General features: G+C 36.2%; 7 protein-coding genes and 1 pseudogene across 7 annotated transcripts; all 8 read right to left on the bottom strand.

Annotated features, from left to right (window-relative positions):
- Positions 1 to 6,424: 6,424 nt before the first annotated feature.
- Positions 6,425 to 9,951, bottom strand: LOC125078984 (olfactory receptor 8K3-like). Its single transcript, XM_047692286.1, has 4 exons — positions 9,913 to 9,951; positions 9,234 to 9,238; positions 8,535 to 8,543; positions 6,425 to 7,387 (listed from the first exon to the last, which is right to left on the bottom strand). Exon 4 carries the CDS (start codon positions 7,364 to 7,366, stop codon positions 6,425 to 6,427), a length of 942 nt encoding a protein of 313 aa, XP_047548242.1. The 5' UTR covers positions 7,367 to 7,387; positions 8,535 to 8,543; positions 9,234 to 9,238; positions 9,913 to 9,951.
- Positions 9,952 to 15,762: 5,811 nt separating this feature from the next.
- On the bottom strand, positions 15,763 to 16,710 carry LOC125078892 (olfactory receptor 8J2). The gene has a single exon (XM_047692134.1). It carries the CDS (start codon positions 16,708 to 16,710, stop codon positions 15,763 to 15,765), a length of 948 nt encoding a protein of 315 aa, XP_047548090.1.
- Positions 16,711 to 31,124: 14,414 nt separating this feature from the next.
- LOC125078746 (olfactory receptor 8K3-like) lies at positions 31,125 to 48,509 on the bottom strand. Its single transcript, XM_047691824.1, has 2 exons — positions 48,505 to 48,509; positions 31,125 to 32,087 (listed from the first exon to the last, which is right to left on the bottom strand). Exon 2 carries the CDS (start codon positions 32,064 to 32,066, stop codon positions 31,125 to 31,127), a length of 942 nt encoding a protein of 313 aa, XP_047547780.1. The 5' UTR covers positions 32,067 to 32,087; positions 48,505 to 48,509.
- LOC125078745 (olfactory receptor 8J2-like) lies at positions 41,762 to 42,709 on the bottom strand. The gene has a single exon (XM_047691823.1). It carries the CDS (start codon positions 42,707 to 42,709, stop codon positions 41,762 to 41,764), a length of 948 nt encoding a protein of 315 aa, XP_047547779.1.
- An 11,046-nt stretch (positions 48,510 to 59,555) lies between the features above and the next one.
- Positions 59,556 to 60,524, bottom strand: LOC125079053 (olfactory receptor 8K3-like). Its single transcript, XM_047692396.1, has one exon. The coding sequence runs from the start codon at positions 60,495 to 60,497 to the stop codon at positions 59,556 to 59,558; it is 942 nt and encodes a 313-aa protein (XP_047548352.1). The 5' UTR covers positions 60,498 to 60,524.
- Positions 60,525 to 77,145: 16,621 nt separating this feature from the next.
- LOC125078950 (olfactory receptor 8J2-like) lies at positions 77,146 to 78,093 on the bottom strand. The gene has a single exon (XM_047692237.1). It carries the CDS (start codon positions 78,091 to 78,093, stop codon positions 77,146 to 77,148), a length of 948 nt encoding a protein of 315 aa, XP_047548193.1.
- A 5,150-nt stretch (positions 78,094 to 83,243) lies between these two features.
- LOC125079450 (olfactory receptor 8K3-like) lies at positions 83,244 to 84,171 on the bottom strand (annotated as a pseudogene).
- Positions 84,172 to 93,649: 9,478 nt separating this feature from the next.
- On the bottom strand, positions 93,650 to 94,630 carry LOC125079854 (olfactory receptor 8K3-like). Its single transcript, XM_047693579.1, has one exon. It carries the CDS (start codon positions 94,601 to 94,603, stop codon positions 93,650 to 93,652), a length of 954 nt encoding a protein of 317 aa, XP_047549535.1. The 5' UTR covers positions 94,604 to 94,630.
- Positions 94,631 to 106,995: the final 12,365 nt, after the last annotated feature.

Raw genomic sequence — 106,995 nt, 5'->3', positions numbered from 1 at the left:
CATAATGGAGGAATGTTTGAATCATGCTTTTTGCATCCTTTTAAAAATTCACAAGGTAAAATAATATATGTATGTGTAGCCATTTTCCCCTTATTTGTGGTGTTTTAAATTTATTATTGAGTATATTTGCATATTGACAAATGTATTTATCATAAATAAATTTTACAAAGGCAATGCAAGGACCTATTTAGAAACTGTCCCTGCTCCCCTTGCCCCAGGGGATTTACTTGGAGACAAGTCCTGGAAACCAGCTTCAGGTAACAAAGCCCAGATACAAAGGTGGGTCAGGCCAGGTGGAGACATTCGATCAGTGGGTGGATGCATACTGTCTCCCTGGTTACCAAGGAGTATGGGCCCCGCCCTTTGGGCACCAATCCCAATCAAGGTGTAATAGGCTAGTTCAAATGTCTAATAAGGTAAATTGTAACTCAATTGGTCACCTAGCATCACTGTGGAGTTTCCTGTTTGTGTTACAATCTCATTGGCCACCTGTGCGTGGCCAGGCCCGACCGCATGACCTTTGCCCTTAAAAGCTAGACTGTGAAACAGAGAAGGGTCGCCCTCTCTTGTAAGAGGTGTGGCCCCGAACGTTCGGTTAAGATTCTTGATGCTTGGCACGAAATAAAGCTTTGCTTGACCTTCGCTTTGTATCAGTCTCTCTCCTTTAATCACGGACCCATTAACGGGTAACACTTTGTGTAATTAGAATCTAGATTATACAGTAATGACAATAACAAAAATGGAATAAAACATTATCAGGACCCCAGAAGACCTTTCATTCTCCTTTCTACAATCAACTGTCCCCCTTAAACACACACACACACACACACACACACACACACACACACACACACACGGATAACCATTATTCTGTTTTTTTTTTTTTTTTAAAGATTTTATTTATTTATTTGACAGAGAGAGATCACAAGTAGGCAGAGAGGCAGGCAGAGAGAGAGAGGGGGAAGCAGGCTCCCTGCTGAGCAGAAAGCCTGACATGGGGCTCGATCCCAGGACCCTCTGATCATGACCTGAGCTGAAAGCAGAGGCTTTAACCCACTGAGCCACCCAGGTGCCCCCATTATTCTGTTTTTTAACAATATAAATTATTTTCACTTATTTTTGTTACTTCATATAAAAGAAATCTTACACTTACTATTTTTTTGTGACTGGTTTTTTTCAATTAATATGCTATTATGGTCATTGCAGAATGCTCATTTTCATGTGTGTATACAACTCTTTTTTATGAATATATCACAAATTGGTTGTCCATTATCTTATTATTCAATATTAGAACTGGTTTCAACTTTTAGGCTTTACAACTAATGATATTATAAACATTCTACTTTACCTGATGTTTTGATGAACATAAAGCTTTCTTTTTTCACATCTTGGATCCTTATGAAATAATATAAAATGGATTTTATCATGTATTTAGAGAATGATTAGAGAATAATTTATAGATTATAAAAAATATCCCAATAAACATACAAGTTTCCTAACAATGGTAATTAAAAATGGCTACTCCCACACCCTTTGTGTCTACACAAAGATTGACTTTGTGTACTTTGTCTATGCAAGATTGACTTAATCTTGAATATAATTCTATTTCTGTGTATCTCTTACCCTGAAAACCTGAGCCATAGGCTATGATGAGGGAGCAGGAGGCTGGCTGAAGACAAAGCAAAAGCTGGCACCTTGCACCCCCTCTCCACCCACTCCCCTTGGTAATGTGTGTGACATTGCTCAGGCAGCCCTGACTGCCATAAACAAGAAACAAATAGTTAACTTGCAGAGATCACAATCCTGCAAGACAGGAGTCTCCCTTGGTTTACAAATGTCCTAGAGATTTACAAAGAAGTTGCCTTATCAATAGCACAATTTCTAGAGGCAAATAACTCAGTTCCTCAAGCCCTAAATAAAGTTAAATTTCTTCTAAACCCAAATCTCACTAACAAAGACACTTGATAGTAGAAATGTGAATGGCTTGCCAAAAGACAACATTGATCAAGCCTGAAGGCCTCCCGCCTCTGGTATCTTGGCAACTTGTAGGCCCTCTTTAGCATATGAAAGTTCCATTGAAACCTTCCTTCCCCTCCCCTTCCCCCAACCGCAAGGTACAGAACTTGTCATCCCTCACAACCCGGGGCAGCAACTCTTCCTGCCCAAGGGTCCTGTCCTCGTGCTTTAATAAACCACCATTTTGCACCGAAGAGGTCTCAAGAATTCTTTCTTGGTCATTGGCTCTGGACCTCAGCCCACCGAACCTCACCTAGGTTCTAGAACTTCATCAGGCTTTGCATTTTTAACATTAGTAAGTACTACCAAATGAGTTTCCAGAGTGGTTATAACAGTATGCATTCTTAGTAGCTGTGCAAATTATTATAATTGTTCAATATTCTTATTAAGATTTGTTATGTTCCATCATTTTCTTTCTAGCCTTATAGATGATGTGTATGGGTAACTATGTGGTTTAATTTGCATTATCCTTGTACTGAATGAAATAAAAAAACCTTTCATTTGTTTCAGAAGTATTTATATATTTACTTTGAAAAGTACTTGTTCATGTCTTTTGTCATCATTGTACTGTGTATCATGTCAACTATTTATTGATTTGTAAGTTATTTTTCAATAAGTGCTATTAGGTAATTTTTTTTAAAAGATTTTATTTGTTTATTTGACAGACAGAGATCACAAGTAGGCAGAGAGGCAGGCAGAGAGAGAGAGGAGAAAGCACGCTCCCTGCTGAGCAGAGAGCCCGATGTGGGGCTCGATCCCAGGACCCTGGGATCATGACCTGAGCCGAAGGCAGAGGCTTTAACCCACTGAGCCACCCAGGCGCCCCGCTATTAGGTAATTTGTATGTTTTTTGAGAAAAAGTGAATCTGGACACCTACCAGACCTTATCAGAATCATTTCTATTTGATTTAAAGTCCTAGAGATCTACAAAGAAGTTACCTTATCAATAGCACAATTTCCAGAGGCAAATAACTCAGTTCCTCAAGCCCCAATGTCATCCTCCCCTCCATAAACAAAACTGAAAGAGGCTGTGGTAGAAGGAAATATAAAGTAAGTTAAATCTCTTCTGAACCTAAATCTCATTATTGTGACATCCCACCAGGAATATCCCAACTATCTTGATGTTAATGGCTTGCCAAAAGACAACATGGATCAAGCTGCAAGACCTCCGGTATCCCTGCACCTTGTAGGCCCTCTTTAGCATATGAAAACTCCGTGGAAACCCCCCTTTTCCCTCACCTTCCCCCAACCGCAGGATACATAACCTGCCAACCCTCACAACCCGAGGCAGCTCTTCCTCCCCACGGGTCCTGTCCCCATGCTTTAATAAACCACCATTTTGCACCAAAAAAAAAAAAAAAGATCTAAATGTGAAATGCAAATTAACAGTTTAGGCAAAAACATAATGGGACATCTTTGTGGTAGTAGAATATGTATACATTTTTAACAAAACACATAAAACAATAATTGTATAACATTAAAATGATTCAATGAACTATTTTAAGAATTCTGTTCATCAAAATTAATAATATGAAAGGAAAACTTTCATAGTAGGAGAGAATACTTTATCAGTCCTATATAATCAGATATGCATAAATGAAAAAGAACTCAAGAAAAATATAAAAATAACTCTTCCTCCGGAGCAGGAGGGGGGTGGCAAAGAAGATGAATGAATATAATATTCAGTGAAAGACACCATAGTCTCCAAAAGTTACACCAGCCCATACAAATAACAATGAAACTAAGCTGAGTTATTATGGGCACTTTACATAAGTTACACATTTTGTTTCAAAATGTATAATACCATTAAGGTGTCCTGCTTATAAGCAAGAATGCAGGGCTGATTTCACAATTGAAAACCTATAACATAAATGGGGAGACTGGGTCTCCTAGTCTCGGGGACAATTTCAGAGGTAAAATTTTAAATATTTCAGTATACGTTAAAAGTTTTATGTAGATTTTTAAGTGTAGTAATATGTGTCCATTATTATAATATCATACGGAATATTGTCACTGCCCTAAAAACTTTTGTCCTCAACTTATTTGTCCTTTCCCTGCTCTGGTATACAGGATTTTTATAGATATCATTTATATTACTGTTTTCTTTTATTCTGGTCACTGAGGTAGTTTATTGGAAATAGGTGTTGAATTTTATCATAAATGTATTTTTTTTTAACTAGTAATGATATTAATTTATGTTAGAGGTTTTCATTTTTTCTGTTGGCATTTGTATGTCTCCTCTTCTGGTCCTCCTCCTCTTCTTTCTAGCTCTTCTTCTTGCTCAGCTGTGTAGAATATATTTTTTGAAGATGTCTTCACGTATTCACCCATTCCACCCTTGATAAGCACTTAACACATGATGACTACATCTGCCACAAACATTCTATTACTTATTCTCCAGTGGATGTAATTACACAGGAAGGGAATTGCTGCATCATAGAGCATACACACACCAAACTTCAGTAATTATTCCCTTATTTTTCTAAAGTATTTAGAGTAATGTACTCTCCCTGAAACAAGTACAAGAATTATAGTTTTCCACACCCTTATCAACACTTTGAATTATTATCCAAATTTTGAATTTTAGCTACCCTGCTGAATGTGTAATGATATCACAGTATATACATTTACTTCACTTACATTTAGTGAATAATTTTTTTGAACACATTTATACATTTTTTGCAGATTTGATACCCTCTTTTGTGAAGTGTTCCTTCAGGTGTCCTGCCCCTCCCCCCAACTTATTCATTCCCTCCTGATAGGTTGACTGTGTTGATCATCTTCATTCTAGAAGTCAGACAATTTGTTGTTTTATTTTGTTTTGTTTTACAGATTACTTTGGAAGGGTGTGTGTACTTCACATGTGGTCCCTCTGGATGTTTTCACTTTCTTACAATATTTTTTTATTAATTCAAATTTTCATTGTAGAGGGTACTATTTCTTTGTTAGTATTATTATTTCTTGTACCCTAAGGAATCTTTGTTGATCCCAAGTCATGAAAATGTTATTTTACTTTGCTTTACCAAAATTTTGTTTTCAGCTTTCACATTTCCATTCATAGCACATCTCAATTATGGTTTGCATGTAGTGGATAAAAGACCAAGATTCATGTTCTACATAGGAACCTAATTGAATGCAGTCAATTTATTGAGAAGCCTGATTTTCCCCACTACATTGTAGTAGGGTTTTTATTTTAAAACAAGTGGAATTATACACGTGAGTCTATTTTGGACTTTATTATTATATTCTTGATATCTCTGTAAATATGTGTACTGATGGCATATTTTTAAAAATAATCTCACTTCATTAAAGGAATTGTTATCTGTTATTGGAAGTCGTCTGAAATCTTTCTTCTTCTGAGATATTACCCTGGATATTCTAGATTCTTTGCATTTCCACATAACTTTGATTTCAGCTTAACACTGAAAAATACTATTGGAATTTTGATTGTTACTGCATTAAATCTACAGGAAAATTTATGGAGAACTGGCCTCATCACAACATTTATATCTTCTAACCAATGACATGGTATATATATAAACATTTATCTCTCCTTCAGTAACTCAGTAATGTTTGTTACAGTGTTTAGCAATGAAATCATGCAAGTTGTTCATTAGATTGTTCCCTAAGTATTCTATAGATTTTATCTAGCATAATTGATAGTTTAAAATTTCAACTTTACCTATTTTTGCTGGTGGATAGCAAAATAATTCATCTTTAATATATTGATATTATATCCACTAATCTTGCAAAATCCACTTATTATTTCTAATGTTTCAGTGAGAAGTCGTTTGAACTCTTAATGTACATATTTATGACACATGAAAATAATCAAACTTTATTCTGCTTTCCCATGCTTACACATGTTCACATATCATAATGTAACAAATATAAAATGCCACCCATCAAAGTAGATACAGTTAAAATGTCAAAAGGGATACAGCTAAGAACAGACAGTGTTGACTACACATTGATGTATATATGCCCAGCACACACACACAGAAAAAAAAACAATAAATGCCATCTTATGTCAGTATGCCAGTGTGGTGGGCACTGGTCTTAAAGTGGTGTTTAGTCCACAAAATATATTTTAAAAAAACACCAGAAAGGCTTAAAAAATTATTTAATGGCAGATGTGTTAAAAGAGACTTCCCTTAAACCCTTAAATTGTAACATAAGTATTGGCAATTTGAGAATAGAAGTCTGGACTCCAGTTGCTCATGGTAATACTTAAGGACAAATAAAAATTGATACCAGAAGGATGAACACTACTGGAATAACTAAGTTGAAAAATGAAAAACATTCTAGTTTCCATTATTTTTATACATTACACTTCTTAAAGGCCTATGTCATATAATAAACAGCAGTCTGTAACATGATTTATTGTATACAGAGTCTATATTGAGTCCTACATAGGCAGTCTGTGCAAACTTTTCCATATTCTATGCAGGGCACCTTTCACCTCTTTGTTCCTCAGGCTGTAGATCATGGGATTCAGCATAGGTATAATCAAAGTGTAGAATGCAGAAGCAATTTTATCAGTATCAAAGGAATGACTGGATTTGGGCTGCACGTACATGAAGAAGAGTGTCGCATATAATACAACGACCACTGTCAGGTGGGATCCACAGGTGGAGAAGGCCTTGTGCCTGCCCTCTGCAGAGTTCATCCTGAGGATGGCCATTAGGATCAGGATGTAGGACATAAGCACTATCACAAGGGAGGAAACCAAATTGAACGCTGAAAAGATCAGTATTATCAACTCAATATCACGTGAGCTTGAGCACAACAAAGTTATCAAGGGAAGACTATCACAGTAAAAATGTCTAATGACATTATGGCCACAGAAGGAAGACATAAATATCTTTATGGTGGTTGTCAGAGAGAGAAAAGCACTGTAGAGATAGGGGATGGCTACCAGCACCCAGCACACCCTTTGCGACATAACAACTGTGTAGAGCAGAGGGTTACAGATGGCCACATAGCGGTCATAGGCCATTGCGGACAGAATGAAAAGCTCACTGATGATGAACAAGATGAAGAAAGACAGCTGTGTAGCACACCAATTGTAGGGGATTGTATTTTGGTTAGTTACAAAATTTATCAGCATTTTAGGTCCCACAGCTGTTGAATAACCAAGATCAATGAAAGCCAGGTGTCTGAGGAAGAAGTACATGGGTGTTTGGACCCTGGAATCCACGTTGGTGAGGATGATCATGCCCAGGTTGCCCACCACTGAGACTGTGTAGATGATGAGGAAGAGCCCAAAGAAGGGAGCCTGCAGCTCCGGACGGTCTGTGATTCCCATTAGGATGAATTCTGTTAGCACTGTTAGATTTTGTTTGTTCATCCAGGCTGTTAAGGAAAATTGCTGTGGGAACAACCATCACACGAGTCATTGGGTTTCAGGAGACAACATCTGTTGATATTTTAGGAGGCAAAGCCATTGTGGGTGAGAAAAATCCAATTTTTTAGATGGGTTAATTTAAAATAAGACTCACCTCTATCATTGAACCTGGAACCAAATTTAAAAAGTGTTACAACCTGAGATATAGGGCAATCTTTTTGTTTTTTGTTTTTTGTTTTTCTTTGGTGCCACATGTTAGCTGGGATTCTTGATTTAAAAAAAAATGTTTTGCATTTAAAATACCTGTAATTGGCTAAATATACAATACTTTAGAAGGAATTATAATAAAAGTAACAACACTCTGCCTCTTGCCCTTGCAAACTTTAGTTCCAACCTCCATGTGAACCATGATTAAGCCATTTAATAGACTTTGATTTGCATTTCTCATTAGAACTCTGCATATCTAATGGTATTCCCATTCCATTACCCATTTGATTTATTAAATTGTGTTCTCATTTCACTATTCTTTTATGAGTTTTAAATATAGTTTAATGATATTTTATGATGATAGATAATAATTAAGCGCCTTTGCAGACGTCCCCAACAAGCACACTCTAATGCACATAACTACATTTTATTTTCTCTAGAATAATGTATCTGAATATTTAGCACTTGCATGTAGATTTTTCAAGTTTCTGATCTGTGATATGTTGCACACCAAGTAAAGCCTGCATCTACAAGTTATTCAATATAAAAAAGAAGAATTGGGTACATTCTCACATTTGCTTTGATCTTAGAACTGATTCTCTGAAATGATGTGTTTAATGGTATAGTTGTACTTTCTACCACATTTAAAGACAAGTAATAGTTAGACTGTATTTTTTAATGTATTACTTAAAATCATCCAATATACTGCTATAAGTGCAACAGACAGAAATATCACTCTAAAGTAGGAGATACTATCTCAAATATCTTAGAGGTTGGCAAATAATATTGCATGAGGTACATGAATGAAAGATTAATTTGAATACTGTTCTTACACCTTTATTTCATCTTTCATCATGTGTACATGAAATGTTTCCTGCTAACACATTTTCTTTAAAGATTGCACTTTATCAGGGTGCCTGGGTGGCTCAGTCGTTAGGTGTCTGCCTTCCGCTCAGGTCATGACCTGAGGGTCCTAGGACTGAGCCTGCATCTGGCTCCTTGCTCAGTGAGAAGCCTGCTTCTCCCTCTCCTACTCCCCCTGCTTGTGGTCCCTATCTCCCTCTCTCTGTCAAGTAAAAAATTAAATAAAATAAAAAAGATTGCCCTTTATCGACCTTTACTTTTCCAACTCCTTTCTCCTTCAGATTGTTTCTAAAACAGGTGTCCCAAAATTTCATGGAAAAAGAGATCATCCATATTTTTTACTAACTATTCCAGAGTGAAAAAGTGAGAACTCCACAATAATTCATTCTGGGAGACAAAATCATGATTTAAAAAAGAAAGATATGATAATAAAAGAAACCTACAATATATTCAATATATATGCATCCCACAAACCCACATATATTCATGTTTTTTATATATATATATACACATGAGTAAATACATCTTCTCTAAACAATATGTCACTTATATCAGTTTTTAAAAATGTGTAACAATTATAGGACATCCAAGCTGCATTGATCCCATCTTTGCCTGGATGATTGAATTTTGGAAATTCTATAATTAGAATTCATCACATTATCCAACTGAATTAGAAAGAAAATGGAGTATTTTAACAGATGAAGAAGTAATTCCATTTAGAATGGATCAAAGCTATAAAAATTAAGAATAAAAGAGAAATACCATAATGATAGAATATCTAATATAAACTGCCATGTACCTACTCTTAAAAGGTGGAAAGTTAAGACATTTTTGGGAAAAAAGTACAGAAACCTAAACAAATTAGTAAAATATGTTCCTGGATTATGTAAATTAGTGTTACAAAAGTTTCAGTTGTGCTCAACTAGAACCTCTGGATGCCCTTAAATAAACAGAAATTTCCAAAAGAATAGAATAAAAATTCAATATTAATTTGACTGATAAATTACTTCATAAAATTTTCTCTATCTAAAAATATATTCAAAATATTTATGGCAAAGCAATAACGAACATTCATTAGCAACAATCCAACAAGTGACAAAACCTAATGTCTTAAGCTGTAAATATACCTAAAGAAAGGACTATCCCACAGCAGTTTTCACAGTTTGGCAAACCTCTTCATCTCAACATTCATTTTATTGTGATATTACAAAACTCTGTGGAGTTCTTCTAAAACTCAATTGAGTGAATATTTGTGTGGCCTCCTCCCACCAGTTCTACCCAAGCACTGCTTGGAAAGAAACAAGGAAAGTGAGCATCAAACCTGACTCTTAGCAGGTTTGGAAGCAGAAACTCCAGAGCCATGCCAGGACCTGGGAGATGGGCGTGGAGTCCAAGGATGTCCTCTTATGCAAATGAGAACACTCAACCTCAACTCAATTTTCTGTAACATTTTGTAAATAACCTCAACTGAGATAAACGGGTTGGTCATACTGAGAACACGGCACACTTGCTAAAAGTTGGGAGGGAAAGAGGAGAGAAGAGGATTGTAAGTAGAGCTTACAAAAATACTAACTCCCCCTTCACAATTTTTTATTGTCTGCAATCTCAATATAAATGTAGAAATAATAACAAATTGAAATACCACACTCATAGTGGTAAACATATATCATTACTCCAGAAAACCTAGTTATGAAGAAAGATGATTTACATGCATGATGTAATGCACTGTGACTGGCTTTGGTGACTATACGCATATCGGTCATTTAAATGGAAGACAGGGATCCAAAATCATCACTGCAGCTAATCTAGTAATCAATATAATCAATGCCATCTATTCACCTTACGTGAAGACTGTCTTCTTGTTCCTTTGTGTGATTACTAGACCTGAATGCTGTCAGAAGAATTTATGAACATCTTCTCCCTTTGAGACACTCCCCTGAGAGCATGAATGCAATTCTTGGTTATTCCCAAAGCATCTGAGAGCAAGGAATGATGCCACTGGTCTTTGCTAATTATTCAGAGTAACTTTGATTTCCCTATTGCGGAGTTTTTAAAAAATATTTTATTTATTTGAGAGAGACAGAGAGAGAGAAGAAGAAGGGGTAGGGGCAGAGGAAGAGGGAGAAGCAGACTTCCCACTGAGAAGGGAGTCCCATGCAGGTTCCATCTCAGGACCCTGAGATTATGATCTGTGAACTGAAGGCAGACACTTAGCCAACTGGGCCCCCAAGCACCCTGTTTTTATATATACAATTCACTTGCTTTCCTTAGATATTATTTTTATTGCATTCACTTAAATGTCTGGATGTAAGTAGAGTATTTCTCAGATACATGCTTTCATCATCTATCAATTACATAAACTTCTAGCATTTTCCACAATGGATTCTTCCATGTTTTATATCTGAGGATAAAGACAAACTATTTACACATGACCTATAGTGTGTTAAAAGCTCAGAAGGAATAAAAAATTAAGAATAAGTATGTAAAGTAATTTTTAGGGCACCTGGGTGGCTCAGTGGGTAAAGCCTCTGCCTTTGGCTTAGGTCATGATCTCAGGGTCCTGGGAACGAGCCCCCCCATGGGGCTCTCTGCTCAGTGGGGGACCTACTTCCCTCTCTCTCTCTGCCTGCCTCTCTGCCTACTTGTGATCTCTGTCTGTCAAATAAATAAGTAAAATCTTAAAAAGGGGGGGAGGGGCACCTGGGTGGCTCAGTTGGTTAAGCCTCTGCCTTCAGCTCAGGTCATGATCTCAGGGTCCTGGGATGGAGCCCCGCATTGGGCTCTCTGCCCGGCGGGGGGCCTGCTTTCCCTTCTCTCTCTGCCTGCCTTTCTGCCTACTTGTGATTGATTTCTCTCTCTCTCTGTCAAATAAATAAATAATCTTTTTAAAAAATAAAGTAATTTATATTTAGTTTTTTAACCTAAGGGATTGAGTTAATGATACATAATTCCACAACCTGTGTTCATCCTCATCCTAATTCCCACTCCTACATCAGTTTCCTTTCCCTACACAAGTATCTCCTCCACAAAAGTTGATATATGTTCTTAATAAGAAATTTAGCTTTATGGGGTGCCTGTGTAGCTCAGTCAGTTAAGTGTCTAACTCTTAGTTTCAGTTCAGGTCATGATCACAGGGTGGAGAGGTTGAGCCCTGCATGGGGCTCCACACTCAGTGGGGTGTCTGCTTGAGATTTTCTCCCTCTCCTTCTGCCCTTCCCCCCACTCATACTCTCCCTTTTAAACTCTAAATTAAATAAATAAATATTTTTTAAAAAAGAAACACAGCTTTATAAAGTGAATATAATTTATGTTTTGAAGTGTGCACATAGGTTGTTACATGACTTATTTTGATTCCTCAAGGTTCTCAATCAACTATATGGTTTTGAATTTTATTCATTTTCTGTATACACAATATTTTGCTTGCTTCTGTTTAATAAAATTGCTATAATCTGTCTCTACCCCCATTTACTATAGGTTTGCTGCCATAGTAAGAAGCATTTAGCTAGTTCCCAACTTGTGACTCTACATGCATCACCACAATTAACTTTGTGTGTGTGGTCCCCACTGACCCATGAATGAACATGTCTGTGATGTATCTCCTGAGGCCCTGTTTTTGGATAAATAGAACACATTTCATTTATTTACATAAGGATGGATCTATTCCAAGATTTCTTTGAACTGCATACATCCCACCATTAGTACACATCTTTTCATATTGTGAATGTCCAACTCATGAATATGTACTGCTTGAACAAATGGTAAAGGCTGCAGCAAATAATTAAATCAGATAAACTTTATAGAGCTAATATAGTTTTCCTTGATTTAATACTTTATTTTTTAAAAGAATCCAAATTCTTGTCAAGATTTGAAAAAAAAAAAGTGTACTATGATCCATGTAAACAAAGAAGTTCAGACATTATAATGAAGACTGATGCACATTAATTTGGAAAGCAGAGGTGATGAGACCCATGGCATGTAGACATCTGGTGAAGACTTATGGACTTGCAAGGAGATGGCATTAGCAGCTCAATCTAAACTTACCTAGACCTTAAGGGATAAGAAAATCTGCATTAGAACACTTACATTTACTCAGTTTAACTTTTTTAAAGAACTTATTTATTTATTTATCTGGGAGAAAGAGACTTCATGGGTGCACGAGGGGAGGGACAGAAGGAGAGGGAGAGAATCTCAGGCAGAATCTGTGCTAGGTGCTGCGTCTGATGCACGCTTGAACACATTACCCTGAGATCATGATCTGAGCTGAAATCAAGATTCTGATGCATAACCCACTGAGTAACCAAGATGGTCTCTTAATTTAACTTTTAATTAAATTCATGAAATGGCATTTACTATGCTGAATTTGGGGAAGTTTGGTGGTTTTTCTTATTTTCATGGTCTTGAAAGAATTCAGTGTCTGTCACACAAGATTTATGCACTTGTAATGCTTTCTGCCTAGAGCATCCCTATATATGGAATCAGGTCAAAGCTACTGCTTCTGTGGCAGCTGAAGAAGGAGGGGTCCTGTAGCTGTTTGAAGTGTGTCCTAGCATTCAGGTGTTGTCAGACTTTGCTTTATGGCTGTGTCTTGCATCTTCTCTTGCCTCTCACCACTAGAGGGAATTTGTTGTCACTGGACACAAATGTCATGGAACCTTAGTAGCAGTTAGGGATAAGCTGGAAGTACAGGTGACTTAGCATCTCATAGGGCATGAGCTTTGATCAGTTGGAGATTAAAGCTGTCATATAAATTATTTTCCATACCTTACTTCATGGGAAACTGGTACTGGGCTGATACACTTTCCTGACTGGTTGATTGGGTGTTTTTATTGTTTTTTTGATAAATGTGTGCAAGTGATATGTGAGTACATGTGTATGTGTGCATATACTTAGGAAACTTTGAACTAAATACTTTCTGCTTATCGTTCATTAGAAGAGGGCTTTGTTTATAGTTTACTTAGGACAAACTTTGTAGCTAAGTAATTTAGGAGGGACAATTAGTGGAAAGTTTATGAGACCATCCAATTGAATACTAGTGAATGAGACATGCAAGATTTTAGATTGCCTGGTTTCACAAAGCACACCATATATATAGATAATTGAGGCAGAAATCTGTCTCCCACCCTGTCAAAGATGCCCAGAACTGTGGACGTGGTGCCTTCCATACAAAGAGATTTGCTGACGTGATTAAGTTAAGGACCTCCAGATGGGAAGGCTGTTCTGAATTCTCTGGGTGGGACGAACGTAATCCCAAGAAGGAGAGAGAGGCAAGAGAGTCTCAGTCAGAAGGAGATGTGGCAGTGCAAGTAGAGGTTAGACTTATAGGATCACTGTTTGGAAGGGTGTGCCAAGCAAGGGATGAAGGTTGTCTCTAGAAGCTGGAAGAGGAAAAGAAACAGATTCTTCCGTGGCCATCCAGGAAGGAACAAAATCTGCTGACATCTTGGTTGTAGCCCAGTGAGACTCATTTTGAAATTTTGACTTCAGAACTGTGGGATAATAAGTTTCTGTTGTTTCAAGCCACTGAATCAGTGGTGATTTGTTGTAGTATCAGTAGGAAACTAATACAAGTGACAACACAATTATGTTCAGAAAACTATATGTAACAAAGTTAAAAAGTAGACAAAGTTAAACAAAGTTTACAGTAAACGAAGTTAAAAAGTAGAAAGCACTACAGTTTTCATTCTTGACTTTAATTCATTGAATAAAATACGTAGGATTAGTAGACATGCAAGGGTGAGTTTAGACATGTTGCTCCAATTCCATTCACAACTAGACTCAAAGACAATGGTTTTGTGCTGAGGAATATACTTCCCCAATTGTACGGATGTAGCCTGGTACAGCCAAATACAGCAATAGGTAAACCAGACAAACAGAAAATAAATTATCTATACTATAAACTTTTATATATTTATAAAAAAGAAAACTTAAAAATTTTTAAGGGTAATGCTATCAAGTTATTGCCACTTCTGCCTGTGGTGAAGAGTAATGTCCGTGACACAGTGTGACTTTTCTGTTTTCAGCTAGATATTTTGCTTATTTAAAACTAAAGTTAAGAGTTAGCTTATGAAACTAACTGTCACATTTCTTCTGTTTGGCTTGTTTCTGACTTCCTGAGAATGTCATAATCTACTTTATTTCCAGGTATTGCCTTACCTCTCATGCCATGCCCCGTCTCCCTCATTACATTGTATGTTAGTAGCATTTTGCATGCACAGATAGAAAGAGGGCATAGAATAAAAATGAATATTTATTTATTTACTTATTTATTGGAGGTGGTGCCCTTGAGAATTGCTGTCACCTTAATGGCAATGACTTTTTTTTTCCTTTTGGTCTACTAACATTTGACTGCAAAACACTAAACAAAAATGCTAAAAGAAGTAGCGTTTGCTTTATATTTTTATACCACAGATGATTAGCTCTATACAATGTTAGGGAGAAAAAGAAGATTGGAGAAAACTAATTTTATATCATGTCAGGATAAATATCAACATTTTGTTTTATGTACATGTACCACACAAGAGGAATGAAAAAGTGGAATCTCCCTTCATGAATTTTCTTCTGTTTTGCTACACGGCCAATTCCCGTATATCTAAGCATTTTTTTTTTGTTCAGTTTTTATTTTATCCTAAAGGTTTCTTTTTCTGTGATATAAATTTATGTGAAGTACAAGATAAATGTGGATTTTAAAAGGTAAACAAATTGAAGGGTGCCTGGGTGGCTCAGTGGGTTGAGCCACTACCTTCGGCTCAGGTCATAATCTCAGGGTCCTGGGATCGAGTCCCGCATCAGGCTCTCTGCTCGGCAGGGAGCCTGCTTTCCTCTCTCTCTCTCTCTTCCTACTTGTGATCTCTTTCTGTCAAATAAATGAATAAAATCTTTACAAAAAAAAAGGTAAACAAATTGAAAGATAAAATAAACAAAAAGTAAAATAAAACCTTTTGTAGTTGAACAAAACTGATCTATGGCAAGAAAGATGACCTGACGCTTGACCAACATCCAAGGACTGGTTTTCACATAATTTCCCCAATTTCAGACTTCCTGTTCCTTGATTAGAAATTATAAAAGCCCAGTAGCAAGTTGTGTTTCATTGTAAAATGTGCTTATTCTGAAATTATTGTTTACTACTTATATAAGTATACTTTCTTTGGTCAGCCAACACATCTTCATATTAGCAAAAGTTGGGTATTTGAGGTTGGAAAATAAAAGGTTAAGATTTTCCCATTGAAATCCACGGAATTTTGAACTATTTATTACCTCTGCATTTAACAGAGATTAGCTTTATAGGAGCAAATGAAAACACTTTTATGAAGATAATTGAAGCTTTAAATTTACATTAATCTGAAAGACTGACAAGGGTTATTTAAGAATCGCTTGAATGCATCCTTCACATCTTTGTTCCTTAGGCTGTATATAAGGGGATTCAGCATTGGTATCACCAGGGTGTAGAAGACAGAGGCCATTTTATCAGTATCTAAGGAGTGGTTGGTCCTTGGTTGCAAATACATGAAAAGAATTGTCCCATAGAACACAGTGACAGCCATCATGTGAGAGGCACAGGTGGAAAAGGCTTTTCGTCGGCCCTCTGAAGAACGGATCCTCAAAATGGCAAGGACAATGTTGAAGTACGATGTTAGAACAATAATCATAGAGAATATCAAATTTGTCCCTGCAGAGATAAATATTGCTGTTTCTGGAAGGTAAGTATCAGAACAGGACAACACCAACAAAGGAACAGTATCACAGTAAAAATGGTTGATTACATTGGAAGAGCAGTATGACACAGAGAACACACAGGAGGAGATAGTCAGTGCTGTGGTCAGACTGTAGAGGTAAGTGAGGGACACCAGCAATATGCAGATCTGTGGGGAGACCACCACCATGTAGAGCAGGGGGTTGCAAATAGCCACGTAACGATCATATGCCATTGCAGCCAGCATGAAAATCTCCCCGACAATGAAAACCAGGAACCCACCCAACTGGGCTGCACATCCATAGTAGGATATGGTTTTCTTTGTAACCAAGAAGTTTACCAGCATTTTGGGGGCAATGATAGTAGAATCGCCAAGATTGATGATAGCCAAGTGCCTGAGGAAGAAGTACATGGGCGTTTGGAGCTGAGAGTCAACACTGGTGAGGGTGATGATGCCCAGGTTCCCTGCCATGGTCAGCCCATAGATCAGCAGGAAAACAAAGAAGAGTGGAATCTGGAGGTCTGGGCGATCTGAGACTCCCATGAGAATGAACTCAGTCACCAAGGTGAGATTTTCTGAGGCCATTTATTTTGTTGTTCTCATCTTTTAATGGGGAAGATGGAAGGAGATTAATAGATGGTCAAATTGATTTCTCTGGTAGATGCTAGGTTGTAGACTGTCTCATATAAATTGGATAATTTCTGGTCACAGGTAAAAGTGTCATATTTTAATTATATTTCTCATAATCTTAAAAAATTCAGAAATACACACTTTCTCGAGACTAATTTCATGTTAAAAGTGTTGTACAAAGCTGTTTTCAATTGTGTTAGATATAATTTATATTAGTTGAGTATACAAAATCTATTATATGTATTGATATATATTTGTGTATTTTAATATACTATTGTATGAATATGTATTTACATATACACATGTATCTGTGTCTTCTTCCAGTGATAAAAGATAGCTCTGTATAAGAAGTTGATATGCCAGAGTGACCTCCAGTGACTTTCAGTTATTTTCTCCTTAGCTGTCACTGGCTTTCTCTTTAGTCCATACCTTGTCATCAGCCTTGGGAATTCTATATTCCTGTCAAAAATGCTTTGACTCTGCTGTTTTTTTTTTTTTTTCTTATCAGTTTCTACCATACCACGCTGATTCAGCTGTTCACTGACAGACTGTACCTCAGTAGTCTTCCTTCTTAGTGTTATTCAGAAGCTGATTTTTTAAAGTAATCACATTTCTTTGGCCAAATAAACTAGTCTTTTCTATCGCTCTGATCTTTACCTGTTCAGAAACATCTCTGTTATTACGTTCTGGCAGCCATTTCCTTTTTTTCCATCAAATGCTTCTTTCCTTTAATTGTTTAATGCCTGTTTGGATGTTTAAAAGAAATATTACTTGTAGTTTTGATTTGCTCAAATTTGATTACTTTGTTTTTCTTTTATAGAGCAATGATTAGAGAGAAGTGCTAATTTATTCATTATTTACTATACTCTAAACCCAGAACAATGTTAGCCATTTCAAAATAATGATCTCATTATTCTGCAGGAATGTCCAAGAACACATGTAATTATTTCTATGTCTGATAAGACAGTTGTGGCTCAAGGAGATTGTCATGCAAAGAGTCTGTAGAATATTGATTGTTGCTGTAGTTTTATGGTTTTACTTTATGTGTTTCGTTTACTTGTTTCTTTGGTCACTTGGTTGGCTGGAAGTTAGGCCACCAGTTACTAGCTGTGGGATTTTTATCAAGTATTTATATTCTTGTGTGAATATAATGAGATAATACACAAACATGGGTTAGTACAGAACCTGATAACAGTAAGATATTTGGTGCCAGCAGTTCTTGTTATTAGCATGTTTTGAACAATTTTCTAATGTGGTTTCCTATTTGTATCCCACTAACTCATTCTACCTCACTGAAGAGTTATAGTTAAAATGGAAATAACAGGTGAACTAAAATTCTGTATATCCAAGCAACTGGGACATATGATATCTAGGTATATATTTAACAAAAGAATCAGGCTGGGGGCTTTCTTAAATCTGTGGTGTTTGTTGAATCAATGATACTTTATTCCATACATCAAATATATGTCTGATGAGGTTATATGACTGTGTGGCACTAGATATTTCATATCTCTTTTCTCCTGCCACCATATCTATAAGAAATACACAGATGAGTTTAAGGTGGAAAATACAGAGGTGACACTCACTTTAAATAAAACATTTCCTGTTTGTTTGCTTCTAAAAGAGTTCAGTACATGGTTCACCCTGAGATATAATTCACTCAATAATTGTATCTTTAATTTATCAAAGCAAAAAAAAAAAACAAAAACCAAAACACAAAAATGTCATTGTTGATTGTGTACTATGAATTTCTGCAATTAGCTTTTAGAAAGAAATATTTGCATAAATCATCACCACTTATTAATTCCTTTTTTTAAAGAAAATATTACGAATGACAAAGTTAGGATTGTGTTTTATTTTGGTAAGCATATATCACTGAAATGAAGTATTTTTCTCCTATTTCTTCAGAAAGGATTCTGATTTAATTATTTTCGATAAAGCTATGTTAATTTTTGACACAACTTATTTTAAGTTTGTTGCTAAAAATAAATATTTTATAAGTTTGCCAAAATACTAGCATTCAGGAAAAGAACTTTAAAAATGTACCTAATGTTCATCATTTATATTACAATTAGGTGGAGAAATCATACTGCAATTTTTTTAAATAGCTACTGAAATGATTTCCAGAAATCTTCTATTGGTCTCTAACTGTATAATTTGTCTTAAACTTATTTAAACCTGAGTTGTTTTGAGGACAAATGACACATTGACAGGAGCTGTCAGTGTCCACCAGCATCTGAAAGCCTACCAGCTGACATCAGGGAACCTTTCTTTCCATCATAGGGTTTGTCACTCTAGGCAATGTGAACATCCAGAAGGGGAGAAATTTATTTTTCTTGATGTTTAATAATTTAGTAGGTCCATCTTGGAGAAGAAATCAGATATTTCAAATTACTTAAGAAGCTTCCTGTCTAGTATAGAGGGCCTTCTAAAACATCAGTCTGCCAGCTCTAAGGCAGAAAAATTCCTCTTTATCCTAAGGTGAGATAGAATCCTCATAAGGACTCTTCATATTTCTGTAGAAATGCTCACACTGTCTAATTTACCAGCAGGGGTGCTGGGGACCATGCTTTGAGTCATTTCTCTGTCCCTGCCACTTAGCCTTCAGAGAACAGGGAGTTAAGTCCCCAGTCAGTCCTGAGTCTGATTTGAATCCATAAAGTTCCCAAGATACATGGTCTTCACATCCAGGATGAGTACTAAGTAAATGGTTGGGGTGAACCTACCTGTCCAGAGATCTGCTGAGACCCACTGTGAAGGTTCTGCAGGAGGCATGCTGAAGAAATTTACCTGTGTCTGATATCCCTGAAGACCTGCACACTAGAATAAGCTTGTTTATGGATCCAAGCCCCACACATGAAAACAGGAATTCCCAGATAAAGTTCTGGTTCCTCAGGGAAAGAAAAACCAATTATGCAAGTCTCCACACAAGAATTGTACCCAGAGAGTAAAAATGTGGGGCCAGCCTAGGAATTTGCTTAGATGATCCTACTGAGTAACAATCTCATGCAATGAGTCCACCCTTTGGGTGTTTGTTTCTTTTGAATTGTCCCCTGTGGTGGTTGGGAAGTGTGGCTGCTGGCCCTGGGGTGGAGAAAATCCAACAATTAGAAGCCCAGGATTCTGGCTCCAGTGTTCCATTTTACTGTGAATGTTGGAAATAGAACTGAAGGCAAAGGCTCCATTCTAGTCAAGAACAAGCCCTGGTGTATCTGTCATAATATTCAGATGACATAGAGCATAAATTCAAAATGTGCATGGTTGCAAGAAGTCTAAATGTCAGTTATGTTAGAGGCTTTCAGAAGGCACCCATCATATGCCAGATCTTGTTGCTGTTTTTTTAATTAAAATTATTTAATGGAGAATACATTCTTCATATAGTCTTGTGATCTTTCCTCAAGCATGTATAAATATAATGATTTAATATTCACAATATTTTTATATTACTCTTGTGTGAGATTTTCTAGTCTTTAAGCTTTATAAGTAAAAAGGGCATGTCTAAATAGTTTGTATTAATGCCTTCTAAAATAATACCCAGGAAAGAGTAGTTGTTCAAAAGATATTTGCTGATTTACTGACTGATGCAATGAATGATGAATAAGTGAATGAGTGAATATAATATCCATTTTAAAATTCTGAGATAAAGTATGAGGTTTTATATTCAGCTCTGCCATCTATCATTAATGTGATTTTAACTTTGATACAGAAACAATGACAGAGGCGCCTGAGTGGTTCAGTGGGTTAAAGCCTCTACCTTTGGCTCATGATCCCAGGGTCCTGGAATCGAGCCCCGAATAGGGCTCTCTGCTCAGCAGGGAGCCTGCTTCCCCCTCTCTATCTGCTGCCTCTCGGCCTACTTGTGATCTGTCTGTCAAATAAAGAAATAATCTTAAAACAAACAAACAACAACAACAAAAAACCCTGACAACTTGCATATCATTCTAGAATATTCACTGCTTTATGGCAGGACACACTCTTCCTTCTTCATTTTGGTGTTCCTAATATCTAACATAGGTGTAGCACATTCTAGACTCTACCATTTTTGAAGTAACAGTCAAATTGTGGACCAGAAAGAGGAAATAACAAAGATATTGACACATCTTAAGTTACTCATGAGAATGAATTGAAATCCTTGAGGTCCTTTCCAAAGTCCAAGTATCCACAGGCAGTATGTGGTTTCTTATTTTTATACTTTTTATTCTTATTTTTATTTATACTTTTATTCTTATTTTTATTTATACTTTTTATTCTTATTTTTATTTATACTTTTTATTCTTATTTTTATACTTCTTATTCTCTATCATGTCAAACCAGCTACAATGTCTAATATGCACTGAATATAACTGGTGAGACTGGGTCTCCTAGTCCTAGGGCCAATTTCAGAAGGAAAGTGTTCAGTGTTTTAGTATTACATCACACATTATCTGTAGGTTCTTAAGTGTAATAATATGTATTCCTTATTATAAAATCATAGAAGTATCTTCACTGCCTTAAATATTTCTGTATCCATTTTTTTTTATTGTCCCTCTCTGAAGAATTTTTATAGATATTGTTTACAAACCCTAGTTTCTTCTATTCTGCTCAGCTGGGCAGTTTATTACAAATAGGTGTTTAATTTTATCATAAACGTATTTGCTTTCTTTTTTTTTAATATTTGCTTTCTTTTAACCTATAAGGATGTCACTTTCTGTGATTAATGTAATGGGTTCTCAAAGGGGAACTCAGCCTTGCATTCTTGCCTTTGAACGGTACTCCTCTACTATATCACAAATTCTAAACAAAATGGGTAACTTATAAGAAGTACCGAATGAGCATAGCTCAACCTCATATACTGGTGTTGATGAAGTTCTAGACTATAAGTGAGGTTCAGTTGGGTGAAGTCCAGAGCCAATGACCAAGAAAGAATTCTTGAGACATCTTTGGTGCAAAATGGTGGTTAATTAAGGCACAGGGGACAGGACCTGTGGGCAGGAAGAGCGCTGCTCTGGGGTTACCAGGGGTTATGTAGGATAGGGTTGGGGGAAGTAAGGAAAAGGGAGGTTTCTTTTTTTTTTTTTTTTTTTTTTAAAGATTCCATCTATTCATTTGACAGAGAGAGATCACAAGTAGGCAGAGAGGCAGGCAGAGAGAGAGGAAGAAGCAGGCTTCTGAGCAGAGAGCCCGATGCGGGGCTCGATCCCAGGACCCTGAGACCATGACCTGAGCCGAAGGCAGCGGCTTAACCTGCTGAGCCACCCAGGTGCCCCGGAAAAGGGAGGTTTCAATAGACTTTCATTTGCTTAAGAGGACCTATAAGATACCGGATACCAGAGGTCTTGCCATTGCCAAGGCCGTTTTGCCCTCTAGCAAGGTATTAACATTTAAGATGGGTGGGAGATTCCTAAAGAATGTCATAGGTCCCACCCAAGAGTGGAGGAGTGGGGGTGGGGGAAGGTTGGAGGGTGTCACCTTTTGTTTTGTCCTCATCCAGCCTTCTGTTCCCTCATCAGTGTGATGTCAGGAAAGCCTGGGCCCTTTCCCTTAAGATATGCATTCACTCCCCACCTCCTTGGCCTTCTTTGCTTATTCCAAGTCCTGGACATATTTTACTTTTCTTCAAGAAACTTCGTGGGTTTTAGCTCACATTTATATTCACAATACATCTCAATTAATGTTTGCATATGATGCAAACAAGATTTATGTTTTACAGGGGAACTTAATTGAACAAGGTCAGTTTGCTGAGAAGCTCTCCTTTCCCCATGACACTACAGCAGGACTTTTGTTTTAAGTCAGCTTGATGGGGTTTTGGAATATAGGTGACGTTTGGTGGGGTAAGGTCCAGTGTCGAGGACCAAGAAATAATTCTGGAGGCACCTTCGGTCCAAAATGATGGCTTATTAAAGCACAGGGACAGAACTGTTGGGCAGAAGGAGCTGCTGCCCGGGGCTGTGAGGAGTGGCCAATTGTGGCCAATTACATACTAGCAGGTTGGGGGAGGTATGGAAAAAGGGAGGTCTCAAAAGAACTTTCATGTTAAAGAAAAGAGTCCTTGCCATTGTCAAGTTAAGCAGGGTTGTTTATCCTTCTAGTAAGATATTAACATTAAGGTAGTTGGGAACTTCTTGGAGGAAAATGACACTCTGACCCTTCAAGTATCTGTCAATGGGCTGCAGGTTATAAGAGCATTTAGTTGTACCCCTTTCCTTTTGGAAGCTTGTTTATTGATAAAAATGCTTTGTTCTTATAGATTGCTAAAATATTTATAAACTGAGGGAGACTCAGGTCTTGCAGAATTGTAATATCTAGGTTAATGATTTGTTTTTCCTTTAGGGCAGCCAGGAGTGGTTGAGGAATGTCACATGTATTCTATGGGAAAGGGGTTGTGGGGTGTCAGGTTCACCTTCTCCTCAGTTCAGTTTGCCTTGTGTTCCCTCAACAAAGTGAAATTACACATGTGAGTCTATTCAGGGGCTTTATTTTTATATGCTTTATTGGCATCTTTATCCATATGTGCACGAATGTTTAAAAAGAAAACCTAGCTTTTTGAAAGGAATTTATGCCCATTATTAAATTCTTATAGGATATTGCCCTGGCTATTTTAGATCTTTTACATTTCCATATAAATTCAGATATCAACTTTAATATTTAAAAATACTATTGGGATTGATTGTTACTGTGTTCAAACTATAGGATAATTTAGAGAGAACTGACCTCATCACAACATTTGTTTCTTCCAGCCAATGGACATGATATAATGCTACATCTATGTTTTCTTTAATAACTCAGTAATATTTTTGTGGTTTCTAGCAATAAATTCATGCAAGTTATTTGTTAAATTTTTCCTGAATTTCCTCCCAGCTATAATATGGATTTTTTTCTGGTGTTATTCATGTTTAAAATTTTATTTTTACCTATGTTTTGCTAGTATATGGCAAAGTAATTGATCTTTTATATGGAAACCCCATTTGTACTAACCTTAGAAACTTCATTATTTTTAATATTTCAGCCTTAAGATTCTTTTGAATTTTTAAGGTACCCAATTATGCCATTTAAAATTATAATACTTTTATTTATGCTTTCCTAAGCATGTACATATTCGCATATGATAATTTCACAGAATACTGCCCATCCCATGCAAGCAACAGTACAAGGCTAAAACAGTGTTAGTATGCTTTGCATAACACATCATTTATTGAATTTTATTTATTTTTTTAAAGTTTTTTATTTATTCATTTGAGAGAGAGAGCAAAAGAGAGCAAGAGCAAGAGAGAGCAGGAGGGAGAGTCACAAGAAGAAGAAGTGGACTCCTTGTTGAGCAGGGTGCTGGGGTATGGGGCTCCATCCCAGGACTCCAGGCTAGATCCCAGGACCCTGGGATCATGCCAGAGCCAAAGGCAAATACTTAAAATACTTAAGCAACTGAGTCACCTAAATACCCCTGTATTTGTAAACATTCTCTACTACCTATGAATGGTGTTTCTCACCTCTTTGTTCCTCAAGCTATAGATAAAGAGATTCAGCCTGAGTATTGACTAAAATGCAAAATAAGGAGACTGTTTTACCAGTATCAAAGGAATCTCTAGATTTGGGCTGCACATGCATAAAGAATAGAGTGCCTTAGAATATGGCCATCACCATCAGGTGACATTGACTGGTGGAGAAAGGTTTGTGTCTGACCTCTGCAGAGTTCATCCTGAGGGAGGCAACAGGGATCTGCATGTAAGACAAAAGGACTATCAGAAGAAATGACACCAAGTTTAAAGCTAAAAAGATCAGAATTGTCAATTTAATTTCATGTGTGCCTAGTAGAGCAAAATGATCAATGGTAGACCATCACAGCTGAAAACGCCCTAATGATATTTTGACTCCCAAATAATGAAAGTAAATTTTTATGATGGACAGCAAAGCTCTGCCTCCCTCTTGCTACCTGATGCAGCTTTCTACACTGAATTGAATGACAATGAGTATATTCTGCAACGAAAAATCAATAAAATACACATTTAAATACATGTACTTAAATATCCATGTAATTTTCAAGGAGGAATAAAGAGAGTTTCAGAAAAAAACTATTAAGAAGTGGAAAAGACCTTAATTTTAGGCAAAATACATGTTACTGATTTATAATTTTGCAGGAATTCTTCTTTGACCAAGTTTGTATTTGTACATCTTTTAAGCTTAGTTCCAATCTCCATTAGATGTGCATTTAGTCATTCAAGGGACAATCTGATGGCATTCCAGAAACTTACAAGGCTTGTAGGTAAGAAAGCAGGGCAGTCCTCTTACTATTCAGGCTTTAGGGTCTGGTGGAGACATTAGGTAGTGATACCAAATGTTGTAATCATTTGTTTCTGCGTCACCTCCATCTAAAGTGGTGATTTGCAAAGGACATTGATGCATTTGGGAAACACAAAGCATATTTGAAACAGAGAAATTGTGTTGTACCCAAGTTTTTGTGTCCAAGAGACCACCAAGGAGCCAACACTGATGCAATCACACGAGGGTTCATTTAACAAGCTTAAGCTTGGGCCCAAGTATACCCAACACAGTGGAGTAGGGACTTGGACCCCGAACCAGATTACAGTCAGAGTTTTTAAAGGCAGAGTAGGGGTGGACTCAGGCGGTAGGTGAGGACAAAGGGGATTAGGGATGATGTAAATCTCTAAGGAATTTTGGAAGCAAGGTCTCCAGGACCTTGAGGGGCTAGCTATTGTTGGGAAAAAGGTTATTTATTACCAGTAATAAAAATCTTCTCATGAGACCCTTTAGATGTATATCAGTGGGTCATATGCTTGGGAATGATTGCTAACACTATCTTGGAGGTTTAGAGATAAAGTTTCCTAAAGGAATTATTAAAGTAGACTTACAGGATCCTGGTTGGACCTGTTGGAGTAGGGGGTCGGTCAGGCTAGGATTGTCCTTAGCAAAACCTCAAGGTGAGGGCAGTTGAGTAACCAGGGGAGATCCACTCTGTCTGTTTCAAGGGCTTGTCAGTAGGTAAAGAATTTTAATGATTTTCTTCTGCCTCTGTTTCCCACATCATTCCCCCTGAACAATTTTGACCCTTAAATCTTTAAGGTTGTTGAAGGTGGTAGGTCTCATCTTCTGTAACTTCTTCCTGCTGACCAGGGTGTAGAGTTGTCCCTACCTACTCGGGTCAACACTGGTCAGTTAGGGAATGTGTAGGGAGTTATGAAAGAAAGAGGCAGCTGAGTCCAGGGGAGACTGCTCAAGTGATCTTCCCAAGTGGAAAGGATCATCTGTGGAAGTTATGACTGCAAAGGAGTCAATGCCAGGTGAGGAGAAATGGGAGAAAATAGCAAAACATGATTAGTGTTACAAAAAGAAAATTAAGCTCAAATACTTTTTTTTTTTTTGCTATTTGACAAAAAACTCTTTTCCAGTCCAGGGGTTTAAATCAATCATTAAAGGAGAGAGGGACTGTTTAAAGTGCTAACCTGAGTAGGTCAGAACCCAAGAAATATTTTGTGATAATCGAACATCAAGATGGCTACACTTATATCAGGGCTAGACTCGAGGTGGGTACAGGCTTGTTTTTCTTGGTCTCCACATTATAAACATACTGAGATGATCCTTTTGCTTGAGAAGTAGTTGGAAAACATTATGGAAATCTGTTATTCTTGAGGTTAAAAATTCTGAAAAACATCCAATTAACTATATATATAACAATATCATATTTGACATTCTGTAAGGTCCAAATGAAAGAAAATAATCAGAAACACTTAACGTCTTGGGTGAGAATTTTCTTAACAAAACTCCCTTTTCAGGGATTGCCTTTTTATTATTATTATTATTATTATTATTCAGAATATAAGCTTGTTGCATCATAGTAAATAAATTTTAATAAAGATACTTACAACCTATATTCACCCAGAAACTTCAGTTATCAAAACAGATAATTAAATAGATGGCTAAATCACCACGGGGGTATCACATGCTATCTCTGGAGAGTCAGTGGTCTGAGTGAGTCACAGAGACAGGTGCAATCCACTCCCTGCTGAAGGGGTATCTCTCAGTGCTCCCATGTGTTCCTGACACAAACCAGTGAAAAGGATTTACTGGTATCTTTCTTCCTTTGAGGTTCTTTCTGAGGAAAAAGAATACAAGTTAATTAAGCCTAAAGTTTTCAATGCTGTGCTTTATCTGGTGATCACACAGGACATCGTTATATTCCCCTAAAAATAAAGTTCTGTTAGATACCTTTCCACACAGTGTCTCCTGCTCAAGTCTTTCTACTCTAACACAGAGATCTGGAATAAAAAACAGTGTAACTGTAGGAAAGGTATTTTCATTATTCTCATAATGCTTGACTATCTCCTTTTATTACAGTGGCTTTTTAGGATTTTATGTCTGGGGACATAATGGTGTTTAAAAGATGCATCATTGAAAATTTACAACTAATAATAATATATATGTGCAGCTGTTTCTCCCCTTTTGTGGTGTTTTAAACTTATTATTGAAGCATAATACACATATTAAAAATGCATACATCATACATTTTTACAACTCGAACACAACTATGAAATTAGAATACAGATTAAACAGCTATGACAATAAGAAAAATAAAACATTATCAGGACACCAGAAGAATCCTTCATGCTCCTATCTCTCACACACACACACACACACACACACACACACACACACACATAGATATGCACATACATGGATAACTCCTACACTGCTTTCTAACAGCATAAATTGTTTTCACCTATTTTTGTTACTTCATATAAAGAAATACTGTACACGTTATTTTTTGTCTGGCTTCTTTCAGTTATTATGTTGTTATAGGTAGCTCTAGATTTCTCATTCTTATGTCTATGTACAATGTCATTTTGTGAATATACCACAAATTAGTTATTCATTATGCTATCATCAAATGTTAGAATTGGTTTGAATTTGTAGGTTTTGTGATTGGTGGTATTATAAACATTCCATTCCATCTGACGTTTGGATGAACATATAACTTATACACTTTTGGGTTTTTAAAAAATAATAAAACTTGGATTTTTGTCATGTATTTATGAAAAAGAATCATTTATAATTTATTTTAAAATGTCCTAATATATAGAAACATTTCCTGAAAATGGTAATTAAAGACAGCTCTTCCATATCCTTCACAACCACAGGAATATTTAATCTAGATTGGCTTAATCTTGAATGTATTTCTGTTGGGTATATTCATTGTTGAATGAAATTGAGAACATTTTCATGTGTTTAATGGCCATTTAGATTTTTTTTTTGAAACATGATTGTTAGCATCTTTTGTCATCTTTGCATTGTATTTCATGTCAACTATTTATAGATCTGTAAGAGTTACCTTTATATTTTGCACATGAATCCCTTGTCAGCTCTCTGTTTGATTCTGCAGGTCTGATAAAGGTATCCTCTCCCAATATGAGAGTTTCTTTTTCACACTATTAATTTTGATAAGCAGAATTTCCATATAAAACTCAATTAATCATTTTAAATCTTAGATAGCTGTTGTTATGTGTGTTCTGTTTAAAATGTTGTACATATTTCTATATCACAAAGATGTCCCACTATGATCTCCTTTAAAATGTTGGTTGCTTTTCACGTATAGATTGTTAATCCAAGTAGAATTGATTCTGTATAGGTCCTGGGTATGTGTCCAGATGCTAATTTTTTTTTCCCCTCAAAATAGTATATATATATATATATATTTAAAGATTTTATTTATTTATTTGACAGAGAGAGATCACAAGTAGGCAGAGAGGCAGGCAGAGAGAGAGGAAGGGAAGCAGGCTTCTTGCTGAGCAGAGAGCCCGATGTGGGACTCGATCCCAGGACCCTGAGATCACGACCTGAGCCGAAGGCAGTGGCCTAACCCACTGAGCCACCCAGGTGCCCTCAAAATAGTATATTAATTACCTAATAGCATTTATTGAAAAGATCATTCTTTCTTTTTTTAGGAAATATTGATGACAATATATATGTGGATCTTTTTCTGAAGTCACCATTCTATTCCATTGATCAATTAGTCTGATTTCTGGAAAATGGTTTCCTTCTCCTTTTTTTTTTTTTAATTGACGTGCAGTTGACACACAATGTTACATTAGTTTCAGATGCACAACACAGTGAATCAACATATTTATAGTTTATGTTATGCTCAGTGCAAGTGTAGCTGCCACCTGTCACCATACAAGGCTATTAAAATACAATCAGTATATTTCCTATACTGTGGCTTTTGTTCCTATAACTTACTCATTCCAAAACTGGAAGTCTGTATCTTCCACTCCTCCTCACCCATTATTTCTCATCCCTGTACTCCTCTCCCCTCTGGCAACCATTAGTTTGTTCTCAGTATTCATGGGTCCGTTTCTGCTTTTTGTTTAATTGTTTTATATTCTATATTCCATATACGTGAATTCATACAGTATTTGTATTTCTCTGTCTGATTTGTTCCACTTTCCATAATATGATCTATGTCATCCATGTTGTCACAAATGGCAAGAACTCATTCTTTTATATAGTCAAATAATACTCCGCATATATATATATATACATATATATGTACATATATATATTCTACATTTTTAAAAAGATTTTTATTTGACAGAGAGAGAGAGAGAGAGACCACAAGTAGTCAGAAAGGCAGACAGAGAGACAGTAGGAAGAAGGCTCCCTGCTGAGCAGAGGGCCTGATGTGGGGTTTGATCCCAGAACCCTGAGATCATGACCTGAGCCAAAGGCAGAGGCTTAACCCACAGAATCACCCAGGCACCCCTATATTCCGCATTTTTATCCATTCTCCTATCAGTGGCTACTTAGGCTGCTTCTCTATCTTGGCTACTGTAAATAAACTTTCAAGAAACATAAAGGTGCATATATCTTTTTGAATTCATATTTTCATGTTCTGTGGGAAAATACCCAGTAGTGAAATTACTGGATCATATGGTATTTCTATCTTTAATTTTTAAAGGAAACTCCATACTGGTTCAACAGTGATTACGCCACTTGCGGCCATGTTTTCTTAAGCACTATAGCTTTGTAATAGGTCATGAAATCTGGTGGTGTAACTTTTGCAACTTTATACTCTTTTCCAAGACTGTCTTTAACTTTTTGGCATTTTGCCTTTCCTACGAGATTTTACAATCAACTTCCATCATCCTGAAATACAGAAAAACAAAGAAGGAAGGAAGAATTATTTACAAAAAATTAAGACAATTTAAAAAATAATTTTAAAAACAGTCTAGCTTTATTAAAGGACTGGTATCTGTTTTAGAATATGTTTGTGTTCTTTCTTCTAAGATATTCTGGATCCTTTTGTGTGGTATATGCCACAGTACGTCTTCCTTTATATCAGCAATGTTTTGATAGTTTCCAAGAAGAAAATCATGCAAATCCTTCATTACAATTTTCCCTAAGTATTATACAGTTTTTATTTCCAGTATAGATAGCTTAATATTAAATTTTTTCCTGGCTTTTGCTAGCATATAGGAAAAACAAAAAACAAACAAAAAACCAAACAACACTGATCTTTCATATGCTGAATTTACCTACACCAATCTTACAAAACCACTTACTCTTTCTAATGTTTCAGCAAGAAGAGTTGTTTTGAATTTTTAATGTACACAATTAGGCCTTCTGAAAATCACCACACTTCTATTTCTGCCTTCCCAAGTATATACAGGTATACAAATTATTCCTTAGAAGAATCTGAGCTGCCAAACCACAAGGGGATAAAATTAAAGTATTATTAAGGCAGATATTCTTGATTATTCATTGATGGGTATATTCCCTCCATAAAAAAACAGTAAGTGCCATCTTCCCTATGCCATATGCCAGTGGGATGGGCATATTAATTTTTTTTTTAAAGATTTTATTTATTTGTCAGAGAGAGAGGGAGAGAGAGCGAGTGCAGGCAGACAGAATGGCAGGCAGAGGCAGAGGGAGAAGAAGGCTCCCTGCTGAACAAGGAGCCCGACGAGGGACTCGATCCCAGGACTTGGGATCATGACCTGAGCCGAAGGCAGCTGCTTAACCAACTGAGCCACCCAGGCGTCCCTGGGCATATTAATTTAATATTAAATACAAAATGCCTTTTAAAAAAGATTATCTAAGCAGAGATGTATTTTAAACAAAATAAAACTTGTCTTTGATTGTCACCCAAGTACTTGGCAATGTGAGAATTAGTCTCTTACTGAAACATTTACTCTTACTCTTTACTCTTACTCTTTACCTCTTACTGAAACCAAAGTTGATAGCAGAAGGATGATCACTATCGAAACACCTATAAGTTGAAAACAGGAAAAAATATTTCTAGTTTTCTATGATTCTTACACATTACTGCTTCCTAAGCCCTGTGACATATAGACAGTAGTCTATAACTTAATAGTCTATAGTGAATTCTATATAAGTAGTTTGTGCCATTTTTTCCATATCCTATGCAGGGCATATTTTACCTCTTTGTTCCTCAAGCTATAGATCATAGGATTCAGCATAGGTATAATCAAAGTGTAAAATACAGAGGCAATTTTATCTGTATCAAAGGAATGATTTGTTTGAGGCTGCAAATACATGAAGAATAGAGTGGTATATAATACAAGGACCACTGTCAGGTGAGATCCACAGGTGGAGAAGGTCTTGTGCCTGCCCTCTGCAGAGTTCATCCTAAGAATGGCCATTAGGATCAGGATGTAGGACACAAGCACTATCAGAAGAGATGAAACCAAATTAAATGCTGAAAAGATCAGTATTATCAACTCAATATCATGTGAGCTTGAGCACAGCAAAGTTAACAAGGGAAGACTATCACAGTAAAAATGTCTAATGACATTATGGCCACAGAAGGATGATGTAAAAATCTTTGCAGTGACTATCTCAGAAAGAAAAGCACTGTAGACATAAGGGATGACTACCAGCACCCAGCACACCCTTTGCGACATAACAACTGTGTAGAGCAGAGGGTTACAGATGGCCACATAGCGGTCATAGGCCATTGCGGACAGAATGAAAAGCTCACTGATGATGAACAAGATGAAGAAAGATAGCTGTGTAGCACACCAATTGTAGGGGATTGTATTTTGGTTAGTTACAAAATTTATCAGCATTTTGGGTCCCACAGCAGTTGAATAACCAAGATCAGTGAAAGCCAGGTGTCTGAGGAAGAAGTACATGGGTGTTTGGAGCCTAGAATCCATGTTGGTGAGGATGATCATACCCAGGTTGCCCATTACTGAGACTGTGTAGATGATGAGGAAGAGCCCAAAGAAGGGAGCCTGCAGCTCCGGACGGTCTGTGATTCCCATTAGGATGAATTCTGTTAGCACTGTTAGATTTTGTTTGTTCATCCAGGCTGTTAAGGAAAATTGCTGTGGGAACAACCATCACAAGAGTCATTGGGTTTCAGGAGACAACGTCTGTTGGTATTTTAGGAGGCAAAGCCATTGTGGGTAAGAAAAATTCAATTTTTTAGATGGGTTCATTTAAAATAAGACTCACCTCCATCATTGAACCTGGAACTAATAGTATTCCCATTCCACTACCCATTTTTAATGCATTCTTTTATGCTTTTATGACTTTAAATATTATTTAATGATTTTTTATGATGATACACAATTTAGCTACTATGCAGACATTTCCAACATGCCCACTCTCATGTACATAAATAAATGTTATTTTTTCTCTGATAATGTATCTGAGTATTTAGCACTTTGTTGTGGAATTTTTCAGTTTTTGATCTGTGATATGTTGTACACCAGTAAGGCCTGCATCTACAAGTAATTCAATATGGAAAAGAAGAATTATCTAACATTCCTACCTTTGCTTTGATCTTAGCACTAATATCTCTGAAATGAAAGGTTTAATTGTGTGGTTGTATTTTCTAACACATCTTAAGACAGGTAAAAATTATTAGAATGTATTTGCTAACATACCACCTAAAATCATCCAGTAAACTCTATAAATATACTTACTTAAGCAAGAAAGAGAACTATCACTCTAAATTAGGGGATCCTATTTCAAATGTTTTAGATGCTGGCAAATAATACTGCATGAAGTACATGAATGAAAGTGTAACAGGGAGTAAAGAGAAGGAGATATGGCATGATTCATTGTAAGTACTTACATTTTATTCATTTAAATGACATGGAGCAAGGCAAATGATTATTTGATCTAAATAAAGCCAACTGGATATAGCACGGAGACAAATGGAGTACATTTACTATATTTTACTTTGATTATTATTCTTAACACTTTGTATCATCTTCAATCAAGTCTACATAAATGTTCTGTGTCAGTACATTTTATTTAAGGTTTGTACATTATTGATCTCTACTTTTCTAACTCCTTTCTTCTTCAGATTGCTTTTAAAGACAGGTGCTTCCAAACTTTCATAGAAAATAAAAATCAGGGATGCCTGTGTGGCTCAGTTGGTTAAACAGCTGCTTTCAATGAGGTCATGATCCTAGGGTCCTAGGATCAAGTCCCACATCAGGCTCCTTGCTCAACAGGAAGCTTGCCTGCCCTCTGCCTGCTGCTTCCCCTGCTTGTGCTCTCTCTCTGACAAATAAATAAATAAAATCTTAAAAAAAGCACCTATATTATTTTACTAACTACTCCAGATTGAAAAAATGTGAACCCCACTGCAACTCATCCTTAGAAGATAAAAATCATGATTTAAAAAAGAAAGATACAATAATAAAAGAGACACAGAACATATTCAAGCTTATAAGTTCATTATATATATATATGTATATATATGTCTTTATATATATGGATTAATATTGTTTATGGGATATATATGAGAAAAAGTATATATATATATATTTTTTTTTTCTCATATATATCCCATAAACAACATTATCATTGATATCAAATTTAAAAGAGTATAAGAACTACAGGACAGTTGTTTAAGCTGTGTTGATCACATATTTGTCTGGATGGTTTAATTTTGGAAAATTATAATTAGAATTCATATTATCACAATGAGTTAGAAAAAAATTGAGCATTTGACAATTTGACAATTAGAATGGACAAAAGCAATAAAAATTGAGACTAAAAAGGAAATGCCATCATGATAGAATATCTAATAAAAACTACACTGTACCTACTCTTAAAAGGTAAAAAGTTAACAATTTTTTGGGAAATATTATAGAAATCCTAAACAAACTGGCAGAAATACTATGTTCCCAGATACTACATTTAGTGTAATAAAATGTCAATTTGCTAAAATTAGTCATATTTGTACAATGATTTTATGATCAAAATCTCACTAAGGGAATGTGTAGAAGTTGATAGTGATTAAAATTGTATCTTAAAAAATGCAAATTACAGGGTGCCTGAGTGGCTTTCTTCTGAAGCTCTGGGGTTCTTCTGAAATTCAATTGAGTAAATATTTATGTGGCCCTCCTCCAACCAGTCCTACCCAAGCACTGCTGGAAAGAAACAGGAAAGTGAGCATCAAACCTGACTCCTATCAGATGGAAGCAGAAACTCCAGAGCTGTACTAGGACCTGGGGGATGGGCATGGAGTCCAAGGATGTCCTCTTATGCAAATGAGAACACTCAACCTCAACTCAATATTCTATAACATTTTGTAAATAGCCTCAACTGAGATAAACAGGTTGGTCATATTGAGAACATTGCACATGTATTAAAAGGAGGGAGAAAGACAGAGAGGGAAAGGGAGAGGAAGATTCTAAGTTGAGCTTGCAAAAATGCTTACTTTCACTTCACAAAATGTTTATTGTCTAAAATCTCAATATAATGTAGAAATAATAACAAATAGAAATGAGGTCCCTTACCACTTTCAAAGAATATACTCATAGTGGTAAACATATATCATTACTCCACAAAACCTAGTTATGAAGAGAGATGATTTACATGCATGATGTACTGTACTGAGTCTGGCTTTGGTGACTATACTCATATCAGTCATTTAAATGGAAGACAGGGATCCAAAATCATCATTGCAGCTTATGTAGTAATCAATATAATCAATGTCATCTATTCACCTTCAGTGAAGACTGTCTTCTTGCTCCTCTGTGTGATTACTGGACCTGACTACTGTCAGAAGAATTTATGAACATCTTTTCCCTTTGAGACACTCCCCTGAGAGTGTGAACGCAATTCTTGATTATTCCCAAAGCGTCTGAGAGCAAGGAATGATGCCACTGGTCTTTGCTAATTATTCAGAGTAACTGATTTCCCAATTGAGGAAATATATATATATATATATATATTTAACTGTTTTCTTTAGTTATTTTCATTGTATTCACTCAAATATCTGGATCTAAGTAGATCATTTCTCTGATACATAGTATAATCATCTATGAATTACATAAAGTTTCAGTGTTTTCCACAATGACCTCTTCCATATTTTAAATCTGAAGATAAAGACAAAAAACCTATTACACATGACCTATAGTGTGTTAAAAATTCAGGAATATTTTCACTGTCATAAAATATCCTCAAGAAAACCAGTTATTTTCAAATAAATATTTTCATTAACTGCAAAAAAAAGTTAAGAAGGAATAAAAATTATGAATATGTGTATAATGTTAGTTTCCTTTTTTTTTTTTTTTTTTACTTAAGGGAGTAAACTGAGTAAATGAACCCTAACACAACATCCCATGTGCCTGCTCATCATAATTCCACACATGTAGCTCCTCCACAAAAGTTGATAAAGGTTCTTAAATAATTATATCTTTATAAAGTGAATATAATGTATGCTTAGAAGTGTACACGCAGGATGTTATATAACTAATTTTACTTCAAGATTCTCCCTTAACTACATGTTTTTGAATTTTATTTTTTACTTATACATCAATGTTTTGCTAGTCTCTGTTTAATAGAATTGCCAAAATCTGTCTCTGACCCCATTTACTATAAGTTTGCTGCCATAGTAACAGGCATTTAATTAGTTCCCAACTTGTGACTTCTACATGCATCACTACAGTTAACGACTTGTGTGTGCGGTCCCCACGACCCATGTATGAATATGTCATAATAGTTCCTGGTGCCCTGCTTTGGGATAAAATGAGCACATTCCTTTATTTACACAAGGATGGATCTATTCCAAGATCTCTTTTATCCACATACATTCCACCATCAGTACATACCACTTCATACTGTGGACATCCAACTTATGAATATATATTGCTTGAAGGAATGGTAAAATTTGCAGCAAATAATTAGATATACTTTATAGAGCTAATATTGTTTTCTTTGATTAAATACACTACTTTTTAAAGGAACCCAAATATTCATCTCAATTTGAAATGGAAAAACGCACTAAGTATAACCCAAGTCAACAAAGAAGTTCAGAAATAATAATAGAGATAGATACTCATTAATTTTTTTAAAGATTTTATTTATTTATTTGACAGACGGAGATCACAGAGAAGCAGGCAGAGAGAGAGGAGGAAGCAGGCTCCCTGCTGAGCAGAGATCCCAATGTGGGACTTGATCCCTGGACCCTGGGATCATGACCTGAGCCAAAGGCAGAGGCTTTAACCCACTGAGCCACCCAGGCACACCAGATACACATTAATTTTAACATAACATTACTATTTGAATGTCTATGGCAGCAATAATGCAGATGAAGTAGTTGTTGAAGTGACCAAACATTGACGCACACCTGGACATATACCTTATAGCAGAGTGGGTGGGAGGAAACTTCCAGATTCTATTTTTCCTCCTGGGTTTGTGCTTAGCTAATTTCTCATCCTCCTGGTTGGTGTGGGGAAGTTGCTGAGCTGTAGCTCAGCCCCGCCTTGTGGGCAGCCAATCTCCAGCCCTGCTGTGCCCTAGTCCTGAGTGTCTCCCATAGTGCCTTTCTCTTTCAAAGTTTGTAATTCCCTATACTTTGAGCATGAAATGCAGATAAAATTCTGAAAAATTGTGAGAGAGGAAGCAAACAAAAAGAAAAGTGATTATAATATAAAGGAAGATGTCACAGGTATTAAGGGAATGTTAGCTTGTACCATATTGACTATCCATTGGTCTCAAGGCAATATTTTGAGCAAACATACATTAATATGGAAATTTTTTACTTAAGTATTTAATAGGGGTTTTAAATTGATATATAATCTGAGTACCTGTCTTAAAATAATCACTTTGTGATTGGGTCAACATTAATTTTTATCATTCAGTAATCTGTTAGTTCTTTGAAATATGAATTTTAGTGTTTTTTTTAAATCATTACCTTTTCTGACACCTATAGCTCAAATTATGTTTGTGACTTGGTGTTAAGAAGTAGATATTTTGATATTTACATTTTAGTTAACCCAAGTCATGTACATTTTGTGAGGTGAGGTAAGAGTTTGTATCAAAGATTGATGACAAATTTTTGGTAACAAAATTTCTCCAACCTAGTTAACGTTTGTTGTTTGTACAAGTACTTTTATGTATTGAAAGAGTCAAAACCAATTCTGGACAGGTGTGTAGAACAGGGAGTGACAATGGTGGCATTATTTATTGCATGGTCTTAGGCTTTATAAGTAATAGTTCTGTTTAATAAAAGGAAAAAAAATCTGTAGCTTTTAACTGAGACAGAAAAGTAAGGAGGGACAGAGAGAATAAGTAAGAGAAATGCACCATATTAGGTTAAGATCCAATATATATGAGGGATAAAAGAAGTACAGTGGAGAATTATTTTGTGGTAGAGTAGTTAAGTTTATCTAAGCAGAAGGAGACCTGACCAAGCATAGAAACCTCTATTTTGTCTCCTGCCACCCGTATCTGCAGTGATTTCTACTTCTTTTTTGAATGGTTTTTTTGAAAGAATTTTTTTCCTTTCCATGGAGGTAGCTTGTAGAAATAGCCATTTGGAAAGCAGAGATGATAGATGTGCCATATGGCATGTAGACATCTGATGAAGTCTTACGGACTTGAGGGGAGATGGCATTTGCAACTGAAACCAAACTTATGTAGACTTTAAGGTACAGGGCATGGCCAGCAATCCCTACACCAATGGATAAAAGATTACTCCAGACTTTGCTGTGAAAGTGAGGAAAAATCAAGGGGCTTAACGTTCAGAGGTGAAGACCCTTTGCTCTTCTTTGCTGTCACCTTTATTCGTGCTTCAGGATAATCGGGAATTTTTATTACTTTTTTTTTATTTTTTATTTTTTATTACTCTCTTGAGCAAAGTGATGTGTGACAAGAAGACAAGAGTTTGATTACTGGGAAGTTACAATGTGCTGATCAGCGTGTTCTGGGACTTCTGCTAAACATAAATTTAGGGGACAATGCACACATCTCTTAGTCCACATGACAGCTGTTTGTGCTAATAAAGCTTCTGGGAAGATTTCACCTGGCAAAGTGGTCACTCAGGCCTCAGCATTCCAAAGGCCAATGCCCTTCTCTGGAACCTTCCATTGCCCCCAGTGGCCTCCATTTTGGCAAGCCAGTTATTATGGATGATTTCATGGTCTACATTAATCCCAACATTAAGGGATAAGAAAATCTCCATTGGAAGCCTAATTGTGTATAAGTGATATGTGAGCCCATGTATACTTATGCATATCATTTGGAACCTTTAATCAAATACTTTCTACTTATCCTTCAAAAGGACTATGTGTATAGATTGTTTAGGACAAATTTTGTAGCTAATGTAGAGAGCGTAACAGTGTAAGCTTTTGTGACACTACTCCATTGAGTACTAGTCAATGAGACATGAAGACTTTGGATTGCCCAGTTTCATAAAATATGCCAATATGGATATAGATATTTGAAGCAGAAATGGGTTCTCTGCCCTAACAAAGATTCCCAGATCTGTGAACATGGTGCCTTCCATATGAAGAGATTTGCTGGTGTGATTAAGTTAAGGACCTCCAGATGGGGAGGCTATTCTGTACTTTTCTGGGTGGGACCAATGTAATCCCAAGAAGGAGAGAGAGACAAGAGAGTCCAAGTCAGAAGGACATGTGACAGTGCAAACAGAGGTCAGAGTAGCAGGGTCACTGCTTAGAAGGGGTTGCCAAAGGATGAGAGTTGCCTCTAGAAGCTGGAAGAGGAAAAGAAACAGATTCTTCCATGGCAGTCCAAAAAACAACACAGTGGGCTGACATCTTGATTGTAGCCCAGTGAGACTCATTTTGAACTTCACACCTCCAGAACTATGGGATAAGTTCTGTTATATCAAGCCACTGAGTCATTGGTGATTTGTTATAGTGGTCCTGGGAAACTAATACACATGACAATGTCATTATTTTTAGAAAATACATATATGTATTTGTGCCAATACCATGCTGTCTTGATGATCACAGTAATATAGCCTGAAGTCAGGCATTGTGATGCCCCCAGCCTTGGTTTTCTTTTTCAACATTCCCTTGGCGATTTGGGGTCTTTTCTGGATCCATACAAATTTTAGGATTGTTTGTTTCAGCTCTGTGAACAATGTTGAAGGTGGTTTGATAAGAATTGGTTTGAAAGTGTAGCTTGCCGGGCGCCTGGGTGGCTCAGTGGGTTAAGCCGCTGCCTTCAGCTCGGGTCATGATCTCGGGGTCCTGGGATCGAGCCCTGCGTCGGGCTCTCTGCTCAGCGGGGAGCCTGCTTCCCCCTCTCTCTCTCTGCCTGCCTCTCTGCCTACTCGTGATCTCCGTCTGTCGAATAAATAAATAAAAAATCTTAAAAAAAAAAAAAAGAAAGTGTAGCTTGCTCTGGGAGCGTTGACATTTTCACAGTATTCTAATCCATGAGCGTGGAATGTTTTTCCATCTCTTTGTGTCTTCCTCAATTTCTTTCATAAGTGTTCTGTAGTTTTTAGAATACAGATCCTTTACCTTTTTGGTTAGGTTTATTCCTAGGTATCTTATGGTTTTGGTGCTATTGTAAATGGAATTGATTCCTTAATTTTGCTTTTTCAGTTACATTGTTAGGGCATAGAAATGCAACTGATTTCTGCCATGTTACTGAATTGCTGTAGGAGTTCTGGTAATTTTGGGGTGGAGTCTTTTGGGTTTTCCATATAAAGTATCATGTAATCTGTGAAGAGAGAGTTTGACTGAGGAGCATGGGTGCTTGAACGAGCTGGGAAAACTGCATAGAGAAATCAGAGTGTGTTTTAACAATAAAACCACTAATACATGTTTTTGTTAAGATTGTACATAAAATAGATCAAAGCACATTATGTTATTTTCAACTTTTCAAGATTCATTGCATTTTTCCAAGTAGTGTTGAATTTATTTTGAATACTTTATTTTTATGAATCTAATTGTTGTAAATTTATGTTATATAAATGATGATGATAGACTTATTGATATTTGTATGTGCTTATTTTTGCTTATCATTTTAAAAAATTAAGCTTTTGTGCTTAAAACAAATAAAAAAGTTTCACAGGGGTTTATTTTATGGTATGAGTTCTTTAATTTGTTTGTTTATTTATTTATTTAAATTTCTTTTCAGTGTAACAGAATTCATTGTTTTTGCACCACACCCAGTGCTCCATGCAATACATGCCCTCCTTAATAACCACCACCTATATGAGTTCTTTTAAATAAAATCCTAGCATGTGAAAAAAAAAAGAAAATACTTATATGTAAATCAAGTTAAAAGGTAGAAAACACTAAGGTTTTCATTCTTGACTTTAATTCATTGAATAAAATACATAAGATTGGTAGACATGCAAGTGTGACTTTAGCTCTGTTTCTCCAATTCTATTTGTGGAACTAGACTCAAAGACAATGCCTATCTGCTGAGGAATATGCTTCCCCAGTTGTATGTATGTAGGCTGGTACTGCCAAATACAGCCATAGTCAGGTAAACCAAACAAACAGAAAATAAATTATCTATACTATATACTTTTATATATTTATAAAATAATAAAATTTAAAAATCCTAAAGGCTAATGCTATTATTGCCAATTTTGTCTGTGGAGACCAGGAATATCCACCATAGAGTGTGACTCTTCTGTTTTTGGCTAGCTATTCTGCTCATTAAAACTAAAGTTAAGAATTAGCTCATGAAACTGAGTGTCACAATTTCTGGGTTTGATTTATTTCTGAGTTCCCTGAAAATGTCATAAATCTGCATTATTTCCAGGCATTGCCTAACCTATCATGGCATTCCCCATCTCCCTCATGACATTGTAGTCCACAGCATTTTGCATATACAGACAGAAATAAGGCACAGAATGACAAGTAACATCTATGTATACATCATATTTATTTATTTATTGGCCTTACTGCCTTTGTGACTTGGTGTCACTTTGAAGGCAATGACTTTTTTTTCTTTCATTTTCTAATATTTTCCTCCAAAACACTACACAAAAATTCTAAAAGAAGTGTTATTTGCTGTTATGTTTTTATACCACAGATGATAACCTCCACACAATGTTAAGGAGGAAAAGAGGATTGGAGAAAATTAATTTTATATCATATTGAGATAAATATCAACATTTTGCTTTGTACACATGCACATGTGAGCAGAATCAACAGTGGAGTCCCCTTTCATACATTTTCTTCTGTTTTGTCGCATGGCCTATTTCCATGTAAATCTAAACATTTTTTGTTTAGTCTTCATTTTCTCCTGAACAGAAATGATATAAATATGATAAAAATGATATAAATATATGTTATGTACAAGATAAAAATGGATTCTAAAAGGTTAAGAAATTGAAAGATAAAATAAATAAAAGTAAAATAAAACTTCTATCAGTTGAACAAAACAGCTTTGTGGCAAGTAAGATGACCTGACTCAACCACATTCTAAGAAATGTTTCTCTCATACCTTCTTCAGCTCTCAGACTTCCTCTTTCGTGGCTAGAAATTATAAAAACCCAGTAGTGAGTTGTGTTGCACCTTAAAATGTATTTATTTTTTGGAATTATTGTTTACTACTTAAATAAATGTACTTTCTTTGGTCAACTAATACATCTTTGTATTAGCAAAAATTGAGTATTTGAGGTTGCAATAGAAAGGATTAAGATTTTCTTATTGAAATCCATGGAATTTTTAGCTATTTATTACCTCTGCATTTAACAGAGATTAGCTTTTCAGGTGTAAATACAAACCCTTAAATGAAGACTATTGTAGTTTTAAATTTACATCAATTTGGAAGCCTGCCATGGATTATTTAGGAATCTCTTAAATGCATCCTTTACATCTTTGTTCCTTAGGCTGTAGATGAGGGGATTCAGCATTGGTATCACCAGGGTGTAGAAGACAGAGGTCATTTTATCAGTATCTAAGGAGTGGTTGGATCTTGGTTGCAAATACATGAAGAGAAGGGTCCCATAGAACACAGTGATGGCCGTCATATGAGAGGCACAGGTGGAAAAGGCTTTTCGTTGGCCCTCTGAGGAACGGATCCTCAAAATGGCAAGGACAATGTTGAAGTAAGATGTTAGAACAATACTCATAGAGAAAAACAAGTTCGTCCCTGCTGAGGTAAACACTATTGTTTCTGGGATGTAGGTATCAGAACAGGACAATGCCAACAAAGGGACAGTATCACAGTAAAAATGGTCGATTACATTGGAAGAACAGTATGACATGGAGAACACACACGAGGAGACAGTTAGTGCTGTGGTCAGACTGTAGAGGTAAGTGAGGGACACCAGCAGTATGCACATCTGTGGAGAGACCACCACCATGTAGAGCAGGGGCTTGCAAATAGCCACATAGCGGTCATAGGCCATTGCAGCCAGCATGAAAGTCTCACCAATAATGAAAACTAAGAACCCACCCAGTTGGGCTGCACATCCATAGTAGGATATGGTTTTCTTTGTAACCAAGAAGTTTACCAGCATTTTTGGTGCAATCACAGTAGAATCGCCAAGATTGATGATAGCCAAGTGCCTGAGGAAGAAGTACATGGGCGTTTGGAGCTGAGAGTCAACACTGGTGAGGGTGATGATGCCCAGGTTCCCTGCCATGGTCAGCCCATAGATCAGCAGGAAAACAAAGAAGAGTGGAATCTGGAGGTCTGGGCGATCTGAGACTCCCATGAGAATGAACTCGGTCACCTGAGTGAGATTTTCTGAGGCCATTTATTTTGTTGTTCTCATCCTCTAACGGAAAAATGAAAGGGAAGTAATAGATGGTAAGTAAATTTTTCTGGCAGATGCAAGATTGTAAACCGTTTTATTTAAGTGGGATTATTTCTGTTCATAATTAAAGGTATCAGTTTTATTTGTATTTCTCCCAGTCCTTTAAAAATATTCAGAAATATAAACTTTGTAGATACTAATTTCATGTTGTTAGAACTGCTGTACCAAGCTATTAATTTTTCACTTCTGTGTTAGATATATTTCATATTCATTGAATATATATTAATATACTTTGTGTATATATTAATATTTATATGTATATTTTAAACATAGTAATTACAATATTGCATGAATATATATTTACATATATACAAACATGCTTCTGTATATGTATTCAATGATAAAAGATAGTTATGGAGTAGAAGTTGTTGAGCCAGAGTGACTTCCAGTGACTTTCATTTATTTTTTTCCTTAGATGCCACTAGCTTTCTCTTTGGCCTATAACCTGTCATCAACCTTGGAAATTTTATATTTCTGTCCAAAATACTTTGTGTATGCTGGGTTTTACTTCACTTTCTAATATCACTTTCTATCTAATGATCAATGCTGCTTCAGCAGCCCACCAACTGACTACACCTCAGTAATCTTGTTTTTTTTTTTTTTTTTTTTTTTTAAGATTTTATTTATTTATTTGACAGACAGAGATCACAAGCAGGCAGAGAGGCCGGCAGAGAGAGGAGGAAGCAGGCTCCTTGCTGAGCAGAGAGCCCAATGTGGGGCTTGATCCCAGGACCCTGAGATCATGACCTGAGCCGAAGGCAGCGGCTTAATCCACTGAGCCACCCAGGCGCCCCAGTAGTTTTGTTTCTTAGTGTCAATAAGAAACTGATTTTTTTTTAACTTAATCACATTTCCTTTCTTCTGCCAAATGAACTCTCCTTTCTACTACTCCAACCTCTACTTGCTCAGATGCTGCTTTATCATGGTTTTCTGGCAGCTAGCTCCTTTTTTCTTTCTTTCTCTCTCTCTCTTTCTTTATCTTTCTCTCTCCCTTCTTTTCTTTTCCTACCTTCCTTCCTTCCTTTCTTTTTTTCCTTCCTCCCTCCCTCCCTTCCTATCTTTCTTTTCTTTTTCTTCTTTCTCTCTCTTTTTTCCCAGTTTGTACTTACTTCTTTTAAAATGTTTAAAGCCTATTTTCACGTTTCACAAAATATTACTTGTACGTTTGATTTCCTCAAGTTTGATCACTTTGTGTTCTTTGTGCAGAGAACTCTAAGGTGAAGAGTGCTAACATTATTCAATACGTAGTGTACTCTGGGCCCAGGACTATGCTAGCCATTTCAAAATAATGATCTCATTATTCAGCAAAAGTGTCCTAGAAGGTGGATGTAGTTATCTCTATGTCTGATTGGACAGTTGAGGCTCAATGAGCCTAAGTCACGTGAAGAATCTATATAGGATATTGGTGAATGGTATGGTTTTACAGTTTTGCTTTGCTTTATGTGTTTTGTTTGCTTGTTTGTTTGGCTACTTGGTTGGTTGGGTATTAGGCCGCCAGTTACTAGCTGTGTGTTTTGTATTAAGTATTTATATCCTTGTGTTGTATGAATGTATTGAGATACTAGGCAAGTAAGTATTATTAGTACAGAGTTTGTTAACAATGAATGCAGAATAATTGGTACTATCAGTTCTTGTTATTAACATGTTTTAAATGACTTTTCTAATGTTTCCTCTTTGTGTCCCAGTGACTCATTCCTCATTCTACCCCATTGGGGAGTTTCATAGTTGAAATGGGAATAATAAGTGAATTATAATTTTGTGTATCTAGGCAACTGGGACATGTGATTTCTAGCTACATATGTAACAAACAAATCAGGCTGTGTTCCCCTGCAAACTAATTCTTTCTTAAATCTGTGGTGTTTGTTTAATCAAAGATATTTTAATACATACATTAGGTATGTCTAGTCAGGTTATACAGCTGTGTTGCAGTAGATATCCCATATCTCTTTTCACTTACCACCACATCCGAAAAGGAATGCATAGGTAAACTTCTGGTGGAAAACACAGTGGCAACATTCACTTTAAACAAAACATTTGAAATGTTAAACAAAACATTTCCTGTTTAAACAAAACATTTTAATTTGACTGAAACTGAAACAGTGAATGTTTCAGTTCATTTCACTGAACTTTCATGTTCACTGTTTTACTCTGAGATATAATACACTCAATAACTTTATCCTTAATTTAGCAAAGTAAAAACAAAACAAGACAGAACAAAACAACAATAGCCAAAATCTTGGATTGTGGATGTGAATTCATGCAGTTAACTTCAAAGAGATATATTTGTATATATAATTACCTGTTATTAATTGCTTCTTCTAAAGAAATAGTACTAATGACAAAGCTGGGATTGCTTTTTTGTCTTATGATAAGTATATATCACTGAATTAAAGTATTTTTCTCCTGTTTCTTCAGAAAGGTTTCAGATTTGTTTCTGATAAAGTTATGTCAGATTTTTACATATGTTTTTTCAAGTTTGTTTTTGAAAAGAAATATTTTATAAGTCTACTAAAATGCTAACATGTCAGGAAAAGAACTTAAAAAAATGTACCTAATATTCATCATTTATATTACTATTTGGCCAAGAAACAACACTCAGAATGTTTTAAATAGCTACTGAAATGATTTCAAGAAATATTCTATTGGTCTCTTTCTGTACAATTTGTCTTAAACTTATTTACACCTGAGTTGTGTTTGGGACAAACTGCACCTTGACAGGAGCTGTCAGTGTCCACCAGAATCTGAAAGCCTGCCAGCTGACATCAGGGAACCTTTCCATCATAGGGTTTGTCACCCTGGACAATGTGAACATCAGGGAGGGGAGAAACTTCTTTTTCTTGATGTTAAACAATTTAGAAGGTCTGTCTTGGAGAAGAAATCAGATATTTCAAATCACTTAAGATTCCCGTTCGGTAGAGAGTGCCTTCAAAAACATCAGTTCTGCCAGCTCTAAAGCAGAAACATTCCTCTTTATCCTAAGGTAAAATAGAATCTTCGTTGTTCTGTGGAAATGATCACACTGTCTAATTTATCAGCAGGGATGCTGGGGACCACACTTTGAGTCATTTCTCTGTCCCTTTCACTTAGCATTCAGAGAACAGAGATTTAAGTCCTCAGAAGAGAACGGAAAAGATATTTCAGTCCTGAGTCTGATTTGAATCCATAAAGCTTCCAAGATACATGGTCTTCACATCCAGGATGAGTACTAAGTAAATGGTTGGGGTGAACCTACCTGTCCAGAGATCTGCTGAGACCCACTATGAAGGTTCTGCAGGAGGCACGCTGAAGAAATTTATCTGTCTGAAGTTTCTGAGGAGCAGCACACTAAAATAAGCTCACTCATGGGTTCGGTCCCTACACATGAAAACAGGAATTCCCAGATAAAGTTCTGGTTCCTCAGGGAAAGAAAGACCAATTATGCAAGTCTCCACATAGGAATTGCACCCAGAGAGTAAAAATGTGGGGCCAGCCTAGGCATTTGCTTAGATGATTCTATTGAGTAACAATCTCATGCAATGATTCCACCCTTTGGGTGTTTGTTTCTTTTGAATTGTCCCCTGTGGTGGTTGGGAAGTGTGGCTGCTGGTCCTGGGGTGGAGAAAATCCAACAGTTGGGAAAGCCCAGGATTCTGGCTCCAGTGTTGCATTTTACTGTGAATGTTGGGAATAGAACTGAAGGCAAAGGCTCCATTCTGGTCAAAAACAAGACCTGGTGTAGTTGCCATAAGAGTCATTCAAAATGTTCACGGTAATAAGAAGACTAAATTTCAGTCATTCTAGAGATTTTTAGAAGGTATCCAAATGCCTGGTCCTAATTCTGGTTTTTAATTAAACTTATTTGATGGAAAATGCATTTTTTTGTATAATCTGTGATATTTCCCCACATATGTATAAGTACTGTAATTAAATATTGATAACATTTTATTTTATTTCTTGTATGGGATTTTCTAGTCTATTATCTTTTTAAGTGAAAAAGGTATGTCTAATAGTTTGTCTTTGTATTAATAACTTCTAAAATACTACCCAAGAAAGAGTAGGTGTTCAAAGATATTTGCTGACTTACTGACTGATGCAATGGATGATGAGTAAGTGAATAAGTGAATATAATATCCACCTTAAAATTCTGAAATAAAATATGAAGTTTTGATTTCAGCTCCAGCATCTATCTTTAATATGATATTAACTCATAAAAAAAAACAGTGATAACCTGCAAAATGTTCTCTAGAATATTCACTACTTTAGGGCAGGACACTTCATCTCGGTGTTTCTAATATCTAACACAGGTATAGCCCATTCTAGGTTCTACCTTTTTTTTTTAAGTTTTATTTATTTATTTATTTGACATAGAGAGAGGATCACACACAGGCAGAGAGGCAGGCAGAGAGAGAGGGGGAAGCAGGCTCCTGACTGAGCAGAGAGCCTCATGCGGGACTCAATCCCAGGACCCGAGATCATGACCTGAGCTGAAGGCAGAGGCTTAACCCACGGAGCCCCCCAGGGACCCCTAGGTTCTACCATTTTTGAAGTAATAGTCAAATTGTGAGCCATTGGGAGGAAATAACAAAGATATTTACACATCTTAAATTACTATGAGGATGAATTGAAATCCTTGAGGTCCTTTCCAAAGTCAAGTATCCACAGGAATGTTGTGTTGTTGCCTCCTCTGAAATGTCATTTGTAGATTATCGGTATGTTACCAAAGTTAGTCTGTGCCCTGGTCAGTCAATAGGACTTTATTCCCTCATCAGCTCTGCCAACTTCCCTGTGTATTTAGCATTTTTTAGGAAAAAAGTATAACTTTTACAGTTTCCATTTTTATTGATGCTTTATATTACAATTTGTTCTCTCATTTGAACTTTATTATTTATTGCACAAGAAGTATTGTCCACTTTTTAAATTGTGAATATGTTATGAAATAAACTTAATTTGGTTAAACATAAAATTCTAAGATAGGACAGGATCATCATGGATCACAGAATTTTACCTTTCAAACTACTTGTAAGAGACACATACATGTCTACATTCCTATACATACACACACATATATATGTGCAGGTAATGACATTATAGATTTTTTATTTTTATACCTCATATAGATGGCATCATGTAGTATTTGTCCCTCTGTGACTAGCTTATTTCATTTAGTATAATGTCTTCAAGGTTCATCCATACTGTCTTTTTTAAAAAATAAAATGTATTTACTGTTATATTTTTGGATACATAAATTATATATACTATCACTAGTTATGTGGTTTTACAATTGTGCATGTATATATAATTTAATTTATATATATTCTCGATAATAATTTTTCTATTATATGCAATAAAATAATTGCCTTTTCAATTTGCTTGTGACATCCTGCCAGGAATGGCCAGCAATCCCTGTACCAATGGATGAAAGATTACTCCAGACTTTGCTGTGAAAGAGAGGAGAAGGCAAGGGGGCCAATGCTCAGAGACAAAGACCCTTTGCTCTTCTTTGCTCCCACCTTTATTAGTGCTTCAGGATAGTCATAAGTCTTTATTACTCTGTTTCTCAACCTAGTGATGTGTGACAGGGCTCTTACTGGAACTAGGAGGGTCTGATTATGGGAAATATACAATATGCTAATCAGTGTGTTCTAGGACTTCTGCTAAACATAGCCTAGGATACTGTGCATACATCTTTTAGATCACAGGACAGCTGTTTGGGCTAAGAAAGCATTGGGGAATGTAACTCCCTGCACCATTCCTACGTGAGTGGTCACGCAGGACTCAGCATTCCAAAAGCTTGTGCCCTCCTCCAAAACTTTCCATTACCCCCAGTGGCCCCCATGTAACATTTTATTTTTTTATTACTTTTAAAAAATTTTTTATTTCTTTTCAACGTAACAGTATTCATTGTTTTTGCACCACACGCAGTGCTCCATGCAATCCGTGCTCTCTCTAATACCCACCACCTGGTCCCCCAACCTCCCACCCCCTGCCCCTTCAAAACCCTCAGATTGTTTTTCAGAGTCCATAGTCTCTCATGGTTCACCTCCCCGTCCAATTCCCTCAACTCCCTTCTCCTCTCCATCTCCCCTTGTCCTCCGTGTTATGCTCCACAAATAAGTGAAACCATATGATAATTGACTCTCTCTGCTTGACTTATTTCACTCAGCATAATCTCTTCCAGTCCTGTCCATGTTGCTACAAAAGTTGGGTATTCATCCTTTCTGATGGACGCATAATACTCTATAGTGTATATGGACCACATCTTCCTTATCCATTCATCCGTTGAAGGGCGTCCTGGTTCTTTCCACAGTTTGGCGACCGTAGCCATTGCTGCTATAAACATTGGGGTACAGATGGCCCTTCTTTTCACTACATCTGTATCTTTGGGGTAAATACCCAGTAGTGCAATGGCAGGGTCATAGGGAAGCTCTATTTTTAATTTCTTGAGGAATCTCCACACTGTTTTCCAAAGTGGCTGCACTAACTTGCATTCCCACCAACAGTGTAAGAGGGTCCCCCTTTCTCCACATCCTCTCCAACACATGTTATTTCCTGTCTTGCTAATTTTGGCCATTCTAACTAGTGTAAGGTGGTATCTCAATGTGGTTTTAATTTGAATCTCCCTGATGGCTAGTGATGATGAACATTTTTTCATGTGTCTGATAGCCATTTGTATGTCTTCATTGGAGAAATGTCTGTTCATATGTTCTGCCCATTTTTTAATATGATTGTCTGTTTTGTGTGTGTTGAGTTTGAGGGGTTCCCCATGTAACATTTTAGCTAGCCAGATATTATGGATGATTTCATGCTCTACATTAACTCCAACAACATCCTTTATGAAGTTTCAAATTTGATGTACTCACATTATTAGTTTGTATTTATTTGCAAATTACCTAACAAAAAAAATAATTAACTGAAAGATTCTTCTAATTTTAAATGCTCTGAAAATAATAGTAATGTAATTATTTGTTTTTCATAATAAATATTACTTCGGAATAAAATTGACTTTACATAGTCACAATAGCCCGTTTTTTTTTTTTTTTTTGCCATAAACTGCCTTTTCTTATAAAATTGGATCTCCTTTTATATCCTTTCATCTTTCTACTCCTGGCCTTTGATTCTTTCTCATTACCTGTTTTGCCACATGTAAATCTTCTCTACACCATGTTGTTCAGATGCAAGTTGTTACTAGTTTACTATATACGAATGTACCTCTTAAAATGATATAATTTTGTAGGTAATTAAATTAATGTATATTATAACCCAAATGTCTCTTTCTGCAAGTTCATTTAGAAATATGACTGGTACATAGAAGTCCATCTCTAAATATATGTTGACTTCAATTATCTTTGTTTTCCCCTCCCAAGGAATATAACAAAGCTTAATGTTGATAACTGAATTCATAGAAACCACATAGTATAGTCAATTGAGAAAATATTGCATACTTTTTCCCACATCTTTGTCCTGCATATTTTACCTCTTTGTTCCTCCAGCTATAGATCAAGGGATTCAGCAGGGGCATAGCAATGGTGCAAAGTATGGATGCCACTTTATCAGTGTCAAAGTAATGACTTGGCTCAGGTTGCATATACATAAATATCAAAGTCCCACAGAACACTGTGACTACTGTCAGGTGGGACCTACAGGTGGAAAAAGCCTGTGCTGTATTATTCATTAATACATGAATGATAATAAATTAATTAACTTATTATTACTTAAGTAATAAGTGATTATAATGATTAATTTTTATATGCAACATATATTTAGAGATTGACTTCTATGTACCCATCCTATTTCTAAGTGAACTTGCAGAAAGAAACATTTGGGTTATAATATACAATAATTTAATTACCTGCAAAAATTATAACACTTTGTTAAGCAGTACATTCATATATCGTTAACCAGTAACAACTTGTATATGAATGACACAGTGTAGATAAAAAGCTGAGTTCACCCTGATGATGGCTACCGGGATCAGCAGGTAAGATGCAAGAACTATCAGAAGCAGTAAAATCAAATTTAAAACAGAAAATCATAATCATCAATTCAATTTTATGTGTATTTGAGCAGAATGAAGATAACAAGGGGAGATTGTCACAGTAGAAATGACTTACAATATTGTAGCCACAGAAGGATAAATTAAAAATTTTTTTTTATTTTTTCAGCATAACAGTATTCATTATTTTTGCACCACACCCAGTGCTCCATGCAATCTGTGCCCTCTACAATACCCACCACCTGGTGTCCCCAACCTCCCACCCCCCACCCCTTCAAAATTCTCAGATCATTTTTCAGAGTCCATAGTCTCTCATGGTTCACCTCCCCTTCCAATTTCCCTCAACTCCCTTCTCCTCTCCATCTCCCCTTGTCCTCCATGCTATTTGTTATGCTCCACAAATAAGTGAAACCATATGATAATTGACTCTCTCTGCTTGACTTATTTCACTCACCATAATCTCTTCCAGTCCCGTCCATGTTGCTACAAAACTTGGGTATTCATCCTTTCTTTCTTTCTTTTTTTTTTTTTTTTTACAGCTTTATAAACATATATTTTTATCCCCAGGGGTACAGGTCTGCGAATCGCCAGGTTTACACACTTCACAACACTCACCATAGCACATACCCTCCCCAATATCCATAACCCCACCCCCTCTCCCAACCCCCTCCCCCCATCAACCCTCAGTTTGTTTTGTGAGATTAAGAGTCACTTATGGTTTGTCTCCCTCCCAATCCCATCTTGTTTCATTTACTCTTCTCCTACTCCCTCAACCCCCCATGTTGCATCTCCTCTCCCTCATATCAGGGAGATCATATGATAGTTGTCTTTCTCCGATTGACTTATTTCGCTAAGCATGATACCCTCTAGTTCCATCCACGTCGTCGCAAATGGCAAGATTTCATTTCTTTTGATGGCTGCATAGTATTCCATTGTGTATATATACCACATCTTCTTTATCCATTCGTCTGTAGATGGACATCTAGGTTCTTTCCATAGTTTGGCTATTGTAGACATTGCTGCTATAAACATTCGGGTGTATGTGCCCCTTCGGATCACTACGTTTGTATCTTTAGGGTAAATACCCAGCAGTGCAATTGCAGGGTCATAGGGTAGTTCTATTTTCAACATTTTGAGGAACCTCCATGCTGTTTTCCAGAGTGGTTGCACCAGCTTGCATTCCCACCAACAGTGTAGGAGGGTTCCCCTTCTTCCACATCCTCGCCAGCATCTGTCAGGGATAAATTAAAAATTTTTATGGTGACTAGAAGAGAAACAAATGTGCCACAGCACCTGACACATCCTTTGTTCCATGATGTCAGGGTAGAGTGGAGGGTTACAGATGTCCATGGCAGGGATTATAGGATAGCTGATAGAATGAACAGCTCAAAACAATGAACATAAATAATGTGGAAAGCTCCCATGTGGTGCAGGAACAAGAGATTGTATTTGTTTCCTCAATAAAACTTACTAAACAGTTTGGGTGCCACGGTTGTTGAATAACCCAGGTATGAATGAAAAGCCAGGAATTTGAGGAAGAAGTACATGGGTTTTTGTAGCACAGAGTCCATCTTGGTGAGAATGATCAAGCTCAGGATACCCACCACTGAGACCAGGCAGTGAGATTGGGTCCAACCAATGGAGCCTGCAGCTTAGGGAGTCCTGTGATTCCCATTAGAATGAATTATTTCCACAGTGTTAGACTGTGTTCTTCTATGCAGGCCATTTGGGAAACCTACACTGGGAGTAAATAAAAAAATAATCGTTAACTTTCATGACATATGACTGACATTGTTATAAATGTTTAAAGGCTGACATCTTGCATTTATGGTCTGAGTTTTGTTTTGTTTTGTTCTGTTTTTTTTTTTTTTTTTTTTTTTTTTTTAATCAGTTATACATTGGAATTTTCTGGAGAATTTAAAGATTTTATTTATTTTTTTATTTGACAGACAGAGATCACAAGTAGACAGAGAGGCAGGCAGAAAAATAGGGGGAAGCAGGTTCCCTGCTGAGCAGAGAGCCCCATGTGGGACTCGATCCCAGGACCCTGAGATCATGATCTGAGCCGAAGGCAGAAGCTTAACCCACTGAGCCACCCAGGTGCCCCTGGTCTGAGCGTTAACTGCCTGTTCAAACAACTGGAAGTTCAATTCTCTCTCTCCCAGCTCAGCTGACTCTTTATAGCTTTCTTGAGTATGACACCAAAAGCATAAAAAACAAAAGTAAAAACTCCTAGATTGGACTTTATCAAAATGTAAAAAAAGATGAATTTTATGCATCAAAGGAATTTATTAAAGAATGAAAAGATGACCCATATAATGGGAAAAAAAAAATTGCAGACCTTATATCTGTTAAGGGCCTAGTATATAAAATATCTAATGGACTCTAACAGCTCAACATCTCAAAGAAAAATTACCCAAATTAAAATTAGGCAAAAGACTTGAACAGACATTTCTCACTAAAAATTTACAAATGCCGATACACACATGAAAAATTTTCAATGTCTTCAGTTATCAGAAAAAATGCAAAACTAAACCACAATAAGATACCACTTCATTTGTTTTAGAGTGATTTACAAAGGAAAGACAAGAAAAATTGCAGAGACTGGCAAAGATGTAGAGATTCGAAACTTTGCATATTGTTGGGAAAGCATGATGGCACAGCCACTGGGGAAGCACGTAGATGGTTACTCAATAAGTTAGCATACAATTATTATTATGATCCAGTAATTCCATTTTTTGATAGGTACCCAAAGGCATTGGCAACCCCAAGTGTTCAAGAAAATCTAACCTAAGTATAGAGGTGAGAGAATTAAACCACTTCCCTGTCCTGCCCCTCCCACTGCCAAATACAGCTTTCTACACTGAATTAAGTGACAATGAGTATATTCTCCAATTAAAGATCTATAAAATATGTATTAAATGCATATACTTAAATATCAAAGTAATTTTCAAGGGGGAATAAAGGGAGTTTTAGAAAAATCTTTTTTTTTTTTTTTTAAGATTTTACTTATTTGAGTGAGAGAGCACCAGTGGAGGGAGGAAAGGGCACAGGGAAAGAGTCAAGCAGATTCCCCATGAACTAGGAGCCTGATGTTGGCTCAATCCCAGGACACTGAGATCATGACCAGAGTGGAAGTCAGATGTTTAACTGATTGAGCCACACAGCTACCCCTAGAAAAAGCTACTAAATAAAGAAGTGGAAAAGAATCCTCAATTTTAGGCAAAATAAATATTACTGCTTCAAAATTTTATAAGAATTATTTTTACCTAAATTTGTATTTGTGCATCTTTTAATCTTGGAGTTCTGATCTCCATTAGATGTGCATTGAGTCATTCAAGGGACAATCTCATGTCATTTCAGAAACTCTTCCAAGGCTTGTAGGTAAGGAAGCAGGGCAGCCCTCTTACTAAGCAAACTTTGTGCTGTGATGGAGACATAGCAAGGCTGTAATCGTTTGTTTTTGCCTCACTTCCAACTAAAAGTGATTTACAAAGTTCATTGGTACATCTGGGAAACACATGACATACTGGAAATAGAAACTGCAAGTATTTTTTTTTTAAGATTTTATTTATTTATTTGACAGACAGAGATCACAAGTAGGCAGAGAGACAGGCAGAGAGAGAGGGGGGAAGTAGGCTCCCCGCTGAACAGAGAGCCAGATGTGGGGATCGATCCCAGGACTCTGGGATCATGACCTGAGCTGAAGGCAGAGTCTTTAACCCACTGACACACACAGGCGCCCCAGAAATTGCAAGGATTATAAACATACTGAGATAATCCTTTTACTTGATAAGTAGCTGGAAATCAGTATGGAAATATGTTATTATTTGACCTTAAGAATTCTGAGAAACATCCAAATAACTACATATAACGATATCATCTTTGACATTTTCTTAAGGATCCAAATGAAAGAAAATAATCATGACAATCTTCAGGTCTTTGTTTTAAATTTTCTTAAGAAAGCTCCCTTTTCAGAGTTTTTTTTTTTTTAACTATTCAGAGAGTACAAACTTCCTACATCATAGCAAATGTCTAGCTTTCGCCAAAAATTACAAGAAAGTTGTGTACAACTTGTGTTTGCCCAGAAACTTCGATTATCAAAGTGAATAATTAAAGAGATAGCTAAATTAGTGCAGGAGGTGGGGTATAAGACACTAATGAGGTCCTGAAGGGTTCCTGGTCTGAGTTAGTCACAGAGACACATGTAGTCCACTCCCCTCTGAAGGGGACTGTCTGTGCACGCATCATTCCTAACACAACCGGTGAAGAAGGTGGTATGGGTGTCTTTCTTAAATTGACGCTGTCCCTGAGGAGAAAACATGCAAGTTCATTGTGTCTAAAGCATTCAAAAGCATCAAAGGAAGTCATGATATCTTGGCTAATTATACAGGGCATCCATATATTCCACTACAAATAAAATTCTGTTAGGTACCTTTCCACACACTATCTCCTGGTTAAGTCTTTCTACTGCAACCCAGAGATGTGGAATCAAAACATTGTATGTGTAGGAAAGGTATTTTCATTTTTTCTCCCAACCCTTAATTGACTCCTGTTAATAAAGTGGCTTTTGAGGACTTTTCTGTCCAGGGACATAATAAAGATGTGTGTGTGTGATGTTTTCTGAATCATTGAAAAAATTACATGTAATAATAATACATAGGTGCAGCTGTTTTCCCCTTTTTTGTAGTGTTTTAAACTTTTTATTGAAGTCTAATGTACATATTAAGATGCATACATACATCAGGCATTTTTACAAATCCAGCACAAATACATAATCAGAAACCAGATTAAACTGCTATCATAATAACAAAAATAAGACATAAAGAGGTCCCCAGAAGAATCCTTCATTTTCCTATCACACACACACACACACACACACACACACACACGCACACACACACACACACACACGCACGGATAGCCATTATTCTGCCTTCTAACAACATAAATTATTTTCATGCATTTTTGTTAACTTATATAAATAAATAATATGTGTGTATTTTTTGTGTCTGACTTCTTTCATGCAGTATGCTATTATAGGTAGTTCTAGATTGCTCATTCTCATGTCTATGTACAGTGCCATTTTATGACTATACCACAAATTATTTATTCATTGTGCTATCATCAAATGTTAGAATTAGTTTGAATTTTCAGGCTTATGACTAGTGATATAAACCTTCAAAATGGTAATTAAAGGCGGATCATTCCACATCCTTCACAACCACAGAAATATTTAATCTAGATTGGCTTAATCTTGAATCTATTTCTATTGGGTATATCCTTCACACTGAAATTATTGAGTTGTGGATACACCTATTCAGCATTAGTAAATAGTGCCTAATGAGTTTACAGAGTGGTTGTATTAATGCGCAATCCTACTACCAGTGATAATAGTTTTGAGTAATCAGTATCCTTGTCAAGATTTAGTATTTTCCATCATTTTCTTTCTCACCTTTGTAGATAATGTGTATGAGGATCATTATAGTTTTAGTTTGTGTTATTCTAATGCTGAATGAAATTGAGAACATTTTCATGTATTTTATGGCCATTTAGATATTTTCTTTTGAAACATGGTTGTTAATATCTTTTGTCATCTTTGCATTGTATTTCATGTGAACTATTTATGGATTTGTAACAGTTACTTTTATATTTTGCCCACGATGCCTTTCAGCTCTCTGTCTGATTCCGTAGGTCTGATAAAGGTATCCTCTCCTGCTTCCCTATGACCCTGCAATTGCACTACTGGGTATTTACCCCAAAGATACAGATGTAGTGAAAAGAAGGGCCATCTGTACCCCAATGTTCATACCACCAATGGCCACAGTCGCCAAACTGTGGAAAGAACCAAGATACCCTTCAACGGACGAATGGATAAGGAAGATGTGGTCCATATACACTAAGGAGTATTATGCCTCCATCAGAAAGGATGAATACCCAATTTTTGTATCTACATCGATGGGACTGGAAGAGATTATGCTGAGTGAAATAAGTCAAGCAGAGAGAGTCAATTATCATATGGTTTCACTTATTTGTGTAGCATAACAAATAACATGGAGGACATGGGAAATGGAGAAAAGGGAGTTGAGGGAAATTGGAAGGGGAGGTGAACCATGAGAGACTATGGACTCTGAAAAACAATCTGAGGGTTTTGAAGGAGTGGGGGGTGGGAGGTTGGGGGAGCCAACCTCCCACCACCCATATGTGCCCTCCCTAATACCCAATGTGTGGATATTAGGGAGGGCACATATGGCATGGAGTACTGGGTGTGGTGCATAAACAATGAATTCTGTTATGCTGAAAAGAAATTTAAAAAAAAAAAAAGGTATCCTCTCCCACTATGAGAGTTTCCTTTCACATTATGAATATTGATGATCAGAATTTCCATATAAAATTCAATTAATCATTTTAAATCTTAGATAGCTATTGTTTTGTGTGTTCTGTTTAAAATGTTGTACATATTTCTCTATTGCAAAGATGTCCCACTATAATCTCTTTTAAAATGTTGTTGCCTTTCACATTTAAATCTTTAATCCAAGTAGAATTGATCCTGTATAGGTCCTGAGTATGTGTCAAGATTATTGTTTTTCTCAAAATAGCATATTAATTACCTAATAGCACTTATTGAAAAGATCATACTTTCTTTTTAGGAAAATAGCGATGTATCTGTCACATGCTAGGTGACAATATACATGCAGATCTGTTTCTGAAGTCACCATTCAATTCCATTGATCAATTAGTCTGATTTTTGGAAAATGTTACCTTTTTTTTTAATTGAAGTGCAGTTGACACATAATGTTACATTAGGTTCAGTCGCACAACATAGTGAATCAACATGTTTATACATTATGTTATGTTCACCACAAGTGTAGCTGCCATCCGTCTCCATACAATGCTACTAAAATATGATCGGCCATATTTCCTATGCTGTGACTTTTATCCTGTAACTCACTCATTCCATAACTGGAAGTCTGTATCTTCCACTCCCCCTTACCCATTTATCCCTTCACTGTATTCCCCTCCCCTCTGGCAACCATCAGTTTGTTCTCAGCATTTTTGGGTATTTTTCTGTTTTCTGTTTGTTTGTTTTGTTTTCTATACTCCATATATAAGTGAATTCATATAGTATTTGCATTTTTCTGATTTATTTCATTTTCCATCATGCCCTCTATGTCTGTCCATGTTGTCACAAATGGCAAGATTTCCTTCTTTTTTATTCCAATATGTATGTTTTTATCCATTCATCTATCAAGGACTACTTGGACTGCTTCTTTATCTCAGCTACTGTAAAAAATGTAGCAATGAACAAAAGACTGTGCATAACTTTTTGAAGTCCTGTTTTGTTTCCTTTGGGTAAATATCCAGAGGTGAAATTACTGGGTAATATGATATTTTCTATTCTTAATTTTCAGAGGAACCTCCATACTATCTTAATAGTGACTATGCCAATATTTTCTTAATTGCTATAGTTTTGTGATAGATCAGGAAATCTAGTGGTGTAACTCCTGCAGATTTATTTTTTCTCCAAGACTGTCTTTAACTTTTAGGCAGTTTGCCTTTCCTAATAAATTTTAGAATCAGCTTTCATCTTTCTAAAAGGTAGAAGAAAAGACAAAGAACGAAGGAAGAATTAGTTACAAAAAGTTAAAATAGTTTCAAAAATAGTTTTAAAAATGATCTGGTTTTATTAAAGGAATTGATATGTGTTTTAGAATATGTCTGTGTTCTTTCTTCTTCTAAGATATTCTGGATCCTTTCCCAAAGCATTTGTATAGCATATGCCACATTTATGTCTTCCTTAATACCATCAATGTTTTAGTTTCCAGCAAGAAAATCATGCAAATCCTTCATTACAATTTTCCCTAGGTATTATACAGTTTTTATCTCCAGTATAATAGGTGGTTTAAAATTATATTTTTACCTGTTTTTCTAGCATATAGGAAAAAAAAAACACCTAATCTTCCATATTCCGAACTTATATGCACCAAACTTACAAACTTCACTTATTATTTCTAACGTTTCAGCATGAAGAGTTGTTTTAAATTTTTAATGTACAGAATTATGCTTTCTAAGAATAATTGCACTTCTATTTTTGCCTTCCTAAGTATATACAGGTATACAAATTAACACGTAACAGAATCTGAGCTGCCAACACCACACGGGGATAAAATTAAAGTATCATTAAGGCAGATATTGTTGATTGTTCATTGATGTGTATATTCCCTCCACAAAATAATAAGTGCCATCTCCCCTGTGCTATATGCCAGTGGGATGGGCATATTTACTTAATATTAAATGAAGGACACAAAATGCCTTTTAAAAAAGATTAAGCTTAGATGTATTTTTTTTTAAGATTTTATTTATTTATTTGATAGACAGAGATCACAAGTAGGCAGAGAGGCAGGCAGAGAGAGAGGAAGAAGCAGGCTCCCCACTGAGCAGAAGGCCCGATGCGGGGCTCGATCCCAGGACCCTGGGATCATGACCTGAGCCAAAGGCAGAGGTTTTAGTCCACTGAGCCACCCAGGTGCTTCTAAGCTGAGATGTATTTTAAACAAAACCAAAGTTGTCTTTGATCATCACCCAAGTACTTCGCAATGTGAGAATGGTGGTCTGTATATCAGTCTCTTGCACTGAAACCAAAGTTGGTAACAGAAGGATGATCACTACTGAAACATCTAGAAGTTGAAAACAGGAAAAAAATTATTTCTAGTTTTCTATGACTATTACACGTTGCTGCTTCCTAAGCCCTGTGACATGAACTAAACAGTAGTCTCTAACCTAATTTATTATATGCATTGTTTATTTTGAACTCTACATAGGCAGTGCATGCCAATTTTTCCATATCCTATGGAGGGCACCTTTAGCCTCTTTGTTCCTCAAGGTGTAGATCATAGGATTCAGCATAGGTATAATCAAAGTGTAAAATACAGAGACAATTTTATCAGTATCAAAGGAATGATTTGTTTGAGGCTGCAAATACATGAAGAATAGAGTGGTGTATAATACAAGGACCACTGTCAGGTGAGAGCCACAGGTGGAGAAGGTCTTGTGCCTGCCCTCTGCAGAGTTCATCCTAAGGATGGCCATAAGGATTAGGATGTAAGACACCAGCACTACTAGAAGGGATAAAACCAAATTAAATGCTGAAAAGATCAGTATTATCAACTCAATATCATGTGAGCTTGAGCACAGCAAAGTTAACAAGGGAAGACTATCACAGTAAAAATGTCTAATGACATTATGGCCACAGAAGGATGACATAAAAATCTTTTTGGTGATTATCACAGAAAGAAAAGCACTGTAGACATAAGGGATGACTACCAGCACCCAGCACACCCTTTGTGATATAACAATCGTGTAGAGCAGAGGGTTACAGATAGCCACATAGCGGTCATAGGCCATTGCAGACAGAATGAAAAATTCACTGATGATGAACAAGAGGAAGAAAGCCAGCTGTGTAGCACACCAATTGTAGGGGATTGTATTTTGGTTAGTTACAAAATTTACCAGCATTTTGGGTCCCACAGCAGTTGAATAACCAAGATCAGTGAAAGCCAGGTGTCTGAGGAAGAAGTACATGGGTGTTTGAAGCCTGGAGTCCATCTTGGTGAGGATGATCATGCCCAGGTTGCCCACCACTGAGACTGTGTAGATGATGAGGAAGAGCCCAAAGAAGGGAGCCTGCAGCTCCGGACGGTCTGTGATTCCCATTAGGATGAATTCTGTTAGCACTGTTAAATTTTGTTTGTTCATCCAGGCTGTTAAGGAAAATTGCTGTGGGAACAACCATCACAAGAGTCATTAGGTTTCAGGAGACAACATCTGTTGACATTTTAGGAGCCAAAGCCATTGTGGGTAAGATAAACCTAATTTTTTAGATGGGTTAATTTAAAATAAGACTCACCTCCATCATTAAACCTGGAACCAAATTTAAAAAGTGTTACAACCAGGGGTAGGAGTCAAGATGGCGGAGAAGTAGCAAGCTGAAATGACATCAGGGAGCAGGAGATCAGCTAGATAGCTTATCAAATCATTGCAAACACCTACAAATCCAACAGGAGATTGAAGAGAAGAAGAGCAGCAATTCTAGAAACAGAAAATCAACCACTTTCTGAAAGGTAGGACTGGCGGAGAAGTGAATCCAAAGTGACAGGAAGATAGACTGCAGGGGGAGGGGCCAGATCCTGGCAAGCGGTGGAGCAACGGAGCACTAAATCAGGACATTTAAAAGTTTGCTCCACTGAGGGATATTGCTCCAGAGACTAAACTGGGGTAAAGCCCATGTGGGGTCAGCATGGCCCCAGGTCCCACAGGGTCACAGAAGGATCAGGGGAGTCTGAGTGTCACAGAGCACACAGGTATTAGAGCAGGGAAGCCGGCTACAGAGGCAGAGCCAAGGAGTGAGCTCTCACCTCGGGGTTACCTTGAACCAGTCACAGGTTGGGTGAGCTGGGAGTGCAGCTGGAGGCCAGGGAGACGGGAGTGACTGAGGGCTTTTCTCTGAGGGCACACTGAGGAGTGGGACCCTGAGCTCTCGGCTCCTCTGGGCCAGAGATTGGGAAGCCACCATTTTCATTTCCCTCCTCTGGAACTCTACAGAAAGCATTCAGGGAACAAAAGCTCCCAAAAGTGAACCCAAGGGGAGTACTTAGACTGACCCCTGGTAAGGGTGGTGCAATTCCACCTCGGGCAAAGAAACTTGAGAATCACTACAATAGACCCCTCCCCCAGAAGATCAACAAGAAATCCAGCCAAGACCAAGTTCACTTAAAGCAGAATTCCAGAGGAGAAAGCAAAGGATGGAACTCATGGCTTTCTCCCCATGATGCTTTAGTCTTGCAGTTAATTTAATATATTTTTTAATTTTATTTTTTTTTTGCTAAATTTTTTTTAACTTTTACCCTTTTCCTTTTAATGTTTTTTAACTAGTTTATCTTAAAAATACCTTTCATAAACAAAATAATAATCTTTTTTGAAACTTCATTATTATAGTCATATTTTATCCTCCATTGTATCTAACTTTATTTTTTGTATACACATAGGGTTATTTTTTCTAAAAAATTTGGGGTACAACTTCTTCTAATAGATCAAAATATACCCTAAATCTAGCTCTGGGCTTATTATAGTCTCCAGCCCGAGGAAATTCTCTCTACTTTCTTTTTCTTTATTCTCCCAACCAACTTACTTTATCAACTCCTTTTTTAGAAATTAAAAATATATATATACTTGTCATCTTTATAGGCATATTCTATCCATTGTGTATACCCTTATATATGTTTTTCATTCTTTAAAATTTTGGGAGGTACTTTATTCTAAGACACCAAAATACTAACAAAATTAAGTGGGTGACCCTGTTCTAGTCACCAGTCTAATATATATATATTTTTTTCTTTTTTATATTTTTTCTTTATTTGTTTTCTTTTTTTTTCTGAACTTCTTTTTATCCCTTTTCTCCCCCCAACAATTTGGGGTCTCTTCTGATTTGGTTAAAGTGCATTTTCCTGGGGTCTTTGCCACCCACTTAGTATTTTATTTGCTCCTTCATATATTCTTATCTGGACAAAATGACAAGGTGGAAAAACTCACCACCAAAAAAAAAGAACAAGAGGCAGTACCGAAGGCTAGGGACCTAATTAATACAGGCATTGGTAATATGTCAGATCTAGAGTTCAGAATGATGAATCTCAAGGTTCTAGCCGGGCTCGAAAAAGGCATGGAAGATATTAGAGAAACCCTCTCTGGAGAGATAAAAGCCCTTTCTGGAGAAATAAAAAGAACTAAAATCTAGCCAAATTGAAATTAAAAAAGCTATTAGTGAGGTGCAATAAAAAATGGAGGCTCTCACTGCTAGGATAAATGAGGCAGAAGAAAGAATTAGTGATATAGAAGACCAAATGACAGAGAATAAAGAAGCTGAGCAAAAGAGGGACAAACAGCTACTGGACCACAAGGGGAGAATTCAAGAGATAAGTGACACCATAAGACGAAACAACATTAGAATAATTGGGATTCCAGAAGAAGAAGAACGAGAGAGGGGAGCAGAAGGTTTATTGGAGAGAATTATTGGAGAGAATTTCCCCAATATGGCAAAGGGAACAAGCATCAAAATCCAGGAGGTGCAGAGAACCCCCCTCAAAATCAACAAGAATAGGTCCACACCCCGTCACCTAATAGTAAAATTTGCAAGTCTTAGCGACAAAGAGAAAATCCTGAAAGCAGCCCGGGAAAAGAAGTCCTTAACATATAATGGTAAAAATATTAGATTGGCAGCAGACTTATCCACAGAGACCTGGCAGGCCAGAAAGAGCTGGCATGATATATTCAGAGTACTAAATGAGAAAAACATGCAGCCAAGAGTACTATATCCAACTATGCTATCATTGAAAATAGAAGGAGAGATTAAAAGCTTTCAGGACAAACAAAAACTGAACGAATTTGCAAACACCAAACCAGCTCTACAGGAAATATTGAAAGGGGTCCTCTAACAAAGAGAGACCCTAAAACTAGTAGATCAGAAAGGAACAGAGACAATATACAGTAATAGTCACCATACAGGCAATACAAGGGCACTAAATTCATATCTCTCAATAGTTACCCTGAATGTAAATGGGCTAAATGCCTCCATCAAAAGACACAGGACATCAGAATGGATAAAAAAACAAAACCCATCAATATGCTATCTACAAGAAACTCATTTTAGACCCAAAGACACCTCCATATTTAAAGTGAGAGGGTGGAAAACAATTTACCATACAATGGACATCAGAAAAAACCTGGGTGATTATCCTTATATCAGATCAATTGGATTTTAAGCCAAAGACTATAATAAGAGATGAGGAAGGACACTATATTAAAGGTCTATATCAAAGGGTCTGTATAAGAAGAAGATCTAACAATTTTAAATATCTATGCTCCTAACATGGGAGCAGCCAACTATATAAACCAATTAATAACAAAATCAAGGAAACACATTGACAATAATACAATAATAGTAGGGGACTTTAACACTCCCCTCACTGAAATGAACAGATCATCCAAGCAAAAGATCAACAAGGAAATAAAGGCCTTAAATGACACACTGGACCAGATGGACATCACAGATATATTCAGAACATTCCATCGCAAAGCAACAGAATAGATATTCTTTTCTAGTGCACATGGAACATTCTCCAGAATAGATCACATCCTGGGTCATAAATCAGGTCTCAACTGGTATCAAAAGATTGGGATCATTCCCTGCATATTTTCAGACCACAATGCTCTGAAGCTAGAACTCAATTACAAGAGGAAATTTAGAAAATTTGGAAAAATGAACCCAAATACACAGAGACTAACCAGCATCCTTCTAAAGAATGAATGGGTCAATGAGGAAATTAAAGAAGAATTGAAAAAATTCATGGAAACATATGAAAATGAAAACACAATGGTTCAAAATCTGTGGGACACAGCAAAGGCAGTCCTGAGAGGAAAATATATAGCAGTACAAGACTTTCTCAAGAAACAAGAAGGTCTCAAATACACAACGTAAACTTACACATAACGGAGCTGGAGAAAGAACAACAAAGAAAGCCTAAACCTAGCAGGAGAAGAGAAATAATAAAGTAAGAGCAGAAACCAAATGAGATAGAAACCAAAAAAACAATAGGACAAATCAACGAAACTAGGAGTTGGTTCTTTGAAAGAATTAATAAAACTCCTGGCCAGACTTATCAAAAAGAAATGAGAAAGGACCCAAATAAATAAAATCATGAATGAAAGAGGAGAGATCACAATGAACACCAAAGAAATACAGACAATTATAAGAACATACTATGAGCAACTCTACGCCAACAAATTTGACAATCTGGAAGAAATGGATGCATTCCTAGAGACATATAAACTGCCACAACTGAACCAGGAAGAAATGGAAAACCTGAACAGACCCATAACCAGTAAGGAGATTGAAACAGTCATCAAAAATCTCCAAACAAACAAAAGCCCAGGGCCAGATGGCTTCCCAGGGGAATTCTACCAAATATTTAAAGAAGAATTAATTCCTATTCTCCTGAAACTGTTCCAAAAAATAGAAATGGAAGGAAAACTTCCAAACTCATTTTATGAGGCCAGCATCACCTTGATCCCAAAACCAGACAAGGATCCCATCAAAAAAGAGAACACAGATCAATATCCTTGATGAACACAGATGCGAAAATTCTCACCAAAATACTAGCCAGTAGTATCCAACAGCACATTAAAAGGATTATTCACCACGACCAAGTAGGATTTATTCCAGGGCTGCAAGGTTGGTTCAACATCCGCAAATCAATCAATGTGATACAACACATTAATAAAAGAAAGAACAAGAACCATATGATACTCTCAATAGATGCTGAAAAAGCATTTGACAAAGTACAGCATCCCTTCCTGATCAAAACTCTTCAAAGTGTAGGGATAGAGGGCACATACCTCAATATTATCAAAGCCATCTATGAAAAACCCACCACAAATATCATTCTCAATGGAGAAAAACTGAAAGCTTTTCCGCTAAGGTCAGGAACATTGCATGGATGTCCATCATCACCACTGCTATTCAACATAGTACTAGAAGTCCTAGCCTCAGCAATCAGACAACAAAAGGAAATTAAAGGCATCCAAATCGGCAAAGAAGAAGTCAAACTATCACTCTTCACAGATGATATGATACTATATGTGGAAAATGCAAAAGACTCCACTCCAAAACTGCTAGAACTTGTACAGGAATTCAGTAAAGTGTCAGGATATAAAATCAATGCACAGAAATCAGTTGCGTTTCTCTACACCAACAACAAGACAGAAGAAAGAGAAATTAAGGAGTCCATCCCATTTACAATTGCACCCAAAACTATAAGATACCTAGGAATAAACCTAACCAAAGAGGCTAAGAATCTATATTCAGAAAACTATAAAGTACTCATGAAAGAAATTGAGGAAGATACAAAGAAATGGAAAAAATATTCCATGCTCCTGGATTGGAAGAACAAATATTATGAAAATGTCTATGCTACCTAAAGCAATCTACACATTTAATGCAATCCCTATCATAATCCCACCCATTTTTTTCAAAGAAATGGAACAAATAATCCTAAAATTTATATGGAACCAGAAAAGACCTCGAATAGCCAGAGGAATGTTGAAAAAGAAAGCCAAGGTTGGTGTCATCACAATTCCGGACTTCTAGCTCTATTACGAAGCTGTCATCATGAAGACAATATGGTACTGGCACAAAAACAGACACAGAAATCAATGGAACAGAATAGAAAGCCCAGAAATAGACCCTCAACTTTATGGTCAACTAATTGTTGACAAAGCAGGAAATAATGTTCAATGGAAAAAAGATAGCCTCTTCAATACATGGTATTGGGAAAATTGGACAGCCACATGCAGAAAAATGAAATTGGACCATTTCCTTACACCACACACAAAAATAGACTCAAAATGGATGAAGGACCTCAATGTGAGAAAGGAATCCATCAAAATCCTTGAGGAGAACACAGACAACAACCTTTCCGACCTCAGCCGCAGCAACTTCCAAGGAACATCACCAAAGGCAAGGGAAGCAAGGGCAAAAATGAAGTATTGGGGTTTTATCAAGATCAAAAGCTTTTGAACAGCCAAGGAAACCGTTAACAAAACCAAAAGACAACTGACAGAATGGGAGAAGATATTTGCAAATGACATATCAGATATAGGGCTAGTGTCCAAACTCTGTAAAGAGCTTAGCAAACTCAACACCTAAAAACAAATAATCCAATCAAGAAATGGGCAGAAGACATGAACAGACATTTCTGCAAAAAAGACATCCAGATGGCCAACAGACACATGAAAAAGTGCTCCACATCACTTGGCATCAGAGAAATACAAATCAATACCACAGTGAGATACCACCTCACACCAGTCAGAATTGCTAAGATTGACAAGTCAGGAAATGACAGATGCTGGCAAGGATGCGGAGAAAGGGGAACCCTCCCACACTGTTGGTGGGAATGCAAGCTGGTGCAGCCACTCTAGGAAACAGCATGGAGGTTCCTCAAAAAGTTGAAAATAGAGCTACCCTATGACCCAGCAATCGCACTACTGGGTATTTACCCTAAAGATACAAACATAGTGAACCGAAGGGACACATTCACCCAAATATTTATAGCACCAATGTCCACAATAGCCAAACTATGGAAAGAACCTAGATGTCCATCAACAGATGAATGGATAAAGAAGAGATGGTATATATATACAATGGGATACTATGCAGCCATCAAAAGAAATGAAATCTTGCTATTTGTGAGGACGTGGATGGAACTAGTGGGTATTATGCTTAGTGAAATACGTCAATTGGAGAAAGACAACTACCTTATGATCTCCCTGATATGAGGAAGTGGAGATGCAATGTTGGGGATTTGGGGGATAGGAAAAGAATAAATGAAACAAGATGGGATCGGGAGAGAGACAAACCATAAATGACTCTCAATCTCACAAAACAAACTGAGGGTTGCTGGGGTGAAGGGGGTCAGGAGAGGAGGGTATAGTTATGGACATTGGGGAGGGTATGTGCTATGGTGAATGCTGTGAAGTGTGTAAACCTGGTGATTCACAGACCTGAACCGTGGGGATAAAAATACATTATATGCTTATAAAAAAATAAAAATAAATTTAATTAAAAAAAAAAGTATTACAACCTAAGGTATATGGTAGCCTTTTTATTTTTTGTGCCACATGGGTTTGGGAATTTGATTTCTTTTTAAATGCTTTTTTACTTAAAATACCTATAATTGGCTAAACAATCATACTTTAGAAGGAATTGTGATGAAAGTAATAATCCTATCTTCTTGCCTTGTTACTTCTGTCCCAACCTCCAAATAAGCCGTGACTAACTCATTTAATAGACTTTGATTTACATTTCTCATTAGAACTCTGCGTGTCTAATGTTATTCCCATTCCATTACTCATTTGATATATTGTGTTCTCATACCATTATGCTTTTATGATTTTTAAATATTGTTTAATGTTTTTTTATGATGATAGATAATAATTTAGCAAACTTGCAGATGTCCCTAACATGCCCATCCTAATGCACATAAATAAATCTTATTTTCTCTAGAATAGTGTATCTGAATATTTAGGACTTGTGAGGATTTTTTTTTTTTTTACCCAGGTTATGATTTTTCATATGTTGCACAGAAAATAAGTCCTATATCTAGAAGTTATTAATGTTAAAAAAGATGGCTATACTAACATTCCTACTTTTTCTTTGATCCTAGGACTAGTATCTCTGAAATGATGGTTTTAACAGTATAGTTATATTTTCTTGCTCATTTTTTTAAAAGATTTTATTTATTTATTTGACAGAGAGAGATCACAAGTAGACGGAGAGGCAGGCAGAGAGAGAGAGAGAGAGGGAAGCAGGCTTCTTGCTGAGCAGAGAGCCCAATGTGGGACTCGATCCCAGGACCCTGAGATCATGACCTGAGCCGAAGACAGCGGCTTAACCCACTGAGCCACTCAGGCGCCCCATATTTTCTTGCTCATTTTAAGACAAGTAAAAATCATAAGAATATATTTGTTAATTTATCACCTGAAATCATTCAGTAAACTATTATTAATACACTTTCCAACAAAGAGACATACCACTCCAAAGTAGGGGATGTTATCTCAAATGTCGTAGAGACTGGCAAGTAACAGGGCATGAACTACATGTATGAATGAAAAAGTAATAGGGAACAAGGGGAAATAGATATGGCATGATTTAATTGAAGTACTTAAATTTTGTCTGTTTAAATGTACATGGATAGGACTAATTTTTTTTTTAATTTATTTATTTGACAGAGATCACAAGTAGGCAGAGAGGCAGGCAGAGAGAGAGGAGGAAGCAGGCTCCCCACTGAGCAAAGAGCCAGATGCAGGGCTCGATCCCAGGACCCTGGGATCATGATCTGAGCCGAAGGCAGAGGCTTTAACCCACTGAGCCACCCAGGCACCCCAGGACTAATGATTATTTTATCCAGAAAAGTGAACTGGGCATGGCGTGGAGAGAGATGGAGTACATTTACTTACACCTTTATTTTATCTTCCATCAAGTAAACTTGAAATGTGTTGTGTTAACACATTTTATTTAAAGATTGCAGTTTATCTACCTCTACTTTTCCAACTCCTTTCTCCTTCATACTGTTTTTTTTTTTAATTTTTATTTATTTATTCGACAGAGAGAGATCACAAGCAGGCAGAGAGGCAGGCAGAGAGAGAGGAGGAAGCAGGCTCCCTGCTGAGCAGAGAGCCCGATGCGGGGCTCGATCCCAGGACCCCGAGATCATGACCTGAGCCGAAGGCAGCAGCTTAACCCACTAAGCCACCCAGGCGCCCCACCTTCATACTGTTTTTAAAGGCAAATGTTCCAAACTTTCATGGGGAAAAATTATGCATATATTTTTACTAACTATTCCAGAGTGAAAAAATGAGAAGCCCATTGTAACTCATTCTAGGAGACAAAGCATTGATTTAAAAATTAAGATGTAATAATAAAAGAAACCTACAATATATTCAGGCTTTATATATAAGCATATCTCCCCTAAACAATATTAATATGTCATTGATATCAGTTTATAAAATGCATAGGAATTTAATAATAAGACAGTTGTCCAAACTTCATTGATCTCATGTTTGGCTGGATGGTTTAATTTTGGAAAGTCTATAATTAGAATTAATCACATTATCAGACTGAGTTAGAAAAAAATTGAGCATTTGAATAGGTGAAGAATTAATACCATTTAGAATGGAAAAAGCAATAAAAATTAAGAATAAAAGGGAAATGCCATAATGATAGAATGTCTTATAAAAACTAGACTGAACATACTTGAACATACTCTTAAAAGGTGAAAAGTTAAAACATTTTGGGAAAAATTACAGAGCTCCTAAAAAAATTGGTAGAAATATTATGTTCCTGGATTGTACAGCTTAGTGTTATAAAAATGTCAATTGTACTCAAATTAATCTTATTTGCATGATGACTTTGCAATCAAAATCTCACTAAGAGAATGTGTAGAATTTGACTTTGATTTAAAAATGTATTTTTAAAATGCAAATTATAAAGAATAACATAGTAAATTTTTAAAAAACCTACACTACCTGATAACAAAACTTACGCAGCAGGAGTTATTGAGGCAATACAGCATCCATCAAAGGAGCAGAATAGAGACCTCAGGAAAGACCCATAAATGTATAGGACTGTATCATATGACATAAATGGCATGCTAGGACAGGCATGCAAAAATGGCCTATTCAATGTACCTGGAGATAATGATTACGTATATAGCAGAGGATGAAATTGGATGTTTACTTGATGCATATAAAAATCAACTTTAGACTGGTCAAGGACTTAATGTCATAGAAAATGTTAAACTTTTTTTTTTTCCCTTGAGAGAGATTGGGCCTGCACATGCAGAGGGATTGGGTAGAGAGAAAGAATCTTAAGCAGTCTCCACACTCAGTGCAGAGCCTGAACTGGGGTTCAGTCTCATGACTTGGAGATCATGAACTGAGCCCAGGTTGGAGACTTAACCAACTGAGCCACCCAAGTGCCTCTAAACTTTTATAATGTTAAAAACTAAAGCTTCTGGATGTCCTTAATTAAACAGAAATTTCCAAAAAATAGAATAGAAATTCAATATTAATTTGGCAGGTAAAACTACTTCACAAAATTTGCTCTACCCCCAAATCTATTCAAATTAACAATATTTGCAGCAAAACAATAACATTCATTAGCACAACCAAATGACAAAGTCTGATGCCTTAAGCTACAAAAATTATATCCAGAGAAAGACTGCTCTACAGCAGTTTATATAGTTTGGTAAACCTCTTCATCCTCACATCTATTTTATTGGGATTTTCAAATGCCTGGAGTTTTGGGGATGGCTGGGTGGCTCAGATGGTTGAGCATCTGCCTTTGGCCCAGGTCATGATCTTAGGGTCATGGGATCTAGCCCCAAGTAGGGCTCCCTGCTCACTGGGGAGTCTCCCTTTCCCTTTACCTCTCCCCGCTGTCCTGATCTCTTCCTTTCTTTCTCTCTATTTCAGATGAATAAATAAAATCTTAAAAAACAAAACAACAACAACAAAAACAACAATCCTTCCACCCAAAAAAACCCACAAATTCCCGGTGTTTTTCTGAAACTCAATTGAATGAATAGTTGTGTGGTCCTCCTCCCACCAATCGTACCCAATCACTGCCTGGGGGAAAACAACAATAACAACAACAACAACAAATAAGAAAATTAATTGAGCATCAAATCTGACTCTTATCAAATGAAAGCAGAAACTCCACAGCTGTACCAGGACCTGTGGGATGGGCAAGGAGCCCAAGGATATCCTCTTATGCAAATGCAAACAATCTCAACTAAATGTTCTGTAACATTTTGTAAATGGCCTCAACTGAGGTAAATGGGATGGTCATACTGATAACATTGCACTCCCATTAAAAGGAAGGAGGGAAAGAGAGAGGAAGGGAAGGAGAGAGGAAGAATCTAAATTGAGCTTGCAAAAATGCTTACACCCACTTCACGAAGTTTATTGTCTAAAATCTCAACGTAAATGTAGAAATAATAACAAATAGAAATGAGGTCCCTTACCACCTTCAAAAAACAACTACTATACTCATAGTAGTAGACATATATCATTACTCCAGAAAACCTAGTTATGAAGAGAGATGATTTACATGCATGATGTACTGTACTGAGTCTGGCTTTGGTGACTATACTCATATCAGTCACTTAAATGGAAGACAGGGATCCAAAATCATCACTGCAGCTGATGTAGTAATCAATATAATCAATGCCATCTATTCACCTTAAGTGAAGACTGTCTTCTTGTTCCTCTGTGTGATTATTAGACCTGAATGCTGTCAGAAGAATTTATGAACATCTTCTCCCTTTGAGACACTCCCCTGAGATCTTGAATGCAATTCTTGGTTTTTCCCTAAGCATCTGAGAGCAAAAAATGATGCCACTAGTCTTTGCTAATTATTCAGAGTAACTTTGATTTCCCAATTGAGGATTTTTTTTAAAGGTTTTATTTATTTGAGAAAGAGAGAGAGAGAGAATGAATGGGCAGGGGTAGAGGAAGAGGGAGAAGCAGACTCCCCACTGAGCAGGGATCCCCACACGGGGCTCTATCCCAGGACCCTGAGATCATGACCTGAGCCAAAGGCAGACGCTTAACCAATTCAGCCACCCAGGCACCCTGTTTTTTTTAATATATACAATTTACCTACTTTCCTTAATTGTTATTTTTATTATGTTCCATCAATTGTCTGGATGTAAGTAGAGTTTTTCTCAGATATATGCTTTCATCATCTATCAATTACAGTAAACTTTCAATATTTTCCACAATGGATTCTTCCATGTTTCCTATCTGAGAATAAAGACAAAACTGTTTACACATGACCTATAGTGTGTTAAAAGCTCAGAAAGAATAAAAAATTAGGAATATGTGTCTAAAGTTATTTATGTTTAGTTTTTTAACCTAAGGGGCTAAACTGAGTTAATGATACATAATTCCATATCCTGTGTTTATCCTCATCCTAATTCCCACTCCTAAACCAGTTTCCTTTCCCTACACAAATATCTCTTCCACTAAAGTTGATATATGTTCTTAAGAAATTCAGCTTTATGGGGTGCCTGGGTAGTTCAGTCGGCTATGTAGCTGACTCTTGGTTTTAGCTCAGGTCATGCTCTCAGGGTGGAGAGATTGATTGAGCCCTGCATTGGGTTCCACACACAAGTGGGGAGTCTGCTTGAGATTCTCTCCCTCTTCCTCTGTCCCTCCCCCTGCTCACAGGCTCTCTCTCAAATTCTAAATTAAATAAATAAATCATAAAAAAGAAATGCAACCTTATAAAGTGAATATAATGTATGTTTTAAAGTGCACACACAGGTTGTTATATGACTTATTTTGATACTTCAAGGTTATCACTCAGCTATATGGCTTTGAATTTTATTCATTTTGTACATACACACTAATATTTTGCTGGCTTTTGCTTAATAAAATTGTTACAATCTGTATCTGCCCCCATTTACTGTAGTTTTGCTGCCATAATAAGAGGCATTTGGTTAGTTCCCAACTTGTGACTTCTACATGCATCACCACAATTAACAAATTCATGTGTGTGGTCCCCACTGTCCCACGTAGGAACACATCTGAAATATCACCTGAGACCCTGTTTTGGGATAAATAGAGCAGATTTAACTTATTTACATAAAGATGGATCTATTCCAAGATTTCTTTTATCCATATACATGCTTTCATCAGTACACAACATTTTATACTGTGAACAGCCAACTTATGAACATGTACCCCTTGAGGAAATGGTTAAGTCTACAGCAAATAATTAAATCGGATATACTTTATATTGCTAATACTATTTTCCTTGATTTTTTTAAAAGATTTTATTTATTTGTTTGACAGAGAGAGATCACAAGACCAGGCACCCCTATTTTCCTTGATTTAATACATTATTTTTTAAAGGAATCCAAATATCTGGGGTTCCTGGGTGGCTCAGTCAGTTAAACGTCTGCCTTCAGCTCAGGTCATGATCCCAGGGTCTTGGGATCAAGCCCTGCATCAGGCCCCTTGCTCAGCAGGAGTCTGCTTCTTCCTCTCCCGCTGCCCCTCTCCCTTCTTGTGCTCTTTCTCTCTCAAATAAATAAAAAAATCTTAAAAAAATAAAAAAAGAATAAAAAGTCCAAATATCTGTCATGATTTGAAATGGAAAAGTACACTAACTATAATCCATGTCAACAAAGAAGTTCAGAGACAGACATTAATTTTAATATAAGAATTTGAATGTCTATAGATCTGATAATGCTGATGAAGTAGATGTTGAAGTGACAAAACACCAACACACACCTCATAGCAGAGTGGGGAGTGCAGAGATCTCCAAATCCTGCCTTTCCTCTTCCTGGGCACCTAGCTAGCTGACTTCTTATCCTCCTGGCAACTCTGGAGAAGTTGCTGAGCTGTAGCCTCATACCTCATGGAGGCACAGCCCCTCCCTGTGGGCAGCCAAGCTCCAACCCTACTGTGTCCTTGTCCTTTCAGAGTTTTCTCAATGTTCAAAACACAAAATGAAGACAGAATGCTGAAAAATTGTGAGAGGAAGCAAACAAAGAGAAAAGTGATTACAATATAAGAAAAAATGCCGGAGTTATTCAGGAATTGTTGGTTTGCACCCTTTTTGATTATGCATTAATCTCAAGGCAATATTTTAAGCAACCATATCTTAACATGGATGTTTTTTACATAATATTTCATATGGGTTTTAATTGATATCATATAATCGGAGTCCATATCTTAAATTAATCACTTTGTGATTGGGTAAACATTAATCTTTATCATTCAGTTATCTATTTGAAATATGAATTTCAGTGTTTTTTTTTTTAATCATTACTTACTTCTTGTGACAACTATAGCTCAAATTATTTTTGTGGTTTGATATTAAGTAGTAGATATTTTGGTATTTACATTTAGTTAACCCAAAGTCATGTGCATTTCATGAGATGATGTAAGATTTTGTTATTGAAGCTTGACAACAACTTTTTTGTCAACAAAATTTCTCCAACCTTGTAAATGGTTGTTGTTTGTACAAGTGCTTTTATGTTTTGAAAGAGTCAAAACCAATTCTGGACATGTGTGTAGAATAGAGGATAATAACTGATGGCATTATTTATGGAAGGGTCTTAGGCTTTTATAAGTAATAGTTTTGTTTAATAAAAGGAAAAAAACTGTAGCTTTTAACTGAAGCACAGAAAAAAGTAAGGAGAGATAAAGAGAATGATTAAGAGAAAGGCACCAGTATTAGTTTAAGACCCAATATATATGGGAGATATAAGAAGTTCAGTGGAGAATTGTTTTGTGGTAGAGTAGTTAAGCTTTTCTAAGCATATGTAAACTCTGTTTTGTCTCCTGTCACCCGTATCTTCAGGGATTTCTACTTCTCTTTTGAATGGTTTCCTTGAAAGGATTTTTTCCTTTCCATGAAGGTGGCGTGTAGAAATAGCCATTTGGAAAGCAGATGATAGATATGACTCATGGCATGTAGACATCTGGTGAAGGCAGGGAAATGGCATTGGCAGTTCAAACCAAACTTTTGTAGACCTTATGGGACCAGAAAATCTCCATTGAAAGCCTTACAGTTCCTAATTGTGGGCAAGTGATATGTGAGCCCATGTGTATGTGTGTATACACTTTGGAAACTTTGGACCAAAATACTTTCTACTTATCATTCAAAGGGATTTTTGCATAGATTGTTTAGAACAAATTTTATAGTAATATAGAAAGCGTAACTAGTGTAAGCTTTCGTATCCCAATGAGTACTAGCCAATGAGACATGAAGACTTTAGATTGCCCAGTTTCACAAAATATACCAATGTAGATGTAGATATTTGAGGCAGAAAATGGTCTTCCACCCTGCCAAAGATGCCCAGAACTGTGAACGGGGTTCCTTCCACATGAAGAGATTTGCTGATGTGATTAAGTTAAGGGTCCCCAGATGGGGAGGCTGTCCTGGACTATCTGGGTGGACCAATGTAATCCCAAGAAAGAGAGGCAAGAGAGTCCGAGTCAGAAGGAGATGGTGGCAGTGCAAGCAGAGGTCAGAGTAGTGGGATCACTGCTTGGAAGGGGTTGCCAAGAAAGGGATGAGGACTGCCTCTACAAGACGGAAGAGAAAAAGAAACAGACTCTTCCCTAGCAGTTCAGGAAGGAGCACAGCCTGCTGACATCTTGACTGTAGCTGAGTGAGACTCATTTTAAACTTCCAATCTCCAGAACTGTGGGATAATAAGTTTCTGTTGTTTCAAGCCACTGAGTCATTGGTGATGTGTTATAGTAACACTAGGAAACTTATACAAGTGACAAAATAATTAAGTTTAGAAAATACATATATTTAAATCAAGTTAATAAATATAAAGCACTACAGCTATCATTCTTGACTTTAGTTCACAATAAAATTCATAACATCGATAGGCATGTAAGTATGAGTTTATCCCCGTTGCTCCAATTCTGTTCACCAAACTAGGCTCAAGGAGAATGCCTTTTTGCCAGGAAATATACTTCCCCCATTGCACGTATGTAGGCTGTTGCAGTCAAATACAGCCACAGGAAAGTGAAACAATAGATAAATATACAATAAATTATATTATATACTTTTATATATTTATAAGGAATAAAACATAAAATCTTTAGGGTTATTGCTATCAAGTTATTGCCAGTTTTGTCTGTGTGACTTTTCTGTTTTTAGCTAGCTATTCTGCTTATTTAAAACTATATCAGGGAATTAGCTAATGAAATTGAGTGTCAAAGTTCCTCTATTTGCCTTATTTCGGACCTCCCTGAAGCTGTCATAAATCTACTTAATTTCCAGGCATTGCCTTAGCTAGCATGGTATTCCCCATCTCCCTCATGATATTGTATGTCACAGCACTTTGCATGTACAGACCAAAACAGGGGACAGAATGACACTAAACATTTATTTGTTTATTTATTTGCCATTGTGTCTTTGAGATTTGGTATCACCTTAAGAGCAAACACTGTGTGTTTTTTTTCCATTTTTATCTACTTACATTTTACTCCAAAATGTTATACAAAAACACTAAAAGGAGTGATTTTTGCTTTGTTACAATTTTATAACACAGATAATTAACTCTACACAGCCCTGCTTCCTAGGAGAATATGATATGGAGGAAATTAATTTTACATCACATTGGGTAAATACCAACTTTTGCTTTTGAGTACATATACCACATGAAAGGAATGAAAGAGTGGAATCCCCTTTCATACACTTTCTTCCGATTTGCTCCCTGGTCTGTTTCCATGTGTGTCTAAGCATTTTTTGTTTAGTTTTCATTTTCACCTAAAATTTTCCCTTTGATATAAATTTATTTAAGTACAAGAAAAAATGGATTCTAAAAGGTTAAGAAATTGAAAGATAAAGGAAAAAGTAAAAGTAAAACTTTTGATAGTTGAAAAGAACAGATCTATGGCAAGTAGGATGATCTGACTCAACCATATTCCAAGAAATCATTCTCACATTCCTTCCTCAGGTATCAGACTTTCTCACCCTTGGCTAGAAATTATAAAAACCAAGTAGTAAGTTGTGTTGCACTTTAAACTGTATATATTTTGAAATTATTCTTTACTACTTAAATAAGTGTACTTTCTATGGTCTACTAAGACATCTTTGTATTAGGGAAAGTTGGGTATTTGAGGTCTGAGTAGAAATGGCTAAAATTTTCCCAATGAAAACCATAGAATTTGTAGCTGTGTATTGCCTTTGCATTTAACAAATATTAGCTTTTCAGGAATAATTACAAACGCTTAAAAGAAGACAGTTGTAGTTTTAAATTTACATTAATTTGAAAGCCTCCCACGGGTTCTTTAGCAATCTCTTCAAAGCATCCTTTACATCCTTGTTCCTTAGGCTGTAGATGAGGGGATTCAGCATTGGTATCACCAGGGTGTAGAAGACAGAGGCCATTTTATCAGTACCTAATGAGTGGTTGGACCTTGGTTGCAAATACATGAAGAAAAGGGTCCCATAGAACACAGTGACAGCCATCATGTGAGAGGCACAGGTGGAAAAGGCTTTTCGTCGGCCCTCTGAGGAACGGATCCTCAAAATGGCAAGGACAATGTTGAAGTATGATGTTAGAACAATAATCATAGAGAAAAACAAATTGGTTCCTGCAGAGGTAAATACTACTGTTTCTGGGATGTAGGTATCAGAACATGACAATGCCAACAAAGGGACATTATCACAGTAAAAATGGTCGATTACATTGGAAGAACAGTATGACATGGAGAACACACAGGAGGAGACAGTCAGTGCTGTGGTCAGACTGTAGAGGTAAGTGAGGGACACCAGCAGTATGCACATCTGTGGAGAGACCACCACCATGTAGAGCAGGGGTTTGCAAATAGCCACATAGCGATCATATGCCATTGCAGCCAGCATGAAAATCTCCCCGACAATGAAAACCAGGAACCCACCCAGTTGGGCTGCACATCCATAGTAGGATATGGTTTTCCTTGAAACCAAGAAGTTTACCAGCATTTTTGGTGCAATCACAGTAGAATCACCAAGATTGATGATAGCCAAGTGCCTGAGGAAGAAGTACATGGGCGTTTGGAGCTGAGAGTCAACACTGGTGAGGGTGATGATGCCCAGGTTCCCTGCCATGGTCAGCCCATAGATCAGCAGGAAAACAAAGAAGAGTGGAATCTGGAGGTCTGGGTGATCTGAGACTCCCATAAGAATGAACTCGGTCACCTGGGTGATATTTTCTGAGGCCATTTATTTTGTTGTTTTCGTCTTTTAATAGGGAAAATGAGAGGAGATTAGTAGAGGGTGAAGTCAATTTTTCTGGTAGATGCTAGATTATAGACTGTTTCATTTAAATTGGATAATTTTTGTTCACATGTAAAAGTATCAGATTTTAATTGTATTTTTCCCAATCTTTTAACAAGATTCAGAAATACAAACTCTCTGGAGGCCAATTTCAGGTTGTTAGAACTGTTATACCAAGCCATTAATTTTTCATATCTCTGTCGAATGCAATTTATATTAGTTAAATATATATTAATCTACTATATCATATGCATAATATTTATATGCATATTTAAACATATTAATTGTAATGTTGCATGAGTATATATTTACATATATCTGCACATGCCTCTTTGTATGTTTGTACATTCCCAGTGACAAAAGATAGCTACGTATAAGAAGTTGATGACCGAGGTTGACTTTCAGTTATTTTTTCCTTTGATGCCAAAGACTCTTCAGTTCATACATTGTCTTCATCCTTGGTTTCAATATTTCTGCAGGAAATACTTGGAATATGTTGGGTTTTCTTTATCAGTTTCTACCCTACCATGCTGCTTCTACTGCCCAGCAACAGACTACGTCTCAGTAGTCTTTATTTGTGTCATTCAGAAACTGATTTTTTTGTCTTAATCACATATCCCTTCTTTTGCCAAATAAACTAGTCCTTTCTATCACTCTTACCTCTGCCTGCTCAGATGCTGCTTTATCATGGCCATCTGGTAGCCCTTTCTTTTCTTCTTCTTCTTCTTCTTTTTTTTTTTTTCCAGTTTGTACTTTCTTCTTTTAAATTGTTCAAAGCCTGTTTTGATGTTTTACACAATATTACTTGTAGCTTTGATTTGTTGCTTCATACACAGAACTGTAAGGTAAAGAGTGCTAACATTTTTCAATATGTAGTGTACTCTGGGCCCAGGACTATGCTAGCCATTTCAAAATAATGATCTCATTATTCTGCAGGAGTGTCCTAGAAGGTGGATGTAGTTATTTCTCTGTCTGATTGGACAGTTGAGGCTCGATGAGCCTAAGTCACGTGAAGAATCTATATAGGATATTGGTGAATGGTATGGTTTTACAGTTTTGCTTTGCTTTATGTGTTTTGTTTGTTTGTTTGTTTGGCTACTTGGTTGGTTGGGTGTTAGACCACCAGTTACTAGCTGTGTGTTTTGTATTAAGTATTTATATCCTTGTGTTGTATGAATGTATTGAGATACTAGGCAAGTAAGTGTTAATACAGAATTTGTTAACAATGAATGCAGAATAATTGGTACCATCAGTTCTTGTTATTTGCATGTTTTAAATGATATTCTAATGTGTTTCCTTTTTCTGTCTTAGTAACTCATTCTACCTAACTTAGGAGTTTCATAGTTGAAATGGGAGCAACAAATAAATTATAATTTTACATATTCAAGCAACTGGAACACATGATATCTAGCTATTTATTTAATAAACAAATCAGGTTGTGTCCTCCCACAAACTGATTGTTTCTTTAATCTGTGGTTTTAATTTTTCAAACATCAAATATATGTCTGATGAGCTTATCTGACCGTGTTACACTGGGTATCTCATGTCTCTTGTCCTATCACTGCATCTGAAAGGAAATGCATAGGTAAGCTTCTGATAAAAATCATTGTGGCAACCCTCACTTTAGAAAAAAGCATTTCCTGAAGAAAGATGCTCAGTGCATGTTTTACTCTGAGATATCATGTATTCAACACATGTATCCTTAATTTAACAAAAGCAAAAAAACCACATCAGCAACAATAGTAATTATAGATTGTGGTCTATGAATTTGTGCAATCAGGTTTTGAAAATAATATATTTGCATATTTTCCTTAATTATTATTAATTCATTTTCCTATTGAAATATCACTACTGGCAAAAGTAGGGTTTTTCTTCATTTTGGTAAGTATATGTCCCCAATATTACTTTGATCTTTACCCATAGGGTTTTTTCAAGTTGTTTCTGAAAAGAAGTATTTTATAGCTCTACCAAAATAAGCAATCCTCATTTTTCATTTAAAAAAAAAAAACCTTAAAAATATACTTCATGTGAATCATTTTATGGTACAATTTGAGAAATAATATGCATATTAGTTTTTAAATATCTTCTGTAATGATTTTAAGGGTATATTCCATTGTTCTCTAACAAAGAATTTTGTCTTAAATTTATTTAAAAATGGGCTATGTTAGGGACAAACTGCATCTTCTTCTGAGTCGCCAGGAGAAGATAACAGGAAAGATATCATTTCAGTCCTGAGTCTGATTTGAATCCATAAAGCTCCGTAAATACATGGTTTTCTCATCCAGAATGTGCACTAAGCGAATTGTTGGAGTGAACCTACCTGTCCAGAGATCTGCTGAGATCCACTGCAAAGGTTTTGCAAGAGGCACACTGAAGAGTTTTACAAGTGTCTGAAGTCCCTGGAGACCCACACACTGAAATAAGCTATGGATCCAGGCCCCACACATGAAAATAGGAATTCTCAGATAAAGTTCTGATTCTCCTAGGAAAGAAAAACCAATTATTCAAGTCTCCACACAATTACACCTACAGAGTGAAAATACAGGGTTAGCTTGGGGACATGCTTAGATGATCCTATGGAGTTACAATCTCATGCAATGATTGCACCCTTTGTGTGTGTGTTTTGAATTGTCTCTGGTAATGTTTGAAAAGTGTAGTTGCTGGCTCTGGTGTGGAGAAAATCCAACAATTACAAAGCACAGGATTCTGGCCCTAGTGTTCCATTTTACTGTGAATATTGGAAATAGAACTGAATGGCAAGCCTCCTTTCTGCTGTCAAGAACAAGCCCTCTTGTATTTGACATAAAAATCATTAAAAATGTGCATGGTTGTAAGAAGACTAAATTTCAATCAGTTTAGTGACATTTGGAAGGAACCCATCATATACCTGGTACTGTTGCTATTTTTAAATTAAAATTATTCGATGGAGAATACATTTTTCATATGATATTGTGATCTTTCTTCAGGCATGTAAAATGTTGTAATTAAATATTGATAACATTTTTATTTTACTTCTTGTTAGGCATTTTCTAGTCTGCAAGCTTTATAAGTAAAAAGGGAATGTCTAAATAGTTTGTCTTTGTATTAATATCTTCTAAAATAATACCCAGGAAAGAGTAGGTGTTCAAAATATACTGACTTACTGATTGATGCAATGAATGATGAATAAGTGAATGAGTGAATATAATACCCATTTTAAAATTCTGAAGTAAAGTACGAGATTTCATCTTCAGCTGTGTCTTCTATCTTTAGTATGATTTTATCATTGATAAAGAAACAGTAACAACTTGCATATCGTTCTCTAGAATATTCACTACTTTATGGCAGGATACACTGTTCCTTTTTCATTTTGGTGTTCCTAATATCTAACGTGAGTGTGGCACATTCTAGTCTCAACCATTTTTGAAGTAACAAATTGTGGACTGTAAAGTGGAAATAACAAAGATTCTTAAACATCTTAAGTTATTCAAGACAAGATATTGAAATCCTTGAGGTTCTTTCCAAAGTCTGAGTATCCACATGAAGTTTGTGTTGTTGCTTCCTCTGTGAAGTCATTTGTCAATTGTCAGTCATGTGAGCAATGATAGTCTGTACCCTGTTCGGTTAACAGGACTTTATCCCCTCCTCAGCTCTGCCAACTAGCCCATCTATTTAGCATTCCCACAGTGTTGTAAAATTAAAAAAAAAAAAAGTATCACTTTTACAGTTTCCATTTTTTTTTAAGATTTTATTTATTTATTTGACAGAGAGAGATCACAACTAGGCAGAGAGTCAGGCAGAGAGAGAGGGGGAAGCAGGCTCCTTGCTGAGCAGAGAGCCCGATATGGGACTCTATCCCAAGACCCTGAGATCATGACCTGAGCCGAAGGCAGAGGCTTAACCCACTGAGCCACCCAGGTGCCCCTACAATTTCCATTCTTATTGATGCTTTATATTACAGTTTGATCTCTCATTTAAAAGTTATTATTTATTGCACAGAGGTATTGTCCATTTCCTAAGTTGTGAGTACAATATGTAATAAACTTACTTTGGTCATGAAGATAAAATTCTAAGATGGGACAGGACCATGCTAGATCACAAAATTTCACCTTTCAAAGTATTTGTAAGAAACACACATGTATGTCACCTACACACACACACACACACACACACACACACACATATGCATAAAATGATGTTATAAACCCCATATTATTTCCATTGCCCACCTGAAAGAATAATTCTACCTTACATTATTCATTATTTTACTTTATTTTTTACTTTTTTATTTAAAATTTTTAAAAATTAACATATATGTATTATTTGTTTCAGGGGCAGAGGTCTGTGATTCATCAGTCTTACACGATTCACAGCACTCATCATAGCACATACTCTCCCAATATTATTCATTATTTTAAATTAATAATTTAATTACATATAAGCTGAATAAGCATTAATCCATTTCCTCCATTCCCATTCCCCCTACCTCATCTAGTTAGTTAATATCTGTATAAAATCTTTTTCTGTTTTTCCAAATCTTCATTTATTTTTTACAGTGATAAGAAAATATATTATGAGATCAACACTCCTGACCAATATTTAAACATACAATACAGTAATGGTGATTATAGCACAATGTTTTATAACAAGTCTCTACAACTTAATCATCTTGAATAAGTGACGCTTCATTCCAATTGAATATAATTTACTTTACATATTCACATTAGCCAGTTTTTAATTGGACTTTTACAATAAAAATGCCTTTTCTTACAAAGCTGAATCTCCTTTATACCCCTTCATCTTTCTATTAATCCTGGTCTTATCTTAGCTCACTATCTGTTTCATCATGTATAAATCTTACCTTCACTGTGTCCTTCATATGCAAGTTTTTGCTGGTTAACTATATAAGAATGTACTTCTTAACAAAATGCTATAATTTTGCAGGCATTTAAATTACTATAAATTATATACTGAATGTCTCTTTCTGCAAGTTCACTTAGGAGTATGACAGGTAAATAGGTCAATCTCTGTATGTTGAACTCATCTATCTTTGCTTTCCCTTCTGAAGGGACATGTAACAGTGTTTAATGTTGATAGGAAACACATAGTACAATCAATTAAGAGAAGATATTGCATAATTTTTCCCACATCCTTTGTCCTGCATATTTTACATCTTTGTTCCTCAGGCTATAGCTCAAAGGATTCAGCATCGGAATAATTAGGCTATAAAATATGGACACCACTTTGTCAATGTTAAAGGAATGACTGGACTCAGGTTGCACATACATAAATATCAAAGTCCCATAGAACACAATGGCCACTGTTGGGTGGGACCTACAGGTGCGAAAAGCCTTGCACCTTCCTTCAGCTGAGTTCATCCTGACAATAGCTACCAGGATCAGCCGGTAAGACACAAGAACTATCAGAAGCAATAAAATCAAATTAAAAACTGAGAAAATCATAATCATCAATTCCATTTTGTGCATATTTGAGCAGAGCAAAGATAATGAGGGGAAGCTGTTACAGTAGAAATTATTTTCAATATTGTAGCCACAGAAAGATAAACTAAGTACCTTGGTGGTGACTGTGAGAGACACAAATGTGCCATAGAGATAGGGGATTACCACCAACACCTGATCCGGACTTGGTGGCATGATGACAGGGTGGAGGTTACCGATGGCCATGGTAGGGCTCCTAGGACATAGCTTACAGCATGAACATCTCCTAACAATGGACATAAGGAAAGCTCCGTGGGTGGTGCACAAATAATAGGAGATCATATGTGCTTCCACAACACATGAAAAATTTTGGGTTCCCCAGTGGTTGAATAACCCAGATCAGTGAGAGCCAGGAGTTTGAATAAGAAGTAAATGAATGTTTGTAGCCCAGAGTCTGTCTTGGTGAGGATGCTCAAGCTCGAGAACCCACCACTGAGACCAGGTAAACAGTGAGGAAGAGTCCAGGCAATGGAGCCTGCAGCTCAGGGGGTCCTGTGGTTCCCAATAAAATGAATTCTTTCCAAAGTGTTAGACTGTGTTTGTCCATCCAGGTCATTCAGGAAACCTACCTTGGGAATAAATAAAAAAATAACCATGAACCTGCATGACATATGACTGAGATGACCATTGTAATAAGTGATTAAAGGCTGAAATCTTGCATTTATGGTCTAAGCTTTAATTGACTGTTCCAATAGCTGTCAGCTCAAGTCTCTCTCTTCTGGCTCAGTTAAGCTCCTTATAGCTTTCTTTCCTTTTTTTTTAAGATTTTATTTTTATTTATTTATTTGAGAGAAAGAGACAATGAGAGAGAGGCAGAGAGCATGAGAGGGGAAAGGTCAGAGGGACAAGCAGGCTCCCCACTGAGCAGGGAGCCCACTGTGAACTCCAGGATCATGACCTGAGCCAAACGCAGTCCTTTAACCAGCTGAGCCACCCAGATGCCCCTCTTTATAGCTTTCTCAGGGATGACAGCAAAAGCACAAAAAACAAAAGTAAAAACTCCTAAATTGGACTTTATCAAAATAGAAAAAAAAATGAATTTTATGGATGAAAGAAAATTATTAAAGAATGAAAAGTTGGAAATAATGGAAATAAATTATAAATGTATTGGATATAATGGACAAAATTATATAGATAATGGAAAAATTATAAATCTTATATCTGGTAAGGGTCTTATACATAAAATATCCAAAGGCTACTTATAACTCAACATCTCAAAGAAAAATTACCCAAATTAAAAAATGGGCATAACGCTTGAACAGACATATCTCACCGAAAATATACAAATGGCCGTAAGCTCAGGAAAAACTATTCAAGTTGTTTGTCATTAGAAAAATGCAAATCAAAACCACAGGGAGCTACCACTTCACCTGCTTTAGAGTGACTTAGAAAAGAAAAGACAAGGCAATGGCAAGACCTCTGTATCCTGTAGGTATCTTGCAGCTAGGCCCTCTTTAGCATATGAAAGTTCTTTTGAAACCTCCCTTTTCCTTATTTCCCCCAATTTTGGAGTGCATAATCACCACTCCTCAAGACCCAGGTGCAGTGGCCCTTTTCTGCCTTTGGGTCCTGTCCCAATGCTTTAATAAACCACCATTTCACATAACACAACAAAGACGAAAGAAAGAAAGAAAGAAAGAAAGAAAGAAAGAAAGAAAGAAAGAAAGGAAGGAAGGAAGGAAGAAAGAAAACTGGCAATAGTGTGGAGATTAGAATATTCATGTATTATTGGGAAAATAAAATGGCACAGCCACTAGGGAAGCACATTGATGGTTACTCAATAAGTTAAACATACAATTATCATTATGATTCAGTAATTCCATTCTTTGATATGTACCCAGAGGTATTGACAACCGCAAGTGTCCAACAAAACTTTGCTCGTAAACGTTCATAAGAGCATTCATAATAGTTATAATAGTTCATAACACTCAAAACTTAGAGACAACCCAAATGTCCAACAACTGATGAATGGATAACATGTGTGTTGTATACATACAATGGAATATTAGTATACCATACAAGGAAAGAAGTATTGGTACATGGTACAACATGTATGTGTCTTTAAAACTTTATGCTAAGCAGGGGCGCCTGGGTGGCTTAGTGGGTTAAAGCCTCTGCCTTTGGCTCGGGTCGTGATCCCAGGGTCCTGGGATCGAGCCCCGCATCGGGCTCTCTCCTCAGCGGGAAGCCTGCTTCTCCCTCTCTCTCTCTACCTGCCTCTCTGCCTACTTGTGATTTCTGTCTGTCAAATAAATAAATAAAATCTTAAAAAAAAAAAAAAACTTTATGCTAAGCAAAATAAGCCAAGTATAAAAGGGCACATAGTATACATTTTATATAATTCCATTACGTGGAATATTGAGAAGAGATAAATCCACAGAGATGGAAAGCAGATTAGTTGTGGCTTATTAGAAACACTAAATTAATTCTCAGGAGTCAATACAAGTAAGGACGTCTTTCTGGTAGATATAAAAAATATCATGAATCTCATGGAATATATGAAAACATTAAAACCTGTGCTCTGGGGGCACCTGGGTAGCTCAGATGGTTAAGCGTATACCTTTGGCTCAGGTCACCATCTCAGGGTCCTGAGATCGAGCCCCACATCAGGCTCTCTGCCCAGCAGGGAATCTGCCTCTCCCTCTGCCTCTGCTGCTCCCCTTGCTCCTACTTTCTCTAGCTCTCCTTCTCAAATGAATAAATAAAATATTTTGGAAAAAATCAAAAAACAAAAAACAAAAACCCGTGCTCTGTTCAAATCCAAGCTAATAAATACCTGTCCCCCTATATATGAAAAGATATGAGATGTTTTTCTCATCATCTTTAGAGTTCTATGTAAAGCACTGAACTCTTTATTTTACATGGTTCAATTTATATTTACATTACTTTATTTGATTACTGAAGGTAAACTTGTTCTTACCTTTTAAATCTGGTTTTTTTTTTCCCCTCTCAAGACTATACAAACATGTAAAAAATACAATGAGATTAACACTGGACCTTCATAAAAATCTACCCTCAGTATAGAAGTGAGAAAATTAAACCATTCCCCAGTCCTGCCCCTCCAACTGCCAAATATAGTTCTCTAAACTGAATTGACACTAAGTATATTCTGCAATGAAAGATCAACAAAATATGCATTTAAATTCACATACTTAAACATTGTAGTAACTTTCAAGGGGGGATAAGGAGAGTTTTGGAAAAAGCTATTAAGTAAGTGGAAAAGAAATCTTAATTTTAGGCAAAATACATGTTACTGCTTCATAATTTTGCAAGAATTATTTGCCTAAATTCTATTTGTACATCTTTTAATCTTAGCTCCAGTCTCCATTAGATGTGCATTGAGTCATTCAAGGGACAATCTCATGGCATTTCAGAAACTCTTGCATGGCTTGTAGGTAAGGAATCGGGGCCGTCCCCTTACTGATCAGACTTTGTGGTGTGGTAGAGACATAGCAAGGCTGTAATCGTTTTTTTTGCCTCACCTCCAGTTAAAAGTGGTAACTTGTAAAAGACATTGGTACGTTTGGGAAACACATGGCATATTGGAAACAAATTGCAAGTATTATAAACATACTGAGATAATCCTTTTATTTGAGAAGTAGCTGGAAAACACTATGGAAATGTGTTATTATTTGAGCTTAAGAATTCTGAAAAACATCCAAATAACTACGTATAATAATATCATCTTTGACATTTTTTTAAGGATCCAAATGAAAGAAAATAATCATGACAATCTTCAGGTCTTTGTTGTGAATTTTCTTAACAAAAGTCCCTTTTCAGAGATTGTTTTTTTTTTTTTTTTTTTTTTTTTTTTTTTTTTTTTTTTTTTTTTTTTTACTATTCAAAGAGTACAGGGGTGCCTGGGTGGCTCAGTTGTTAAGCATCTGCCTTTGGCTCAGATAATGATCCCAAGGTCCTAAGGGGCTCTAGGAGCCCTGCATCAGGCTCCCTGCTCAGTGGAAAGCCTGCTTCTCCCTCTCCCACTCCCCTTGCTTGTGTTCTCTCTCTCACCATCTCTCTCTCTCTGTCAAATAAATAAAATCTTAAAAAAAAAAAAAAGAGTACAAACTTCCTGCATCAGAGCAAATGTCTATCTAGCTTTCACCAAAAATTATAAGAATGATGTTTACAACCATGTGTTCACCCAGAACTTCAGTTATCATGGCAGATAATTAAAGAGATGGCTAAATCACCAAGGGGTATCAGACCCTAATGGGGCTCTGAAGAGTCACTGGTCTGAGTTAGTCACAGGACAGGTGTAGCTCACTCCCCTTTGAAGGGTTGAAGGGGAATCTTTTTGTGCTCCCATACATTCCTAACACACCCAGGGAGGATATATGGGTGTCTTTCCTGCACATTAATTACACCAAAGTTTTCAAAAGCATCAAAGGAAGTTATGGTGTATCTGCTAATTATATAGGACATCTTTATATTCCCCTACAAATAAAGTTCTGTTAGAAAACTTTCCATGGTGCCTTCTGGTTAAGTGTTTCTACTATAACCCAGATCTGGAATTGAAACTTTGTATCTGTAGAAGGTATTTTCATTTTTCTCTAACCCCAAATCACCTCCTTTTAATACAGTGGCTTTTTGAACTTTATGTCTGGGGACAGAATGATGCTTACTGCATCCTTAAAAAATTTACAAGTAGTAACAACATATAGGAAAGCTGTTTTCCCTTATTTTTAGTGCTTAAACTTATTATTGAAGCATAATAAATTTTATTTTATAAATTTATTTTATAAATAATATTTTACTTTATAAATAAATAAATTTTATTTATTTATAAAATTTTATATTAAATTTTATAAATAAATAAATAAATAAATAAATATAAAATATTGAAACATTAAAAATGCATACATCACACGTTTTTACAAATCCAACACAACTATGTAATCAGAATCCAGATTAAAGAGCTATGACATAACAAAAATAAAACATTGTCAAGACCCCATAAGAATCCTTCATTCTCCTATCACACACAAACACACAGGAATAACCATTATTCTGCCTTCTAACAGCATAAGTTATTTTTACCTATTTTTGTTAATTTATAAAAAAAATACTATATGTGTTATTGCTTTGGTTGGGCTTCTTTCAGTTATTATGTTGTTATAGGTAGTTCTAGATTGCTCATTCTCATGGCTGTGTACAATGCCCTTTTATGAATATACCACAAATTAGTTACTCATTGTGCTATCATCAATGTTAGAATTGGTTCAAATTTGCAGGCTTATGACCAGTGATATAAACATTCCATTCCATCTGATGTTCTGACCAACAACATAAAACATTCTTTTTCACATTTTTGGATTATAAAAAAAAAAAAAAACCACCACCACCAACAAAAAAAAACCAAAAAAAAATCTGGATTTTTTTGTCATGTATTTATGAAAAAGAATCATTTACAATTTATAGAAAATATTCCTCTGATATACAGAAACATTTTCTGAAAATGGCATTTAAAAACAGCTACTACTACATCCTTCACATCCACACCAATATTTTATCTAGATCGGCTTAATCTTGAAAGCATTTTTTTGGGTATATCCTTCACGCTGAACTTGTTGAGTCATAGGATTCACACACTCAGCACTAGTAAATATTGTCCAGTGAGTTTCCAGAGCAGTTTTTTTTTTAAGATTTTATTTATTTATTTGACAGATCACAAGTAGGCAGAGAAGCAGGCAGAGAGAGGAAGAGAAGAAGTCTTCCTGCTGAGCAAAGAACCCTATATACAGGACCCTGAGATCATGACCTGAGCTGAAGGCAGAGGCTTTAACCCACTGAGCCACCCAGGTGCCCCTCAGAGCAGTTTTTTTTTTTAATTTTTTTTTAAATTTATTTTCAGCTTAACAGTATTCATTGTTTTTGCATCACACCAGGTGCTCCATGCAATCCGTGCCTTCTCTAATACACACCACCTGGTTCCCCCAATCTCCCACCCCCTGCCCCTTCAAACCCCTCAGATTGTTTTTCAGAGTCCATAGTCTCTCATGGTTCACCTCCCCGTCCAATTTCCCTCAACTCCCTTCTCCTCTCTAACTCCCCTTGTCCTCCATGCTATTTGTTATGCTCCACAAATAAGTGAAACCATATGATAATTGACTCTCTCTGCTTGACTTATTTCACTCAGCATAATCTCTTCCAGTCCTGTCCATGTTGTTACAAAAGTTGGGTGTTCATCCTTTCTGATGGTGGCATAATACTCCATAGTGTATATGGACCACATCTTCCTTATCCTTTCGTCCATTGAAGGGCATCTTGGTTCTTTCCACAGTTTGGCAACTGTGGCCATTGCTGCTATAAACATTGGGGTACAGATGGCCCTTCTTTTCACTACATCTGTATCTTTGGGGTAAATACTCAGTAGTGCAATTGCAGGGTCATAGGGAAAGTGCAGCCACTTTGGAGAACAGTGTGGAGATTCCTCAAGAAATTAAAAATAGAGCTTCCCTATGACCCTGCAATTGCAGAGCAGTTGTTTTAATGTGCATACCTGTTATCAGTGCAAATAGTCATGGTTGCTCAATCGCCTTGTTAAGACTTAGTATTTTCCCAGGCGCCTGGGTGGCTCAGTGGGTTAAAGCTGCTGCCTTCAGCTCAGGTCATGATCTCAGGGTCCTGGGATCAAGCCCCTGGGATCAAGCCCCTGGGTTCAAGCCCCTGGGATCAAGCCCCTGGGATCAAGCCCAGCATCAGGCTCTCTGCTCCGTGGGGAGCCTCCTTCCTTTCCTCTCTCTCTGCCTGCCTCTCTGCCTACTTGTGATCTCTGTCAAATAAATAAATAAAATCTTAAAAAAAAAAGACTTAGTATTTTCCGACATTTTCTTCCTTACCTTTGAAGATACTGTGTATGGGACTTTAGTATTGTGGTTTTATTTTGTATTATTCTAATGCTAAATGAAATTGAGAAACTTTTTATATGTTTAATGGCCATTTTAGAGATTTTCTTTTGAAACATGGTGGCTAATATCTTTTGTCACCTTTGCATTGTATTTCATGTTAACTATTTTATTTATGGATTTGTAGGAGTTACTTTTAAATTTTGCATGAGTCCCTTGTCAGCTCTCTATCTGATTCTGTAGGTCTGATAAAACTATCTTCTTCTACTATGAAAATTTCCTTTCCACACTATTAATTTTTATGAACATAATTTCTTTTTTTTTAAGATTTTATTTATTTATTTGACAGACAGAGATCACAAGTAGGCAGAGAGGCAGGCAGAGAGAGAGAGAGAGAGAGGAGGAAGTAGGCTCCCTGCTGAGCAGAGAGCCCTCTGTGAGGCTCAATCCCAGGACCTTGGGATCATGACCTGAGTCGAAGGCAGAGGCTTTAACTCACTGAGCCACCCAGGTGCCCTGATGAACAGAATTTCTTAAAACAGTTCAGTGGATCGTTTTAAATCTTAGATAGCTATTGTTTTGTGCATTCTGTTTAAAATGTTGTTTATATTTCTATATCATAAAGATGTCCCACTATGTTTTCCTTTTAAGGTTGTCTGCATTTCACATTTAGATCTTTAATTCAAGTAGAATTGAGTCTGTATAGAACCTGAGTATGTGCCAAGATTTTTTTTTCCCTAAAACAAATAGAAAAAATTACCTTAATGACATTTATTGAAAAGATTCTTTCTCCTCTAGAAAATAATGATGCATCTATCATATGTTAAGTGACAATATATGTGTGGGTCTGTTTCTGTGGTCATCATTCTAGTCCGTTAATCAATTAGTCTGACTTCTGTAAAATGTGTTTTTTCTTTTTTTATTGAAGTGCAGCTGAAGTGCAGATACACAACATTACATTAGTTTCAGAGGCACAGCATAGTGAATCAGCATGTTTATACATTCTTTTATGCCCACCACAAGTGTAACTGCCATCTGTCACCATACAATACCACCAACTATATTTTTTATGCTATACCTTTTATCCTGTTACTCACTTATTCCATAATGGGAAGTCCCCTCACCCGTTTATTCCTTCCCTGTATTTTTCTCCCCTCCAGCAGCCATCAGTTTGTTCTTGGTATTTATAGGTCTGTTTCTGGTTTTTTGTTTGTTTTGTTTTTAGATTCCATATGTAAGTGAATTCATATGGCATTTGTATTTCTCTGTCTGACTTGTTTCACTTTCCACAATACCCTCTAGGTCCATCCATGTTGTCACAAATGGCAAGAGCTCATTCTTTTTTATGGCCAACTAATATATATATATATACATATATATATATGTATATATATATATATAATCTATTCATCTATCTATCAAGCTATCAAGGGCTACTTAGGCTGCTTCTGTAACTTCACTACTGCAGATAATGTTGCAATGAACATAAGGGTGCATATATCTTTTTGAATTTGTATTTTCATGTTCTTTGTGTAAATAACCAGTAGTGAAATTAAGGATCATATGGTATTTTATTTTTAATTTTTAGAGGAACATCCATTCTTCTTCCTTAGGGCCTTTATCAATTAGGACTATGTTTTCTTAATTACTACAGCTTTTTAATAGGTCATGAAATCTGGAGTTGTAACTCCTGCAATTTTATACTCTTTCTATAAGACTGTCTTTAACCTTTTATCATTTTGCCTTGCATAATAACTTTTAGAATCAGCTTCCATCACTCTAAAAGGAAGAAGAAAAGACAAACAAAGAACGAACAAGGGAAGAATTGTTTTAAAAATATTTTTTAAAATAATTTTTAAAAAATCATCTAACTTTATTAAAGGAGCTGATATCTGTTATTGGAAACCTCTGTGCTCTTTATTCTTCAAAGATATTCTAGCCCTTTGCATTTCCACGTAATTCTTAAAGTCAACAAGTATTAAAAATACTATTGGATTTTTGATTGTTGCTGCATTAAAAGCATAGAATAATTTAGGGAGGATGAACCCCATCACACAACATTTATTTCATCCAAGCAATGGTATGGTATATGCTACACTTATGTCTTCCTTAATAATTCAGCAATGATTTTGTAGTTTCTAGGAAACAATCATGCAAATCCTTCACTACAACTTTCCCTTGGTATTTCAGTTTTTATTTCTAGTAAAAGCAATAGTTTAAAATGATATTTTTCCTTGTGGCATCTGGATGGCTTAGGTGGTTAAGTATCTGCATTCGGCTCAGGTCATGATCCCAGGGTCCTGGGATCGAGTCCTGCATTGGGCTTCCTGCTCAGCAGGGAGTCTGTTTTCTCCTCTGCCTCTGCCTCTCTCACCTGCTCATGCTCTCTCTCTTTATTTATTGAACAAATAAAATCTTAAAAAAATTAAAATAATAAAATTATATTTTTCCTGGGTTTTTTTTTTGCTAGTGTATAGCAAAAACAAACAAACAAGCAGAAGACAAATAAAACAAAAACAAAAGAAACCCACTGATCTCTTATATGCTGGCCTTATATGCACCACTCTTGAAAAATTCACTTTTTATTTCTAATGTTTCAGAATGAAGAGTATTTTGGAATTTTTACTGTATACAATTATGCCACCTGAAAATAATCACACTTATTTCTGCTTTCTGAAGCATATATAGGCTCACATATCATCATTTAACAAATTCTGAGATGTTATCCACCACAAGGGGCTGTTAAATTGCCATTCAAACAGGTAGCATTGATCATTCATTTATATGTATATTCCTTCTCCAAAAACAGTAAGTGCCATCTATCTATGCCCTATGTCAGTATGGTAGGCACTAGTATTTATTTAATATTTAATAAAGATACAAAAAAGCCTTTTAAAAAATATTATCTAAGCAGAGGTGTATTTTAAACACAACAAATCAAAACTTGTCTTCATTTGCAACATAAGTACTTGGCAATGTGAGAACAGTGGTCCAGACTTCAGCCTCTTGTGCTAAAACTAATGTTGATATCAGAAGAATGATCACTAGTGAAACTTCTATAAGCTGAAAACAAGAAAAATATTTCCAGGTATCCATGACTTTTACACATTGCTCCTTTATAAGACATATGTCAAATAATAAAAAGCAGTGTATAACCTAATTTATTGAATACATAATCTATGTTGCATTCCATGTAGGTAGTCTGTGCAGATTTTTCCAAATCCTATGCAGGGCACTTTTTACCTCTTTGTTCCTCAAGCTGTAGATCATGGGATTCAGCATAGGTATTATCAAAGTGTAAAATACAGAGGCGATTTTATCGGTATCAAAAGAATGACTGGATTTGGGTTGCACGTACATGAAGAATAGTGTTGCATATAATACAACCACCACTGTCAGGTGAGAACCACAGGTAGAGAAGACCTTGTGCCTGCCCTCTGCAGAGTTCATCCTAAGGATGGCCATAAGGATTAGGATGTAAGACACTAGCACTATCAGAAGGGATGAAACCAAATTAAATGCTGAAAAGATCAGTATTATCAACTCAATATCACGTGAGCTTGAGCAAACTAAAGTTAACAAGGGAAGATTGTCACAGTAAAAGTGTCTAATGACATTATGGCCACAGAAGGATGACATAAAAATCTTTATGGTAATTATCAGAGAAAGAAAAGCACTGTAGACATAAGGGACTGCTACCAGAATCCAGCACACCCTTTGCGACATAATAATTGTGTAGAGCAGAGGGTTACAGATGGCCACATAGCGGTCATAGGCCATTGTGGACAGAATGAAAAGCTCACTGATGATGAACAAGATGAAGAAAGACAGCTGTGTAGCACACCAATTGTAGGGGATTGTATTTTGGTTAGTTACAAAATTTACCAGCATTTTGGGTCCCACAGCAGTTGAATAACCAAGATCAATGAAAGCCAGGTGTCTAAGAAAGAAATACATGGGTGTTTGGAGCCTGGAATCCACGTTGGTGAGGATGATCATGCCCAGGTTGCCCATTACTGAGACTGTGTAGATGATGAGGAAGAGCCCAAAGAAGGGAGCCTGCAGCTCTGGACGGTCTGTGATTCCCATTAGGATGAATTCTGTTAGCACTGTTAGATTTTGTTTGTTCATCCAGGCTGTTAAGGAAAATTGCTGTGGGAACAACCATCACAAGAGTCATTGGGTTTCAGGAGACAGCACCTGTTGATATTTTAGGAGGCAAAGCCATTGTGGGTAAGAAAAATCCAATTTTTTCGACGGGTTAATTTAAAATAAGACTCACCTCCATCATTGAACCTGGAAACAAATGATGAATGTGTTACAACCTAAGGTGTATGGTAGCCATTTTATTTTTTGTACCACATGCTGGCTATCATCATCAAGTCAATGCAATCTTTTTATGGTCTGTCAACAATGTATTATTAGTAATGTTTGGTCTTGAGTGGAAATACTGATGTCTTTTTAGAAATGGTTTTTACTTAAGCTACCTATAATTGGTTAAGCCATTTCATACTTAAGAAAGAATTGTAATAAAAGTGATAGCCCACTGTTTCTTGTCCTTTCAACTTTTGTTCCAACCTCCAATGAAAACTCATTTAGTAGTCTTTGATTTACTTTTCTCATTATAACTCTACATATCTAATAGCATTCTCATTCTACCATTCATTTCACTTTTAAAACTGTATTTTTATTCCACTATGCTTTTATGAGTTTTAAACAGTGTTTATGATATTTTTATAATGCTAGACAATAATTTAGGTCATTTGCAGAAGTCCCTAACTCATGCATTCTTATGCACATAAATAAACTTTTATTTTCTGTAGAGTCATGCATGTGAAAATTCAGCACTCAGATGTTGATCATTTTCAGTTTATGATTATTGCTATGTTACATACCAAGTAAGGCCTGCATCTGTATAAGTTATTCAATATGAGAAAAAACAATTAGTTGTCATTCCCACATTTGCTTTGAGCTTACTGCTAATATCTTTCATATAGATGAATTAATGTGATTATACTATTCTAGCATATTTAAGGCAAATAAATTAAAATGTATTTCTTAAGGTATCTCCTATAATTGTTGCATAAACTGCTATAAATATATTTACACAACAAAGAGAAATATCACTCCAAATTAGAGAGTGCTATCTCAAATGCATTAGAGGCTGCAAATAACACTGCAGGAAGTACATGAATGAAAGACAAAGTACTAAGGAACAAGGGGAAAGAAATAAGGCAAGATTCATTAAAAATACTGAATTATTTTTTAAATTATACGGGCAAGGACGAATGATTATTTGATCCAGATAAAGCTGGGAATGGCACTGAGAGAAATGGAGTACATTTACTATATTTTAATTGACTACTATTCTTACACCTTTATTTTTTTTTTGTCAAGTATACATGAAATATTTTAACATATTTTATTGAAGGATTACACTTCATTTACCTCTACTTTTCCATCTCCTTTCTCCCTCAAATTGTTTCTAAAGGCAGGTGCTTCCAAACTTTTCATGGGAAAAAATTATCTAATTTTATTATAAACTCTCTGGAGTATAAAAAATGAGGACTACATTGTGACTCATTCTACAAGGCCTAAAATTCTGATTTAAAAATAAATATTTATATTTAAAAACCCATTATATATACAGGCCTATAATTTCACTTTAGATGTGTAACCCTAAACAATAGTAATATATCTTTGATATCAATTTAAAAATGTGTAAGAATTATAAAAAACTTGTTTAAGTTGCATTAATCCCATTTTTGGCTAGACATTTAGTTTTGGAAGATTTGTAATCAGGATTCTCCACAGTATCAGAATGAATTAGAAAAGAATAAACATTTGAATAAATATTAGTGCTATTTAGAATGGACAAAAGTGACAAAAATTAAGAATAAAAGGGAAATTCCATAGTGATAGGACACCTTCTAAAAACTGACTGCACCTACTTTAAAAAAGAAAAAAAAAACTTTTTTTGGGAAACATTACAGAGGTCCTAAATAAATTGATAGAAATACTATGTTCCTGGATTGCACAGTTTAGTGTGACCAAATGTCACTTCTGCTGAATTTAGTCTATTTGTTCAATGCCTTTACAATTAAAACTCACTAAGGAAAATGGTAGAATTTGACAATGATTTCAAATGCATTTAGAAAATGCATACTGTAAAGAAGAAAGATACTTTTGAAAAGACCTGTACAACTAGATAATAAAACTTATAAACCTGGAGTTCTTCAGACAATATGGCATACTTACATCAATGGAAAAGAACAAGGACCTCAGGAAAGGACCCATGAATGCATAGAACTGCAGTGTAAGACAGAAGTGGCATGTTAGGATGTCCTTAGTATTAAAAATTGGTCTATTTAGTGAACCTGAGAAAGTGATTATCCCTATCCCTAATGATAAAATTGGATGTTTCATTCATCTATACAAAAATCAACCCTAGACTGGTTAAGTATTTAATGTCATAAGAAAGTGTTAAACTCTCATAAACTCAAAAACTGGAATCTCTGGATGCCATAAATAAACAGAAATTTCCAAAACATAGAATAGAAATCCAACATTAATTTGGCAGATAAAATTACGTAAATTTGCTTTATCCAAAAATCTATTCAAATGAACAAAATATTTATAGCAAAGCAATAACAAATATTCATTAACAGCAGCCAAACAAATGACAAAGTCAAATACCTCAAGCTACAAAAATTATATCCAAAGAAATTACTATTCCACAGCAGTTTGGACAGTTTGGTAAACCTCTTCATTCTAACATCCATTTTATTGTGATTTTGCAAATCCCTGGCATTCTTTCCAAACTCAATTGAATAAATAATTATGTGGCCCTGATCCCCATCAGTCATTCCTAAGCACTTCCTGGAAAGAAACAAACAAACAAATAAAATAAGCATCAAACCTGACTCTTCTCAAATGGAAGCAGAAACTCCAGAGTTGTAGCAGGACCTAGGGAATGGGCGTGGAAACCAAGGATGTCTCTTGTGCAAATGCAAACACCCAATCTCAACTAAATGTTCTATAACATTTTGTAAATAACCTCAACTGAATAAATAGGTTGGTCAAATTGAGAACATTGCACTCTTATCAAAAGGAGAGAGAAAGACAGAGAAGGAAGGAAGAGGAGGATTCTAAGTTGAGTTTGCAAAAATGTTTACTCTCCCTTCACCATATATATTGTCTAGACTCTCTATATAAATGTAGAAATAGTAACAAATAGAAATGAAGTCACTTACCACCTTCAAAGAACATACTCATAGTGGTAAACATATATCATTACTCCAGAAAACCTAGTTATTAAAAGAGAAGATTATTATGCATAATGTAATGTACTGAGTCTGGCATTGATGACTATACTCATAACTGTCATTTAAATGGAAAGTAGTTATCAAAAATCATCACTGCAACTAATCTAGTGATCATTATAATCAGTAGCATCTACTAACCTTAAGTGAGGACTGCCTTTGTGTTCCCTTGTGTGATTACCAGTTTGACGCTGTCAGAAGAATTTATGAACATCTCCTCCCTTTGAGACACTCCCCTTGGGAACTTGAAAGCAATTCTTGGTTATTCCCAAATCATCTGAGAGAAGGAAATGATGTCACTGGTCTTTGCTAATTATTCAGAGTAACTTTGATTCCCCTGTTGAGGAAATGTCTTTTTACATAAACAATTCACCTGCTTCCCTTAGTTGTTATTTTTATTGTATTCATTCAAATATCTGGATTTAAGTAGAATATTTCTTATATGCCTTAATCACCTATAAATCACATAAACTTTCAGAATTTCCACAAAGTCTTCTTCCATGTTTTATATCTGAGGATAAAAACAAAACTTTTAAATATGTCCTATAGTATGTTAGAGGATTCAGAAGGGATAAAAATTATGAATATATGTGTAGCTCCTATTTTTATTTCTTTTTCTAAACTAAGGCACTAAATTGAGTTAATGATACCCTAATTCCACATCCCATGTGCATGCTCAGTACTAATTTCCCATGTCTACTTCTTTTACTTTTCCTTAAATAGGTATAAATCTCTTTTCAAAAGTTAACATATGTCCTTAATATGGAATGCAATTTATAAAGTAAATATAATATATATTTTAAAGTACACAACATTTTGTATAGCTCATTTTGATATCTAAATGTTCTCACTCAACTATATGTTTTTGAATTTTATTCATTTTACTACATGTATACCAATATTTTGCTAACTTTTAATAAAATTGCTAGAATCTGATTCTACCTACATTGACTTTATGAATGAAAGACAAAGTAATAGGGACCAAGGGGAAATAGATATGGTATAATTTATTTGAAGTACTTAAATTTTTTCTGTTTAAAGGTACATGAACAGAGCAGGAGTCCAAGATGGCAGAAAAGTAGGAAACCTTAATTTTGTCTGGTCCCAGGAATTCAGCTAGATAGCTATCAAACCTTCTGAACACCTGAGAACCCAACCAGAGACTGAAGAAGAGAATAGCTGTAACTCTATGAATAGAAAAGCAACCACTTTCTGCAAAATGACAAGACAGAAAAATTCACCTAAAAAAAAAAAAAAAAAAAGAACAGGAGGCAGTACTGACTGCCAGGGACCTAATCAATATGGACATTAGTAAGATATTGGAACTAGAGTTCAGAATAATGATTATAGAAATGCTAGTTGGGCTTGAAAAAAGCAGAGAAGACAGTGGAGAATCCCTTTCTGGAGAAATAAAAGAACTCAAATCAAAGCAAGTTGAAACCAAAAAGACTATCAATGAGATGCAATAAAAAATGGAAGCTCTATCTGCTAGGATAAGTGAGACAGAAGAGAGAATTAGTAATATAGAAGACCAAAAGATGGTAAATAAAGAAGCTGAGAAAAAAGAGAGGTAAACAACTAATAGATCATGAGAGGAGAATCTGAGAGATAAGTGACACCATAAAGTGAAAAAATGTTAGAATAATTGGGATCCTAGAATAAGGTGAAAGAGAGAGAGGGGCAGAAGGTATATTGGAGCAAATGATAGTGGAGAACTTCCCTATTCTGGGGAAGGAAACAGGCATCAAAATCCAGGAGACACAGAGAACCCTCTTCAAACTGAAAGAATTTGTGATCACCAAACCAGCCCTACAAGAAATATTGAAAGAGGTCCTCTAAGCAAACAGAAAGCCCAAAAGTAACTTAGAAAAGAACAGAGACAATATACAGTAACAGTCACAGACAATACAATAGTACTAAGTGTATATCTTTCAATAGTTACCCAGAATGTGAATGGGCTAAATGCCCTAATCAAAAGACACAGCATATCAGGTTAGATTAAAAAACAAACAAACAAACAAACAAACAAAAACAAGAGCCATCAGTATTCTGTCTTCAAGAGACTCATTTTAGACCCAAAGTCACCTCCAGATTTAAAGTGAGGGAGTGGAAAATCACTTATCATGCTAATGGACATCAAAAAATAGCTGGGGTGACAATCCTTCTGTCAGACAGATTAGATTTTAAACCAAAGACTGTAATAAGAGATGTGGAAGGATACTATATAATAATTTAAGAATCTATCCAACAAGAAGATCTAACAATTGCAAATATTTATCCCCCTAAAGCAGAAGCAACCAATTATATAAGCCAATGAATAACAAAATGTAAAGAACACATCAATAATAATGCAATAATAGTAGGGGACTCTAATACCCCCCTCACTGAATTGGACAGATCATCTAAGCAGAAGATTAAAAAGGAAATAAGGGTTTTAAATGGCACACTGGACCAAATGGACTTCACAGATATATTCAGAACATTTTATTCAAAGCAATAGAATATGCATTCTTCTCGAGCGCACATGGAACTTTCTCTAGAAAAGATCACATCCTGGGCACAAGCCAGGTCTCAACTGGTACCAAAAAATTGGGATTATTCCCTACATGTTTTCAGGCCACAATGCTTTGACAGTGGAACTCAATCTCAGAGAAAAGTTGGAAAGAACTCAAATACATGGAGGCTAAGGAGCATCCTATTAAATAATGAATAGGGTAAGCAGGAAATTAAAGAAGAATTTAAAAATTCATGGAAACAAATGAAAATGAAAACACAACTGTTCAAAATCTTTGGGGTGCAAAGGCAGTCCTAAGGGGGAAGTATATAGCAATACAAGACTTTCTCAAGAAACAAGAAAGGTCTCAAATACATAACGTAACCCTACACCTAAAGGAGCTAGAGAAAGAACAGCTAATAAAACCTAAACCCAGCAGGAGAAGAAAAATAAGAAAGATCAGAGCAGAAATCAATGAAATAAAAACCAAAAGAACAGTAAAACAAATCAACAAAACTAGGAGCTGGTTCTTTGAAAGAATTGATAGAATTGATAAACCCCTGACCAGACTTATTAAAAAGAAAGGAAAAAGGACCCGATTAAATAAAATCATGAATGAAAGAGGAGAGATCACAACCAACACTGAAGAAAAATACAAACACTTATAAGAACATATTATGAACAACTATACACCAACAAATTAGGCAATCTGGAAGAAATGGATGCAATCCTAGAGACATATAAACTACTAAAACTGAACCAGGAAGAAATAGAAAACCTGAACAGAACCATAACCAGCAAGAAATTGAAGCAGTAATCAAAAATCTCCCAACAAACAGGAGCCTAGAGCTCTGTTTCCCAGGGGAATTCTACCACAACATTTAAAGAATTAATACCTTTTCTTCTGAATCTTTTCAAAAAGTTGAAATGGAAGGAAAACTTCCAAACACATTTTATAAGGTCAACATTATCCCCAAACCAGAAAAAGACCCCACCAAAAAGGAGAATTACAGAACAATATCTCTGTTGAATATGGATGTAAATTTCTCACCAAAATACTGGACAATAGGATCCAACAGTAGAATAAAAGGATTTTTCAATTTAACCATGTGGGATTTATTTCTGGGCTGCAAGTTTGACTCAATTTCTGTAAATCAATCAATAACATGCACTCCATAAAAAAAGAAAGGGCAAGAACCATGTGATCCCCTTAATAGATGCAGAAAAAGCATTTGAGAAAGTACAGAATCCTTTCTTTTTTTTTTTTAAAGATTTTTTTATTTATTTGTCAGAGAGAGAGAGGAGAGAGAGCGAGCACAGGCAGACAGAATAGCAGGCAGAGGCAGAGGGAGAAGCAGGTTCCCTGACGAGCAAGGAGCCCGATGTGGGACTCGATCCCAGGACGCTGGGATCATGACCTGAGCCGAAGGCAGCTGCTTAACCAACTGAGCCACCCAGGCGTCCCACAGCATCCTTTCTTGATTAAAACTCTTCACAGTGTAGGGATAGAGGGTACATACCTCAATATCATGAATCCATCTATGAAGAACTCACAGCAAATATCATTCTCAATGGGGAAAAACTGAGAGTTTTTTCCCTAAAGTCAGGAATATGGCAGGGATGTCCACTATCATGACTGCTGTTCAACATACTACTAGAGGTCCTACCCTCAGCAATCAGACAATAAAAAGAAATAAAGGAATCTGAATCAGCAAAGAAGTCAAACTCCTACTTTTTGCAGATAACATGAGGAAAACCCAAAAGACTCTACTCCAAAATTGCTAGGACTTATACAGGAATTCAATAAAGTGGCAAGGTATAAAATCAATGCACAAAAATCAGTTGTATTTCTATACAGCAACAATGAGACGGGAAAGAGAAATTAAGGAGTCAATCCCATTTACAACTGCACCCAAAACCACAAGATACCAAGGAATAAACCTAGCAAAAGAGGCAAAGGATCTGTACTCAGAAAACCATAGAATGTTCATGAAAGAAATTGAGGAAGACACAAAGAAATAGAAAAATCTTGGATTAGAAGAACAAATATTGTTAAAATGTTTATGCTTCCTAGAGCAATCTATACATTCAATGCAATCCCTATTGAAATACCATCAACTTTTTTCACAGAACAGAAACAAATCATCCTAAAATTTATATGGAACCAGAAAGGACCCCAAGTAGCCAAAGGAATGTTAAAAAAGAAAACCAAAGCTGGCGGCATGACAATGCCTGACTTCAAGCTATATTACAAAACTGTAATCATCAAGACAGTATGGTACTGACACAAAGACAGACACATAGATCAATGGAACGGAATAGAGAACCCAGACATGGACCCTCAAATCTATGATCAACTAATCTTCGACAACGCAGGAAAGAATATCCAATGGAAAAAAGACAATCTCTTCAGCAAATGGTCTTGGGAAAATTGGACAACCACATGCAGAAGAATGGTACTGGACCATTTCCTTACACCACACACAAAAATAGACACAAAATGGATGGAAGACCTAAATGTGAAACAGGAATCCATCAAAATCCTTGAGGAGAACACAGGCAGCTACTTCTTCAACCTTGGCCACAGCAACTTCTTGCTATACACGTCTCCAAAGGCAAGGGAAACAACAGCAAAGAGGAACTATTGGGACTTCATCAAGATACAAAGCTTTTGTACAGCAAAGGAAGCAGTCAACAAAACCAAAAGACACTGACAAAATGGGAGAAGGTATTTTCAAATGACATATCAGATAAAGGGCTGGTATCAAAGATCTATAAAGAACTTATCAAATTCAACACCCAAAGAACAAATAATCCAATCAAGAAATGGGCAGAAGACATGAACAGACATTTCTCCCAACCATTTCTCAAAGAAGACATCCAAATAGCCAAAAGACACATGAAAAAGTGCTCAATATCACTCAGCATGAAGGAAATATAAATCAAAACCACAGTGAGATACCACCTGACACCAGTCAAAATGGCTAAAATTAACAAGTCGGGAAATGACAAATGATGGCAAAGATGAGAAAGGGGAACCCTCCTACACTGTTGGTGGTAATGCAAGCTGGTGTAGCCATTCTGGAAAACTGGAGCTTCCTCAAAAAGTTGAAAATAGAGCTACCCTATGATCCAGCAATTGCACTACTTGGTATTTATCTCAAAGATACAAATGTAGTGCTCTGAAGGGCCACCTGCACCCCAGTGTTTGTAGAAGCAGTGTCCACAATAGCCAAACTATGGAAAGAACTTAGATGTCCATCAACAGATGAATGGTTAAAGAAGATGTGACACACACACACACACACACACACACACACACACAGGAATATTACACAGCCACCAAAAATGAAATCTTGCCTTTTGCAATGACATAGATGGAACTAGAGAGTATTATGCTAAGCAAAATAAGTTAATTAGAGAAAGACAACTATCATAGAATCTCACTGACATGAGGAATCTATGAAACAAGGCAGAGGATCATGGGGGAAGAGAGAAAAAAATGAAAAAAGATGAAACCAGAGAGGGAGACAATCATAAGAGACTCTTAATCTTAGGAAATAAATTGATAAACTGATGAATCACAGACCTGTACCCTTCAACAAATAATTAATTATATGTTAATTAATTGAATTTAAATTTTAAAAATATATTTAAAAGTATATTATTGTGCTCTATAAAAAATGTACATGGACAGGACAAATGATTGTTTGATCCAGATAAAGCCAACTGGACATGGCATTGATGGAAATGGAGTACATTTACTATATTTTACTTTGATTACTATTCTTATACTTTTGTTTCATCTTCCATCAAGTAAACATGAAATGTTTTGTGTTAACCCATTTTATTTAAGCATTGCACTTCATCTACCTCAACTTTCCCAACGCCTTTTTCCTCCTCTTCCTTATTCTCAACTCTGCTTCAGTTTCCTTTCCCTACAAAAGTGTCCCTCCTAAAAAAGTTGATATGTCTTTTTTTTAATCAGTTTCTTTTTTTTTTTAAAGATTTCTTTTATTTTTATTTGAAAAACAGAGTTCACAAACACGCCGAGAAGCAGGCAGAGAGAGAGGAAGGGAAGCAGGTTCCCTGCTGAGTAGAGAGCCCAATGTGGGGCTTGATCCCAGGACCCTGGGACCACGACCTGAGCTGAAGGCAGAGGTTTTAACCCACTGAGCCACCCAGGCGCCCCAGTTGATAAAGTTCTTAAAATGAAATGTAGTTTTATAAAGTAAAGAGAATATGTTTTACAGTGCACACACATGCTCTTATATAACTTATTTTTGATACTTCAAGGTTCTCACTCAACTATGTTTTTGAAATTTATTCATTTTTACTTCTACATGCATCACCACAATTAACTACTTTGTGTGTGTCCCCCCTGACCCATGAATGAACATGCTTGCAATGTATCTCCTGCATCCTTGACTTGGGAAAAATAAGTACATTTAATTTATTTAAATAAGTTGGTTCTACTTAAAGATTTCTTTCATTAATATATATCCCACCACCGGTATCCAAGCATTTTCATGTTCTGGACATCCAGCTTATGAATATGTACCACTGGAACACATGGCAAATGTTACAACAAATAATTAAATCCAATTTAATTTTATAGAGCCAAAATTGTCTTACTTGATGTAATACATTATTTTTTTAAAGGAATTCAAATATTGATCTGGATTGGAAATAGAAAAATGCACTAGATATAATCCATGTCAATTGAGATGTTCAGAAATTATAATGGAGACATATATACATTAATTTTAATGTAATGCAATTATTTGAATGTTTATCACAGTGAAAATGCTGAGAAAGTAGTTGTTAAGGTTACAAAACACTAACACACCTTGTAGCAGAGTGGGAGAGGGTGACATCCAAATCCTGCTTTTCCTCCTGGAGGTCTATCTAGCCGATTTCTCATATTCCTGGCAGGTGTGGAGAAATGCCTGAGCTGTAGCCTGAGTGCCTCCCGCACTGTCTTTCTGTTTCAGAGTTTGTAGCTCCAGTGGTCAAAACATGAAATGTACAGAATGCTAAAAAATTGTGAGAGAGGAAGGAAAGAGAAAAATGATTACAACAGAGATCTAGAAACTGCTAGTTTGCCCCCAATTTTAATTATTTTGTGATCAATAAGCAATGTTTTAGGCATCCATATCTTAACATGAAAGGACCTTACTTACATATTTCATTAAGGTTTTAAATTAATATAATATAATCTCAGCCTGTGTCTTAATCACTTTTTATTATTGTGTAAACATTGATAACCTTTATCATTCGGTAAGTTACTAGATCTTTGAAATATGCATTCCAAAGTATTTTTAAGAAATCATTAGTAACCTCTTCCAACAATTACAACTCACACTGCTTCTGTGGTTAGATGCTTTTTTAAAATTTAAGTACAATGAACACACACTTCTTTATTAGCTTCAAGTATATTACCTATTGATTCTATAATTCTGTACATTATTCAGGGCTCACCATGCTAACTGCAGTCATGAGCTGTCACCACAAAATGCTCTTATAATATCGACTATATTCTCTGTAGAGTACTTTCCATACCTGTGACTTATTTTATAACTGGAAGTTTATATCTCTTAATCTCCTTTATTATTTTGCTCATTTCCTCACCTGTTTTCTTTCTGGAAACCACTAGTTTCTTCTCTATATTTAAGAATTTGTTTTTTTTTGTTCAACTTGTGTTGTTTTTATAGTCTACAAGTGAAATCACATAGTATTTTCCTTTATTGAATTTATTGCACTTAGCATAATCCTTCAAGGTCTTTCTATGTTGTCACAAATTAAAAGATCTCATTTTTTGTGGTTGAGTAATATTCCATTGTATATGTTTTTTAAGAAGTAGATATTTTTGTATTTATTTATTTATTTATTTATTTATTTAAGATTTTATTTATTTATTTGTCAGAGAGTGAGAGAGAGAGCACAGGCAGACAGAGGCAGAGGGAGAAGCAGGCTCCCTGCCAAGCAAGGATCCCAATGTGGGACTCGATCCCAGGATGCTGGAATCATGACCTGAGCTGAAGGCAGCCGCTTAACCAACTGAGTATCCCTATATATGGAATCAGGTCAAAGCTACTGCTTCTGTGGCAGCTGGAGATGGGGTCCTGTGGTCCTGTTTGAAGTGTGCCCTAACTTTCACAGGTATTGTCAGACCTTGCTTTATGTCTGTGTCTTGCATCTTCTCTGTCCTTCATCACCAGGGGAAATTTTGTTGTCACTATATGGACACAAAAGCCATGGAACATCCAGAGCTGTTAGTGTTAGGGATAAGCTAGAAGTACAGGTGCCTTAACATCTGACAGGGTAAGTTTGATCAGTTGGAGATCAAAGTTGCCATATAAATTATCTTCCCTGTCTTACTCCATGGACAACTGGTACTGCGCTGATGTGCCTGCCTGATTGGTGAATTGGGTTGATTTATTTCTGATAAATGTGTTCTAGTGATATGCAAGCACTTGTGTATGTGTGCATACACTTTGTTACCTTTGAACCAAATGATTTTAGCTTATCCTTCAATCAAAGAGGACTTTGTGTATAGTTTGTTTAGGATAAATTTTGTAGCTAATATATGCAGAAAGGGTATATAGTATGCAAGTTTTTGAAAGAATATCCCTTTGAGTACTCATGAATGAGACAGGTGCAAGATTTTAGATTGCCTAGCTATAGAATATATGTCAATATAAATG

Source organism: Lutra lutra, chromosome 10, assembly GCF_902655055.1.
Source record: "Lutra lutra chromosome 10, mLutLut1.2, whole genome shotgun sequence".
NCBI classification, from domain to species: domain Eukaryota; kingdom Metazoa; phylum Chordata; class Mammalia; order Carnivora; family Mustelidae; genus Lutra; species Lutra lutra.
Note: the sequence above shows the minus strand (reverse complement) of the source record. Positions and strands in the feature narration are given on the sequence as shown.

Bases quoted from the DNA above. Each gene is read 5' to 3' on its own strand.
- LOC125078984 (XM_047692286.1), bottom strand. From the start codon at position 7,366: ATGAACAAACAAAATCTAACAGTGCTAACAGAATTCATCCTAATGGGA.
- LOC125078892 (XM_047692134.1), bottom strand. From the start codon at position 16,710: ATGGCCTCAGAAAATCTCACCTTGGTGACTGAGTTCATTCTCATGGGA.
- LOC125078746 (XM_047691824.1), bottom strand. From the start codon at position 32,066: ATGAACAAACAAAATCTAACAGTGCTAACAGAATTCATCCTAATGGGA.
- LOC125078745 (XM_047691823.1), bottom strand. From the start codon at position 42,709: ATGGCCTCAGAAAATCTCACTCAGGTGACCGAGTTCATTCTCATGGGA.
- LOC125079053 (XM_047692396.1), bottom strand. From the start codon at position 60,497: ATGAACAAACAAAATTTAACAGTGCTAACAGAATTCATCCTAATGGGA.
- LOC125078950 (XM_047692237.1), bottom strand. From the start codon at position 78,093: ATGGCCTCAGAAAATATCACCCAGGTGACCGAGTTCATTCTTATGGGA.
- LOC125079854 (XM_047693579.1), bottom strand. From the start codon at position 94,603: ATGAACAAACAAAATCTAACAGTGCTAACAGAATTCATCCTAATGGGA.